The following is a 144179-nucleotide window of genomic DNA, read 5'->3' as shown; positions in this document are numbered from 1 at the left end:
TTTTTTCTGTTATTTAACCGGTCCTGTATCGAGGGATTACCGCGGGCACCGCTACAGCTTCAGCTGCATATCAAGGAGTGCTGCCTGACCTTTTTTATGGATATATATATATATATACAGGTCCTTCTCAAAAAATTAGCATATTGTGATAAAGTTCATTATTTTCTGTAATGTGCTGATAAACATTAGACTTTCAAATATTTTATATTCATTACACACAACTGAAGTAGTTCAAGCCTTTTATTGTTTTAATATTGATGATTTTGGCATACAGCTCATGAAAACCCAAATTTCCTATCTCAAAAAATTAGCATATTTCATCCGACCAATAAAAGAAAAGTGTTTTTAATACAAAAACAGTCAACCTTCAAATAATTATGTTCCGTTATGCACTCAATACTTGGTCGGGAATCCTTTTGCAGAAATGACTGCTTCAATGCGGCGTGGCATGGAGGCAATCAGCCTGTGGCACTGCTGAGGTGTTATGGAGGCCCAGGATGCTTCGATAGCGGCCTTAAGCTCATCCAGAGTGTTGGGTCTTGCGTCTCTCAACTTTCTCTTCCCAATATCCCACAGATTCTCTATGGGGTTCAGGTCAGGAGAGTTGGCAGGCCAATTGAGCACAGTAATACCATGGTCAGTAAACCATTTACCAGTGGTTTTGGCACTGTGAGCAGGTGCCAGGTCGTGCTGAAAAATGAAATCTTCATCTCCATAAAGCTTTTCAGCAGATGGAAGCATGAAGTGCTCCAAAATCTCCTGATAGCAGCTGCATTGACCCTGCCCTTGATAAAACACAGTGGACCAACACCAGCAGCTGACATGGCACCCCAGACCATCACTGACTGTGGGTACTTGACACTGGACTTCAGGCATTTTGGCATTTCCCTCTCCCCAGTCTTCCTCCAGACTCTGGCACCTTGATTTCCGAATGACATGCAACAGTCCAGTGCTGCTTCTCTGTAGTCCAGGTCAGGCGCTTCTGCCACTGTTTCTGGTTCAAACGTGGCTTGACCTGGGGAATGCGGCACCTGTAGCCCATTTCCTGCACACGCCTGTACACGGTGGCTCTGGATGTTTCTACTCCAGACTCAGTCCACTGCTTCCGCAGGTCCCCCAAGGTCTGGAATCGGTCCTTCTCCACAATCTTCCTCAGGGTCCGGTCACCTCTTCTCGTTGTGCAGCGTTTTCTGCCACACTTTTTCCTTCCCACAGACTTCCCACTGAGGTGCCTTGATACAGCACTCTGGGAACAGCCTATTCGTTCAGAAATTTCTTTCTGTGTCTTACCCTCTTGCTTGAGGGTGTCAATGATGGCCTTCTGGACAGCAGTCAGGTCGGCAGTCTTACCCATGATTGCGGTTTTGAGTAATGAACCAGGCTGGGAGTTTTTAAAAGCCTCAGGAATCTTTTGCAGGTGTTTAGAGTTAATTAGTTGATTCAGATGATTAGGTTAATAGCTCGTTTAGAGAACCTTTTCATGATATGCTAATTTTTTGAGAGAGGAATTTGGGGTTTTCATGAGCTGTATGCCAAAATCATCAATATTAAAACAATAAAAGGCTTGAACTACTTCAGTTGGTGTGTAATGAATCTAAAATATATGAAAGTCTAATGTTTATCAGTACATTACAGAAAATAATGAACTTTATCACAATATGCTAAATTTTTGAGAAGGACCTGTATATATATATATATATATATACACAGTACAGACCAAAAGTTTGAAACAACTGAACTATGAATTAACACATGTGGAATTATATACATAACAAAAAAGTGTGAAACAACTGAAAATATGTCATATTCTAGGTTCTTCAAAGTAGCCACCTTTTGCTTTGATTACTGCTTTGCACACTCTTGGCATTCTCTTGATGAGCTTCAAGAGGTAGTCACCTGAAATGGTTTTCACTTCACAGGTGTGCCCTGTCAGGTTTAATAAGTGGGATTTCTTGCCTTATAAATGGGGTTGGGACCATCAGTTGCGTTGTGGAGAAGTCAGGTGGATACACAGCTGATAGTCCTACTGAATAGACTGTTAGAATTTGTATTATGGCAAGAAAAAAGCAGCTAAGTAAAGAAAAACGAGTGGCCATCATTACTTTAAGAAATGAAGGTCAGTCAGTCCGAAAAATTGGGAAAACTTTGAAAGTGTCTCCAAGTGCAGTCACAAAAACCATCAAGCGCTACAAAGAAACTGGCTCACATGCGGACCGCCCCAGGAAAGGAAGACCAAGAGTCACCTCTGCTGCGGAGGATAAGTTCATCCGAGTCACCAGCCTCAGAAATCGCAGGTTAACAGCAGCTCAGATTAGAGACCAGGTCAATGCCACACAGAGTTCTAGCAGCAGACACATCTCTAGAACAACTGTTAAGAGGAGACTGTGTGAATCAGGCCTTCATGGTAGAATATCTGCTAGGAAACCACTGCTAAGGACAGGCAACAAGCAGAAGAGACTTGTTTGGGCTAAAGAACACAAGGAATGGACATTAGACCAGTGGAAATCTGTGCTTTGGTCTGATGAGTCCAAATTTGAGATCTTTGGTTCCAACCACCGTGTCTTTGTGCGACGCAGAAAAGGTGAACGGATGGACTCTACATGCCTGGTTCCCACCGTGAAGCATGGAGGAGGAGGTGTGATGGTGTGGGGGTGCTTTGCTGGTGACACTGTTGGGGATTTATTCAAAATTGAAGGCATACTGAACCAGCATGGCTACCACAGCATCTTGCAGCGGCATGCTATTCCATCCGGTTTGCGTTTAGTTGGACCATCATTTATTTTTCAACAGGACAATGACCCCAAACACACCTCCAGGCTGTGTAAGGGCTATTTGACCATGAAGGAGAGTGATGGGTGCTGCGCCAGATGACCTGGCCTCCACAGTCACCGGACCTGAACCCAATCGAGATGGTTTGGGGTGAGCTGGACCGCAGAGTGAAGGCAAAAGGGCCAACAAGTGCTAAGCATCTCTGGGAACTCCTTCAAGACTGTTGGAAGACCATTTCAGGTGACTACCTCTTGAAGCTCATCAAGAGAATGCCAAGAGTGTGCAAAGCAGTAATCAAAGCAAAAGGTGGCTACTTTGAAAAACCTAGAATATGACATATTTTCAGTTGTTTCACACTTTTTTGTTATGTATATAATTCCACATGTGTTAATTCATAGTTTTGATGCCTTCAGTGTGAATCTACAATAGTCATGAAAATAAAGAAAACTCTTTGAATGAGAAGGTGTGTCCAAAGTTTTGGTCTGTACTGTATATGTTTATGCACATTAAATAATTATTTTGTGCTGCCATCTAGTGTTGAAGAGAGTTTACTGCTATTTTTTGAAGTTGTGCATTTAAGTGTAGGTTGCCATGGGGATCCAATTAACCTCAGAACCAAATACTTTCTCTGCGGTTGAAAGCAGTTGACATCCTAGAATGAGAAGCTACTGATACAAACAAGAATGGGAGCAGATCTGCAGCCTGGTGCATGGCTTAAAAAATGAGCGTCTACGTGCAATGTGCGCGTGAATACATGAAGGCTGCAATGACTTACGGGGTAAGTGCAATAATACAGGATTTTCATACAATGGAAGAGCCAAAGAGGAAAGTGCTTTCAGTTGATCGGACGGAGCACACTTTATTTTTTAAGATTCATACTCCCTGTTCCAACATGTTTATTTGGAAGGGGTTCCCGATGGGGGCGCACTGGGGCTCAGCACAGGAACGTATTTTCTTTTCGCTCCCATTCCGGGTTTTTTGCGGACCGTATGCGGAACCATTCACTTCAATGGGGCTGTAGAAAATACAGAAGTTACTCCATGTGCATTCCGTTTGTCTGCATGGCCGTTCCGCAAAAAAGTAGTGCATGTCCTATTATTGTCCGCAAATCAAGTCAATGGGTCTGCAAAAAATGCGGAACGCACACGGAACACATCCGTATGTCATCCGTATTTTGCGGATCCATACTGTAGAGATGCTATGCCCAGCCCATATTGCTCATGTGTTTGGTGATTAATAAGTTACTGTTTCTGTATACGATCCGCAAAAAACGGAAACAACGCGGATATGTTTTGTGCAATAATGGATGCGGAATGCACGCGGAACGGTGCCCGTGTATTGCAGATCCACAAATGCGGTCCGCAATACGGCAAACGGACACCTACGGTCGTGTGCAGGAGGCCTAATGGAGGATTTCAGGTTTTTTTTTAACTCCCCCTTTTGACTATGCCCTGTAAACAAGAATGTTTCTATTCACTGTCAGCATGCAGAGATCAAATTGGTGAGGAATTATAACAAAACGTATGTTAGCAGGTTACAAAAGTTTTCATTATACAGTGATTAGAGGGGTATTCCAGAAGAAGGATAGGGGATATATATTAGATTAATGGGGGTCCGACCACTAGGGTCCCCACCAGTGATGGCCAGTTCGCCGTGTTCGCCCGCGAACACATGCGGGCTGCCATCTTAAATCACAAGTCCGGCGATGCACAGGTAAGCCCTTACCTGTGCCTCCGCCGCGAGCCGGTCTGAAACAAATGCGGTCACCGGGAGCAGGCAGTTCCGAGAACAGCCCGATGAAGGCCCCCCGGCAGCCTGCTCCCGGTGACTGCATTTGATTTCAGACCGGCTCCAGGCACAGGTAAGGGCTTACCTGTGCATCGCCGGACAGGTGAGTATACCTTACTAAAGATGGCAGCCCGCATGTGTTCACTGGCGAACACTGCAAACTGACCATCACTGGATGGAGTACCCCTTTAAGCTTTATTTTTAGGACTTAAATATTGATAGTCTAACCTTAGGACAGGCCATCCACATTAGGTCTGTAGGAGGTCCAACTCCCTCAACCTCCACCAATAGGCTGATTGTAGGGGACTTGGTTCACCGGCATGCCCTACATCGTTTCCTGGACACAGCGCCACACATTCTGAAGTGGCTGTACCTGATATCGCAGCCAGATCCCAAGTGAATGAGACTGAGCTGTAATACCGGACATGGCCACTGCAAAATTTATGGCGCTGTGCTTTGTTAACAATAAGGGCTGATGCACACGGCTGTAGTTTTGGTCCACACCCGATCAGCATTTTTTGCAGACCCGTTCATCTCCACATCTGTAAGTCCGTTCCGCGGCACGCAAGAAAAATAGAGCATGCCCTATTCTTGTCCGTTTTGCTGACAAGGATAAGACATTTCTGCAGGAGAGAAGAAAATGGTGGCAGGCTCTCAGCTGGTATCTGTGTTTTTGTTTGCGGATTGCAAAAACTGATACGGTCGTGTGCAGGAGGCCTAAAGGAAATGTGGCATTCACGGATACGCTGCAGCCCCTTAAAGCAGCTGTTCGTGTGGCTGTCAGGAGTTGGACCCCCACCGACCCGATATTGATGGCCAGTCCTTATATAAAAGTCCCAGAAAACCCCCTTAACGCTTTTGTTCCTGTTCTGAGATCTTTCCGATTTGTTATATTGTGTCCTTTGCTGCCTGGTAAATGTTCCATTACCAAGAAGAGCTGTGAAAAACAAGAATTAACCACTTATCTCTTCCATTTGATAATGAAGAGCGCTCGTTACATTGTGTTCCCTCTGCCAATAATTAGAAGCATAGAGGCTGCGGCAATGGCAAGATCACAGGTCCTCATGTCCGCGCCTTCTCTCTCAGTATGGTCACTCGTTGCCGCCGTTTGGAATTTTTTATATGTTTTTTTTTCTAGGTTTCATTTTCGCAGCGTTCACATGGTGGGTGGCTGCACATGGTGCAGATTTGTGTGCAGAAAATACAAACATAAGGGGGCATTCACACGGCCGTATGTATTTTGCGGTCTGCGCACAAAATATGCATGACATCCATGTTGCTTTTTTAATTTTTTTTGCGGACTCATTGCAACAATGCTTATTCTTGTTAAAAAATGAACAGGACATGGTCTATCTTTTTTGCCGGACTATGGAAAGGACATACGGACGCGGACAGCACATGGAGTCTGCATTTTTTGCTACCCCATTGAAATGAATGGGTCTGCATCCGATCTGCAAAAAATGAACATCGGATGTGGGCCAAAAATACGGTTGTGTGAATGAAGCCTAAATCTGGACTATATATTATATTTTTGGTGCGTTTTTATGCTCTTTTTGGTGCAGATTTTATGCAGATCTCGCCCCTTTCAATAAAAAGGGTAAATCCACACCAAAAAAAACTCAACAACAATTGATATGCTGCAGATTTCAAAATCCACACAGCAGATCAATTTGTGTAGCTATAAGTGATGACCGAGCACCAAAGTGCTCGGGGGCTCTGGCCGAACACATCGGGATGCTCGGGTGCTCTACAATGGGAGAACCCGAGCATTAAACCAGGCACCCCCTGCTCTGAAGAGGGGAGGGTGTCTGGTCCATAGAAAAAGGTCAGAAATTGATGGAAACACCACCAAAATGGTTCGGGAACAGCATGGGGAGGATGTCTCGATGCATCTTGGACTCCCAGGTCGCTGCTGGGAACCATGTTGTCCGAGTAGTACGCCACTTTTACAGACTGACAATCATACCCCAAAAAACGAAAAAAAAAATCTATTTAAGGCTACTTTCACACTAGCGTTCGGGCGGATCCGTTCTGAACGGATCCGCCCATAATAATGCAGACGGAGGCTCCGTTCAGTACGGATCCGTCTGCATTATTTTTAGCATAGAACAGCTAAGTGTGAAAATAGCCTAGTACGGATCCGTCCAGACTTTCAATGTAAAGTCAATGGGGGACGGATCCGCTTGAAGATTGAGCCACATTGTGGCATCTTCAAACGGATCCGTCCCCATTGACTTACAGTGACAGTCTGGACGGATCCGCACGCCTCCGCGCGGCCAGGCGGACACCCGAACGCTGCAAGCAGCGTTCAGCTGTCCGCCTGTCCGTGCGGAGGCGAGCGGAGCGGAGGCTGAACGCCGCCAGACTGATGCAGTCTGAGCGGATCCGCCTCCATTCAGACTGCATCAGGGCTGGACGGCTGCGTTCGGGTCCGCTCGTGAGCTCCTTCAAACGGAGCTCACGAACGGAAACCCGAACGCTAGTGTGAAAGTAGCCTTAGAGGAAAAATTGTTAAAGGGAGTCTTTCACCTAAAATGACCATTATACACCACAAACATCATGATATCCATTACATTCCCCATATTATAATCTTACCTACCATATTGCTGTCCATCGCCTATTTTCTCTTAAAAACATTTTTATTCCATATGCTAATTAGCTTCTGAAGGTGCCCGGGGGCGGCATTTATGCGGCCGGTGCCCATGCCACACTGCGCTGTTCAAATCAAACCCCTTCCCTTTCACCCCTCTTGCCTGCCCTAGGTTCTTCAGATTCCATCCTCCCATCATTAACAAATCCGACGCCTGCGCCGGTCAACATAATCCTCGCCTCATTCACATTGTGGTACAATAGTCCAGGTAGTGGGACTCCTACACTCAAAGCCTATGCACTAAGTGAAAGGGCTGCCAAAAATTACAAGGAACCGGCACTCCAATACACCCTTTGTTACACATAAAGGAGGGCATCATACACACCCTTGAAAAATTATGATTGCTGGCCTGCTGGTGGCCTTCAAAAACATTTGGAGCAAGGGCCTGCTAATCTGACCATCTAAAACCTTAGGGGCGGGGACCTGCTGCCGCATCGGTGACTCTAGATAACCTTTCGGATATCTGGCCTATCAACTTTCGATGTTCTTTTCTGCGCCTACCATTGTGATCACGGGAAACGGTCAATCAGGGTTCGTGCCGGAGAGGGAGCCTGAGAAAAGTCTACCACATCCAAGGGCGGTCAATGGCTGAAATCTGATTGGCTGTTGTTGCCTTGCCCCCTTTTTTTTTTTTTCCTAATTGTGAACCACCCAGAGAGGGTGGGTCAAGTTATTAAAGCACAAGATTCCAAGAAAGGCAGCAAGTGCGCGGCAATTTCCCACTCCCGACTCGGGGAGGTAGTGACGATAAATAACAATACAGCACTCCTAAGCGGCCCTGTTATTGGAATGCGTACACTTTCTGTTAACGAGGATCTATTGGAGGGCAAGTCTGGTGCCAGCAGCCAACTTACTCCAGGCCTCCACAACGTTCACCCAGTGTGCCATCATGGTGAGGATTGTGTTGACCAGACTCTTGGCTACTGAGACTGGACTTGTAGGTAAGGGCCTGCTGCTGCTTTGTTGACTCTAGATAACTTCTAGGCGATCACATGTCCCTGTGACGGCGACGATCCATTTGGATGTCTTCCCTATCAACTTTGGAGCAATTTTTCAACAAGGACCTTCTGGTATAGCAACGTTTTGCTTGTCCTCTCCACCAGAGGAATAAAAGATGAGAAGTTCTCCTTGTAGCAGGGGTTGAGAAGAGTGAATAACCAGTAATCCGTGTTGTCTAAAATGTGCATAACGCGCGGGTCTTGGGAAAGGCAGCTTAACATGAAGTCAGCCATGTGTGCCAGAGTACCAACAGGCAAGACTTCGCTGTCGTCATCAGAAGGTGAGCTGACCCTGTAAAAGATTGTAGGTGAGGGCCTACAGGTGAGCTGACCCTGTAAAACATTATATGCGAGGGCCTGCAGTTGAGCTGACCCTGTAAAATATTTTAGGTGAGGGCCTGCAGGTGATCTGACCCTTTTAAAACATTATATGCGAGGGCCTGCAGGTGAGCTGACCCTGTAAAACATTATATGCGAGGGCCTGCAGTTGAGCTGACCCTGTAAAACATTATATGTGAGGGCCTGCAGTTGAGCTGACCCTGTAAAACATTATGCGAGGGCCTGCAGTTGAGCTGACCCTGTAAAACATTATATGTGAGGGCCTGCAGTTGAGCTGACCCTGTAAAACATTATATGCGAGGGCCTGCAGTTGAGCTGACCCTGTAAAAGATTTTAGGTGAGGGCCTGCAGGTGATCTGACCCTTTAAAACATTATATGCGAGGGCCTGCAGGTGAGCTGACCCTGTAAAACATTATATGCAAGGGCCTGCAGTTGAGCTGACCCTGTAAAACATATGCGAGGGCCTGCAGTTGAGCTGACCCTGTAAAACATTATATGCGAGGGCCTGCAGTTGAGCTGACCCTGTAAAACATTATATGCGAGGGCCTGCAGTTGAGCTGACCCTGTAAAACATTATATGTGAGGGCCTGCAGTTGAGCTGACCCTGTAAAACATTATATGCGAGGGCCTGCAGTTGAGCTGACCCTGTAAAAGATTTTAGGTGAGGGCCTGCAGGTGACCTGACCCTGTAAAACATTATATGCGAGGGCCTGCAGTTGAGCTGACCCTGTAAAACATCATATGCGAGGGCCTGCAGTTGAGCTGACCCTGTAAAACACTATATGCGAGGGCCTGCAGTTGAGCTGACCCTGTAAAACATTATATGCGAGGGCCTGCAGTTGAGCTGACCCTGTAAAACATTATTATCATTATTATTTAACCATATACCCTTTTTTGTGGTGGAAGGGGTGCATGGGAATACAGTGTATTCAGTACATTAAACGACACATTTAAACTGCCTTTGTTCATCCTCTTTTCTCTGGTGAAGTCGAGAAGCCTGAGGCAATCCGCGCCTTGTTCATTTAGAGTCAACCTGTCAGCATTTTCAGTTGTAATGCCACTAGCAGCACTAAATACCCGCTCAGACAAAACGTAGGCGGCAGGGCAGGCCAGCACCTCCAAGGCGTAGAGCACCAGTTCGTGCCACGTGTCCAGCTTGGACACCCAGTAGTTCTAAAGCACTGAGGGATCATTGAGGACGCTGACACGGTCTGCTACATACTCCTTCACCATCTTCCCAAACCTTTCCCTCCTTGTGACACTAGGCCGTGCATCAGGGTGAGGGTGCTGGCGGGGGTCAAGAAACTGTCCCAGGCCTTGGAGAGTGTTGCCCTGCCTCTATTGGAACTGCTGTGTGTTCCCCTTGTCTTCCCTCCTCGGTTGGCCAAGGAAGTATTGACTCTGCCGCCAGCGTTGTCAGATGGAAATATTTGGAGCAATTTTTCAACAAGGACCTTCTGGTATTGCACCTTTTGCTCGTCCTCTCCACCTGAGGAATGAGAGATGAGAAGTTCTCTTTGTAGCAGGGGTCGAGAAGGGTGAACACCCAGTAATCCGTGTTGTCTAAAATGCGTATAACGCGCGGATCATGGGAAAGGCAGCCTACCATGAAGTCAGCTATGTATGTCAGAGTACCAACAGGCAAGACTTCGCTGTCGTCATCAGGAGGATCACTCTCAATCTCCTCATCCTCTTCCTCCTCTTTTGCCCACCCACGCTTAACAGATGGAATTAAACTTCCATGGGTACTACCCTCTGTAGCGGAGGCAACCGTCTCCTGCTACTCCGCCTGCTCTTCATTGTCCAATTCGCGCTGAGAAGACGGCTAGAGGGTGGTCTGGCTATCACCCTGTGTAATGTCTTCCCCCATTTCCACCTCTTCCACATGCAAAGCGTCCACCTTTAATTGTGAGCAGCGAGCGTTTGAGTAGACACAGAAGCGGGATGGTGACGCTGATAGCGTTATCGCCGCTCACCATCTGTATTGATTCCTCAAAGTTTCTTAAAACCTCACAGAGGTCAGACATCAATGCCCACTCCTCGTTTCTGATTAGCGGAAGCTGACTGGAAAGGCGACAACCATTTTGCAGCTGGTATTCCACTACTGCCCTCTGCTGCTCACAAAGCCTGGCTAACATGTGGAATGTGGAGTTCCAGCGTGTGCTCACGTCACACAACAGCCGGTTAGCTGGCAATTTCAAGCGCTGAAGCTGTCGATGACTTGCGGAAATGGGCACATACGCAGCGCACCTTCACCAGTAGCTCAAGCAAATTGGGGTAGGTTTTGAGAAACTGCTGAACCACTAAGTTTAAGACGTGTGCTAGGCATGGGATGTGTATGAGCTTGCCGAGCTCCAAAGCCGCCATCAAGTTACGGCCATTATCAGACACAACCATGCCTGGTTCTAGGTTGAGTGGCGAGAGCCACAGCTCAGTCTGGTCTCTCATCCCCTGCCACAGCTCTGCGGCGGTGTGCTGTTTGTCCCCTAAGCATATCAGCTTCAGCACGGCCTGTTGCCGCTTCCCAACTGCAGTGCTACACTGCTTCCAGCTACCGTCTGATGGCCGACTGGTGCTGCACGCGGATAATTCGGAGGTGGAAGTGGAGGAGGAGAAGTGGGGGTTGGAGCCACTAACGTAGGTACTGGCGGAAACCCTGATGGAATTAGGGCCCGCAATCCTCGGCGTCGGTAGCACCTGTGCCATCCCAGGGTACGACTCGCTCCCGGCCTCCGCAATGTTCACCCAGTGTGCAGTCAGGGAAATGTAGTGTCCCTGGCCAAATGCACTTGTCCATGTGTCCGTGGTTAAGTGGACCTTCCCAGTAACTGCGTTGGTCAGGGCACGTGTGACGTTTCGGGACACATGTTGGTGTAAGGCGGGCACGGCACACCTCGTAAAATAGTGCCGGCTGGGGACAGAGTACCGCGGGACGGCCGCTGACATCAGGCTGCAGAAGGCCTCAGTGTCCATAAGCCTAAATGGCAACATTTCCAGGGCCAGTAATTTTGAAAGGTGTGCATTTAGTGCTATGGCCTGTGGGTGGGTGGCTGGAATTTGCATTTGCGTTCAAATGCCTGGGGTAATGACATTTGGACGCTGGGACAGGTAAGTGGATGTTTTTGCTGATGGTGCTTGCGAAGGTCCAGGGCGGGAGGCATCCTCGCCTGCGCCTTCGACAGGCGATTGGCCAACACATACCATAGGGGAAGAGGAGGCAGTGGTGTGACTCGCAGACACAGATTGTGGACCCAGGCGTTCGTACCACTTATTACAGTGCTTGGATGCCATGTGGCGGATCATGCTGGTGGTGGCCCCGGCTCCTTTTGGTGTGGCACAGGTTGCAAACTACTATTCTTTTGTTGTCTGCACTTTCCTAAAAAAAAGCGCCATACTGCGGAACACCTACCCCTTGGCAAGGGAAATTTACACAAGGGGGTGCTCCGTGGAACAGTTGTGGGCCTATTTGGTGTGGCTCGCCTTCTCCCTTTTGCCACCCCACTGCCTCTTCCAGCCTGTTGTTGTGCTGCAGATCCTTCCCACTCTGTGCTGCTGTCCTCGCTCGGCTTTCCACCTTCCCAGGTTGGATCAATGACCTCATTGTCCACCACCTCCTCTTCCACTTCCTCACTCTGATCATCCTCTTGATTTTTTTTACCTAACCACAACCTCAGTGATTGACAAATTTGTCTCATCCTCTTCATCAACCTCTTGAGACAGTAATTGCGGTTGACTCATTGGCAACTGTGACTCATCATCATCATCTACCTCATTAAACACTAATTGCCGTTCCCCACCGTCATGTTCTTGTGACTGTGGATGCTCAAGAGGTCGGAAGTCAGGGCACAAGATCTCATGTCCCTTTTCAAGCGTGCTTAGCGAGAGGGCCAAATCAAGTAATGGCAATGAAAAGAGCTTCTCGGAATTTCCAAGTGTGGGATCACTTGTTTGGTCAGATTCTCCATGGTGGGAGGAAGGAGGATCAGGGAGAGGATTCTGTTGACCAGACTATTGGCAACTGAGACTGGACCTGGTGGAAGACAGGGTGCTGCTTAACCGACTAGAAGCATTATCTGGTCGCACTGGTCTGACTTCAAGAGTTTTGTCATGCAACGCCCTACAAACTGGGACATGAAGCTAGGTATCGTGGATGGTTGTTTTTTCTTGTGCTCTGGCAGCAGAAACGGTTTGAACGCGCCCAGGGCCACGACCTCTGCGTGCACCATCAGCATCACTGCTACTTCCCCGTCCCTTACTGCTCGCTTTGCGCATATAAATGTTATATGCATGCTTGACACACAAGATGTGGCACGGATGTCATAGTTCACAGCAAGCACAGTATATGGAAAAAGTATATAAAAGTATGGAAAAAGGAAAATAGATTTCAGTTATATTTCTCCAATCTCTGGCCCTGACACACAGAAGGTATTGGACAGATGTCACTAGTCACTGCAGACACCCTCTATATGAAAATTATTTAAAATGATGCAAAAAATATAGTATTTTTCAGTTATATTTCTCCAATCTCTGGCCCTGACACACAGAAGGTATTGGACAGATGTCACTAGTCACTGCAGACACCCTCTATATGAAAATTACAAAAAATTATGGGAAAAAAAATATTAATTTTAACTTATATTTCTCCAATCTCTGGCCCTGACACACAGAAGGTATTGGACAGATGTCACTAGTCACTGCAGACACCCTCTATATAAAAAGTATTGAAAATGCTGGAAAAAAAAAATTTGTACTGTAGCTATAAAATACTGCCAGCCTGCCACCACACACAATAGTCCTTAAAAGGACGTTTGGGTCTTTAAAACATTTTTGTACTAAATAGATTGCGATTACTCTCCCTACACTCTCTGTCCCTTCCGTAGCGCAGCTCTCCCTGACTACTAATGAGCCGAACATGCGTCATATAGCACCCGATGACGTGTTCCGGCCAGCCAATCACTGTAATGCCAGTAACCAACATGGCTACTGGCATTACAGTGAGGGCAGTACTTACCTGCACGTTTATTGGCTGCATAGCAGCCGCGAAACGTGCGGGGAGGAGACTCGAGCATGGCGCTCGAGCACATGTGGTACTCGGCCGAGTACCGCCATGTGCCGAGCATAGCGATGCTCGAGCCGAACAGCAGTTCGGCCGAGCATGCTCGCTCAACACTAGTAGCTATGAAAAAAAGCAAAAAGTATGTGAGATTTGTCTAATATACACTTTGCTGGTAGTGTATTAGGGCTTGTTCACACGACCGTGTGAAGCCCGTGCCCGTGCTGTGGACTTCAAATTGGGGTCCGCAATGCACGGGCACCGTCCGTGGGGCAGCCGCATGGAGATCGCAGACCCATTCACTTGAATGTGTCCACGTTCCGTCCGTTCCGCAAAAAGATAGAGCACGTTCTCTCTTTCTGCGGTGCAGAGGCATGGAATGGAACCCCAGAAAGCACTCCGTAGTGTTCCGTTCCGCACCGTTCCCCATCTCCGGATTTGCGGACCCATTGAAGTGAATGGGTCCGCATTCATGATGCGGAATGCACGCGGAACGGTGCCCGTATATGGCGGATCCGCAATACAGCAACGGGCAGCACACGTTCGTGTGAATGAGCCCTTACTCTGCGTTTTTTCTGCACAAAATCCACCTGGAAAACCTGCTCATAATCCACACCATGTGCAGGTAGCCTTTTAGTTTAGGTCATTATGGATGTGTAGGTTTTTATTGTTTTCTATTTCTTTTCTTTTCTTTTTTTTAGTCCCTCTAGGGTACTTGGCCGCTGATATAATACATTGCAGTACAGTATATTACAGTCATATTAGCATGATGTTGGCAGGCATCCTAATTTGTACAACAGATCTACTGGGTGTGAGTATACTTGAAGACTTGACAAAAAAAAAAATCAGATGATGCAGTTTTACAGGAGTTTTTACAAGGTCGTTTGCAGCTTTCTTTCCTGTAGGGAAACATTGAAATCACCTTCTCGTGCTATGTTTTTGCCATAGAATTGAAGCCTATGGGGGAAAAGTATCATGGGAGGAATTTTAAAAGTCAGTTGATCTTAAAGGGGTTCTCTAGGATTTGGTATTCAACTGATGACTTTAAAATCTCGGAAAAAAAACCTTTAAGCCTGTGTTGTCGTAATTTGCACCAAATGTATCAAGCGTTGCGCGTTGATTGATAAATTTGGTGCAACTTTAAAAGTATTGTTCACTCCCGAAAGCCTTTCAGGCAGACCCACCAGCGTGGCCGGACCGGTGTAGGGAATCATACTTACCTAATCATCCCCACCACTGGGTTCCGTAGCAAGTAACCATGGGGCCCCATTCCACCACGATGTTCAGAAACACTTATGATTGGTCTCCCAAATGCACAGAGCTAAAGTACATGGTGATGTCACAGCACAGAAATAATGCACACAGTGAGTAAAGGGATAGTGCACACACTAGTCTCACAATATTGGCATAATACACACAGTGATGTCACAGTACAGAGATAATAAACACAGTGATGTCACAATATTGCCATAATACACACAGTGATGTCACAGTACAGAGATAATAAATAGTGATGTCACAGTACCGGGATAATAAACACAGTGATGTCACAGTACAGGATAATAAACCCAGTGATGTCACAGTACAGGGATAATAAACACAGTGATGTCACAGTGCAGGGATAATAAACACAGTGATGTCACAGTACAGAGATAATACACACAGTGATGTCACAGTACAGAGATAATACACACAGTGATGTCACAGTACAGGGATAATAAATACAGTGATGTCACAGTACAGAGATAATACACACAGTGATGTCACAGTACAGAGATAATACACACAGTGATGTCACAGTACAGGGATAATAAACCCAGTGATGTCACAGTACAGGATAATAAACCCAGTGATGTCACAGTACAGGATAATAAACCCAGTGATGTCACAGTACAGGATAATACACACAGTGATGTCACAGTACAGGATAATACACAGTGATGTCACAGTACAGGATAATAAACACAGTGATGTCACAGTACAGAGATAATAAACACAGTGATGTCACAGTACAGGGATAATAAACACAGTGCAGGGATAATAAACAGTGATGTCACAGTATAGGATAATAAACACAGTGATGTCACAGTACAGAGATAATAAACACAGTGCAGGGATAATAAACACAGTGATGTCACAGTACAGGATAATAAACACAGTGATGTCACAGTACAGAGATAATAAACACAGTGATGTCACAGTACAGAGATAATAAACACAGTGATGTCACAGTACAGAGATAATAAACAGTGATGTCACAGTACAGAGATAATAAACAGTGATGTCACAGTACAGGATAATAAACACAGTGATGTCACAGTACAGGATAATAAACACAGTGATGTCACAGTACAGAGATAATAAACACAGTGATGTCACAGTACAGGGATAATAAACAGTGATGTCACAGTATAGGATAATAAACACAGTGATGTCACAGTACAAGAAAAATTATGCAGCATAGAAGGGGAATCCTGACCCATTCATTTCTATGGGGCTGTTCACATCAGCGGTGATTTTCATGCATCACATGCGTTGCGTGAAAATCGCAGCAAGCTCTATATTGTGCGTTTATTACGCAACACAGGCCCCATAGAAGTGAATGGGACTGCGTGAAAATCGCAAGCAAGTGCGGATGCGGTGCGATTTTCACACACGGTTGCTAGGAGACGATTGGAATGGAGACCCGATCATTATTATTTTCCCTTATAACATGGTTATAAGGGAAAATAATAGCATTCTTAATACAGAATGCATAGTACAATAGCGCTGGAGGGGTTAAAAAAAATAAAAAAAATTTAACTCACCTTAATCCACTTGATCGCGCTGCCCGGCTTCTCTTCTGTCTTCTTTTTTGCTGTGTGCAGGAAAAGGACCTGTGGTGACGTCACTCCGGTCATCACATGATTCATCACATGATCTTTTACCATGGTGATTGATCATGTAATGGATCATGTGATGACCGGAGTGACGTCACCACAGGTCCTTTTCCTGCACACAGCAAAAAAGAAGACAGAAGAGAAGCCGGCTGCGCGAACAAGTGGATTAAGGTGAGTTAAATTATTCTTTTTTTTTTTAACCCCTCCAGCGCTATTGTACTATGCATTCTGTATTAAGAATGCTATTATTTTCCCTTATAACAATGTTATAAGGGAAAATAATACAATCTACAGAACACCGATCCCAAGCCCGAAATTCTGTGAAGAAGTTCGGGTTTTGGTACCAAACATGGCGATTTTTCTCACGCGTGTGCAAAACGCATTACAATGTTTTGCACTCGCGTGAAAAAATCGCGCATTTTCCCGCAACGCACCCGCCTCTTATCCGGGCAAAAAACATGACGCCCGTGTGAAAGAGGCCTTAGACTTAGGGATGCACTGATACTTGTTAAGTTGTGACTCCTCAAAAACGAAATAAAAATAAATAAATCACTCATGAAAAATCTCTCCCGCTATGTTTTCTTGATGTATACCCCTGACAGTAGGGGCGTACCTACCATAGTGGCATTCCATGTGACTGCTATGGGGCCCAGGGCAAGAGCGGGCCCAGTTAGGATCATCTCCTCTTCTACTTGGTCAGGACTCTACCCTTTAAAGCAGGGATGCCCAACCTGCGGCCCTCCAGCTGTTGCCAAACTACAAACCGGATTCCAAAAACGTTGGGACACTAAACAAATTGTGAATAAAAACTGGATGCAATGATGTGGAGATGGCAAATGTCAATATTTTATTTGTAATAGAACGTAGATGACGGATCAAACATTTAATCAGAGTAAATGTATCATTTTAAAGGAAAAATACGTTGATTCAAATTTTCACGGTGTCAACAAATCCCCAAAAAGTTGGGACAAGTAGCAATAAGAGGCTGGAAAAAGTAAATTTGAGCATAACGAAGAGCTGGAAGACCAATTAACACTAATTAGGTCAATTGGCATCATGATTGGGTATAAAAAGAGCTTCTCAGAGCGGCCGTGTCTCTCAGAAGCCAAGATGGGGAGAGGATCACCAATTCCCACAATGTTGCGCAGAAAGATAGTGGAGCAATATCAGAAAGGTGTTACCCAGCGAAAAATTGCAAAGACTTTGCATCTATCATCATCAACTGTGCATAACATCATCCGAAGATTCAGAGAATCTGGAACAATCTCTGTGCGTAAGGGTCAAGGCCGTAAAACCATACTGGATGCCCGTGATCTCCAGGCCCTTAAACGACACTGCACCACAAACAGGAATGCTACTGTAAAGGAAATCACAGAATGGGCTCAGGAATACTTCCAGAAACCATTGTCAGTGACCACAATCCACCGTGCCATCCGCCGTTGCCAGCTGAAACTCTACAGTGCAAAGAAGAAGCCATTTCTAAGCAAGATCCACAAGCTCAGTCGTTTTCACTGGGCCAGGGATCATTTAAAATGGAGTGTGGCAAAATGGAAGACTGTTCTGTGGTCAGACGAGTCACGATTCGAAGTTCTTTTTGGAAATCTGGGACGCCATGTCATCCGGACCAAAGAGGACAAGGACAACCCAAGTTGTTGTCAACGCTCAGTTCAGAAGCCTGCATCTCTGATGGTATGGGGTTGCATGAGTGCGTGTGGCATGGGCAGCTTGCATGTCTGGAAAGGCACCATCAATGCAGAAAAATATATTCAGGTTCTAGAACAACATCTGCTCCCATCCAGACGTCATCTCTTTCAGGGAAGACCCTGCATTTTTCAACAAGATAATGCCAGACCACATTCTGCATCAATCACAACATCATGGCTGCGTAGGAGAAGGATCCGGGTACTGAAATGGCCAGTCTGCAGTCCAGATCTTTCACCTATCGAGAACATTTGGCGCATCATAAAGAGGAAGGTGCAACAAAGAAGGCCCAAGACGATTGAACAGTTAGAGGCCTGTATTAGACAAGAATGGGAGAGCATTCCTATTTCTAAACTGGAGAAACTGGTTTCCTCGGTCCCCAGACGTCTGTTGAGTGTTGTAAGAAGAAGGGGAGATGCCACACAGTGGTGAAAATGGCCTTGTCCCAACTTTTTGGGGATTTGTTGACACCATGAAATTCTGATTCAACATATTTTTCCCTTAAAATGGTACATTTTCTCATAAATATTTATAATAATTTCTACTTTTGGCGTTTTGAGCTCCATTTTCTTCTTTAGTCTGATTTGTGCTCGGGAGCTTTAGCCGAGTTATTTCTTCAGGGGTGTCATTCCTGGGTATATTTGGGGGAGCACCGGCCCCCCTAGACTTTTCTGTCCCCACTTTTGACGCCCCCAGGGTCACCCCCTTCCTTTCTGTTACATTTTCTCAGTTTAAGGGTCCATTCACACGTCCTGTTTTTTTTCATCCTGAAAAACGGTCCGTTTTTTTTGCGGATCCGTTGTTCCTGAAAATGTTTCCGTATGTCATCCGTTTTTTGCGGATCCGCAAAAAACGGAAACATGTATACATTTCAATAATCAAATAAAGTTGTTTGGATTTCTTTGGAAAAAAAAAAAAAAAAAAAAAAAATTTGTTATGTGTTTCCAGGAACGGAATCCGCAAAAAACGGATGACATACGGAATGACATCCGAATGTCATCCGTTTTTTGCGGATCCATTGACTTTGTATTGTACCAGGATCCGATTTTTCAGGACAAGAATAGGACATGTTTTATATTTAAACGGACATGCGGAACGGAACAACGGAAACGGACAGCACACATTGTGCTGTCCGATTTTTTCCAGGACCCATTGAAAATGAATGGGTCCAGATCTGGTCCTGATCTGTTCCTGAAAAAACGGAACAGATCAGGAAAGAAAAAACGGACGTGTGAATGGACCCTTAACTTTGTTCCGTGATTTATGTTCTATTCTGAATAAAATATTAGAAGTTGGCACCTCCACATCATTGCATTCAGTTTTTATTCACGATTTGTATAGTGTCCCAACTTTTTTGGAATCCGGTTTGTATAATTCCCAGCATGACTGGACAGCCTACAGCTATTAGGGCATGCTGGGAGTTGTAGTTTTGCAACAGCTGGAGGGCCGCAGGTTGAGCATCCCTGCTCTAAAGGAACAACTTTTAGCAAATGAAGCAGTGGAAAAAATGGCCCAAGGATCATTGAAAGGGGTCTAGGCGGAAACCCTTCTGTCCTGTGTGTGTGTGGGGGGGGGGGCTGGTTTGATCCTTGCTATGGGGTCCTTACTTCTCTATGTAACCCTTCCGACATGCCTCTGTATAGCCATACCCTGACCTACCTACATAGCTTGTAGAAGTGGGTATTATACACTCACCTAAAGAATTATTAGGAACACCATACTAATACGGTGTTGGACCCCCTTTTGCCTTCAGAACTGCCTTAATGCTACGTGGCATTGATTCCACAAGGTGCTGATAGCATTCTTTAGAAATGTTGGCCCATATTGATAGGATAGCATCTTGCGGTTGATGGAGATTTGAGGGATGCACATCCAGGGCACGAAGCTCCCGTTCCACCACATCCCAAAGATGCTCTATTGGGCTGAGATCTGGTGACTGTGAGGCCATTTTAGTCCAGTGAACTCATTGTCATGTTCAAGAAACCAATTTGAAATGATTTGAGCTTTGTGACATGGTGCATTATCCTGCTGGAAGTAGCCATCAGAGGATGGGTACATGGTGGTCATGAAGGGATGGACATGGTCAGAAACAATGCTCAGGTAGCCCGTGGCATTTAAACGATGGCAAATTGGCACTAAGGGGCCTAACGTGTGCCCAGAAAACATCCCCCACACCATTACACCACCACCAGCAGCCTGCACAGTGGTAACAAGGCATGATGGATACATGTTCTCATTCTGTTTACGCCAAATTCGGACTCTACCATTTGAATGTCTCAAGAGAAATCGAGACTCATCAGACCAGGCAACATTTTTCCAGTCTTTAACAGTCCAATTTTGGTGAGCTCGTGCAAATTGTAGCCTCTTTTTCCTATTTGTAGTGGAGATGAGTGGTACCCGGTGGGGTCTTCTGCTGTCGTAGCCCACCTTTCTTTCCCATTCTGACATTCAGTTTGGAGTTCAGGAGATTGTCTTGACCAGGACCACAACCCTACATGCATTGAAGCAACTGCCATGTGATTGGTTGACTAGATAATCGCATTAATGAGAAATGGAACAGGTGTTCCTAATAATTCTTTAGGTGAGTGTAGATATATACTAATGCATTATTTATGTGCTATTTATGTGCTTTTTTACTCTATTCATATATATATACCGAGCTAACCACTGAACCACTACATCTCTTACATAATTGTCAGTTATTGCTCTTATGAGAGAAGTGTCGCAGCTGGTTTTACCCCATTATATGTGATCCCATACTTGGATGGTTTATTATATTTTGTACCAGATATCTGTGGCTGACCATTTTTAAATGACTTTGTATCACTAGGAGTAGAACCTACAGAGAGAAAATGTAATGGATCTGTGCCTATCCTCTGTTGCTGAACCCCCCCCCCCCCCCCTGATTTTGGCTTACAAAGGCTACATGCACACGACCGTATGTGTTTTGCGGTCCCGCAAAAAAGACGGATGTCATCCTTTTTATTTATTTTTTTGCGGATCCATTGTAACAATGCCTAAAACGAACAAGAATAGGACATGTTCTATTTTTTTTTTTTTTTGCGGGGCTACGGAACGGACATACTGATGCAGACAGCACACGGTGTGCTGTCCGAATTTTTTGCGGACCCTTTGAAATGAATGGGTCCGCATCCTATCTGCAAAAAATGCAGACATGTGAATGGAGCCTTAGGCCTCATGCACACAGCCGTAGACTGTCAAGGCGCCGTCCGTGTGACCACATTTCGAACCGCAAAAAAATAGGACATGCACTATTTTTTTTTTTTTAAGTGCGGCGGCACAGACAGAAAGCCAACAGAAGTGCTCCGTAGTGCTTCCATGGGCTTCCATTCCATGTCTCCACTCCACACCACAATGTATCTGGTGGATTGCGGACCCATCCGTAATACGGAGTGCACGCAGCCGGCAGCCCCTATTGCGGACCGCCCAAGGTCATGTGCATGAGGCCTTAGGCTGAGCTCCTCCACTTCTGCATATATTATACTGATATACCCACACTTTGAGTTAGGCCTCATGCATACGACCGTTGTTTCATTCCGTGTCCGTTGTTCCGTTTTTCGTGATTTTCTGCGGACCCATTGACTTTCAATGGGTCCGTTGAAAACTCAGCTAATGCACCGTTTTGCGGAATGGAACACAACAACGGTCGTGTGCATGAGGCCTATCACTGCTGTTAATTCTTTGTCTTCTTCTCAGTTATATCGTATATCTTTCGTGTTTTATGACCAGCCAGACTAGGCTATTCTATCGCTGCATGAAGCAAAAAAATGGAAATATTGGCGCAGAAGTGAGCCCAGCCTAATACTGCTACAGAATGTGTCACTTCTGCCAACACTCCCACCGGCCCATACCTCCCTGCCTGGAGCGAAGCCTTGAGGCGATGTGCTGCAAATATCCAATGATGTAACCGAGCGGTCCTCCAGACAGGTCAGGAGAGGGGACGGCTCCCTCTTAAATTCAGTGACTCATAGGCACAATGCAGAGTTGTAAGAGAAGATGCTCCAGAATTGGTATTTCACAAGTATTTATTATAATGCACGCCTGAAGAGGATGACAGGGCCCCCTGCTGTCCCCTCTCCTGACATGTCTGTTTCAGTAACTACTTGCATTTGCCATGAAATTCTGCAGTATCTCATAATATAATTCCATGCCGTGCCTTCCCTCTATTATTCCTACCAGAACTTTATGAATGAATTGACAAAAGTCTTCAGTAAAGATGTAACTATTTGTTACCAGTTGGGGATGTGTCCTTGCACACTGGCAGCACTAATTAGGTTAGTGTCAGACCCTGCAGGGACACGCTCCCAACTGGTAACATCCACATGGACCTTCATTGCATACTGCTGACCATTCATAAACGTCTTGCAGGAATAATATAGGAATGGCACACCATAGAATCATAGGAAATGATGATCCAGTATTTTTACTGTAACGCATCTCTGGAGAGGTGGCAGGACATCCTTAAAGGGGTTGTCTCATCTGTGATATTGGTGGTATATTGCTAGGATATGTGGGTGCGGGTCCCAGAGGTGGGACCCGCACCTATCTCCAGAACAGGACCCCTGAAGTGAGCGGAGAGCAGCTGCGCATGCGCTTTGTTCTCTCCATTCATTTCTAAGGGACTTCCAAAAATAGCCGGGTGAGCTTGCTCGGCTTTTTCCGGCGCCTCCACTTCCGAGTTCAATGGTGTCATCAGCGCATGCACATTATAGATCTGCGCTGTTCAGCAAGCAGTGGCCGATCTATATTGCAGATGCAGAAGACAGGGCAAGATGTCATTCCCTGTCAATCAACTGTCAGAGGGGGGTGTTCCCTCGGTGCTTCAAATGCTAATTTGCATACAGATAAAAGTCCACTTATCTCACCAACTCTAAGGCCTCTTTCACACGTGCGTCGCGTGTGAGGGCCAGATAGGATGCGGGTAATGCCTGATTTTTCCGCGCGAGTGCAAAGCGTTTTAATGCGTTTTGCACGCGGGTGAGAAAAATCTGCATGTTTGGTACCCAGACCCGAACCCCTTCACAGAAGTTCGGGTTTGGGTTAGGTGTTGTGTAGATTTTATTATTTTGCCTTATAACATGGTTACAAGGGAAAATAATTGCATTCTTAATACAGAATGCTAAGTAAAATAGAGATGGAGGGGTTAATTTTTTTTAAATTAAACTCCCCTTATCCACTTGTTCGCGCTGCCCGGCTCGTCTTCTTTCTTCTTCTTCTTTCTTCTTCTTTGAGGACCTGGGAGGAAAAGGACCTTTGGTGACATCACTGCGCTCATCACATGGTGCATCCACCAAAGGTCCTTTTCCTCCAGGTCATCAAAGAAGAAGAAAGAAGAAGAAAGAAGACGAGCCGGGCAGCGCGAACAAGTGGATAAGGGGAGTTTAATTTAAATTATTTTAACCCCTCCATCTCTAATTTACTAAGCATTCTGTATTAAGAATGCTATTATTTTCCCTTATAACCATGTTATAAGGGAAAATAATAAAGATCGGGTCCCCATCCTGATCGTCACCTAGAAACCATGCGTGAAAATCGCACCGCATCCGCACTTGCTTGTGATTTTCACGCAGTCCCATTCACTTCTATGGGGCCTGCGTTGCGTGAAAAACACGCAATATAGAGCATGCTGCGATTTTCACGCAACGCACAAGTGATGCGTGAAAATCACTGCTCATATGCACAGCCCCATTGGAGTGAATGGGTCCGGATTCAGTGCGGGTGCAATGCGTTCACCTCACGCATTGCACCCGCGCGGCCAGCCTTATTTGTGAGGTATGAACACTTTTGCAATCAAGATCCAATGGGGGTCATTTACAAAGACCAACTATTTACGATCTTTGTTTCTCCTCTGCGCTGCCAGAAAATATGCCTAATTTATGAGGAGGAGTGCACCTCGTCATAAATTAGGCGCACCTCTGACAGTGCGTGCTCCTGGCGTAAAAACGACTCCAGCTCCTGACTGGAATAGTTCTCACTCCTCTTTTACGCCTATTTTCAGGGCTGAAAGAGCCATCAGAATTCATGAGGTCATTTTTATTCACTTTTAGCATTTTTGAAGAGCATCTGTCAGCAGTTCTGTACCTATGACTGGTGTTGAACGAAGCGAGCTTCTGATGCTTTATCCAAAGTCGCTTCGTTCAAACCTTCGGAATAATACTGTATGGAGATCCGTCTCCGTACAGTATTAGGCCTCTTTCACACGACCGTTTACTTTTTTCGTTTACGGGCCCTTTTTTTGCGTTCCGTATACGGAACCATTCATATCAATCTGCAAAAAAACGGAATGTACTCCGTATGCATTCCGTTTCCGCATTTCCGTTTTTGCGCTCCGTTGAAAGATAGAACATGTCCTATTATTGCCCGCAAATCACGTTCCGTGGCTCCATTCAAGTCAATGGGTCCGCAAAAAAAAAACGGAACACATACGGAAATGCATCCGTATGTCTTCCGTATCCGTTCCATTTTTGCGGAACCATCTATTGAAAATGTTATGCCCAGCCCAATTTTTTCTGTGTAATCACTGTATACTGTATGTGCCATACGGAAAAACGGAACAGAAATGGAAACACAACGGAAACAAAAAAACGGAAAAACGGAACCGTGAAAAACGGACTGTCAAAACACTGAAAAAGCCATACAGTTGTGTGAAAGAGGCCTTAGTATGTATGGGCTCCGATGAGCCGAAGTAAGTTATTTGTGAAGTCGCGCGTGACTTTGTTGAATAACTTCGGTAGTTCATTTTTAAAGTGGAAACCGAACTCGGCTTTAGGTCCCGAGGTACCAGTCAGAACCGAAGCAGAGTTCTGTAACGTTGCTGTTACACCTAGAGGCTCTGCTCTCTCTGCACTTTGATTGACAGGACCAGGCAGTGTAAACATGATCACACTTGGTCCTGTCCATCAAAGTGCAGCAAGATCTGAGCCTCTAGGTGTAATGGTAACGCCCCCGTTGCTCCTAGAGACTCATTTGCATATAACAAAACATCATTTTTCTCAGCAGTGCGGGCACATAGGAACATGGGACTGACACAGATGCCTTCAGCTGCCAAGTGCACATGTAACAGGTCAGCCGGTGTCATAGGGACAAAACTGCTGACAGATGCCCTTTAATCGAATCGTTCCTCCTGTTGCATTTTATGACTGCTGAATCATGAATTGCAAATCAAGAAGAAAAAAAATGCGCACGCCCTATTTATGCAAATGGAGGGTTGTTTTAATACTAGCATTTCAATTATTTGATCCGACCTAGGGATTTTATTTTTTTTATTGTTAATCTGATTGGCGAAAAGCTACCCAGCCTTCCCCTCTGCCGGATACCATCCTATACATTGTATATAATGCCACATTGTAGTAACGCTACATCGTTACATTTAAATTAAATTTCTGCCTTTTTTTTTTTCTGTCGTCCATAGACTGCTGTGCAAAACTGCCCTGCCTGATCTTTTTTTTTTTTTTTCCCTTCCTGGGCTCAACCATTACCATTTGCAAAGGGGGTGAGCTCTGCCTATACTCTCCTTTTCATTCTTTCAGGCAATCCATTAAACAAGCAATACCCCTGTGCACTGGTGGCACCCAGCCGGAGTACAGCAGCCTATGGGCGCTATGCTGTCTGCTATAGAATCTGCAGCTGCAGCATCTGTTCCTCCCCTGACCCCTCACCACTGCAATGGCCTCATTCCTACCAGCAGCCTGCAGATAACATGCTACCAGCTCCTGTGCCACTAGTATCTGCCAGATGCCCGCTTAGCCCGTGCCTACCTGGTCATGTACCTGCATCCCATCACATCTGTTGCTTGGCTTGCAATTCACTTTTTCATTGGCATTAATTTATTTTAATTTTATTATTTTCATTTTACAATGGAATCTAGCGACCTGGGGCTAAGCGCCAGCACTGAATTCAATAAAGTGAGGAAAAGGTAAGTGAGCGAACTGCTTATTCATAGTGATGAGTGACCTTAGTGCTCTGGGTAAGGTTCTGGGGGAGATGGAGGAGGAGCACTTGAGGAAAATGAACTGCCTTGTATGTTTTTTCACATGCCTCCTTGAGTACGGCTGCACAAAATGCACTCATTCCCTTCCCCGGTGCCCATGTTGGCACAGGGTACGCAGAGATGGGGAGTGCTGCAAAGGAGGTGACACTCTGTGCCAGCTTTGGGGCAGGTGAAATAGGGATTTCTTGCCTCCGTCTGCTTGTGAGAGAATATTGAAAATAACATATCATCAAGCCATGCATAAAAATAGATAGATCATTAAATCTGTGCCCACCACCCGCCAGCAGCCCACCTGGCTAATGATACCGCAGTGTTATAGCTGGGAAAAGATCATGGTGATCTGCACTAAATGGAGGGAAACGGATGGGGGATGGAAGTGTGTGAATATAGGCTTAGTCAGTATGATGACTGCATGACCAAATAACTACATGACTGAGCATTTCAGGGATATCCGTCAGGTATGTGCCACGCAGGGGGGGTAACAATCATGGCACAAATATTCATGACTCTTATTCTGAAATGGCATGTTAGTAACGCTCCACCGTCCGGGTGCTGTGTCATCCAAGAAAATTAAAATTGGTGGATGGGGAGGGGGGGGGGGGGGGTTGTAATATATTATCTTTGGAATGCATCGACTATTAATACCGGAAGAAATTCAGTAGTTGGGCAATGGCCGGTAGTTATTATAACTCCCTTCTCTTAAAAAAATACAGTGCAAAATAGGGGGGGGGGGGGGGCAATAAGACCCAAAAGTCAGTGTATAACCTTTATTTAAATTTTTTTAAATTATTTTTAGATCATCATTTATTTGACTTTTATTTATTGTTATTTTATTTTATTTTTTTCTTATTTTTTTTTATTATGCTCACGGTTTATGGATGACTGATTGGATTCATCGTATACAGGCTGGATTGTTAAAATGATGTCCTGTGATGCCCTTCTCTTACTCTGTATAGAAAATGGCTCATTGATGATGATGATGATGATGAGATAGGAATTTGTTCTTAATTTCTCCTAACAAAATATGGATGTGGTGCTCAGGGTAATGAGACGGGTCTCGTCGGTCCTGGTGCTGCATGATATTAATGTGTGAGTATATGAAGTAATGAGACGGCTGTAGAATGTAATTGGGTGTGCAGTAATGCTGCTGGAAGCTAGAGGTCTCTGCTTTATTGGAAGAGGAACATCCTGTACTCCTGCGCTGGACTGTGAAATAAAGGATTCGCATCATTTATATAGCAGCAAAGTATTCTGCAGCGCGCTGTCCAGCTGCCGATCAAGTCTCCAGCATAGGACTCGCTACCTCGGACATAGGGACAATACCACTTTGGGATATGGGAGGATACAGGGGTAGAGCCACATGAACATACGGAGAACATAAAACTCCATACAGCCCAAACCTACACCGCTGGTTCTGAGAGGTGGATGGATTCTGCCGTGGTGGGGTTTCATGCGCTAGGTTTAAATCCACGGAATGGAGCTAAACTGCGTCCAAGCTCCTGCTGCGGCTTTGCGAGGAGTCCGCAAAGTAACTGCGCCAAAAATGGACCTGTACATTTATTCATTATACTCACTTATATAGCGCTACTATATTCCGCAGAGCTGAACAGACATTAGCATCCAGCTGTCCCCAATGGGGCTCACAGTCTAAGGCCTAGTTCACACGAACGTATGGCTTTTATAGTTTTTTGCGGTCCGTTTTTCACGGATCAGTCGTTACGTTTTTGAGTTCCATTGTGTTTCGGTTTCATTTCCGTTTTTCCATATGCCATGTACAGTATACAGTAATTACATAGAAAAAATTGGGCTGGGCATAACATTTTCAATAGATGGTTCAGAAAAAACGGATACGGAAGACATACAGATGCATTTCCGTATGTGTTCCGTTTTTTTTGGCGGACCCATTGACTTGAATGGAGCCACGGAACGTGATTTGCGGCCAAATATAGGACATGTTCTAGCTTTCAACGGAAACGGAATGCATATGGAGTACATTCCTTTTTTTTGCGGAACCATTGAAATGAATGGTTTCGTATATGGACCGTATGCGGAATACAAAAAAACGGACCATACACTGGCAAAAAAAAGCATTCGTGTGAACTAGGCCTAAGGTCCCTATCCGTATGTCTTTGGAGTGTGGGAGGAAACCCACACAAACTCCATGCAGATGTTGTTCTTGGTCGGATTCAGACCCAGGACCCCAGCGCTGCAAGGCACCAGCGCCAACCACTGAGCCACCGTACTGCCCATTCTTGGTGCGGTCTTGAAAACCACCCAGCACAAATCCTCAGCCGCATGAGCAGAAAACAATAGGAGGTGGATTCAGCGCAGATTCAGCCTGGTTTTCAGCACCGAATCCGCTCTGAAACCCGCACCCGAAATACTCCATCTGAATATACCCGAAGGCAACAGTGCTATTCCCTCGGCCACTTTAGGGAGGGGGGTATTGGTTTCCATAAATCAGAAGTATGTGTGAATACATAAAACGTTTTAATATATCTTTTTCGGGGTCACTGGCATCTTCTTCGACCTCTAGCAGCTTGTAGTTCTGCATTCTCTGTAAATGTTCGGAAACCTCCTCGATTCCACCATAGAGTAACACAGTCAATACTAGATAGAAAGGAGGATGCTTTGTTTCTGTGAATGCTGTGAGAGGGGAGAGGGGGGTGACGTCTGAGCATTCACCCTGTTCCACGGTGATGTAAAGGAGTGTTTCCATCTCAGACATTAAAAGACCTATCACTAGTGTTTTAACGTGAATTAACGATTTAAGAATAAATAGGCTTAAGCAGGCTAAGTGATAAAAATATTTACTAAGTGTGACTAAATATAAGGTAAAATAGACAAACCACATACAGTATCAATCACCTGGCCTACACAATATTGGGGGGGGGGGGAGCTCTTGTCGCCATATGATAGCACATGGCCAATACAAGAGAGAGATAGTGACCTAGAACATCCTACCTGGATGATGTTCCCTTATTTGCCTTTGTGCACAAAAAGTTTATACCTTCCGGACCTTCCTTCTGAGGATGTCCTGCAGTACGCATGTCTCTGAGATAATCACTGAGGAATGGGGGGTTTGTATATGTTATCTAACTATCCCTAACTCACTACATTACAAGGAGTATAGAAGGTAATCTTAAATAATTAAAGGGGGCAGAACCAATCAGTACTTAATTATGTAAAATAACCTTACAACGCAACTAGAAAATGCCATCAATAGGTGCGAGTCCCACCACTGGGACTTTCTGCTATCTCCAGAAAAGTCCCAGCACATGAGCAGCTATGCATGCACGGTCACTCTTCATTCACCGCTATGGGAGTTCCAAAAATGGCGCTTTTTGGAACTTCCATAGCAGTGAATGGAGAGCACGCTGTACATGTGCTATGTCCTCTCTTTCACTGGAGATAGGAGTGGATCCCAGAGGTCAGATTCGCACCTATCTGACATTGATGGCAAATCCTAGCGAATAGCCCTTTAAATTGACAAAGCCTTGCACTGTAGGCATTACTTGTACCGTTGTATGTCAGCTCTATATGGCACTGTATTATGGAAATATTCCGGCCTAGAAGCAATGCTGTCATGAGGCGATATGCCGCTGTATGGAACTTTAAAGGATAATGGGGCTCCATAGACTTATTACAGCTGTGAACAACTTGGGACGTGTACTGAGCTGTAATACGGCCATGTGCATGATTCATAATGCATGGCATACAGCATGGAGGATGCGCGCAGTGCCACCTGGTGGACGAGTCCTCTACCTGACTATAAGCTCTATCAAAGCGGATCCTCGTTGTCTGCTATTTAGAAAGCACTGGCATTTTCACAGCCCTGTAATGAGTGCATCAGTTTTCATTGATCTCTGTACCGATAAAGCTTACAATGTATTTTCAGTGCAATTCAAACACAATAGACTGAATTAAATTACAAGATTTGTTAAAGGATGTAAGATCGATGTTAAAGAAGCACGGTGGCTCAGTGGTTAGCACTGGTGCCTTGCAGCGCTGGGGTCCTCGGTTTGAATCCGACCAAGGACAACATCTGCATGGAGTTTGCGTGGGTTTCCTCCGGGCACTCCGGTTTCCTCCCACACTCCAAAGACCTTAGATTGTGAGCCCCACTGGTGACAGTTGGATTCCAATGTCTGTAAAGTGCTGCGGAATATAGTAGTGCTATATAAGTGCATAAAATAAATAAAGAAGCACAATTTTTTGGGGGGATATACAAGTGCATGTTCACATCTGAGGCTCCATTGCAGATTCTATTACACATACCAGAAAAAAATGCACTACTTTGGTCAGACATGAGTTGTAAACTACCGGGTTACGTCAGCAGCTATCGAATCACTCCTGGCCGCCTTTAGGCACTCCCGTTACCACCCAGCCCTATCCTCCTTATCTAGGGGACCAGGAGTGAAGTTATGTAATAGGTTAGCCCCTACAGCAGGGATGTCAAACTCGTGGCCCTCCAGCTGTTGCAAAACTACAACTCCCATCATGCCTGGGCATACTGCAGCTATCAGGGAATGCTGGGAGTTGTAGTTTTGCAACATCTGGAGGGCCATGAGTTTGACATCCATGCCCTACAGTGATTAGCTGCCGAGTTATAAAACTCCCCTGACTCACATTAATTGCCTATGTTAGGCTACTTTCACATTAGCATTCTGGCTTTCTGTTTAAGAGATCCGTTCAGGACTCTCACAAGCGGTCCAAAACAGATCAGTTTTGCCCTAATGCATTCTGAATGGAAAAGGATCCGCTCAGAATGCATCAGTTTGCCTCCGTTCAGTCTCCATTCCGCTCTGGAGGCCGCCTGCAGCGTTTGGTTGTCCGCCTGACGAAGCGGAGCCAAACGGATCCGTCCTGGCACACAATGTAAGTCAATGGGGACGGATCCGTTTTCTCTGACACAATTTGGCACAATAGAAAACGGATCCGTCCCCCATTGACTTTCAATGGTGTTCAAGACGGATCTGTCATGGCTATAGAAGACATAATACAACTGGATCTATTCATGACGGATGCATGCGGTTGTATTATTGTAACGGAGGCATTTTTGAAGATCCTTAATGGATCCACAAAAAATGCTAGTGTAAAAGTAGCCTTATCTGTATGTCGTGAGTGCAGAACTCCCGGTGTATCCTACGTAATGCTGCTTTACATTGTTGCTCTCCCCTGACTCACACTGCCTGGCAATACTGTCTGTGTGTGCTTTGTACAGACTGTCCAGTGTATTCTTATGAGATGCTGCAACACACACAGCCTTCCTCTGACTCCTAATATGTGTGTGTGTGCTTTGTACAGAATGTCCAGTGTATTTCTATGAGATTCTACTGCACACTGCCCTCCTCTCATCCTATCTGTGTCTGCTTTGTACAGAAGGTCCAGTGTATTCCTATGAGATGCTGCTGCACACTGCCCTCTCATCCTATCTGTGTTTGCTTTGTACAGAATGTCCAGTGTATTCCTATGAGATGCTGCTGCACACTGCCCTCCTCTCATCCTATCTATGTCTGCTTTATACAGACTGTCCAGTGTATTCCTATGAGATGCGGCTGCACACTGCCCTCCTCTCATCCTATCTGTGTTTGCTTTGTACAGAATGTCCAGTGTATTCCTATGAGTTGCTGCTGCACGCTGCACACTGCCCTCCTCTCATCCTATCTGTATCTGCTTTGTACAGAATGTCCAGTGTATTCCTACGAGATGCTGCTACACACTGCCCTCCTCTCATCCTATCTGTTTTGTACAGAATGTCCAGTGTATTCCTATGAGATGCTGCTACACACCGCTCTCCTCTAAGTCAGTGTTCCCCAACTCCAGTCCTCAGGGCTTTAGAATTTCCTTAGTATTCAGTAGGTGATATAATTAATGGCAATGCATCAGGGCTTACCTCAGGTAATGATTCTGTGGTATGTTCTCAAATCATGACTGATAGATGGGCCCTGAGGACTGGAGTTAGTGAACACTGCTCTAAGTCATGCTCTGTGTGTGTGCTTTGTACAGAACATACAGTGTATTCCTATGAGATGCTGCTACACACCACTCTCTTCTAACTCATACTGTGTCTGCTTTGTACAGAATGTCCAGCATATTCCTATGAGATGCTGCTACACATCGCCCTCCTCTAAGTCATACTATGTGCGTGTGCTTTGTACAGAACATCCAGTGTATTCCTATGAGATGCTGCTTTAGAGTGTGAAAACTATCACAAGCAGGAAGCAGGGGAGACAGGCTGAAGCTGCATCACATAGGATGCACTGACACTGCAGTGTGAGCTAGGGGACAGCAGTTCTGTACCACTAATCTATCACTTGGTATCTTTGGATCTTTAGACAGGACTCAGAACAGAGCAACTGCTGTGGGATGAGACTAAGCCCCCTCTGTATCTAAGAAGCCAGAGGCATGCTGGGAAGTATAGGCTATACTAGTGGCCCATATCAAGGTGGTGGAGTCACTAAAGCGAGTATACACAAGGCAGGAGCCATGTTACAATGTATCAATCAAGACAATCATATGTAAGATAAAAATAACAGTTGCACACATTTCTCTCCTGTCCTAGACTCCAGGTAGACTGCACCTGAAGCATGAGGTCAGGGTAGGTTTTCAGCCTCTGGAGAAACAGTGCAGACATACACAGCTGAGGGTTGTATCCAGTCTTCGTAAGCCCTTAACTCCAGATCAATACATTTAAGGGTCCATTCACACGTCCGTTTTTTCTTTCCTGATCTGTTCCGTTTTTTCAGGAACAGATCAGGACCAGATCTGGACCCATTCATTTTCAATGGGTCCTGGAAAAAATCGGACAGCACAATGTGTGCTGTCCGTTTCCGTTGTTCCGTTCCGCATGTCCGTTTAAATATAAAACATGTCCTATTCTTGTCCTGAAAAATCGGATCCTGGTACAATACAAAGTCAATGGATCCGCAAAAAACGGATGACATTCGGATGTCATTCCGTATGTCATCCGTTTTTTGCGGATTCCGTTCCTGGAAACACATAACAAATTATTATTTTATTTTTTTTTTCAATTTTTTTTCAAAGAAATCCAAACAACTTTATTTGATTATTGAAATGTATACATGTTTCCGTTTTTTGCGGATCCGCAAAAAACGGATGACATACGGAAACATTTTCAGGAACAACGGATCCGCAAAAAACGGACCGTTTTTCAGGATGAAAAAAAACAGGACATGTGAATGGACCCTTAAGGCGTATTGCAGGTTCCTGATATTGATGAACTATTCTCAGCCCCATTGATTAGCTGTTCCCTGCAGCCTCCGACACTGGAACTAGCTCTTGAATGGAGCAGATAGAACAGCTCCGGTAAAAGTGTAGTGGCCGTGCTGGGTTACTGCAGCTTAGCCACCATTTAAGTCAGGCACCTTCAAACTGCGGCTCTCCAGCTGTTGTAAAACTACAACTCCCACAATGCCCTGCTGTAGGCTGATACCTGTAGGCTGTTCGGGCATGTTGGGAGTTGTAGTTTTGCAACAGCTGGAGCGCCGCAGTTTGAGGATGCCTGATTTAAGTTAATGAGAGCTGCAGTAACCCTGCACGGCCACTACACTTTGACCGGAGCTGTTCTAAATTGCTCCATTCAGGGAACAGCTGATGGGTGGGGGTGCGGGGTGTCAGACCCTCATTGCTTGGATATTAATGACCTAACCTGAGAAAAGGGTCATCAATATCAGGAGCCCAAAAAACCCTCTTTAAAACTGTGCCCACACTATTATGGTTTATGTTTATAATGGAAACCACAATGCACTGACCGATCAGTGGCAGATTCCACTCCCTATAGACCCCATTGACCTACAATGGGTTTAATAAGGTTTTGTCCCGGTTTCTGTTGTCAGATCTTCTGGGGCTGCTGATAGAGCCACCAAACGAAGCCACTGAAGGCAGTGTGAACGCCGCCTTATCTGCACTGATACAGTGTTGCAAACTTGTAGGACAGGAGACTGATGTATTTAGCTACCAGATGATTGTCTAAACTGGATACAATTGTAGCAAACTTTCAATTGTGAGAAATGTTAGGCTGCATTCACATCTGCATCACAAAATAAAGCAGCATGCAGCACAATTTGGCAAAGTGATGACAGACTCCATTATCATCAATGGGGTCCATCGGGCATCGCTGTCGTCTATCATGTGACTGATCCAGCACTTCTGACCCATGTGACGGAGCAGAAAAACAGAAATGAACATGACAGATGTGAACGGGGTCTTAGATAATGAAAGGTTTTCATCTTTAATCCGTGCTGAAGAGGTTTCTCTACTTACAGCAAGCAGAGATCTTGTAAATAGTTAGGAACTAAAACAATTATAACAATTATATTGCAGAACTTTTCATTTTACAAATTTAAGGGTTTTTCCAGGCTCCTGATATTAATATCAGATCAGTGGGGGCCTGAAGCTCTGCACATTCTTTATCAGCTGTTCCCTGCAGATTCCAGCACTGGAAGTAACCCTTTGAATGGAACAGGAAGCACAGCTCTATTCAAAGTGAAGTGGCCGTGCTGGGATGCTGCAAGTCAGCTCCCATCATATTATAAAGCTGTCTTCCTGCAGCTACCACTAGGGGGAGCTCAGTGCATAGTAGTTTATACAGTTACCATTGTCTGCAATGGAAGCTGTTATCATCATTTTGCACTGAGCTCCCCCAAGTGGTGGCTGCATGAAAATGCACTGTTTTGACATCGGAAACAAAAGAAGTTCAGCGTCGGGTCCCATAGCAGTCGCGTTCTCTGCCTCCATTGAAGGTATGCCACTGGTCATGCCCGACAGGGGCATTTGTGACTTGTTGGCTTATGAGTTTGACTTAAAAGGGTTTTCTGACATTTTACTACTGATGACCTAGTCTCAGGATAGATCATCAGTATCTGATTGGTGGGGGTCAGACACACGGGATCCATGCCAGTCAGCTGTTTGAGAAGGCACCAACCATCCTGTGAGTGCCGCGGCCTTCTCTGTGCTCACCAAGCACAGCGCCGTTCATTGTATAGTGGCTGTGCTTGGTATTGCAGCTTCATTCACTTCTACAGGGCTGAGCCGCACCTAGGCCACATGACTGATAAACATGTTTAAAAGCAGAGAGGAGGCCATGGTGCTCACAGGAGAGCCACTGCCTTCTCAAACAGCTGATCGGCGGGTGTCCGGGGTGTCGGACCCCCACCGATCAGCTACAGAGGATAGGTCATCAGTAGTAAAATGTCGGAAAACCCCTTTAAAGGTCTTTTTTACATTTTTATGTAAATAAAGTGTAATCATTTAGTTAAGAAAAGTTCTGCAACTTTCAACTATATTATGTGATTACGATTTTCAAGATCTGTGCTTACTACCAGTGAATAGAAATATTCTTGTCCAGCCCCAGAGGCCGAAAACCTATAGTAGAGGGTTTGTCACAGTTGTATCCAGTCCCCATCTGTAACAGTCGTTCTGGTCCATTAAGGGGTCTGATCCCTGGACGTGGGGGGAGGCTGAGGACACTACAGAAAAATTATTACAGGCCCCAGCCATCGGCATTGATGTAGAAATACTGTCCTCAACAAAGTCCTAGTCATTACGTTCAGGACCGTGATGACTCAGATCTTCAGTGTCCGCGGTGGGATGTGACGACCACTGGGTCCAGTGCTTGCAGCGTAGCTGTTCCTACTCCTTGAAGTGTTCTTGAGAGATAGGCAGAACCAATCCGGGGTCTTGTAATAAGGGTTTAGGGGCCCTTTAAAGCCGTAGCCCTTATTGTAGGTAACCTTAGTACACATGAAGGAAACAAGTCTGTGCAGTGACCTTCGTACTGACAACAACCGAGACCTAAAAGAACCTTCCCTATATAATGTCGGGGATTTTCCTGCTTATAGTTCCCTATAAATTGTTGCCTTGGCTTCATAAGACCTGTATGCTCTTATAACGGGGTCTATAAGGAAGAAAATGTCTATTTTCGGAGCCCATTAAAGCAGTGTCTCTCCAGCAGTTGCAAAACTACAACTCTCAACATGCCCATAGGCTGTCATGGCATGCTGGGAGTCATAATTTTGCAACCGCTGGAGTGTCACTGGTTTCAGACTACGGTCTTAAAGGATACGTCCATGTTTTTTGTTTTTTTTTTACTGATTTCTTTTTACTTTTATCTCTTGGAGCAAGAGGAGAGGGGGAGGGAGAGTTGAAGGACTAAAAACTAAAAGCAGTGGCCCCGAAAGTGAAGGAGAGCACACTGTGCATGCGCGGTGTGCTCTCCATTAATTTCTATGGGAGTTCCGAAAATAGATGCGAGAACACACTTGGCTATTTTCGGTACGCCAATAGAAATGTATTGCGAGAGCACCGCGTAGGCGCGGCCACCATTCTATTCAGCTATTTTCGGCAGCTCATATAAAAAAGAATGGAGGCCAGCTGCACGTATCTTTGAAAGTCCCATAGAAAGGAACGGAGAGTGCACTGCGCATGCGAGGCCGCCTCTCCATTCACTTCTCTGGGACTGCCAAAGATAAACGAGCGAGTGCTTGGCTATTTTCGGCAGCCCCATAGAAAAGAGTGAAGAGCAGCTGTGCATGTGCGACTGCTCTTCCCTCACTTTGGGGGTCCCATTCTGGGACCCTCACCTATCTGATATTTGTGGCATATCTTATCGATATGCTATCAATGTCTAAAGCCCCTTTAACCTGACTTCTTTACCTGTTGCTTGCCTGCACTCACTACTAGGGGAGCTCCTGTTTAGTACAATACTGCCTGTATAAATCCATACGCAGTGAGCTCCCCCTAGTGGTGACTGCAGGCATACAGAATGTTATCATCTAACCCAGGCATGCTCCAGCTGTTGCAAAACTACAACTCCCAGCATGCCTGAACAGCCTACAGCTATCAGCCTACAGCAGGGCATTGTGGGAGTTGTAGTTTTACAACGGCTGGAGGGCTGCAGGTTAAGCATGACTGATTTAACCCTATAACTATGGTTACTTATACTCCAGTTACTTCAAAAGCTGCATTCAGATTTCTGCTGTTTTTGCTCAGTTTTTTTTGTTTTTGTTTTAATACAGGGATTCCCAACCTGTGGCCTTTCAGCTATTGCACAACTACAACTCCCAACATGCCCTGATAGATGTAGGCTGTCCAGGCAAGCTGGGAGTTGTAGTTTTGCAATAGCTGGAGGTCCGCAGGTTGGGCATCCCTGTTTTAATACATGGCAGAATCTCCCACCTCAATCCTTGCTGGTTCAGTGTCTGTACAGAGTGCATCTCTGCTGCTTGGGATTCGGGGAGATGATGGCGTTGCACATTAGATGTGAGTTTACCATACCGCTGCATTACAGGGGGCTTGGCTAGAGGTGTGTCTGTCAGCTCCGCGCTGACGGATCCCGAGCCGTAAACTGCAGAATCAGGAGCTGAGCTTTGTGACTACAATATGGCTGTATGATCCAGATACAGGGGTGTAGCTATAGGGGTGCAGAGGCTGCGATCGCAATCCGGGCCTTGGTGCCTGAACGTGTTAGAGTCTCCTCTGCCACCAGTATAATAAATGGTACATAGGTCAGGAGCTCCAATGAAGGCTTCTGCTGCCCCCTACAGTAAATTATACTCATAACTAGGAGTCTTGTGACCACATAAAGAGGTGGCAAAACTTTTAAGTAACTTCTCATATTATAATTTATACTACGGAATACAATATTCTTCATAATACAGGACAATATAGGACATTTTGTGTCACATGAAGATTTATATAAAAGATTAACCAGTGATATACCTACTATAGCTACCTACACCACTGCTAAAGGACTGACCATCATAGAGTAAAATAATAGCATTCTATCTACCTGGAGCTGCCAGTAGGGGGAGCTCACTGCATGCAGATTTATACAGAGTTCAGGAGGAGTTGTCCGAATCCATATGCTGTGAGCTCCCCCTAGTGGTGGCTGCAGGCAGACAGTATTCTATTATTTTTTATTTTTTTACATCTCTCTGTGTCAGAATAAAAGGAGCTGCAAATAGTAAAATAAAGGTTTGTACCCACAGCCGGCCCGATCTATTGTCTCTGTCTCATAGCAGAATAGTAAGTGCCCCCACATTTGAAATGTGTTATTCTCTTGTTCCTAATAGTAACAATGTCTAATACATATTTTGCCTTCTTGCTCCCCAATCCCGGATCGGCTTCTCCAGCAATGACTCTTCTGTGTCTTTTTAGACTCCCCGCCTTAAAATACATGCATGGGGCTTTCCTGAAACCTCTGCATCTGGTTTTAGAAAGATTCCTTCAGGTTTTTTTTGGGCTCCAATAAAGCGGCTCACTTAAAAGGTCACTCAGCTCAACATCATCTGACTTCAGATGACCCAACTCTAATTTTATTTTTCCTTTTTTGTGACTGATGAAAGAGGACAGATTTTTTTTCTGCTACCATTTAATATAGCCTGGCTCCTGAGGAGGATTATTGGACATATCGGGGTATAGGTGGCGGCCCGCCATGACCACAGTCTCTGCACTTTTCTTATTGTTGCTTTTTATTTATTTATTTTACCCATTTACTTTTTGGAACTGCAGCACAGAGTATTTCAGAAGATGACAGTGCATTTCTAAATTTACATTGATGGCCCATTGTTAGGTTAGTGTAACGGGGCGCACTCTGTCTCCCATCAGCCGCAGACCTGCTGCTTAGCTTCGGGAGCGAGGATCTGTGTTCGGCCTCGTTCCCAGGGCGGCTTTGCTAGCTGGGAGGCTCCCTGCTCCTAGGTCTGCCTTGAGAGCCGAGCTGATCACTCGGTGCTCGACTTGTCTGTCTGTCGGTCATGTGACGCTGGCCACGTCACATGACCCTCACTCCCCACTATAAATACAGGCGGCCTCCTGGCTACAGGTTGCCTGTGATTTTCGTCTCTAGGGCTGTGTGTACTCTTATTGCTTCCTACTTGCCCTCTGGTATTGACCTTGTTTGTTTCCTGACCTCGCTTTGCCCGCTCCCTTGGTACCTACGCTTTCTCTCGGATTTGACCTCGGCTCGTTCTCGGATTTCGTCTCCTGCCTCATCCCTTGTATTGACGTGACCTCCCGGACCGACCTCGGCTAGTTGACCCGCCATTGCCTTTCCCATCACTGGGTACTGTTGTCTTTTCTACCCCCTGTCTATCCGTTTGCCTTAGTCTTGTGTACCGCCTTCTGCCTTGGCTGTATGTTCCTCTCTTTCTCTGTTCGCTCTGCTCTACACTTACGTAGGGCAGGGACCGTCGCCCAGTTGCGCCCCGTCACCTAGGGCGGGTGGTGCAAGCAGGCAGGGACAGGGTTGAGGGTGGCAGTTTAGGGGGTGCACTTCCTCTCTACCTTCCTTACCCGTGACAGTTAGGCTATAAAGGGTGTAATGCATGGGTTCCTGTGAATGGGGCTGAATATGGGATGAGGATGCAGGACCAGATGCAGCCACCTATACAGAGAGGCCTCCATGAAAGGGCTGCAGTGCCCGAGCCCCCTCCAGTGATGCCTTAATGACCTATCCTAAGAAAAGGCAATGTAATTTCCTACATAAAGCAGCATGTGATAGTGGCAGTGCCATGAAGTAAGGTCGGGATGGGGTTGTTGGAAATCAGACGGTAGGGTAGCTTTTCATAGTGAAAATTACCATGGCCCCAGCAGCACAGAGTATTACAGGAATCAGGAGAATGATGTGCTGATCTTCTGGCAGATCACAGACTGAAAGGTACAAAGCTGAAGAAGCAGAGGAGTACTCCAGCAGCACAGAGTTTTTCAGCAAAGAGCTGTGCTGACCTTGTGGGATGTAGGGACCATAGTATTTCAGGAGAATAATGTCATCTCCACCTTTTTTTTTTTTTCTTTAGAGACACAATTTTGTGCTGATTATTTTCCTAATACATCCTCATAGCAGTCAGTGCTTTTTTTTTATTATTATGCAAAGCCCCAAATCCTCCAACACGTGTCACACTGACTGCCTGACGAGCAGTATGCGGTGAGCTCCCTCTAGTGGTAGATATTCACTTTAACATGTCAGTGTAGATCTACACTATTCCAGAAGTGCGGGACACAGACGATGTCTGGAAGTCTGAACAAGTCCAATCTGTTCACCAGTGACTGGTCCCAAGCAATTACATCTTCCCGAATCTTCTTTCTCTTATATGTATGCACATTGTGGGAATTCGCTCTGGTAGGCAGGGTAAGCGGACGCAGTACAGAGGCAAATTACCAGTTCTTTAATCAAACTTCAGTGTTTATTCACACATGGGACAAGTTCACAAAACAAAACGTCACTTTGCAGTCTTGGAGTTAATTCACACACAATGGCGAGTTCATACAGCCTGTTTCCCCGACACGTGGGACTCAGCCCTCCAGCCCCAAACAAGCCTCAGATCCCAGCACAGAGATTGCTGCTTAGCCCAGCTCTCTTTTAAGGACAGCCAGGTGCTGCCAAAACCTGGACAGACACTTAAAGTCCGGTCCGGTATTTGACCTCACCTGACTGCAAATCAGCCCAGCAGCAAACGCTGGGAGGAAAATACCTGTTTTCCCAGACCATACCCTTCCCTGTGTAACAATATATTCTGTATATTATGTACACTGACTACGGTATGAATATACCTTTGAGTTCCACTTTAAGAGATGATGACGTTGATGGTTGTTAATTACCTGGGTTATCCCCTATGTTAATTACATGGTTGTGCAAATGTTCCGTTTAGACGCGTCCGATCACACAAGAGACGGCAACACTGAGGACGATCGCAGTCCTTACAAGATCCAGGAGCGAGGCTGGGGGTCCCCCATACCTGTGAGTGGTTACTTGCGTTTACTGAACTAACTCTGCTATACTGAGCAACTCGGGCACTTTGTGTATATTTTATAGAGAAGGCTCATACATTATAAACTGGATCTACCTTGTTGTCTTTAAAGGCTTTAGAGATCAGGAAATGTTTTTTTACAGTAGAAATCAATTTATGAAGTTATTACGCAAAGTCTCGCGAGACTTCGCAAAAGTAATAACTTCGGCTCATGGGAGCCAATACATTCTAAGGCTACATTCACACGACCGTATGTAATCCGTTCCGTTTTGCGGATCCGCAAATAACGGATCCGCATGTCCGCAAAAAAACGGAAGAGTGGCTTCCGTATGTCATCCACAAAAAACGGTCCGCAAAAAACGGATGAGTATAAAAAAAAAACCCTGAGGGCAGAGCCTTCATTAAAATATTTAAATAAAAAAACGGAAACGGATCCACAAAAATCGGATGACATACGGAAACCATTCCGTATGTCATCCGATATTTGCGGATCCATTAACTTCTATGGGGGAGCGGACCGATTTCTATGGACAATAATAGGGCATGCTTCATATTTTTGCGGTGGATAAAATCGGAAACACGGTGGCGGACAACATACTGAATGTTGTCCGCTAATTTAATTCACCCATAGGAATGAATGGGGCCGATTTTATTCCGCAAAATACGGAACGGATGCGGATCGGACACGGAAGTGCAACTAACTTGCAGTTCAAGCAGTATAGGTCAGCCTGGACACAATTGTAACAAAGCCTCTGCTGTGAGAAGAATTATGCCTATGCAGGGGTGCACCTTCCATGAGGCCAGGTGAGGCGACTGCCTCAGGCGGTGAAACCTGGAGACAAGTGGCGGCGGTGGCAGGGCCATGGAAAATGAGCGCTTCCATTGTAGAAGTGCTCATCTCTCTATAGTCAATTGTATCACAGTATGCCTTTAACAGTAGGGCTGGAGGGGGGCGCCGTTTCAATTTTCGCCTCAGGCAGCAGAAAGGCTAGGTGCACCCCTGTGCCTATGAGATGTGGCGGCCATGTGGTTGGGGTAAAATAGCGGGATTACAGCCTGACAGAGTTACTATAATTCATGCCAGGTGCTGGTGCAGAGCTGACATAGATTTGATTTTGTGGCACACGGACTGCTGGAAGATGCGCCAAATTCGTAGCCTTTCACTTCAACAGACTTTAGACTAAGACGGGCGTCGAAGAATGTTTTTTTTTGTTTTGTTTTTTTTAACTAGTTTTCATTTAGTTGCCAGCACAACCACTTAAAATTCCAGCGCAACTGCAAGGGGAACTCCAGAGATTCTGTGAAAGAAAAGATCACAGCACATTCCTTGGTGCCTCTTATACCGAAAATTATGTTTACTGTTTTTAAGAGACGTTACTCGCCGCAGACTTCACCCCACCGGTTTACTTACATGTGACTTAAGTGTTTGTGAGGGAATAAAATGGTAATTAATGTTATTCCCCTAACAGGGGACAATAATTTAGGATTTTCAGCCAATAAAAAGCAGTAAAATGTGTGCAGAATGGAACGGGTATGAGTTAAAGGGGTTCTCCGGGAATAAAGAAAATGAATATACCTATATATTACTTTATGATAAATATATTCCCAAATACCTTTCATTAGTTATAATGGCTCATTATGTCTAGGGTGCAATCATTAGGAGAAATAAAATGGCTGCTGTCCTATACATACTCACAAAACCTGTCCTAATCACACAGGACAAGTTACTTCAGAGCTAAAGAGCCGCCTCATCCTCCTCTCTGTTCTACTTGTCAGGGATTATCATAATGAACACAGTTTAATATGATCCATGTCTGATGAATGTCTGTAGGAACGGAGTTCATGAGGAGACATGAAGTACAGAGAGGACAGACTGTGGTAATGGAGACTGTATACAAGTGCTGCCCATTATCCACAACCCCACCTCCTCTCTGTACTTTTATGTCTTCTCATAAACTTCATTCCTACAGAGATTCAGCTGAAAATCCTTGACAAGCAGAGCAGAGAGGAGGATGAGGCAGCTCTTTGCCTCAGTGTTCTGAAGTAACTTGTGCTGCTGTGCGATTAGGACAGGCGTTGTGTGCAGTAATAGGACAGCGGCTATTTTATTTTTCCTAATGATTGCTCAAGAGACTAAACGAGCCATAATAACTAGTGAAAGGTATTTGTGAATATATTTATAATAAAGTAATATATAGGTATTTTCATTTTCTTAATTCCTGGAGAACCCCTTTAATGAACTACAGTAAGAATTGTAGGAAATTCTGGATTATGAAAAGGGCATCTCCTGCCTTCCCCACACTTCATGATGTCTACATAGCCCTGAAGTCAATATTGTACTACTATCTACACTATGTCTAATTCCTAATAAATACCTCTGGACCATGTACAGGAATATACTATTATACTGCCCCTATGTACAAGAATATAACTACTATAATACTGCTCCTATGTACAAGAATATAACTACTATAATACTGCTTCTATGTACAAGAATATAACTACTATAATACTGCCTCCTATGTACAAGAATATTACTACTATAATACTGCTCCTATGTACAAGAATATAACTACTATAATACTGCTCCTATGTATAAGAATATACCTCCTATAATACTGCCTCCTATGTACAAGAATATAACTACTATAATACTGCTCCTATGTACAAGAATATAACTACTATAATACTGCTCCTATGTACAAGAATATAACTACTATAATACTGCCTCCTATGTACAAGAATATAACTACTATAATACTGCCTCCTATGTACAAGAATATAACTACTATAATACTGCTCCTATGTACAAGAATATAACTACTATAATACTGCTCCTATGTACAAGAATATAACTACTATAATACTGCTCCTATGTACAAGAATATAACTACTATAATACTGCCTCCTATATACAAGAATATAACTACTATAATATTGCTCCTATGTACAAGAATATAACTACTATAATACTGCTCCTATGTACAAGAATATAACTACTATAATACTGCCTCCTATGTACAAGAATATAACTACTATAATACTGCCTCCTATGTACAAGAATATAACTACTATAATACTGCCCCTATGTACAAGAATATAACTACTATAATACTGCCCCTATGTACAAGAATATAACTACTATAATACTGCCCCTATGTACAAGAATATAACTACTATAATACTGCTCCTATGTACAAGAATATAACTACTATAATACTGCCTCCTATGTACAAGAATATAACTACTATAATACTGCCTCCTATGTACAAGAATATAACTACTATAATACTGCCTCCTATGTACAAGAATATAACTACTATAATACTGTCTCCTATGTACAAGAATATAACTACTATAATACTGCCTCCTATGTACAAGAATATAACTACTATAATACTGCCTCCTATGTACAAGAATATAACTACTATAATACTGCCTCCTATGTACAAGGATATAACTACTATAATACTGCTCCCTATGTACAAGAATATAACTACTATAATACTGCTCCCATGTACAAGAATATAACTACTATAATACTGCTCCTATGTACAAGAATATAACTACTATAATACTGCCTCCTATGTAAAAGAATATAACTACTATAATACTGCTCCTATGTACAGGAATATAACTACTATAATACTGTTCTTATGTACAGAAATATAACTACTATAATACTGCCTCCTATGTACAGGAATATAGCTACTATAATACTGCTCCTATGTACAAGAATATAACTACTATAATACTGCTCCTATGTACAAGAATATAACTACTATAATACTGCCTCCTATGTACAAGAATATAACTACTATAATACTGCCTCCTATGTACAAGGATATAACTACTATAATACTGCTCCCTATGTACAAGAATATAACTACTATAATACTGCTCCCATGTACAAGAATATAACTACTATAATACTGCTCCTATGTACAAGAATATAACTACTATAATACTGCCTCCTATGTACAAGAATATAACTACTATAATACTGCTCCTATGTACAGGAATATAACTACTATAATACTGTTCTTATGTACAGAAATATAACTACTATAATACTGCCTCCTATGTACAGGAATATAGCTACTATAATACTGCTCCTATGTACAAGAATATAACTACTATAATACTGCTCCTATGTACAAGAATATAACTACTATAATACTGCCTCCTATGTACAAGAATATAACTACTATAATACTGCCTCCTATGTACAAGAATATAACTACTATAATACTGCCTCCTATGTACAAGGATATAACTACTATAATACTGCTCCCTATGTACAAGAATATAACTACTATAATACTGCTCCCATGTACAAGAATATAACTACTATAATACTGCTCCTATGTACAAGAATATAACTACTATAATACTGCCTCCTATGTACAAGAATATAACTACTATAATACTGCTCCTATGTACAGGAATATAACTACTATAATACTGTTCTTATGTACAGAAATATAACTACTATAACACTGCTCCTATGTACAGGAATATAGCTACTATAATACTGCTCCTATGTACAAGAATATAACTACTATAATACTGCTCCTATGTACAAGAATATAAATACTATAATACTGCCTCCTATGTACAAGAATATAACTACTATATTACTGCCTCCTATGTACAAGAATATAACTACTATAACACTGCTCCTATGAATAAGAATATAACTACTATAACACTGCTCCTATGTACAATAATATAACTACTATAATACTGCTCCTATGTACAAGAATATAACTACTATAATACTGCTCCTATGTACAAGGATATAACTACTATAATACTGCTCCCTATGTACAAGAATATAACTACTATAATACTGCTCCCATGTACAAGAATATAACTACTATAATACTGCTCCTATGTACAAGAATATAACTACTATAATACTGCCTCCTATGTACAAGAATATAACTACTATAATACTGCTCCTATGTACAGGAATATAACTACTATAATACTGTTCTTATGTACAGAAATATAACTACTATAACACTGCTCCTATGTACAGGAATATAGCTACTATAATACTGCTCCTATGTACAAGAATATAACTACTATAATACTGCTCCTATGTACAAGAATATAACTACTATAATACTGCCTCCTATGTACAAGAATATAACTACTATATTACTGCCTCCTATGTACAAGAATATAACTACTATAATACTGCTCCTATGAACAAGAATATAACTACTATAATACTGCCTCCTATGTACAAGAATATAACTACTATAATACTGCCTCCTATGTACAAGAATATAACTACTATAATACTGCCTCCTATGTACAAGAATATAACTACTATATTACTGCCTCCTATGTACAAGAATATAACTACTATAACACTGCTCCTATGTACAATAATATAACTACTATAATACTGCTCCTATGTACAAGAATATAACTATTATAATCTATATATATATTTATATAGTATGTTTGTACATTGCGGTTATTTTTGCTCCCCTCCCCCGCAGACAGTTGTAATATACCAGAAATATATTTCTTTAAATAACGAGGAGTCAGTCCCATGGAGGCACAGATCCCTAATTACGACACTTAATCCTGCCCCAATTACTTATTTTAAATAAGTGCACTCATGAGAATAAAAGCGAGCCGACAAACCCAGAATTGGCGCCACCAGGTTAGGCCCCCACCTCCCCGAGCTATACAAGGATAGCGCCAGTCCTGGAAGGAGTCTTGGCTCTCACAGTGCCAGCTATCAGGTTCCCGGAGTCCTGTGTTTGCCAGCTTTTAGTCTCACCCGACCAGCTGTTTATTTTCAGATATGTTCTGCAGGTGACCTCTGTCAACCTCAGGAGTCACTCAGTCCTTACGAGTTCGACTACACGGCGACAGCAAGACGCAGAAAAGCCACGTGACACAAAAAGATGTGGGCCTTGTCTGCAAGGTGTGGATGCGCGACTCTTTTAGAACTGTGATGGGGTCTTATAAACATTGGGGGGAGGGGTTTGATTGGGGGTCTTATAATCAATGGGGGTCTTAACTGAGGTCCGATTGGGTATCTTCTAAACATTGGGGGGCCTGATCTGAATTTGATTAGGGGTCTTATAAACATTGGGGGTCTGATCTGAGGGTCTTATTAACCACTTCAGCCCCGCTAGGTGAAACCCCCTTCATGACCAGGCCACTTTTTACACTTCGGCACTACACTACTTTCACCGTTTATCGCTCGGTCATGCAACTTACCACCCAAATGAATTTTACCTCCTTTTCTTCTCACTAATGGAGCTTTCATTTGGTGGTATTTCATTGCTGCTGACATTTTTACTTTTTTTGTTATTAATCAAAATGTAACGATTTTTTTGCAAAAAAATGACATTTTTCACTTTCAGCTGTGAAATTTTGCAAAAAAAACGACATCCATATATAAATTTTTCGCTAAATTTATAGTTCTACATGTCTTTGATAAAAAAAAAATGTTTGGGCAAAAAAAAAATGGTTTGGGTAAAAGTTATAGCATTTACAAACTATGGTACAAAAATGTGAATTTCCGCTTTTTGAAACGGCTCTGATTTTCTGAGCACCTGTCATGTTTCCTGAGGTTCTACAATGCCCAAACAGTAGAAAAACCCCACAAATGACCCCATTTCGGAAAGTAGACACCCTAAGGTATTCGCTGATGGGCATAGTGAGTTCATAGAACTTTTTATTTTTTGTCACAAGTTAGCGGAAAATGATGATGATTTTTTTTTTTTTTTTTTTCTTACAAAGTCTCATATTCCACTAACTTGCGACAAAAAATAAAAAATTCTAGGAACTCACCATGCCCCTCACAGAATACCTTGGGGTGTCTTCTTTCCAAAATGGGGTCACTTGTGGGGTAGTTATACTGCCCTGGCAATTTAGGGGCCCAAATGTGTGAGAAGAACTTTGCAATCAAAATGTGTAAGAAATGACCGGTGAAATCCGAAAGGTGCACTTTGGAATATGCGCCCCTTTGCCCACCTTGGCAGCAAAAAAGTGTCACACATGTGGTATCGCCGTACTCAGGAGAAGTTGGGGAATGTGTTTTGGGGTGTCATTTTACATATACCCATGCTGGGTGAGAGAAATATCTTGGCAAAAGACAACTTTTCCCATTTTTTTATACAAAGTTGGCATTTGACCAAGATATTTTTCTCACCCAGCATGGGTATATGTAAAATGACACCCCAAAACACATTGCCCAACTTCTCCTGAGTACGGCGATACCAGATGTGTCACACTTTTTTGCTGCCAAGGTGGGCAAAGGGGCACATATTCCAAAGTGCACCTTTCGGATTTTGCAGGCCATTTTTTACACATTTTGATTGCAAGGTACTTCTCACACATTTGGGCCCCTAAATTGCCAGGGCAGTATAACTACGCCACAAGTGACCCCATTTTGGAAAGAAGACACCCTAAGGTATTCCGTGAGGGGCACTGCGAGTTCCTAGAATTTTTTATTTTTTGTCACAAGTTAGCGGAAAATGATGATTTTTTTTTTTTCTCTTTTTTCCTTACAAAGTCTCATATTCCACTAACTTGCGACAAAAAATAAAAAATTCTAGGAACTCGCCATGCCCCTCACGGAATACCATGGGGTGTCTTCTTTCCAAAATGGGGTCACTTGTGGCGTAGTTATACTGCCCTGGCAATTTAGGGGCCCAAATGTGTGAGAAGTACTTTGCAATCAAAATGTGTAAAAAATGACCGGTGAAATCCGAAAGGTGCACTTTGGAATATGTGCCCCTTTGCCCACCTTGGCATCAAAAAAGTGTCACACATCTGGTATCGCCGTACTCAGGAGAAGTTGGGGAATGTGTTTTGGGCTGTCATTTTACATATACCCATGCTGGGTGAGAGAAATATCTTGGCAAAAGACAACTTTTCCAATTTTTTTATACAAAGTTGGCATTTGACCAAGATATTTTTCTCACCCAGCATGGGTATATGTAAAATGACACCCCAAAACACATTGCCCAACTTCTCCTGAGTACGGCGATACCAGATGTGTCACACTTTTTTGCTGCCAAGGTGGGCAAAGGGGCACATATTCCAAAGTGCACCTTTCGGATTTTGCAGGGCATTTTTTACACATTTTGATTGCAAAGTTCTTCTCACACATTTGGGCCCCTAAATTGCCAGGGCAGTATAACTACGCCACAAGTGACCCCATTTTGGAAAGAAGACACCCCAAGGTATTCCGTGAGGGGCATGGCGAGTTCCTAGAATTTTTTATTTTTTGTCGCAAGTTAGTGGAATATGAGACTTTGTAAGGAAAAAAGAAAAAAAAAAGAAAAATCATCATTTTCCGCTAAATTGTGACAAAAAATAAAAAATTCTAGGAACTCGCCGTGCCCCCCACGGAATACCTTGGGGTGTCTTCTTTCCAAAATGGGGTCACTTGTGGCGTAGTTATACTGCCCTGGCAATTTAGGGGCCCAAATGTGTAAGAAGTACCTTGAAATCAAAATGTGTAAAAAATGGCCTGCGAAATCCGAAAGGTGCCCCTTTGCCCACCTTGGCTGCAAAAAAGTGTCACACATCTGGTATCGCCGTACTCAGGAGAAGTTGGGGAATGTGTTTTGGGGTGTCATTTTACATATACCCATGCTGGGTGAGAGAAATATCTTGGCAAAAGACAACTTTTCCCATTTTTTTTATACAAAGTTGGCATTTGACCAAGATATTTCTCTCACCCAGCATGGGTATATGTAAAATGACACCCCAAAACACATTGCCCAACTTCTCCTGAGTACGGCGATACCAGATGTGTGACACTTTTTTGCAGCCTAGATGCGCAAAGGGGCCCAAATTCCTTTTAGGAGGGCATTTTTAGACATTTGGATCCCAGACTTCTTCTCACACTTTCGGGCCCCTAAAAAGCCAGGGCAGTATAAATACCCCACATGTGACCCCACTTTGGAAAGAAGACACCCCAAGGTATTCAATGAGGGGCATGGCGAGTTCCTAGAATTTTTTTTTTTTTGCATAAGTTAGCGGATATTGATTTTTTTTGTTTTTTTTCTCACAAAGTCTCACTTTCCGCTAACTTAGGACAAAAATTTCAATCTTTCATGGACTCAATATGCCCCTCACGGAATACCTTGGGGTGTCTTCTTTCCGAAATGGGGTCACATGTGGGGTATTTATACTGCCCTGGCTTTTTAGGGGCCCGAAAGTGTGAGAAGAAGTCTGGGATCCAAATGTCTAAAAATGCCCTCCTAAAAGGAATTTGGGCCCCTTTGCGCATCTAGGCTGCAAAAAAGTGTCACACATCTGGTATCGCCGTACTCAGGAGAAGTTGGGCAATGTGTTTTGGGGTGTCATTTTACATATACCCATGCTGGGTGAGAGAAATATCTTGGCAAAAGACAACTTTTCCCATTTTTTTTATACAAAGTTGGCATTTGACCAAGATATTTCTCTCACCCAGCATGGGTATATGTAAAATGACACCCCAAAACACATTGCCCAACTTCTCCTGAGTACGGCGATACCAGATGTGTGACACTTTTTTGCAGCCTAGATGCGCAAAGGGGCCCAAATTCCTTTTAGGAGGGCATTTTTAGACATTTGGATCCCAGACTTCTTCTCACACTTTCGGGCCCCTAAAAAGCCAGGGCAGTATAAATACCCCACATGTGACCCCATTTCGGAAAGAAGACACCCCAAGGTATTCCGTGAGGGGCATATTGAGTCCATGAAAGATTGAAATTTTTGTCCTAAGTTAGCGGAAAGTGAGACTTTGTGAGAAAAAAAACAAAAAAAATCAATATCCGCTAACTTATGCAAAAAAAAAAAAATTCTAGGAACTCGCCATGCCCCTCATTGAATACCTTGGGGTGTCTTCTTTCCAAAGTGGGGTCACATGTGGGGTATTTATACTGCCCTGGCTTTTTAGGGGCCCTAAAGCGTGAGAAGAAGTCTGGAATATAAATGTCTAAAAATGTTTACGCATTTGGATTCCGTGAGGGGTATGGTGCGTCCATGTGAGATTTTATTTTTTGACACAAGTTAGTGGAATATGAGACTTTGTAAGAAAAAACAAAAACAAAAACAAACAAAAAATTTCCGCTAACTTGTGCCAAAAAAAATGGCTGAATGGAGCCTTACCAGGGGGGGGGGGGGGATCAATGACAGGGGGGTGATCACCCATATAGACTCCCTGATCACCCCCCTGTCATTGATCACCCCCCCTGTAAGGCTCCATTCAGACATCCGCATGATTTTTTACGGATCCATGGATACATGGATCGGATCCACAGAACGCATGCGGACGTCTGAATGGAGCCTTACAGGGGGGTTATCAATGACAGGGGGTGATCAGGGTAATCACCCCCCTGTCACTGATCACCCCCCCTGTAAGGCTCCATTCAGACGTCCGCATGATTTTTACGGATCCATGGATACATGGATCGGATCCACAGAACGCATGCGGACGTCTGAATGGAGCCTTACAGGGGGGTTATCAATGACAGGGGGTGATCAGGGTAATCAGGGTGATCACCCCCCTGTCACTGATCACCCCCCCTGTAAGGCTCCATTCAGACATCCGCATGATTTTTTACGGATCCATGGATACATGGATCGGATCCACAAAACGCATGCGGACGTCTGAATGGAGCCTTACAGGGGGGTTATCAATGACAGGGGGTGATCAGGGTAATCACCCCCCTGTCACTGATCACCCCCCCTGTAAGGCTCCATTCAGACGTCCGCATGATTTTTACGGATCCATGGATACATGGATCGGATCCACAGAACGCATGCGGACGTCTGAATGGAGCCTTACAGGGGGGTTATCAATGACAGGGGGTGATCAGGGTAATCAGGGTGATCACCCCCCTGTCACTGATCACCCCCCCTGTAAGGCTCCATTCAGACGTCCGCATGATTTTTACGGATCCATGGATACATGGATCGGATCCACAGAACGCATGCGGACGTCTGAATGGAGCCTTACAGGGGGGTTATCAATGACAGGGGGTGATCAGGGTAATCAGGGTGATCACCCCCCTGTCACTGATCACCCCCCCTGTAAGGCTCCATTCAGACATCCGCATGATTTTTTACGGATCCATGGATACATGGATCGGATCCACAAAACGCATGCGGACGTCTGAATGGAGCCTTACAGGGGGGTTATCAATGACAGGGGGTGATCAGGGTAATCACCCCCCTGTCACTGATCACCCCCCCTGTAAGGCTCCATTCAGACGTCCGCATGATTTTTACGGATACATGGATACATGGATCGGATCCACAGAACGCATGCAGACGTCTGAATGGAGCCTTACAGGGGGGTTATCAATGACAGGGGGTGATCAGGGTAATCAGGGTGATCACCCCCCTGTCACTGATCACCCCCCCTGTAAGGCTCCATTCAGACATCCGCATGATTTTTTACGGATCCATGGATACATGGATCGGATCCACAAAACGCATGCGGACGTCTGAATGGAGCCTTACAGGGGGGTTATCAATGACAGGGGGTGATCAGGGTAATCAGGGTGATCACCCCCCTGTCACTGATCACCCCCCTGTAAGGCTCCATTCAGACATCCGCATGATTTTTTACGGATACATGGATCGGATCCACAGAACGCATGCGGACGTCTGAATGGAGCCTTACAGGGGGGTTATCAATGACAGGGGGTGATCAGGGTAATCACCCCCCCTGTAAGGCTCCATTCAGACGTCCGCATGATTTTTACGGATCCATGGATACATGGATCGGATCCACAGAACGCATGCGGACGTCTGAATGGAGCCTTACAGGGGGGTTATCAATGACAGGGGGTGATCAGGAGTGTAATCAGGGTGATCACCCCCCTGTCACTGATCACCCCCCTGTAAGGCTCCATTCAGACGTCCGCATGATTTTTACGGATCCATGGATACATGGATCGGATCCGTAAAAATCATGCGGACGTCTGAACGGAGCCTGACAGGGGGGTGATCAATGACAGGGCGGTGATCAATGACAGGGGGGTGATCAGGGAGTTTATATGGGGTGATCAGGGGTTTATAAGGGGTTAATAAGTGACCGGGGGGGGGGGGTGTAGTGTAGTGTGGTGTGGTGTTTGGTGGGACTGTACTGACCTACCTGAGTCCTCTGGTGGTCGATCCTAACAAAAGGGACCACCAGAGGACCAGGTAGGAGGTATATTAGACGCTGTTATGAAAACAGCGTCTAATATACCTGTTAGGGGTTAAAAAATTCGGATCTCCAGCCTGCCAGCGAGCGATCGCCGCTGGCAGGCTGGAGATCCACTCGCTTACCTTCCGTTCCTGTGAGCGCGCGCGCCTGTGTGCGCGCGGTCACAGGAAATCTCGCGTCTCGCGAGATGACGCGCCGATGCGTCCAGGAGGAGAAAAGCAACCACCTTCCGGACGCATCGGCGCGTTAGGCGGTCCGGAGGTGGTTAACACTGGTGGTCTGTTCTGAGGTCTGATTAACATTGGGAGTCTGATTGGGGCTCTGAGCTGAAGTCTGGTTAACATTGGGGGTATTATAAACATGGGGGTCTGATCTGAGGTCTAATTGAGGGTCTTCTATACATTGGAGGGCCTTATCTGAAGTTTGATTTGGGTTCTTATAAACATAGGGGGTCTGATGTGAGGTCTGTTTCGGGGTCCTTTAAACATTGGAGGCTCTGATCTGAGGTTTTATTAGGGGTCTTATAAACATTGGGGGTCTGATCTGAGGGTCTTATTAACACTGGTGGTCTGTTCTGAGGTCTGATTAACATTGGGGGTCTGATGAAAAATATTTATTTTCTTATTTCTCTCCTGTAAAACCTAGGTGCGTCTTATGAGCAGGTGCGTCTTGTAGGGCGAAAAAGGTGATGTCTCACTTCAGCTAATGGCATTTATCTTGTAGAACTTAATACAAGACACTTACTAATGTATTGTGATTGTCCATATTGCCTCCTTTGCTGGCTGGATTCATTTTCCCATCACATTATACACTGCTCGTTTCTATGGTTACGACCACCCTGCAATCTAGCAGCGGTGGTCACGCTTGCACACTATAGAAAAAAGTGCTGGACTATGTGCGCTCCCGCAGTCCTAGCCATCAGAGAAGCCGGCACTTTTTCCTATATTGTGCAAGCACGGCCACCGCTGCTGGATTACAGGGTGGTCATAACCCCTGGGAAGGAGCCGTGTACAATGTAATGGAAAAATGAATCCAGCCAGCAAAGAAAGCATGATAAATGCCATTTGCTGAAGTGAGAGGACCCCTTTAACTCTATATTTATGCAGGGGTTTAGCGCCCTATATGAGAAAAACAGGGCACTGACCCCTCAGGTAGCAAAATGCAATATGAGCGTTGAACAGTGGACATTCACTTTAAAGGGTTATTCCCATGTCAGCCCTTCACGGCTCTGATCGGAAATTAACAATGCTCCGCCTCTTATGACATCACACATGACCCTTGGCATTAGGCCACGGTCTGACTTATTGTAATATTAAAGGATCATTGCACTCGCCTTCTGGAAGAAAATGTACGGTGACTCAAATGTCGAGTTCCCAGACAAAGACGATAAATGATTCGCTATTGGATTATCTCCACCGAAACAAATCAGTAATTACAACTTCGTTTTTTTGCGCTGAAAACCCCCGTCCGGCACGTTCAATGACAGTAAACGATCGCTGTGATTCACCCGATGGCGAAATACGTCAGGCCAGGTTTCCAAAACCATAAAAAATTATTTCATCTGGAGTTTTCGGACACGAACCCTAAGCCTAAATTGCTTTTATTAAATGCTAAAAGGAATCTGAAAACGCGCCGTGCGCTTTGTGCAGTTTTTTCCGACTTCTAGGTTTCAAAAACGCTGCACTTTTTGTTGCTTTTCTTTGGAGCAAAAAATGCTACACCCAGATGTTACATGATGGCCAATAGAAAATTATTTAAAAAAATGTCCTACAAACCTGGCAAAAAGTATGACAATTCTTCTGGCTGTCATTGGAAACAGTCAGCAAGTTTGTTGAAAAACCAACCCCTAACAGCTTGGTCACTGAATACAGGCACGTTGGGCCATGCGTCACACACAGATCACAAACATAGGGTGACTATAACATCAGCTGAGCGCCTATAACGCAGGAAGGAAGTTTGTTTTTCTATATATACAGTAATTGTGCAGTGCTAGAAAGAGGACATTCCCTTGAATGCAAATCCTTATAATGACCTTTGTGCAGACAGTGGACGAGCAGGCCTGCACCTAGCCTTCCTGCTGCCCGAGGCTAAAACTGAAACGGCGCTGTAAAAGACATACTTGGAAAACACTACATACAGCGCTACAAAACGTACAGAAGAATACAGCGCCACATAGTTCTTACATCCAGTGATGTCTCCACTGATGTAGACATTCTCTTTCCTCATCTTCTCCATCCAGACCAGACCGCCATGATGGCTTCTTTCAGCCATCTATTGTCTCTGCAGAGTTTGCCAAACAGACATCTTTGTTTCCTACTTTTCCTTCCACCTTCTGAACACCCCATCCTGCCACCGCTGTGCTCTCCAATACTATACTGCAGAAACAATCCCCCTGAAAATACTATTACCACACAGATAGTTCCCCTTGAATAATTATTGCCCTAAAAAGTAACTGTGCCCAGCAAATAGTGTCTCTGAAACCTATAGTGCCGTAAACATAATTGTCCTCCAAAAATAATTGTGCTAAGCTGATACTGTGCCAGGGTGCCTCCCAATGTGACAGTCCTCCCAAAAGTCCTACCAATAGTAATAATTCTCTGCCAGAGTGCACTGTGAGATAATAGTGCACCCAATAATAATAATAATGTCCCGCATTTTGCCCCCAGAAGTAATTATTCCCCCTATAATATGTGCCAATACAAAAAAATTACTCCTTATAATGTGTGCCAGTAAAATAATTCCCCTTGCAATGTGTGTCAGTACCAAAATACCCCCTTATGTGTGCCAATAGAAAAATGCGCCCTTATAGTGTGTGCCAGTACAAAAAACACTTTTAGTGCCCCCTGTAGAACAAATGTCCCCATATTGGCCACCTTAGAATGTGTGCCAGTAATAAAATGCTGCCTTATAATGTGCGCCAAGTACAAAAAATGCCCCTTTATTTGCCAGTACAAAAAATGCTCCATTATAACGTGTGTCAGTACAAAAAAGAACCCCCTTTAGTGGCCCCTGTAGAACGGACGTCCCCATAGTGGGCCCCTTATAATGTGTGCCAGTACAAAAATACCCCCTAATGTGCCAGTACAAAAAATGCTCTCTTATAATGTGTGTCAGTGCAAAAACACTACCCCCTTTTATTGCCCCCAGTAGAACAGATGTCCCCATAGTGGCCCCCTCATAATGTGTGTCAGTACAAAAATGCTTTTTTACATCCGTTTTACAGCTGCAATGTCCCCATAGTGCTTTCTCCAGTTACAAAATTATGACCTCCCCCCCCCCATTGTGGCCCAACAGCATGCCGCCAAATAAAAAAAATTAACTCAAATACTTTCCTCTATTCTGCTGTCAGCGATGTGGTGCAAGACACGGACCTCTTCTAGTCTGTGCCATGAGCTCTATACAGCCCGGCTCAGGTGTCATGGTCTTACCTTCTTGCTGTTCTCCTTCGTTTGACATGTGCTGGCGGCCATCTTGGTTTCTGGGTTTCTTGTAGCCTCCCACCCTGCGGCTTCTCCTTCCCACTGGGAGGAGCTGGATGCCTAGCTCATATATATAGGAGGTCTGTGGCTTCAGTTCCTTGCTTGGTCCTCCTGTGTTCACATGCTTCTAAGACTGCTGCTGCTTCTGGTTCCTGATCCTGGCCTCGTCTGACTACCCCGCTGGTTCCTGATCCTGGCTTCGTCTGACTACCCTGCTGGTTCCTGATCCAGGCTTCGTCTGACTACCCTTCTGGTTCCTGACCTCTGGCTACGCAAGACCCTGCTTCGGTTTAGCCATCCGTTTGGACTTTTGCTTACAGCTTGATTTTCAATAAAGCCTTCTTATTTCCACTTATCTCTTGTTGTACGTCTGGTTCATGGTTCCATGACATTAGGACCAAGCCATGAATTCTGACGGTACAGGGCCATCCTCGCTACCTACGCTGATTGCCAGACTTGATCAGCAGGATCACCTGTTGGGTCGGTTCGCTGTGGCGTTGCAAACCCTGCTTGAACGCACGGCTCATTTCGCTTCCGTTGCCGATGGGTCGGTTGTCGCTCCTGGGCCCGCTCCTACTGCCGCTCCGGTTGTTGCGCCAGAGTCTACCCCGACACCTGTTGCTGCGCCTGCGGTGTCTCGGGGTATGACCGGTTCTGCCCCCCTTCCACAGCGCTTTGGGGGAGAGCCAACTCAGTGCCGAGGTTTCCTTAACCAGGTGGGCATTTATTTCGAGTTGCTGCCACATGCCTTTCCTACTGAGAGATCAAAGGTGGGCTTCTTGATCTCGCTGCTCTCGGACAAGGCCTTGGCCTGGGCCAGCCCTTTATGGGAGAACAACAATCCGGTGGTTGCCGAGTTTTCCGGTTTTGTTGCTTCTCTTCGGAAGGTATTCGATGTGCCGGCTCGTGCTGCCTCTGCTGCGAAGCTCCTTATGTCCATCAGACAGGGTTCACGATCCGTAGCTGAATACGCCATTGAGTTTCGTACCCTGGCAGCAGAGGTGGGCTGGAATAATGAGGCTCTGGTCGCTGCTTTCTCTCATGGTCTCTCGGATGCCTTGAAGGATGAGGTTGCAGCTAAGGACCTACCAGTGGAGCTCGAGTCTCTTATTTCTTTCCTGATTTTGATTGACACCAGACTCAGGGAGAGACCTTCCTTTAAGGAGAGCCTGCGGAGGCCTTCTAACAGATTGGCGCCTACGTTTGCTGTCCCACCCGTGCCTCCCTCTCCTCCCACGCCTCCTGGGGATGACTTGTCTGGGGGTGAACCCATGCAGCTGGGGTTTGCTCGCCTGTCCGAGGGGGAAAGGGTACTCCGGAGACGCGAGGGCCGATGCATGTACTGTGGTCTCGGTGGGCATTTTCGGTTGGCATGTCCGAACCGTCCGGGAAACGCTTGCACCTGAGATCCTGTCGGGGGCAGATCTTGGGTGGAGTCTCCTCGTCCCCAGTTTCCCGTGTTGACAAACCACTGATCACTGTTGTCCTCTCCTGGGTCGGGGGCTCGGTGACGACCCAGGCGTTGGTGGACTCTGGTGCTGGTGGTTTGTTCATTGATAGTGTGTTCGCTGCCGCCAATTCCATTCCTCTGCAGCCTCGAGGTTCCCCACTGGCTCTTGAGGCGATAGACGGCAGACCCCTTCTGCCGCCACACGTGACTCATGAGACCCTTCCAGTGGGGATAGCCATTGGTGCCGTTCACAGAGAGTCGGTCTGTCTCCAGGTGATTTCGTCTCCACACTACTCGGTGGTCTTGGGGTACCCCTGGCTCCAGAAGCATAATCCGACTTTCGATTGGAGATCGGCCGAGATCCTCTCGTGGTCACCGCAGTGTGGGGCTAGTTGCATCCATGGGCCTGTCAAGTTGCTGTGTACTTCCTCGGACTCTCTGTTGCCTCCTGAATACGAAGAGTACCGGGATGTATTCGATAAGGTGCGCGCGGTTGCCCTACCTCCGCACCGCCCATACGATTGTGCCATAGAGTTACAATCTGGTGCCGTTCCTCCTCGTGGCAAAGTCTATCCACTGTCGGTAGCGGAGAATGAGGCCATGGAGGAGTACGTGAGGGAGGCGCTTTCACGCGGACACATTCGCAAATCCTCGTCCCCGGCAGGGGCTGGATTTTTCTTTGTGAAAAAGAAGGGCGGTGAGTTGAGGCCTTGCATCGATTACAGGGGTCTCAATCGCATCACGATCAAGAACGCTTACCCGATACCCTTGATTTCCGAGCTGTTCGATCGCCTCAAAGGGGCCACGGTCTTTACCAAACTCGACCTGAGGGCGGCATATAACCTGGTAAGGATCAAGGCGGGCGATGAGTGGAAGACCGCGTTTAACACCAGGACCGGTCATTATGAATCCTTGGTTATGCCCTTTGGGTTGTGCAATGCGCCCGCAGTCTTCCAGGAATTCATCAACAATGTTTTCCGTGACCTGTTGCAGCAGTGTGTGGTGGTCTATTTGGATGACATCTTGGTATATTCTGAATCCATTGAGGCCCACATTATGGATGTCAGACGAGTGTTGCAACGGTTACGAGAGAACAGGCTGTTCGGTAAGCTTGAGAAATGCGAATTTCACCGATCCCAGGTAACCTTCTTAGGTTACATCATTTCCGCTGAGGGGTTCTCCATGGATCCTGAGAAGGTTTCGGCTGTCTTACAGTGGCCCCAGCCCAGTGGTCTCCGTGCCCTGCAGCGCTTTTTGGGCTTCGCCAATTATTATCGGAAGTTCATCAGGGACTTTTCTATGCTAGCCAAGCCTCTCACGGATCTGACCAGGAAGGGCAGTAATTTCCAGGTCTGGCCGCTCGAGGCCATCCGAGCTTTTGAGGCTCTAAAGTCCGCCTTTGTGTCGGCTCCGATTCTGTCGCATTCCAACCCTGGGTTGCCCTTTGTCCTCGAGGTGGACGCGTCTGAGACGGGAGTAGGCGCCCTTCTGTCTCAGCGTAGAACACCAGAGGGTCCTCTGCTTCCTTGTGGGTTTTACTCCCGGAAACTGTCTTCCGCGGAGTGCAACTATCAGATTGGTGACAGGGAGTTATTGGCCATCGTGCAGGCCCTTAAAGAATGGAGGCACTTGCTCGAGGGTTCGGTGGTTCCGGTTCTCATCCTGACGGACCACAAGAATCTGACCTACCTTTCTGAGGCCAAGAGATTGACACCACGTCAGGCCAGATGGGCTCTGTTCTTGTCACGTTTTAATTACGTGGTCTCCTACCTACCCGGTTCCAAGAACATCAGAGCGGATGCCTTATCACGGCAGTACTCCGAGCCTTCCACGCACGCTTCCCTCAGAAACCGTTCCTTACTCCGCGGAGGAGGGGCCCTTGAGGGGGAGGTACTGTCATGGTCTTACCTTCTTGCTGTTCTCCTTCGTTTGACATGTGCTGGCGGCCATCTTGGTTTCTGGGTTTCTTGTAGCCTCCCACCCTGCGGCTTCTCCTTCCCACTGGGAGGAGCTGGATGCCTAGCTCATATATATAGGAGGTCTGTGGCTTCAGTTCCTTGCTTGGTCCTCCTGTGTTCACATGCTTCTAAGACTGCTGCTGCTTCTGGTTCCTGATCCTGGCCTCGTCTGACTACCCCGCTGGTTCCTGATCCTGGCTTCGTCTGACTACCCTGCTGGTTCCTGATCCAGGCTTCGTCTGACTACCCTTCTGGTTCCTGACCTCTGGCTACGCAAGACCCTGCTTCGGTTTAGCCATCCGTTTGGACTTTTGCTTACAGCTTGATTTTCAATAAAGCCTTCTTATTTCCACTTATCTCTTGTTGTACGTCTGGTTCATGGTTCCATGACATCAGGCAGCACGATAATGATGACACCGACCTCTGATAGGCTACAGGAACTAGGACTAAAGTCTATAAGGCTACTTTCACACTCGCGTTTTGTGCGGATCTGTCATGGACGGATCCGTTCAGATAATACAACCGTCTGCATCCGTTCAGAACGGATCGGTTTTGTCGGGGATATAAAGCAAAAGGCTTTGTATAAAAGAAATGATCAAGGAAAAAATTTCAAATGATTATAGATCTTCGAGGTGGACATATATAACACCTCAAAAAGAGTTTGATCGGTTATTTAATTATATTGTGCAATTAGTAAAACAAGGTACAAGCATCTATGCAAAATATTAATTATTTATTATACAATAATTTAAAATACCAAAGATTAATCAATGTGAAACTCAATAATCTGCAATGATACACAGTGATATGCAGTACCCAAAATTCGCCACCAGATGGCACCAACACAAATACCAGCGTATGCACAGTACCTCTCAGACATAAGATGAAATATAACGTCCTGATCACACTTTTATTGAGATATAAAAACTCAATAACGTTAATAAAAGATATGAATCCTTGCTCTGCACAAACTATGACAAATCTTGGATAATGAGGTAGCAATATAAATATATCACGCCTGGTATTGACTATGGAATGAAATTATTCCAATCAGAGATTTACCTTTTAACAAATATACTTCTGATTAATTTATATCAATACTACACAAAATAAAGTTATACATTACCGAGAATGCAGATGAGTAAGGGAAGTCAGCTCTAAGGTACGACCTGGTCTTTAGGATCTTTCTCCTGGGTTTTCTTTGTTTCTCAGCGTTTTCTCTTTTTTCTTGTTCTTTTCCACATGTGTGTATGGTTTATGATCACAAACTTATCAGTTAGACACACCTTCCTAGCTTGGAGTTTTCCAATCATTGTCGGCTAGGTGTGTACATATGATAAGTACTGTGATGTCATTGTATTACCAAAAATACACTTCTGCTGTTGGTGTAATGTTACTCATTTACCCCTAGGTGATACTATTACCTAAGCTATTAGTATCATTCAATTAAGGGTTAAATATCCAAGTATGACTTTATCTCGCATTCTATATATATGACCTCTGGAACCTATATCAAAGCTAGAGGGATTCATTCTGACACTTCTATCAATTAAGCACAGACTTTTAGGCACCATTTAAATGTTTCCCACATTGTTAATTTATGGGACCAATAACAATATGATGAGCCTTGTTTTCTCATATCTGTGCCTCCTCTGCTACACCAACAGGTGATTGATGGTTAGTTAAAATATCACATCTTTACAGATACTCATTAACAAAGTCCATACTTAAACTGTTCTCATATAATAGGAATTTATGTGTTCCTATTGAGAAATATATATGACGACAAATACATAAAAGTCCTTAATATGTAACAATATAAAACGATACATATGTCTTATTGATTTTCTTGTACAAAACTATATAGATATCACAGATTTTCTGCTTTGTTAATAAATACCAAACTGTAGAGGTAATTAGCACCAGTTGCTTCTAGAGAACATCCTAATCTCCTGTCATAAATCCATAAGGAGACAAGAAGGCCTCTTTTCAGACTGGTACATCCATGAGAAGAAATCTTATTTCTAATCAAATCCACTATAATTATGATATTTAGATAAATGTTTTATACACTTATGAAAAAGCACAACAGTATGTATTATCTTTAACATAGCCAAGACGGATCTGTCTTGAACACCATTGAAAGTCAAGGGAGGACGGATCCGTTTTATATTGTGCCAGATTGTGTCAGTGAAAATGGATCCGTGCCCATTGACTTACATTGTGTCTAAGGACGGATCAGTTTGGCTCAGTTTCATTAGAGGGACACTGCAGGCAGCGTTTTGGTGTCCGTGTCCAAAGCGGAATGGAGACTGAACAGAGCCAAACTGATGCATTCTGAGCGGATCCTTATCCATTCAGAATGCATTAGAATGCAAACTGATCCGTTTTGGACCATTTGTGAGAGCCCTGAAAGTAGACTTAGAGGAAACGGTGGTCCACGAAGATATCGCTCCCGTGCCCGGTCGCGGCATTCAACTGCACTGCTGTCCTAAGTACAGCAATTCAGTTGAATATGTAGAGATGAGCGTTTCCACAATGGAAGTGCTCATTGCTGATGGCCCTTCCGCGGCCCCCCTACCTGGTGCTGCCTGAGGCCATCGCCTCATCTTGCCTCATTGGCGGTGCACCCCTGTGAACAAGCAGGAAATGCTGGGAGATTTCGTCTCTGACACTGCAGATTTGTGAATTAATCTCTGGAGTATACAAGCTGTAAGTTAGAACCAAATATATAATGTGTGTATACAGTGACTCCACCAGCAGAATAGTGAGTGCTGCTCTGAAACATAATACAGGATGTAACTCAGGATTGGTGCAGAATAAGTAATGTATGTACACAGTGACTCCATCAGCAGAACAGTGAGTGCAGCTCTGGGGTATAAAACTCTGGATCAGTACAGGATAAGTAATGTAATGTTTTTACACAGTGACTTCACCAGCAGAATAGTGAGTGCAGCTCTGGAGTATAATACGACAGGATGTAACTCAAGATCAGTCCAGGATAAGTAATGTAATGTATGTACACAGTGACTGCACCAGCAGAATAGTGACTGCAGCTCTGGAGTATAATACAGGATGTAACTCAGGATCAGTACAGGATGAGTAATGTATGTACACAGTGACTGCACCAGCAGAATAGTGAGTGCAGCTCTGGAGTATATTACAGGATGTAACTCAGGATCAGTACAGGATAAGTAATGTATGTACACAGTGACTGCACCAGCAGAATAGTGAGTGCAGCTCTGGAGTATAATACAGGATGTAACTCAGGTTCAGTACAGGATAAGTAATGTAATGCATGTACACAGTGACTGCACCAACAGAATAGTGAGTGCAGCTCTGGAGTATAATACAGGATGTAACTCAGGATCAGTACAGGATAAGTAATGTAATGTATGTACACAGTGACTGCACCAACAGAATAGTGAGTGCAGCTCTGGAGTATTATACAGGATGTAACTCAGGATCAGTACAGGATAAGTAATGTATGTACACAGTGACTGCACCAGCAGAATAGTGAGTGCAGATCTGGAGTATAATACAGGATGTAACTTAGGATCAGTACAGGATAAGTAATGTATGAACACAGTGACTGCACCAACAGAATAGTGAGTGCAGCTCTGGAGTATAATACAGGATGTAACTCAGGATCAGTATAAGACCCCATTCACACAGCGTCTTTTGATGTAGGAATTTTGCTGAGGATTCTGTGCCAAACAGCCTGCGGCATCTGCATGGAATCTGCCTCTTATTGTTTTCTGTGGGAGGTCAAGCTGTGCCAAGAAAGGACATATCCTCTTATCCTTTCTCAGCTTGGTCTCCAGACAGACCCCGCCGGAAGCCGCCTGGAGCCTCACAGTTTGGGCCCATTCACTGGGGCTAAACTATGAGCTGGTCTGCAGCATCAATATTGAAAACCTGCGTCGGTTTCGGCCACGGAATAAGCAGTGGATTTTGTCTTTGGTGAAATCCACAGTGTGAACATAGCCTTAGATCAGGAGGGGCATGAATTTACAAATATCAGGTTATTTATTTTGTGTCAGTGATATACAGTGATCCCTCAGGATACAATATTTTCAACATACAATGTTTTTTTCTGACCCATCGTAAGTTGAAACTAGACTCAACATACAATGTCTCAGAGTCAGCCCCAACCAATCAAGGTCACTTCTCTGGTAAAATAGCTGTATTAGGCCTCTTTCACACTTGGGTTGTCCGGATCCGGCGTGTACTCCACTTGCCGGAATTACACGCCGGATCCGGAAAAACGCAAGTGTACTGAAAGCATTTGAAGACGGATCCGTCTTCAAAATGCTTTCAGTGTTACTATGGCAGCCAGGACGCTATTAAGGTCCTGGTTGCCATAGTAGTAGTGGGGAGCGGGGGAGCAGTATACTTACCGTCCGTGCGGCTCCCGGGGCGCTCCAGAATGACGTCAGAGCGCCCCATGCGCATGGATCATGTGATCCATGCGATCACGTCATCCATGCGCCTGGGGCGCCCTGACGTCACTCTGGAGCGCCCCGGGAGCCGCACGGACGGTAAGTATGCTGCTCCCCACTACACTTTACCATGGCTGCCAGGACTTTAGCGTCCCGGCAGCCATGGTAACCATTGAGAAAAAGCTAAACGTCGGATCCGGCAATGCGCCGAAACGACGTTTAGCTTAAGGCCGGGTCCGGATCAATGCCTTTCAATGGGCATTCATTCCGGATCCGGCCTTGCGGCAAGTGTTCCGGATTTTTGGGCGGAGCAAAAAGCGCAGCATGCTGCGCTATTTGCTGCGGCCAAAAAACGTTCCGTTCCGGAACTGAAGACATCCTGATGCATCCTGAAGGACGGACTGTCCATTCAGAATGCATTAGGATAATCCTGATCAGTATTCTTCCGGCATAGAGCCCCGACGACGGAACTCTATGCCGGAAGACAATAACGCAAGTGTGAAAGAGCCCTAAGTTACTAGTGAGCAGCTATTCCTGACTGTTATATGTAAGGACTTGTCTTATCTGTCTTAGTTATCTGCTTATTTTTCTTAAATCTTCATTTTCTCTTATCTTGGATGACATTTTGGGGCTTTGGAACCAATTACTCAACATACAATGGTCGTTCTGGAACCAATTAATATTGTAACTTGAGGAACCGCTGTACTGAGAATAGTCGATATTTAACTTTGGAACAACAAGAATAAGGAGACATTGGTTGAATTAGACTTGCCCAGTATGTTTTACCCTATGCATTAGGGCTCATGCACACAACTGTATGTATTTTATGGTTTGCAAAAACGGATCTGCAAAAAATCCGTATGACATCCGTGTGCATTCCGTATTTTGCGGAACGGAACAGCCGGCCCCTAATAGAACAGTCCAATCCTTAATAGGACATGTTCTATTTTTTTTGCGGAATGGTCATACGGAAACGGAATGCACACGGAGTAACTTCTGGGTTTTTTTTTGTGCACGCACTGAAATGAATAGTTTCCGAATATGTTCCACAAAAAAAAACTGAACAGAAACGGAAAAAAAATACGTTCCTGTGCACGAGCCCTTACTGAAACACATTAAGGGGGCATTTATCAAATCAGATTTCTCAGTTTTGCGGCTTTAAAGAGTCAACTGTGCTGTTTACACAGCTCTTGCACACTCACAGGTTGCACTGCAGCCGCTATACACAGGGATCTGCAGCAGCCTTTGGTTTACACAGCTCTTGCACACTCACAGGTTGCACTGCAGCCGCTATACACAGGGATCTGCAGCAGCCTTTAGTGTACATTGCTCTTGCACACTCACAGGTTGCACTGCAGCCGCTATACACAGGGATCTGCAGCAGCCTTTAGTGTACATTGCTCTTGCACACTCACAGATTGCACTGTATACATTAGTATAAGTGCACATACCTTACAGGACAGCCCCCATACACAGGGATCTGCAGCAGCCTTTAGTGTACATTGCTCTTGCACACTCACAGATTGCACTGTATGTATAAGTGCACATACCTTACAGGACAGCCGCTATACACAGGGATCTGCAGCAGCCTTTAGTGTACATTGCTCTTGCACACTCACAGGTTGCACTGCAGCCGCTATACACAGGGATCTGCAGCAGCCTTTAGTGTACATTGCTCTTGCACACTCACAGATTGCACTGTATACATTAGTATAAGTGCACATACCTTACAGGACAGCCCCCATACACAGGGATCTGCAGCAGCCTTTAGTGTACATTGTTCTTGCACACTCACAGATTGCACTGTATGTATAAGTGCACATACCTTACAGGACAGCCCCCATACACAGGGATATGCAGCAGCCTTTAGTGTACATTGCTCTTGCACACTCACAGATTGCACTGTATGTATAAGTGCACATACCTTACAGGACAGCCGCTATACACAGGGATCTGCAGCAGCCTTTAGTGTACATTGCTCTTGCACACTCACAGATTGCACTGTATGTATAAGTGCACATACCTTACAGGACAGCCCCCATACACAGGGATCTGCAGCAGCCTTTAGTGTACATTGCTCTTGCACACTCACAGATTGCACTGTATGTATAAGTGCACATACCTTACAGGACAGCCGCTATACACAGGGATCTGCAGCAGCCTTTAGTGTACATTGCTCTTGCACACTCACAGATTGCACTGTATACATTAGTATAAGTGCACATACCTTACAGGACAGCCCCCATACACAGGGATCTGCAGCTGCCTTTTGCTTGCACTGCTCTTGCACACTCACAGGTTGCACGGTAAAATTAGTGTAAGTGCACATGCAGTGTCCCACTCCGTGTTGGAAGTGGGTCCCTTAAATCTCATGTATGTCATTTTATGCCATTGTATTTTCTATGTATTATGGCTCATGCAAACAAACATATTTTCTTTCCGCTTCCGTTCCTTTTTTTGCCGACCGTATGCGGTACCATTCACTTCAATGGGTCCGCAAAAACAACGGAAAGTACTCCGTGTGCATTCCGTTTCCGGATTTCCGTTCTGAAAAAAAGTACTGCATGTCCTATTATTGTCCGCAAATCCTGGTCCGAGGCCCCATTCAAGTCAATGGGTCCGCAAAAATACGGAACGTACACGGGACACATCCGTATGTCATCCATATTTTGCGGATCCATACTGTAGAAATGCTATGCTCAGCCCATATTGCTCATGTATTTGGTGATTAATAAGTTACTGTTTTCGTTTCCGATCCGCAAAAAACGGATCGCATACGGAAACCATACGGATATGTTTTCTAGAATAACGGAACGGAAGAGGACTTAAATCAGAGGGGAAAAAAAACTCAGATACGGAACAACAGATCCGTGAAAAACGGACCGCAAAACAATGGTTGTGTGCATGAGCCCTTAAGCTGCAAATTCCCTACAACAGGCTGGTAGTTGCATTACATCCATTCACCCCTAGGTGGTGCTGGCACCACATATATATATATATACCTTAGGGTGTGTCAGTTCTGTGTAGAAGGAAGGAAGTTAGCTGAGGAGTAAGGAGAGAGGTAGTGATGTGTGAGGAGCAGGAGAAGCAAAGTCCAATATGTAGCTGCTATCTTAGCCCTGGCCAAGCTGAGGGCGTGTGGAGAACATCCTTACAGCTGCCAGACCAGAGTAAACTGTGGATATAGAGAAAGTCTAGTGGAGATGGAAGCAGCATTAGCTTATGGACTCCACTGCATCAGTGACCGGGAGAAGCCTAAGAGCACCTGGACACAGCCGGACGACTAGGCGCAAGGTTGTCCATTACCACATGCCTCTATGGACATTGTGGACCAGTGTTTCTGAAAGCAACCAGTGCCAACAATGGAGCAGAGGATTCGTGCCTGCCATTAGGGAGACCGCCCTGTGGGTCATTATTATATTCAGTATCTAGAGTGTGGACATAGTGAGGACAGTTAGAAAGGAACCCTCTCATACCAGCCAAAGGAAAATCTCAATGCACCTATTGTCCAGCCTGTTACTAGGATTGCAGCGAAGCCAATCGTGTCTGCATCATTTGGGTTGTCACCCTCGCCATGTAAATGTACGGCACTGACTACCTCAAGGCAACTGATTAAGTAAAAGGTTCCGTTGTTTACAACCATTGACTCCTCATCCTTTCTACCACCTTCCTTTGCACCTAACGGTGCTGGCGTCACGAACACCAGGGACTTATATCAACCATTCCACCAAGGGCACCCCAACCACCATCTGGCGGGAGTCCCTGGACAACAGAGTGTGCCCCGAAGGAACTGGTGCTGTCCTTCCATTCACTGCACACCGGCCCAGAGAGCTCTACAGAACAGTGAGTAAACAACTACTACCCCCATCGGCCCACCAACATTCACATATTGCCCCTGCGGCCTGGTCGCTGCACACATACATTACAGGACAGCCCCCATACACAGGGATCTGCTGCAGCCTTTGGCTTGCATTGCTCTTGCACACTCACAGATTGCTTGTACACATTAATATAAGTGCATACACATTAAAGGGCAGCCCCTATATATACGACTTTCCAGTAGTCTTCTAGGACACTGCTTACATTGCTCTTGCACACTTACAGGTTGCACTGTATACACTGGTATAAGTGCACATACATACAGGACAGCCCCTATAAACAGGGGTCTGCAGCAGCCTATGGCTTGCACTGCTCTTGCACACTCACAGGTTGCACTGTATACACTCGTATAAGTGCACATACAGTGCCTTGCAAAAGTATTCACCCCCTTGACTTTTTTTGTGTTTTGTTACATTACAGCCTTAAGTTCAATGTTTTGCTAATCTGAATTGTATGTGATGGATCAGAACACAATAGTCTAAGTCGGTGAAGTGAAATGAGAAAAATATATAAATAAAACGATTGTTTAGAAATAGAAAACAGAAAATTGCCACGTGCGTATGTATTCACCCCCTTTGTTAGGAAGCCCATAAAAAGCTCTGGTGCAACCAACCTACCTTCAGAAGTCACATAATTAGTGACATGATGTCACCTGTGTGCAATCTAAGTGTCACGTGATCTGTCATTACATATACACACCAGAGGCTGCAACACCTAAGCAAGAGGCATCACTAACCAAACACTGCCATGAAGACCAAGGAGCTCTCCAAACAAGTAAAGGACAATGTTGTTGAGAAGTCAGGGTTAGGTTATAAAAAAATATCCAAATCTTTGATGATCCCCAGGAGCCCCATCAAATCTATCATAACCAGATGGAAAGAACATGGCACAACAGCAAACCTGCCAAGAGACGGCCGCCCACCAAAACTGACGGACCGGGCAAGGAGGGCATTAATCAGAGAGGCAGCACAGAGACCTAAGGTAACCCTGGAGGAGCTGCAGAGTTCCACAGCAGAGACTGGAGTATCTGTACTTAGGACGACAATAAGCCGTACGCTCCATAGAGTTGGCCTTTATGGCAGAGCGGCAGAAGAAAGCCATTACTTTCAGCTAAAAACAAAAAGGCGCGTTGTGAGTTTGTGAAAAGGCACGTGGGAGACTCCCAAATGTATGGAGGAAGGTGCTCTGGTCTGATGAGATGAAAATTGAACTTTTCGGACATCAAAGAAAACGCTATGTCTGGCGCAAACCCATCACATTACCCAAAGAACACCATCCCCACAGTGAGACGTGGTGGTGGCGGCATCATGCTGGGGGGATGGGACTGGGAAACTGGTCAGAGTGGAGGGAAAGATGGATGGTGCTAAATACAGGGATATTCTTCAGCAGAACCTGCACCACTCTGTGCGTGATCTGAGGCTCGGACGGAGGTTCACCTTCCAGGAGGACAATGACCCCAAACACACGGCTACAGCAACACTGAGAGGTTTAAGGGGAAACATGTAAATGTGTTGGAATGGCCGAGTCACAGCCCGGATCTCAATCCAATAGAAGATCTGTGGTCAGACTTAGAGGACCTTTCATCAGTTTTGACATAGGCTAATTATGGTATTACCTTGTAGGGTGGCCCTCACTGATGCCATGGGTGTTTTTTTTTTGTTTTTTTAAAAACGCAACTCACAAGCGGAGCCCCGAACACTAGTGTGAAAGTAGCCTAAGCCTGCTCTCCCTGCACTCACTGGAAGCCATTTGACACCAGGAGTGGTGTGGAGTGGCCCCGGCATGCATGTTGATACCTGCATTCCCTGGATTTAATGGAGGCCATTTTGGCACCAAAGATGACAAAAATTAAAGTGGGCCCAGCATGCACGTGGAACCTACAATCCCTGAATTGTATGGTAGCCGTCACGGCACATAACAGGTAGAATTCCCGTCTTACAGAGATCGCCTTGACGTGCGGCAGACGGGCATAAATAATTTTGTACAAAATGTATTTGCCAAGCATCTCTAATTTATATAATAAGCGTAGCGTTAGAATAGTTTTTTGTACTTTATTTGGTTTGCAGAGATCTGTTGCATTGCATTTTTTACTTTGTGAATAGTTACGCACACTGACTTTTTCTGTTATTTTGTCCTATTTGTTGTTTGCTTCACAATAAATAAATACAAATCTTCAAAGTTGTGGCATGTATGATCCAAATCCTCAAACAATCCATGTTATTCCAGGTTGTGAGGCACCAAAAACACAAAAAAGTCAAGGGGTGTGTGTGAATGCTGTATATTACAGGGAAGCCCCTATACACAGGGATCTGCAGCAGGCTTGCACTGCTCTTGCACACTCACAGATTGCACTGTATATACACTGCTATAGTGCACATATATTACAGGACAGTTCCCATACACAGGGATCTGCTGCAGCCTTTGGCTTGCATTGCTCTTGCACACTCACAGATTGCTTGTATACATTATTATAAGTGCATACACATTAATGGGGAGCCCCTATATACACGACTTTCCAGTAGTCTTCTAGGACATTGCTTGTATTGCTCTTGCACACTCACAGGTTGCACTGTATACATCAGTGTAAGTGCACGTACATTACAGGGCAGCCCCTATACACAGGGCTCTGCAGCAGCCTCTGGCTTGCACTGCTCTTGCACACTCACAGGTTGCACTGTATACACTGCTATAAGTGCACATACATTACAGGACAGCCCCCGTACACAGGGCTCTGCAGCAGCCTCTGGCTTGCACTGCTCTTGCACACTCACAGATTGCACTGTATACACTGGTATAAGTGCACATACATTACAGGACAGCCCCCATACACAGGACTCTGCAGCAGCCTCTGGCTTGCACACTCACAGGTTGCACTGTATACACTGCTATAAGTGCACGTACATTACAGGACAGCCCCCGTACACAGGGCTCTGCAGCAGCCTCTGGCTTGCACTGCTCTTGCACACTCACAGGTTGCACTGTATACACTGGTATAAGTGCACATACATTACAGGACAGCCCCCATACACAGGGCTCTGCAGCAGCCTCTGGCTTGCACTGCTCTTGCACACTCACAGGTTGCACTGTATACACTGGTATAAGTGCACGTACATTACAGGACAGTCCCGATACACAAGGATCTGCAGCAGCCTCTGGCTTGCACTGCTCTTGCACACTCACAGGTTGCACTGTATACACTGGTATAAGTGCACGTACATTACAGGACAGCCCCCATACACAGGGATCTGCAGCAGCCTCTGGCTTGCACTGCTCTTGCACACTCACAGGTTGCACTGTATACACTGGTATAAGTGCACATACATTACAGGACAGCCCCCATACACAGGGCTCTGCAGCAGCCTCTGGCTTGCACTGCTCTTGCACACTCACAGGTTGCACTGTATACACTGGTATAAGTGCACGTACATTACAGGACAGCCCCCATACACAGGGCTCTGCAGCAGCCTCTGGCTTGCACTGCTCTTGCACACTCACAGGTTGCACTGTATACACTGGTATAAGTGCACGTACATTACAGGACAGCCCCCATACACAGGGATCTGCAGCAGCCTCTGGCTTGCACTGCTCTTGCACACTCACAGGTTGCACTGTATACACTGGTATAAGTGCACGTACATTACAGGACAGCCCCCATACACAGGGCTCTGCAGCAGCCTCTGGCTTGCACTGCTCTTGCACACTCACAGGTTGCACTGTATACACTGGTATAAGTGCACGTACATTACAGGACAGCCCCCATACACAGGGCTCTGCAGCAGCCTCTGGCTTGCACTGCTCTTGCACACTCACAGGTTGCACTGTATACACTGGTATAAGTGCACGTACATTACAGGACAGTCCCGATACACATGGATCTGCAGCAGCCTCTGGCTTGCACTGCTCTTGCACACTCACAGGTTGCACTGTATACACTGGTATAAGTGCACGTACATTACAGGACAGCCCCCATACACAGGGATCTGCAGCAGCCTCTGGCTTGCACTGCTCTTGCACACTCACAGGTTGCACTGTATACACTGGTATAAGTGCACGTACATTACAGGACAGCCCCCATACACAGGGATCTGCAGCAGCCTCTGGCTTGCACTGCTCTTGCACACTCACAGGTTGCACTGTATACACTGGTATAAGTGCATGTACATTACAGGACAGCCCCCATACACAGGGATCTGCAGCAGCCTCTGGCTTGCACTGCTCTTGCACACTCACAGGTTGCACTGTATACACTGCTATAAGTGCACGTACATTACAGGACAGCCCCCATACACAGGGCTCTGCAGCAGCCTCTGGCTTGCACTGCTCTTGCACACTCACAGGTTGCACTGTATACACTGGTATAAGTGCACGTACATTACAGGACAGCCCCGATACACAAGGATCTGCAGCAGCCTCTGGCTTGCACTGCTCTTGCACACTCACAGGTTGCACTGTATACACTGGTATAAGTGCACGTACATTACAGGACAGTCCCGATACACAAGGATCTGCAGCAGCCTCTGGCTTGCACTGCTCTTGCACACTCACAGGTTGCACTGTATACACTGGTATAAGTGCACGTACATTACAGGACAGCCCCCATACACAGGGATCTGCAGCAGCCTCTGGCTTGCACTGCTCTTGCACACTCACAGGTTGCACTGTATACACTGCTATAAGTGCACGTACATTACAGGACAGTCCCCGTACACAGGGCTCTGCAGCAGCCTCTGGCTTGCACTGCTCTTGCACACTCACAGGTTGCACTGTATACACTGGTATAAGTGCACATACATTACAGGACAGCCCCCATACACAGGGCTCTGCAGCAGCCTCTGGCTTGCACTGCTCTTGCACACTCACAGGTTGCACTGTATACACTGCTATAAGTGCACGTACATTACAGGACAGCCCCCGTACACAAGGCTCTGCAGCAGCCTCTGGCTCGCACTGCTCTTGCACACTCACAGGTTGCACTGTATACACTTGTATAAGTGCACGTACATTACAGGACAGTCCCGATACACAAGGATCTGCAGCAGCCTCTGGCTTGCACTGCTCTTGCACACTCACAGGTTGCACTGTATACACTGCTATAAGTGCACGTACATTACAGGACAGCCCCCGTACACAGGGCTCTGCAGCAGCCTCTGGCTTGCACGCGCACAGCAGCAGGCCAGGCCAGGGGATTTCCATGCATGCCGAGCAGAGGAAGTAGCTAAAGGGACTTTCCAGCTTGAAGCGCGTAGAGAGAAAAAGAAAAAAAAAAAGTGGGCGGCGCAGCAGAGGGCAGCAGAGGGCGCTGGGTAAGGGGCTTTTTCTGTACCTCATGCGCCCATCTGATTCACCCTTCAATGTCCGGCTTTTTAGATTTGCTTTGAGCAGAGACAGAGGCGGCTGTGAGTGCCGGGCGTGCACCTCCACACTGCAGGAACCACAGTAAGTAGCCTCTGCCCCTCCACCCCCCGGGGGGCACCCCTTGTTATCCCCCTTGTATCCTGAGGATCCCCGATCGGATACAATGTAGCACCGTGCGCTCCTGTGGGAGGACCATGGCCTTAAAGGGACAGCGCTCCTAAGCTCCAGTCTCCGGGCAGGGGATGGGGTTTGGGTATTTTGAGGGGCCTGGGAAACTAGTTGAGTGCCTGACCTCTGGTGGGTTCAGTGTGGGGGGGCGTTTACATTGTCCTGTGCCATGCTCTGCAGTTGTGGTGGGCAAGGGGTTAAAAGGTCCTGCATGGTTGATGCTGCACTGACAGGCTATAGGTATGAGCAGTGCGATGGCTGCTGCCTTACCATGTGTATAGATATACCTGCTTACTACACACATTACAGATCTATCTATAATTATATATACACACACACACTAATGCATAGCTAAATATACTTTTTTATATATATATATATATATATATATATATATATATATTTGTGTAGCTAAATATATTTTCATATACACACCCACCTAAATGCACATTGTCCTGGTATATATACATTCCAACACTGGCAAACATAAATGCACACGTGTGTCCGATTTTTACATATACACCTAAATCCATTCATCCTCATCCTCATCCTCCCATGACCATCCACATATATAAATAGAGAGGTTGTGTAACAGATCATTGCTGTTTTGTGCTTGATGATGGCCTCCTTCCTGACTCATGCTGGATGGACTGGTTTTCTTGAAGTTCCATAAAATTCTCCTTTGTATGAAAAACTTCTATTTAAAAAAAAAAATATGTATAATTGTCTATTCATTGCATATAACCTCCGGGGGCGGTGGGTGGGCTGTGGATACATACAGATCTCAGTGTACTATTACTATTCTATGCATGTGATTTATTTTGTTGCGAGGGCTTGTTTTGTAAATATTGTTGTATTGTTATACATTGTTGCAGTCTCTGAGCGGGCACAGTGCTGCAGACTGCTGCCGTTCTCACATGGCCTCATGAGTTTCTGAGGTCATTTGGTATGGGATGGAAGCGTGTCAGCTGTGCGGTGTCACTGCCCGGCCCCCCATGACTTCGCTCCAGACGTCATGTTCCGACCATGTGAGGTAACTCTGTGAGCACACGTTACTACTGCTCTTGTGCAATTCTTACTGCCTGCCCTGTGTCAGTTTTTAGTAATCTCCTCCGTCAGAGCAGCAGAACGTTTCCTTGTCCTGAGTCATTGAGAAACCTTTTATCCGGATGTTCCTTTTTTGATCTTTGGGAATTTTTGCCTGGTACTATAAAATCTATGTTTCGGGGTGAGCAGTGCGCCGTAAGCTCCTATCACATGACTTCTGTATGGGAAGTTGTTTGGGTCACTATTGGGGAAATATTTTGGAACTGCCTTTTAAGCAATTCCCTACCTGTCACAGGACGATCTAGATTAGCCTGTCAACAGATTATATTGTGCCTTACGAGTATCTATGAGAGCGATGGCCCGTCAGATGTTATGGGGGTCTCTGACATGGCCCTTGGCACGGGCGGACTGGGAACTTAAAGTGGCCCTGGAAATAATACTAAAAGCGGCCCCATTTTGTAGTTGGGTCCAAATTGATGGAAGGCAGGGCCAGCAGTACCATATTGTGGCACATTATACCTCCCCAACAGAGCAAAATACAACCAGCAGCACATCCCCCTAAAGCTTCCACTGACCGGCCATGAGGAGGACCTAGGTGGCCCCCTGGGCATCAGCCCACCGGCAAAAAATCCTTTAAGGTCTATGGCCAATCCGCCCCTGGTCCTTGGCTATATAAAAGGGCCACACATCACATTGAGCCAGGGCTGGGACCTTGACTCTCCTATTGGTGGTCAGTCAATAGAGACGTCTACGCGTTGCCTTCCTCTTAGGCCCTGGCACAGGTTTGGCATCCCTGGTCTCTTATGTCTGGGCTCATGCACATAGCCCTATACAGATCCCATACTGCACCTCTGTGGGCCTCTAATTTTTGCATACCATATTTTGGAGGTTTTCTCTCCTAGAAGAATCACTTCTATTGGAAGATGTGGTATCTTGCACCTTCTTAATATCCAACTGCAGGAACTCAGCATGCCGCCATACAGTGCAATGCACGCAGCTTTCCTTGCGCATGAGCTGGCCGTACAAATGAGAACTGCTGGCCTAATGCTCATCCTGACCCTGCATACACACGCATTAATGCAGCTTAAAATTAGAATATTGTGAAAAGGTTCAATATTCTAGGCTCGAAGTGTCAGCTAATTAATCCATACCCCCTGAGCAAAGGGGACCTTAAAATTTAGACTTTGCGGTTTTCATAAGCTGTAAGCCATAATCATCCAAATTATAACAAATAAAGGCTTGAAATATCTCGCTCTGCCTGTAATGAGTCTCTTATATGTTAGTTTCACCTTTTTAAGTTGCATTACTGAAATAAATGAACTTTGCACAAAATTCTAATTTTTCGAGTTTCCTCTGTATGTAGATAGTTATGTCTCAGGGTGACTTCCTTTTGTAATATCCTGAAGAAATGATCAGATGAGGTAGGAATGGGTTAATGGTAAATGTGTACAATTTCTGCTTCTGGATCCTGGATTTCCAGGAAGCCATCCTGTTTTACAGTCGTTGTTTATTTAAAGGGGAACTCCACCTCTCCTCATCTTCTGAGGTGTTATAGAAACATCGATAGGGTCAAGGAGGCTCGACTCCTCCTGACCAGTTTGATCAGTGAAGGTGGTTGTACAGGATTGAAAAACATTGCCGATTTCTTACAAATAACAGCGCCGCACCTTCTTGTAGGTTTGGGGCGATGTTGAATTGAGGAGAATGGAGCGCTGCATTCTCTCCAAACAGCTGATCGATGCGGGTGCACCATCCATCTGATATTCATGACTAGTGATTAGTGTTGAGCGAACTTGTGTTTTAAGTTCGGCGTCTAAAGTTCGGGTTATCAAAAGTATCCCGTTATGGATTCTAAATTCCGTTATGGTCCGTGGTAGCGGAATCCATAACGGGATACTTTTGATAACTTGAACCCGAACTTTAGACGCCGAACTTAAAACACAAGTTCGCTCAACACTAATCACTAGTCATGAATATCAGATGGATGGTGCACCCGCATCGATCAGCTGTTTGGAGAGAATGCAGCGCTCCATTCTCCTCAATTCAACATCGCCCCAAACCTACAAGAAGGTGCGGCGCTGTTATTTGTAAGAAATCGGCAATGTTTTTCAATCCGGGATACTTTTTGATAACTTTAGACGCTGAACTTAAAACACAAGTTCGTTCAACACTACTAGTGATGAGTGAACTTGTGTTTTCAAGTTTGGCGTACGAGTCAAAGAATCCCGTTATGGATTCGGCTACCACGGACTTCTATGGCGGCATGCACCCTACGGAAGCCTAGAAGAGGCATTTCATATTGCATTGTGTCATAATAGAAGTCTATGCTGACCATGGCCGTGGTGCATGCCGTCATAGAATTCAGTCACAGTCCGTGGTAGCGGGATTCTTTGATAACCCAAACGCCGGACTTGAAAACACAAGTTCGCTCATCACTATTGATGACCCATCCTGAGGATAGGCCTTCAGTATAGGAAACCAGACAACCCCTTTAAAGTGACACATATTTTAGGGCTGACCATGTATTATTTTAATTTTTTTCTGTAATTGGTACCGGGCACTGCTGCTGATGTTCTCTGACATGTTAGATGAAATTTAAAGGTGCAGTTTCCGCTGTGGCAACCCAGGATCGCAGAGTAGTGGTGACCCCATAGAAATTAAAGACATCGCTGCGCCAGTCGCAAGAAATCCAGAAGTGTTGGACCAGTGTCTCCTTGTAGCCGTAACCCTTAATGCATTATAGAATACATTGTAGCAGATAGGTGCAAGGGGGCAGCTTTGGATTACACTGCCGGAGGATGAAAAAAAGAACGCCTGGAAAATGTATCGCCATTGAGCTGAGAACTCCTGTAGCGATCATTAGTACCAAGGCAGAACCTCCTTTCATCACTGAACACAATCAGAATTTGCTGGAACGCCTACTTCTTTCCTGCATGGAGCAGACGCACAGGAATGGGGCTCCATTAGTCCCCGTGGCCGTTCCCATCTGGTATTCATGGAGAGAACATTGACCAGTTTTCGGTATTTCCAGTCCTATTGCCTTTTTTGACTCGGGAGACGTGGTGTTCCAACAAGAGAACGCCGCCACACACTGCCCGGACCACACAACCTGCTCTTCAGGGTCTCGGCAGCTCCCCTGGACCGCTCGATCACCAGATCTCTCCCCCGTGGATAATATCTGGGACTGGATGGGGCGAGGGATCTCCGACAACCACCTTGTCTGAACTACAACTCCAAGGTGTAAGAGCTTGTAATGACCACAGGAGGATCTCCAGCGTCTGTACGACCGCTAACTAGTATTAATGTGACCTCAACGTATGCCCTGCCTATAACCCAAAATATAGGGGCACCACCTTGGTTGTGTGATCATTGATCCAGCACCTCTAGCCGCTTATACTTCGCCAGTCTTCGCTCAATCGCATTACGTTTTCCGGGTCTTCTTCCACTGGTGTATTTACTACCATAAAAGCTAGACTTGGGGCATCTAAATTTGAGGCTTTGGGTCTGGAGTGAGCCCTTATTTTCTACTTGGGGAAGGGCATTTGCATTTCATTTACTGGAAACCTCATTGCTGAAAAGCTTGTCTTTTGTCAGATATTTGGGAGCTGCCCGTGATGCCTCCTGTGATTTCTCCTGGGTTGGGGCTTGGGTGGCACAGGGTGGTTTATGGCACTCGCTGCTGATACTGACCAAGCTGCTGACAGTAAAGTTTTACTTACTTTTTATTGTATGCTCTAGGGCTGGGATCACTGTGTTGCAATGGACATGTGCCTTGGAGAAATATTCGGGGATTTTCATTAAAGGGCCGGTAGCTCTTAAACAGGAAGCGTACTGTTAACAGTAAGCGGGGTGTAGATTTCGGTGGAAAATGTAGAAATCGCCTTCTTTGGTAAGCAGACGTGACCCGGGTGCTGGGGGTCCAAAAAGCTAATTATTGTATCTGTATGGATTTAAGATCATTGTCAGTGCTTATTAACCCTAAGGCCCCTTTCACACGGGCGAGTTTTCCCGCACGGGCACAATGCGGGAGGTGAACGCATTGCACCCGCACTGAATCCGGACCCATTCATTTCTATGGGGCTGTGCACATGAGCGGTGATTTTCACGCATCACTTGTGCGTTGCGTGAAAATCACAGCATGCTCTATATTGTGCGTTTTTCACGCAACGCAGGCCCCGTAGAAGTGAATGGGGCTGCGTGAAAATCACAAGCATCCAGAAGCAAGTGCGGATGCGGTGCGATTTTTCACGCATGGTCGCTAGGATGAAAGTTTATTCACTGTATTATTAAAATAATAGCATTCTTTAATACAGAATGCTTAGTAGAAGGTCAATTGAGGGTTAAAAAAAAATTAAAAATTTACTCACCTCCTCCAATTGATCGCGTAGCTGCCGGTCTCCTGTTCTTTCTTCAGGACCTGTCAAAGGACCTGTGGTGATGTCACTGAGCTCATCACATGATACATCACCATGGTGATGGACCATGTGATGAGCTCAGTGACGTCACCACAGGTCCTTTGACAGGTCCGCGATCAATTGGAGGAGGTGAGATTTTTATTTTATTTTTTTAACCCTCAATTGACCACCTACTAAGCATTCTGTATTAAAGAATGCTATTATTTTCCCTTATAACCATGTTATAAGGGAAAATAATAAAATTTACAGAATACTGGACCCAAACCCGAACTTCTGTGAAGAAGTCCAGGTTCGGGTCTGGGTACCAAACATGCCGATTTTTCTCACGCGCATGCAAAACGCATTAAAACGCTTTGCACTTGCGGGAAAAAAATCACGCATTTTCCCGCAACGGCCACGCATCGCCCGTGTGAAACCAACCTAAGGGTACATTTACACGACCGTATTATTTTTTCCGCATCCAATCCGCATTTTGCGGAATAGAAGCGGACCCATTCATTCCTATGGGTGAATAAAATGTGCGGACAACATTCAGTATGTTGTCCGCATTTCTATTCCGCAAAAATATGAAGCATGTCCTACTATTGTCCGTACAGATCGGTCCGCAGCACCATTCAAGTCAATGGATCCGCAAATTGCGGATGACATACGGAATGGTTTCCATATATCATCCGTTTTTTGCGGATCCGTTTCCGTATTTTTGAAAGCCTTAAAAAAATTCCTTCCATTTTTTGCGGATCGTAAAAAATTGAAGACATACGGAAGTCATTTGTCCGCAAAATCGGAAAGGATTACGCACGGTCGTGTAAATGTACCCTATAGGAGAATACTTCTGTAATGGGGTGTCCATGTAACATACTGCGTCCTTGTAAATATAGATGCAAGAGGTACCCATAGATTTCTGGGGGTCATACATGTGGCCTGTATGGAAGCACACGGGGTCCCTAGCAGTATAGAGCCATAGGCACTCTATGTGCTGCCATATGGCGATACCATACAATAATGTACTTCTATTATTAGATTTTTCTTTTTACGAGCAGGGGTAATCCATTAATGGTGCAGGAAAGTCAAATTCCCCCTGTCCTCCCTGCAGTCTCTCAGCAGACATTGGCTGCTGTACGACATCTTGTGCCTATAGGCAGTGTACAGGCTCCTCTATTGGTCCCCGCAACGCCGCGGCTGCTTCTCCCCTTGCGCAGATGAAAACACCCGGTGTCTGGCGGGAGCAGCCAATGGCAGACGGGGACGAGCCTTCCTAGCGTCACCCCGCGATACTAGGGATGCTCGTCCCCGTGCCTGCCTGCCATTGGCTGCTTCCCCCCAACACCGGATGTTTTGATCCGCGTAAGCGAAGAAGCTGCAGGACCAGGAGCGGCGCAGGAAGCCAGGTAAGTATATTCATTGTGAGGGCCCGGCATATGGGGGGCATTTAATAGTCTTGATAACCCCTTTAAGGGAAGTCAGCGCTTGCACAGAAAAACAGCTGAACGGCGGGGGTGCCTGGTGTCAGAGCCCCGCCAATCTCATATTGATGACCTAGCCTGAGGAGAGGTCATCAATAAAAAATCCCGGAAAACCCATTTAATGTCTCTATGTCCTTATAGAATTTAACTAAGTGAACAATTCCTTTAAGGCTTCCAACTCGTATTAATCTGTATTTCCTGTAATTTTATTTCGGATCTGCTCTGCCACTGGTGCCAATGATCCAGTCCAGGGAATGCAAACTAAAGCATGGATCCCATGATGTTTCCATGGAAAATAGAGGCACATTTTTTTTCTGCCACGACCACCACTTCGAATTTTGGGAGTTTCTTCTTCCCATTTCCTATGTTGCCCGATCCTTGATCTGACCGACCTTCGTGGACCAAGTCCCATTTTCTTCTCCTCTGAGGGCAGCTGTACCGTCAACACGTGCCCAAGTAGTTTCAGACTTGATCTTGTCACTTGGTGACATCTTATAGACTCGGGGCTTGGATCGTATGAGTCAGTGCGATTCCACTGGAGTGGGCAGTGTTTGACTACTTACTCAGAGTATTTTCGCTTGTGAGTAGAGCAGGCCTGGATCTATGTGAAGAAAGTGGGCTGCAGCCAAATTTCTGAGCTCAGAAAGACGTAGGTGGCGGCTGAATAGTCTCTACACACGTGTCGTGAATTTTTGGGAAAAAACCTTCTAAGAGAAAGCTTGGAGTCCTGATAACTCTTCTGTTTGGTAGTAAACTGTTGTATTTTTTCATTTTTTTTTTATGTAGGAGAATTGTTATTTTCCTTGCTTTTTTATATATTTTTTTTTTTCTCTCAAAATTTGCTGAATTTCAAGGTGGATTATAATCTTATAATCTGCTCATATTTCTTGGTTCTTTTTGCTGGGGATTTCCCTTCTCGGAAAACTATGTGCGCATATTTTTTTATATTTTTTTTTTTTAAGGTCACACGGAAAAGCCTCTTCCCTAACCTTTTTACTTATATAATCCTTGTCCTACAAAAAAAACAGTACCCCTTCCTGTTTCACATTCTTAGGCTGCATTCACACGTCCGTGGTGTGTTGCGGACCCGCAATTTGCGGGTCCGCAACACACCAGCCCGTCACCCCCATAGAAATGCCTATTCTTGTCCGCAAGCTGCGGACAAGAATAGGACATGCTCTATCTTTTTGCGGAGTTGCGGACCTAAAGATCGGGGCCGCGCACCGCAAATGCGGATGCGGACAGCACACCGTGTGCTGTCCGCATTCATTCCGTCCCCAAAGAGAATGAATGGGTCCTCACCCGTTCCGCAAAATTGCGGAACGGATGCGGACACATTCTGCGGACGTGTGAATGGAGCCTTAAGAGTTCAGTAAACTTTAGTAAAGACTGACACCCAAATAGATCAATAGGTAAATGGGAATGACTGGGGATGTACAGGGACGAGCACTTTTAACTAAGGATGAGCGAACTTCTGTTTTCAAGTTCGGCGTACAAGGTTCGGGTTATCTAAGAATTCCGTTACCACGGACCATAACTTATATGATGGAGACCTTTGGAGGATTGAAATCAATATCTACGTCAATACTTACACCCTAATCGGTCTAAATAGTGGGAGACATACAGTGGGTATAAAAAGTCTACACACCCCTGTTAAATGAGACAAAGATAAATTATTTCAGAACTTTTTCCACCTTTAATGTGACCTATAAACTGCACAACTCAATTGAAAAACAAACTGAAATATTTTAGGTGGAGGGAAGAAAACTAAAAAAACTAAAATAATGTGGTTGCATAAGTCTGAACACCCTCTTATAACTGGGGATGTAGCTGTGTTCAGAATTAAGCAATCACATTCAGAATCCTGTTAGATAGGAGTCAGCAAACACCGGCCGTCATGTAAAGTGCCTCTGATTAACCCCAGATAAAGCTCAGCTGCTCTAGTTGGTCTTTCCTGAAATTTTCTTAGTCGCATCTCACAGCAGAAGTCATGGTCCACAGAGAGCTTCCAGAGCATCAGAGTGATCTCATTGTTAGAAGGTATCAGTCTGGAGAAGGGGACAAAAGAATGTCCAAGGCATTAGATCTACCATGGAACACAGTGGAGACCGTCATCATCAAGTGGAGAAAATATGGCACAACAGTGACATTACCAAGAACTGGACGTCCCTCCAAAATTGATGAAAAGACGAGAAGAAAACTGGTCTGGGAGGCGACCAAGAGGCCGACAGCAACATTAAAGGAGCTGCAGGAATATCTGGCAAGTACTGGCTGTGTGGTCCATGTGACAACAATCTCCTATATTCTTCATATGTCTGGGCTATGAAAGCCTTTTCTTACCAAGAAAAACATCCAAGCCAGGCTACATTTTGCAAAAACACATCTGAAGTCTCCCAAAAGCATGTGGGAAAAGGTGTTATGGTCTGATGAAACCAAGGTGGAACTTTTTGGCCATAATTCCAAAAGATATGGTTGGCCCAAAAACAACACTGCACATCACCAGAAGAACCGCATCCCCACAGTGAAGCATGGCGGTGGCAGCATCATGCCAAGGGGCTGGTCTTCTTCAGCTGGAACTGGGGCCTTAGTTAAGCTAGAGGGAATTATGAACAGTTCCAAATACCAGTCAATATTGGCAGAAAACCTTCAGGCTTCTGCTAGAAAGCTGAACATGAAGAGGAACTTCATCTTTCAGCATGACAACGACCCAAAGCATTCATCCAAATCAACAAAATAATGGCTTTACCAGAAGAAGAGTAAAGTTTTGGAATGGCCCAGCCAGAGCCCAGACCTGAATCCGATTGAAAATCTGTGGGGTGATCTGAAGAGGGCTGTGCCCAGGAGATGCCCCGCAATCTGACAGATTTGGAGGGTTTTTGAAGAGTGGGCAAATCTTGCCAAGTCAAAATGTGCCATGCTGATAGACTCCTACCCAAAGAGACTGAGTGCTGGAAGAAAATCAAAAGGTGCTTCAACAAAGTATTAGTTTAAGGGTGTGTACACTTATGCAACCAGTTTGTTTTTCAAATGAGTTGTGCAGTTTATAGGTCAGATTGAAGGTGGAAAAAGTTCTGAAATGATTTATCTTTGTCTCATTTTTTGACATCACAGAAACCTGACATTTTAACAGGGGTGTGTAGACTTTTTATATCCACTGTAAGGCCTGTGACAACAATGCACGGCCCCCTCCGAGCTGGAGGGGACATGTAGTCATTGGGTTCATTCGGTAGTGCAGCCTCAGGCTTTGGACCTTTAACTTCCGCTGATCACAGAAGTCCGATATCTACAAACCGTTCTCACATTTGTAACGGATGCTGAAGGGTCCCTTTTTATGTGTGTATTCAGATGGGGATTCTCTGAGAGTTGTCGCCCCAGTCCAGCAGTCTGTGGAAAAGCTGGGTGACAACAGTGTGACACCAGAGAGCTCCCGGGAGCTCCTTAGCTTTCGCAGAGCCCTGAATGATAAATCTGGCGACACATCCTTCGTCTTATTACTACTGAGCTAGGTAGATCAGGACATAGAAAAGCTGGGTGACAGCCCTAGTAGTAGTCTCCTTAAAGGGGTTCACTGGGAATTAAGAAAATAAATTACTTAAATATTACTTTAGTATCAATATATTCCCAAATACCTTTTATTAGCTATAATGGTTCATTTTGTCGAGAGAGCAATCATTAGGAGAAATAAAATGGCCGCCATCCAATAGTACACACAACGCCTGTCCTAAGCACACAGGAGGACAAGTTACTTCAGAACACTGAGATAAAGAGCTGCCTCATCCTCCTCTCTGCTCTGCTTGTCAAGGATTATGATCCTGAATACAGCTGATAAGATCTTCAGCTGAATCTCTGTAGGAATGGAGTGCATGAGGAGACATAAAGTACAGACTGTGGTTAATCCTACTAGTACACACAAAACCTGTCCTATTTACACAAGAGGACAGGTTAAAGAGCTGCGCCATCTTCCTCTCGTACTTGTCAGGGATTAAGTCATTCCGTTATGCATTCCCTCATAGAACTGTGTTATAGTCCGTGGTAATGGAATCCATAATGCAGTTCACCTTTTACCAGTAAACGAAGCGTGAACGAACTTCTAAATATGAAATTCGCTCACACCTCAGCTGCTGCAGAACCTCGTAATACACACCTCAGCTGCTGCAGAACCTCATAATGCACACCTCAGCTGCTGCAGCACCTCATAATGCACACCTCAGCTGCTGCAGCACCTCATAATGCACACCTCAGCTGCTGCAGCACCTCATAATGCACACCTCAGCTGCTGCAGCACCTCAGCTGCTGCAGCACCTCATAATGCACACCTCAGCTGCTGCAGCACCTCATAATGCACACCTCAGCTGCTGCAGCACCTCATAATGCACACCTCAGCTGCTGCAGAACCTCATAATGCACACCTCATCTGTCGCGGAACATCACAATATATGCCTCAGGTGCAAGTTGCTACAAAGAGCGCCATATACAGTATTTAAAAAAAATACAAATAAATGTCAGCGCATATATCAGTACGCAGTGTATTCGGCGCTGTCTTCATTGCTCGGGGTTGGGTAACTCCAGGTTCCTGGTCTCCTCTGCCTAATGATGTAGTACTGATGGTTATCATCACTTTTTTACAAGAAGCACAAATTATCTGTGAAAAGTCCGGCCATCGATAACCGTAAACGAGATATGACAGGAATGCTGCTATTCCGAGAAGCAGACAATGCGCCGCCCTCTCCTGCTTGCTGACTGTCTCCAGTGACCATGCAATGCGCCGCCCTCTCCTGCTTGCTGACTGTCGCCAGTGACCGTGCAATGCGCCGCCCTCTCCTGCTTGCTGACTGTCGCCAGTGACCGTGCAATGCGCCGCCCTCTCCTGCTTGCTGACTGTCGCCAGTGACCGTGCAATGCGCCGCCCTCTCCTGCTTGCTGACTGTCGCCAGTGACCGTGCAATGCGCCGCCTCTCCTGCTTGCTGACTGTCGCCAGTGACCGTGCAATGCGCCGCCCTCTCCTGCTTGCTGACTGTCGCCAGTGACCGTGCACTCTGGTTTTAAGTGTTTTTGGTGACCCTCAAATCCTTTTACACTAAAGCTTTGTGAACGGTGCTGCTCCGACTTCCAGGACCCTCACCGATTCCAAAATCGGAGACCATGAGCTCCACATTGGGCAATTCCGCCCAGCGGCGCCCGAGTCTACCAGCAGGAATAGGTCTCGTGCGCGGCTGCTTCCTGGTTCGGTATAGAAAGGGTTTTTCCATTTTCATGTAAATGAAGCGTAATTGTTGTAAAAAGAAAAGTTCTGCAACTTTCTAATCTACGTTGTGTTTCGATTCCTCACTTGTCTCCAGATCGGGGTCGGCTTTCGTTGAACGGGAACATTTGTGTTTGCATCCTGAAGCTTAAAGGGGGGTTTCCGGGACATAAATGTTGATGACCTATCATTAGGATAGATCATCAATAGATCCATGTGTGTGTGTGGGGGGGGGGGGGTGTCTTACTCCCTGCACCCCGCCGGTCATCTGCTTGGATGGACTGCAGCACCGCTGGGCCATTTCATAGTATACTGGGCAGTGCGCCATTCATTGCTGCAGCTCAGTCCATTCGCTTGAAGGTCATGTGACTGATGGAGGGGTCGATGAAGAAGCCGCAGAGCTCCTCCGAGCACCATAGCTGGTCGGCGAGAGTGCCAGGAGACAGACCCCCACGATTAGGAAATTGATACCTGGAGGATTGAGGATCATTTCTGATATCTAACTATCCCGAGACCCCTTTAAGGCTGGGTTCTGATCCATCTGAAGAACAGTCAGGAAAACGGATCCTGTACAAAAAAAATGACCCTGAGCATCCATTATGCACATTTTGCATCTGTTTTAGCCATTTCCACCTGTTTGTTTTTTTTTAGACGGAGAAAAAAGTCCTGCGTGCCAAAAAAAACTGATCTCAGGCGGAAATGACTAAAATGGATGCAAAATGTGCATAACAGATGCCTAAAATATAGGATCCGTTTTTTTTGTTTTTTTTCTGTTCTTCTGACGGATCAGAAGAATGGAAACTGAAACGGTGATGGGAACTCTAAAAGGCTACTTTCACACTGGCGTTTCCGTCATGGATCTGCACAGACGGATCCGTTCAGATAATACAACCGCATGCATCTGTTCAGAACGGATCCCTTTGTATTATCTTTAACTTAGCCGAGACGGATCCGTCTTGAACACCGTTGAAAGTCAATGGAGGACGGATCCGTTTTCTATTGTGTCAGTGAAAACGGATCCGTCCCCATTGACTTACATTGTGTGCCAGGACGGATCCGTTTGACTCAGTTTCATCAAGCGGACAGCAAAACGCTGCAAGCAGCCTCCAGAGCGGAATGGAGACGGATCGGAGGCAAACTGATGCATTCTGAGCGGATCCTTTTCCATTCAGAATGCATTAGGGCAAAACGGATCTGTTTTGGACCGCTGAGCCCTGAACGGATCTCACAAACGGAAAGCCAAAACGCCAGTGTGACAGTAGCCTTAAATCTGCACAGACCTAATGCATCTCAGAGCTGAGGAGTTGTTGCAACAATCGTCCGTGGGCTCTGGGGGCTGATACATGTTATCTGCAGTGATACATTGTAACAAACGATCAGCACTGGAGAGACCTTTTCTGCAGATGTTCACATCTCCAGTGATTTAATTTTGTTAGTCTGTTCCGTCAGAGGAACAGACTAGCGGAGTTACCATATCCGGCATGGCAGTATGCCACCGCTGGATCCCCATTGATTATAATTGGATCTGAGGAGGATCCGGACGTTTTCCGGAATAAATGCTGGCTTTTGGACGAACAACATGTAGCTGTATTTGTCCAGCCAAAAACCAGCATTTATGCCAGAAAGCGGCTGGGGGGGTGGGGGGAATCTGTATCCAGTAGACAAATTGTCGGAGATGTGAACCTTCTCATAGTGGCTATAATTATGTTCCCAATAATGTCCCCCACCCCCATGCCAAGAAAAAAAAAAAAAAAAAACCTCCTCATCCACATGCATGTGGACACCTGCTCCTTACTAGAGCCAGCAGGACCTGACTCTCCCAGCGTGGTGACATCACGTCAGGTCCTGCTGCCTCCAATGAAGAGAAAGTGTCCCCATGCATGTGGATGAGTGTTCATTTTTTATTTTTTTTATTTATTTATTTTGTATTTCATTTGTTGGCATGAGTGTGGGGGACATTAGCGAGGAGGATGAATATGGCCACTATGAGAAGATGATGTATTATTTGAGTTTTTTTTTTTTTTTTCCAATAGCATACATTTTTTTATAAATGTCTGTTAGACAGGTTCACTTGATTTCAATGGAGTCCAGCCATGTGAATAGCCCCATAGACTTTAATTGGCTCTGAAAACGGCCACGTGACGGCCCTTAAAAAAAGCGGATGTTGCGCTGCCTATTTTTCACTTGTCCTGTGAATGTAGCCTATGTATGTATGCTGCTCTCCACTGACAGCAAGCAGAGAGTTTGACAACGGTGACATAGTCGAACGCACTGTCATAAAAAGACCCCCCTCAAATCTCATTTTGGTCGCTTGTATTTTTTTCACATCGACCTTGCAGAAAGGGAAAGTGACGTAATGTCCTGGCCGATAGTCGGGCCCCTGCAGATTATTCTTCATAATAGCCAAGAAAAAAAGACACAAAGGCGGCAGAGCGCCCGCGCTATTCTAGTATTCACAGTGGGCGTGCAAACTGCTGCAGTGTTTGGATTTTGGGGGCGAGAGGGCGGCTCTTCCAGGACTGGATGATTTCGGGGTTGTCAGGGTGATGTTCTAAAGGTATAATTGATTATAATTAACGCAAGTCAAAGCCGAGGACGTGTCCTGGGGATTTCTTTCCTATAAATCTCCTTTTACTTAGAAAGACTTGGCTATTATGGTATGAAGGAGCAAGAAGTGAAATCTAGGGAGTTGTCTTATGAGCGACTGCACAGATCCTCGTATTGTGCAAGTGTCCTGCTGACTGGTTCAGCAGCCGTGTGGACGCTGAGTTGCAGATGGCTCCTGCTTTTAGGGCTTGTGTAGACGGCAGAGGTGGCGGCGTGCACAGTGCCTGCGCTTCCGTACTACGGTTCTGTCGGCACTCGCGGGGCTGCGGTATGGTGCCCCGGAGATATTCTACCGTGGAGCCCCAGCCTAAGGCGCAATGAGAACAGCTCTATATTGAGGCATCTTCCAAGGGTCAACCTTGGACTCGTGGCACAGATTGCTCTGCAAATCGTATATTTTTCGACACGTATTTTGCCGTATGCCCGTAGGTGCGGTATTGTGACCCTTGTGCAACCCGAGGCTTGTAGGGGAGCCGTAATACATCTATATTCATGAGGCTTCCAAGTGGGAATGCAAAGGATGTCATAAATGTGTGTAAGATGAGATTGCCCCTCTTGAAAACTGCATTGACTCGTAATAGACTTACTGTAGGGAATTGCTAATAATGCAATTCCCTAATGTGCAGCGGCGATCAGACAATGATTATGTACGAAGGAATCTGCATTAAAACATATGTTTTAAAAATCCTTTGCTTGACAGTTGCCACCGGCCAGCTTTGCAGCTCCTTTTGGCCACTAGGGGAGCTGTTCTATTGGCTGCAATTTCAGGAAATTTCAGCCAAACGACAGATTTGTTGGATTTGATGAACTGCTGTAGATACAAATAAGAGTTGTCATGTAGGAGGAAGAAGCGCCCAGAGCGAGTGCAATTCTGCCTTTTAGCCAAAAACTGCTATTTGCATCTCCAGGCTTTTGCTGGTCACACTGCGCAAATCATCCTGGTCGGCCTCCAGCTGGGCAGTGGGCCAATCCCTGACTGTAAATACCTTATTATTGTGCAAGTTTGAAAAGAAAAAAGGATTTTACTTTCAGTTTAATACAGAAAAAAACAAAAAACGTCTTTAAGTCATTGAACATTACACAGAAAAGTGTTTGAAACTTTCCGCAGGGGAAGTGCTATTTACACGGACTCGAGGATGTCTCTGCAGTCTCTGGTGCAGGTAATCCCCTCGGCATCACATATACTACAGCAGCCGCAGGAGGAAGAGGACGTCAGTTGTGCACGCTGCAGGGGACTTGGAGGTTGTATAGGATTTCAGATGCTTGCACTTGTGGAATAACAGAAATTTGGAAAGTGGTGACTTACCCCCTGGGTGTAGGTGAAGGTTTTCTGGGATCTGAGTGAACGGATGTTCGCAGCAAATCCAAAAATGGCTGTTATATTCTGTGTCTGGTGAGTAGGATTGCATGGTATATCTACAGTATATCAGCAGAATAGTGAGTGCAGCTCTGGAGTATAATACAGGATGTAACTCAGGATCAGTACAGGATAAGTAATGTATATACACAGTGACTGCACCAGCAGAATAGTGAGTGCTGCTCTGGAGTATAATACAGGATGTAAGTCAGGATCAGTACAGGATAAGTAATGTATGTACACAGTGACTGCACCAGCAGAATAGTCAGTGCTGCTCTGGAGTATAATACAGGATGTAACTCAGGATCAGTACAGGATAAGTAATGTAATGTATGTACACAGTGACTCCACCAGCAGAATAGTGAGTGCAGCTCTGGAGTACAATACAGGAGGTAACTCAGGATCAGTACAGGATAAGTAATGTAATGTATATACACAGTGACTGCACCAGCAGAATAGTGAGTGCAGCTCTGGAGTATAATACAGGATGTAACTCAGGATCAGTACAGGATAAGTAATGTATGTACACAGTGACTGCACCAGCAGAATAGTGAGTGCAGCTCTGGAGTATTATACAGGATGTAACTCAGGATCAGTACAGGATAAGTAATGTATGTACACAGTGACTGCACCAGCAGAATAGTGAGTGCAGCTCTGGAGTATAATACAGGATGTAACTCAGGATCAGTACAGGATAAGTAATGTATGTACACAGTGACTTCACCAGCAGAATAGTGAGTGCAGCTCTGGAGTATAATACAGGATGTAACTCCGGATCAGTACAGGATAAGTAATGTAATGTATGTACACAGTGACTTCACCAGCAGAATAGTGAGTGCAGCTCTGGGGTATAATACAGTATGTAACTCAGGTTCAGTACAGGATAAGTAATGTATATACACAGTGACTGCACCAGCAGAATAGTGAGTGCTGCTCTGGAGTATAATACAGGATGTAACTCAGGATCAGTACAGGATAAGTAATGTATGTACACAGTGACTGCACCAGCAGAATAGTGAGTGCAGCTCTGGAGTATAATACAGGATATAACTCAGGATCAGTACAGGATAAGTAATGTATGTACACAGTGACTCCACCAGCAGAATAGTGAGTGCAGCTTTGAAGTATGATACAAGATATAACACAACACTTCTGGGACTTGTGGTTCTAGGGTGGCTTCATCCAGCCTCCATTTCTCTGCTCTTTTACCTTGCGTTGCACTTTCATAGAATTGGCTAAAGGTACATTTTTTTAGCTGACAGTGATTTTTCTCGCTCGTACGGAGCCGCACAGCACATTGAGGTTTCTATTAATATATTGTAGAAGAAAAAGCCCCTTTCAGATGATGGAAAATATTTTATCATGGCTGCCTCCATGTGTAGCCGGAACCTGGTCTTGCATTGTCTTCGCAGTTTATTTTCCAGTTTGACTTTTAATGCTCCAGACAATAGTTTTAGGAGGGGAATTCAGATAAAATGTGACCTTACAAGCCAGGGCAGTACCATAGAGGCAACCATTGGGGCCGCCATGGGGCCCCTGGACTGAAGCTGGCTCATCCCGATGGCAAAGAGACCTCCCCCTCCTCTCCAGGGGGCGCTAGCGAGAAGACACGCGTGGCGGCACATCTGGGTTAGGTCTCGTTCACACAAACGTGTGATGCCCGTTGCCGTATTGCGGACCGCATTTGCGGATCCGCAATACATGGGCACCGTTCCGTTGCCATTCTGCATCACGGATGCAGACCCATTCATTTTAATGGGTCCGCAAATCCGGAATTGCGGAACGGAACACTACAGAAGCACTACGGAGTGCTTTTTGGGGTTCCATTCCGTTCTTCTGCGCCACAAAAAGATAGAACTTGCTCTAGCTTTTTGTAGAACGAAAGGATCGCGGACCCATTCAAGTGAATAGGTCTGCCATCCCCATGCGCCTGCCCCACGGACGGTGCCCGTGCATTGTGGAACACAATTTGCGGTCCACAGCACCGTTGTGCATTGTGCGGCGACAGATAGGAGATCCGACAACAGACGCCGCTGATGTCGGATCTTTCCCCTGCACAGCTGGAGGCGCGGGCCTCGTCATAGATTTGGAATATCCTCTAGCAGGCCGTCTGCCATGCCGAAATCTAGTGCAGCCTCCTAGCTGGCATGAATGAAGATAAGTATGCCCTGCCCCCTGGCCCCGCTCCCTCCCTGCCCTCACAACGTACCCTTTTCGGAAAGTGGCATGAGCAGTGTGGAAACGGCAACAAAATTTTGTCGTAGTGGCGGTTTTATACCATGGGGTAATAATAAATAATCCTCTACATTTTTATGTAGATTTCAACTTTTTGGAGTAAACCTGAAACACTTTCAGGGCAGGATTGGATGTGTCTGTGTGATCTCACTGCAGACAGTTAGGCCTCTTGCACACCGTGGGGCAGCCGCAGCAGATCGCGGAGCCATTCACTATAATGGGTCCACGATCCGGCCGTTCCGCAAAAAGATAGGACATGTTCTATCTGTTTGCGGAAAGGAAGTACGGGACGAAACCCCACGGAAGCACTCTGTAATGCTTCTGTAGGGTTCCGTTCCGTGCTTCCATTCCGAACCATTCGACATCTCTGGATTTGCGGACCCATTGAAGTGAATGGGTCCACACTTGGAATGGTGCCCGTGTATTGCAGATCCCCAAATGCGGTCAGCAATACGGCCACGGAGCGCACAAGTCCGTGTGCAATATGACTTAACCTCCAAAGACTTGTCTTTTTTCTATAGATATATAATTTTTCTTTGTTGTTGTTTTTTTGCTTTTTATATTTTCTGTTTGTTCTTTGCTTTTTGTTATATTTCAGTTTTTTTTATGTTCTTTCTTTGTATTACCGGTAGCTTTTTTTGTTGTTTTTGTTGCCTTTTGTTATATTCTTGTTTTATAGTCTATTTTTATTATTGTTTTTTTCTGTTTTTGTTATAGTATTTCTTTGTTATTCTTAGTTTTCTTTTTTCTTTTTTTGTTCTTTTTTTTTTTTGCTCTTTTTTGCTTTTGTGCAGATTAATTATAGTCTTTATACTAACAAGAATTTGGAAGACGTTTCTCATAATAAATACAGAACATGGGCTCTCCCTCAAGAAACATGAGAATAAATTGTCTTGTAACTTTGCATATAGCCCTTTGCCCTGCTGGTTTTGTGCATGATAAAACTAGTTTATACTCCCTGACAACAACAAAAAATGCAACCAGATTGAAATTTTGGATTGCTGCAAAACTCGTCATGTATTTATGTCTGAGGCAGATATGTAAATGATTACATTACTTATCCTGTACTGATCCTGAGTTACATCCTGTATTATACCCCAGAGCTGCACTCACTATTCTGCTGGTGCAGTCACTGTGTACATACATTACTTATCCTGTACTGATCCTGAGTTACATCCTGTATTATACTCCAGAGCTGCACTCACTGTTCTGCTGGTGCAGTCACTGTGTACATACATTACTGATCCTGTACTGATCCTGAGTTACATCCTGTATTATACTCCAGAGCTGCACTCACTGTTCTGCTGGTGCAGTCACTGTGTACATACATTACTTATCCTGTACTGATCCTGAGTTACATCCTGTATTATACTCCAGAGCTGCACTCACTATTCTGCTGGTGCAGTCACTGTGTACATACATTACTGATCCTGTACTGATCCTGAGTTACATCCTGTATTATACTCCAGAGCTGCACTCACTATTCTGCTGGTGGAGTCACTGCGTACATACATTACTTATCCTGTACTGATCCTGAGTTACATCCTGTATTATTCTCCAGAGCTGCACTCACTATTCTGCTGGTGCAGTCACTGTGTACATACATTACTTATCCTGTACTGATCCTGAGTTACATCCTGTATTATACTCCAGAGCTGCACTCACTATTCTGCTGGTGGAGTCACTGTGTACATACATTACTTATCCTGTACTGATCCTGAGTTACATCCTGTATTATACTCCAGAGCTGCACTCACTATTCTGCTGGTGGAGTCACTGTGTACATACATTACTTATCCTGTACTGATCCTGAGTTACATCCTGTATTATACTCCAGAGCTGCACTCACTGTTCTGCTGGTGCAGTCACTGTGTACATACATTACTGATCCTGTACTGATCCTGAGTTACATCCTGTATTATACTCCAGAGCTGCACTCACTGTTCTGCTGGTGCAGTCACTGTGTACATACATTACTTATCCTGTACTGATCCTGAGTTACATCCTGTATTATACTCCAGAGCTGCACTCACTATTCTGCTGGTGCAGTCACTGTGTACATACATTACTGATCCTGTACTGATCCTGAGTTACATCCTGTATTATACTCCAGAGCTGCACTCACTATTCTGCTGGTGGAGTCACTGTGTACATACATTACTTATCCTGTACTGATCCTGAGTTACATCCTGTATTATTCTCCAGAGCTGCACTCACTATTCTGCTGGTGCAGTCACTGTGTACATACATTACATTACTGATCCTAAGTCACATCCTGTATTATACCCCAGAGCTGCACTCACTATTCTGCTGGTGGAGTCACTGTGTACATCATTGCTTATATTGTGCCACAAAAATTCATATCATCCTCAAATTCAGATCTCTGTAAATTTGGGGCTTCCCATGTTCGGTCACAGAATTCCAGTGAAAGTCATTCATGGGAAGCCCCGTACAATCATGTTCTGGTAAATGACTGGATTTGTTCTTTCATTGTTTTCAAAGGAAGTTTAGAATCAGAATTGCAGCCGGAATGTTGGTGTCAGGAGCGCACAGCCCTGGACGGAGGAGAGGATGATGATGAATGGATTGTTGTGTTAGCGCTAGGACGCCACCTACTGTATAGTTAAGAGGGTTTTCTAAGATTTTATAACTGATGACCTATCCTCTGGATTATAAAGTCTAGGCAAACCCCTTTAAATATAAAGCTGTGCATATGGAAGTATTATGTGACATATTCTGATAACCGCTATTTTTGCAATTTGCAGTTTTTTTGGGGGCTATACTAGTGCTGTGCTCCAGGAGAAGACTGGAAACTTAGGCACCTGGTCTGGGATTAGTAGAGTTAATTTTCCCTTGGAATGCAGCAATATAATGTATGTACACAGTGACTCCACCAGCAGAATAGTGAGTGCAGCTCTGGAGTATAATACAGGATGTAACTCAGGATCAGTACAGGATAAGTAATGTATGTACACAGTGACTGCACCAGCAGAATAGTGAGTGCAGCTCTGGAGTATAATACAGGATGTAACTCAGGATCAGTACAGGATAAGTAATGTATGTATACAGTGACTGCACCAGCAGAACAGTGAGTGCTGCTCTGGAGTATAATACAGGATGTAACTCAGGATCAGTACAGGATAAGTAATGTAATGTATGTACACAGTGACTGCACCAGCAGAATAGTGAGCGCAGCTCTGCAGGATAGGACAGGATGTAAGTCTATAATATAATGCCCATACTGAAATCTGTAAACTTGTGAGATTCTGTGTGAGTTAGTTTTTTTTCTATTCCCTTAGGCTACTTTCACACTCGCGTTTGGTGCAGATCCGTTCATAACGTGTCTTGAACACCATTGAAAGTCAGTGGGGGATGGGTCCGTTTTCTATTGTGTCAGTGTAAACGGATCCGTTTGGCTCTGTTTCGTCAGACGGACACCAATACGCTGCAAGCAGCCTACAAAGCGGAACGGAAGCAAACTGATGCATTCTGAGCGGATCCTTATCCATTCAGAATGCATTATGGCAAAACCTGATCCGTTTTGGACGCTTGTGAGATCCCTGAACGGATCTCAAACGAAACCAAAACGCCAGTGTGAAAGTAGCCTTAGCTGTAAGATCCTTGGGGACTTCCCAACTAACTTTGTGACTACTGAGGAAAAAACCAAATATACGATGTCTAAGATGACTTTGGAATGAGAAGGGCTTATATCGCCGAGGTGTCGGTGCTTATTTCTGGGTGTTGCACCAAGCAGAAACTTATTACTGATGACTGAGAGGATGCGAGTGTGCGTGCGAGTGTGTGTGCGTGCGAGTGTGTGTGCGTGCACGCCCTGCAAGCCTGAGAGAGGGTCGGCATTAGTGAACGTAACACACACAAAAAATTATCATTATTGGCATTCTATAATGATTAGGCTCCATTTACACGTCCGCAACATGTTTTGTGGATCCACAGAGCCGCAAAACACGGAAAGCCGCAATGTGCGTTCCGCATTTTGCAGACCGCACATTTCCCTAATAGAATATGCCTGTTCTATTTTTTAGTGGACCCGGAAGTGCGGATCCGCAATTCCGTGTCCATGCAGCACATCGTGCTGCCCCATAGGAATGAATTAGTGCGCAATTCCATTCCGTAAAATGCGGAACGAAATTGCGGACCTGTGAATAGAGCCTTATACTGGTGATTCTGTGTGTATTATTAGGCTTCCAGTTCCCAGTACTCGGGAAACACTTCCTAAGGGCTTGTTCACACAAACGTATGGGTTCCGTTCCATGCATTGCGGCCGAACGTTCGTGAGTCCTCCGGGACTGATCCAGATCCATTCAACTTGAATGGGTCTGCATCCCTCCGTTCCGCAAAAAGATAGGATATGTCCTATCTTTGTACGGAATCCCGCAGAAGCACTCCGTGGTGCTCCCATGGGTTTCTGTTCCGTGCTTCCAATCCGCATCTCCGGATTTGTGGACTCATTCAAGCGAATGGGTCCGCATCCATGATGCGGCATGCACACGGTACGGTGTCCGTTTATTGCTGATCCGCAATACGGCAACGGAACCCATATGTTTGTGTGAAATTTGAGCGTCATCTGCATTTTCAATCATTTTCGTTATGTTTGACGCCAAACGGTCGTAAGGCAGCAGCTGTCTGCAGCAGGAGCCTCTGTCTTCTGCCGTGTCTGAAAGAAGGTATAAGAAGGGACTGGCGCCCATTGGGGTGTATCAAGATGTCTTCGTCACCTGCAGATTTGGAGTTGTCACCCATGAATAATATATTGCATCGTTACCGTCCCGTGGTCTCTCCCATCAGTATGTGGTGCCGCTCACACCCAAAAATGCCTCTCTTTAGACTGGGGGTGCGCTCACGCATGTTTGTTATTTATTTATTTTCCCTCCAGGAATTGCTTGGTGTTTTTGCTCAGTTCCTTCCTGGAATGAACCCTTTGTGGAGTTTACCTCGTAAATGTTATACTTTGTATTTCCCCCTTTCAACATAACGTCTGCCTGTTTTGCATTGATGAGCATCCCGCCCTCCCGTTAGTACACGTAGGCTTTTAAGTTTTCCGTTTTTTCATCATCACTCAGCTTTCCCAGGCTTCCGAGCAGCAGACTGCAGCATTTCACCCGCTTAATGACCGCAGACTTTTGTATGAAGAAAACCAGACATAGCGGTGTGATACATTGATACATTCCTCCCGCAGCGAATCCGTTTCTGTCAGTGTTTGAGGAGATTCTTGTTTTCTCGCTGCTTTAGTCCTGCTCACAACTGTAGGTTTGTTCCAACGTATCAGTGTAGATTATTGCTATCATTCTTAGGTCTTGAAGGAAAGAGATTTGTGCTGCTGGAGAGGACTTTGCCCAGCTCTATATCACTGGCAGAATGCAGAGTCCGTATTGATAAGTGTCAGCCCCCAATGCAACGAGCATTTCTTAGTGTCATTTCAGAACTATCTATATACACTGCCCGTCCCCAAAAAAAGTTACGACTCCCGACCAAAAATATTTCGTTGGACCGCCTCTAGCTTTGATTGCGGCACGCATTCGCTGTGGCATTGTTTCGATAAGCTTCTGCAATGTCACAAGATTTATTTCCATCCAGCGTTGCATTAATTTTCCCCCAAGATCTTGCACTGATGATGGTAGAGTCTGACCGCTGCGCAAAGCCTTCTCCAGCACATCCTAAAGATTCTCAATGGGGCTCAGGTCTGGACTCTGGTGGCCAATCCATGTGTGACAATGATGTCTCCTGCTCCCTGAACCACTCTTTCACAATTTGAGCCAAACGTTTAAGAGATCGCCGATCACCATCATTCAGGATTTTTTCCCGCCACATTTCTTCCTCGAATACGATGGGTCCCCACTATTCTTCCGGTTTGTAATAATGCTTTGGACAGTTCTTAACCCAATTTTAGTAGTTTCCGCAATCTCCTTGGATGTTTTCTCTGCTTGATGCATGCCAATGATTCGACCCTTCTCAAACAGACTAACATCTTTTCCACGACCACGAGATGTGTCTTTCGACATGGTTGTTTAAGAAATGAGAAGCAACTCATTGCACCAGTCGGGGTTAAATAACTTATTGCCTGATGAAAGATAATCTCCCAGCAGTAATTATCCAATAGGAGGCTCAGAACTATTTGCTTAGTTAAATCAGGTGGCGACTTTTTTTTTTGGACAGGCAGTGTAACTATCTATATCATGCAAAGATGGAGCATTTCTAAACTTGAGTGTACTGTCATGTGACAAAAGCAATTGAAAAAGTTAATCAAAAGTTACTTGCCCTTGTTTACTTATTGGGCATCTGTCAGCAGTTTTGTACCTATGACACTGGATGACCTGTTACATGTGCACTTGGCAGCTGAAGGAGTCTGTGTTGGTCCCGTGTTCATATGTGTCCGCATTGCTGAGAAAAATTATGTTTTAATATATGCAAATGCTTTCTACAGAAATGTTTTATTTTGTGCCATTCGTATTTTTACGGTATTTCAATGACATTCTCTATTCAGAAATATTACAAAATTATGTAAAATAATCTGATGATATAGACATAATATAGTCGTAATAAAAGTGTGTGTTTTCATTCACTTCACCTGCTTAGTGTACATACAATTGTGTCAGTTTTGGTCTTTAAATGTGATTTATATATATATTTATTTTTAACTTTTTTGCATTAGCAATCTTTTCCCTATTGCCCACATTCATCTCCTGTGGAATCTATTTTTACTGCGTTCACACTGTATTTCTGAGTCAGACTGTACAGAAATATGCTGCCTCAGTTGTAAAAATGTCAAAAGGGGAAAAATAATGAAAATGGCGAGGCGTGGTTACAGCGGCGAGGCGTGATCACAGCGGCGATATGACTCCTCACGGCCGGACTGGTGGCTGTCACTATACGGGGCCCGTACGAGGAGGCGGCCTGCGGGGTGATCGCACTACGGTGACATTTTCACAGCGTTGACAAAACTTGTGCACACGGAAAGATGAGTAGGTTTAAGCTTTACAGTCTTACACAGAAGCTGGTAGCGTCACGCTGGCTCATTCAATTCAAGACTTACCTCATTCTGACCGTGACGAAAGACTAGACGGCACACGGCCAAATTCCTCGGGAGGCGACATGAAAGGGGGGATAGTGCAGCTGAAATCGCGTATCCTATGAGGCTTGGGTGGTGCCTAGGATACGTTATCTATACCTGCAGTATCTCTACGGTTTTATTATATGACCAGAGGAAGCAACCTACCTGGTGTATGTTCTGTACGAGGGCATCCTCACTCCTGTACGGTGCATGGTGCTTTAATTCCTTTTGACAACTGCATCCCGATGACCAGATAGTTTAAACTTTGCATGGTTCCTACCCCTTTTAAATCCTTCAATTTTACGGGCAAAATTCGTCATTTATCTCTTCTGTACGTTAAAGTGGTTGTGCCAAGTTATCCTTTATGTACAGGAATAGGGGATAGCCATCATTGGTGGGGGGTCTCATTGCCGGGACACCCACCGAACCGGTCAACGGTCCAATTTCCCGATGTGAATGGAGTGTCAGGTTGAGCATGTACATTCACTTTCTATAGAACTGCTGGAGAGTGACGTGCCCTCTACTCTGGCAGTCCTATAGAGCAGTGTTTCCCAACCAGCGTGCCTCCAGCTGTTGCAAAACTACAACTCCCAGCATGTCCGGGCAGCCTTTGGTTGTGCGGGCATGCTGGGAGTTGTAGTTTTGCAACAGCTGGAGGCACACTGGTTGGGAAACACTGCTATAGAGAATGGAAGGGTGCATGCCTGGCCTGCTACTCCACCAGGACGGGGACATGGGACTCCCATTCTTGAGATCGTGGGGGGGTCCCATCGGTTGGAAGTCTGCTCGGGATGTCCATGCGTTAATGCCTCTTTTCTCTTCCCTCTTCCAGAATTTAGCTGTCATATCATGGATGCCAGCAAAAAGATAGACTTACAAACACTACAGCAGAGAAGCAACCCCGACCGCAGCCTCGCCACCACCATCTACGTACCGGAGCAAGGAGGATACAAGGAAAAGTTTCTGAAGCAGGTGGAAGAGAAGTACAAGTGTGAGAAGTGCAGGCTCGTCTTGTGTAACCCCCGGCAGACAGAATGTGGTCACCGATACTGTGAGACCTGCATGAACTCATTACTAAGGTGAGCGACCACCGCCGACTGAGCGCTGGGGCGTAGCTATAGGGGGTGCAGAGGTAGCAGTCGCTACCGGGCCCAGGAGCCTGAGGGGCCCAGAGACCCTTGTGCTATATAAGACGACACTGGTATTATAGAAAGTACATGCTGGTCAAGTTACACCTCTGGCTGAAGGGAAGGGGTTAGGTCAAGAATTTGGATTGAGGGGGATGCTGTTTCAATTTTTGCCTCAGGTGGCACGAAGGCTATGTGCTTCCCTGTCCCTTGCCACAAAGTAGGGGCCCAAGCTGAACTATTGCACCAGAGCCCATGAGCCTTTAGCTACACACCTGCTCACAGCAGTTGTCAGTCTTCCCCACACAATATCATCGAGGTATGGCTTGCTGTAAAGCATCATGGTCTATGATATTGTTATGGGGGTCAAAGAAAATTGACTGTATATGACCGGTCTGTTACCTTGTTTAAGTCCCTCAATGCCTAAGGGCATTGATATTTAAGTCTCTGAAACCCCTTTGAATTATAACATGGCATAAACTAGGTGCATGGACATCATGTACTTGTATGCCCCGGTTTTGGAGCAGGTTTTTCATACAGGTTTTTCAGGTCTGTATCCCTTAAGGTCTCTCTTGGAAAGTAAGAAGCCCGATCACATTAATCTCCTTCGTTGTTCTGCCTTTTTTAATTTATATTTTTTTATTAATTTGATCTTTTTGATGTTTTTGGCCCCCAGCTCCTCCAATCCACAATGTATGGCTTGTGAAGAAATTATTATTAAAGATAAGGTAAGAACTTTTATTCTCTTTTTTATTTTTTTCAAATTTTCTTTTGAAATCCATGAAACGATGATGTCCAGACAAAGCCAGAACAAAGCAGGGGGTGGGAGGATGGGTGGGAGAGAGTCTCGCTGTAAGTTAGGAAATCGGTATGAGCTATGTCTTAGACTAGGTCCACACATGCAGTAAAGAGATCAGCAGGGGAAAAGCTGGCCGGGGTTCCTCGTATCTGGCTTAGCCGTATAGGGCCGTGTATCGCTGGAGCCCATTGTCTATAATGGGTTCTGGTAGGGATTCGTCTGGTTTTCATCATGAGCGCTGGGTTTCAGCCAGATCAAAACCCGGCGCTCATGCCGAAACCGGACAGATGTCATTACAGTCAATGGGTCTGGTTGTGAACAGCAGTATCCGGCTATGCCAAATACGTTGAACCCTTGACAGTCTGTTCCTGGGTTGGATAGCTTCACCCTATCTATGGAACTAGCTTCCAACTGGTGGTCGTGGTCGAACTTGGTTCCACTAGATATGTCTTTGGACCCTCCAAAGTCTGTGAATGAGATCATGTACAATATCTTTGCCCAACAGTTAGCCATAGGCTTTACAGTTGGTGTTGAGCAAACTTGTGTTTTAAGTTCGGCGTCGGGTTTTGGAAGAATTCCATTATGGATTCTAAATTCTGTTATGGTCTGTGGTAGCGGAATCCATAACAGGATTCTTCGATAACCTGAACTTTAGATGCCAAACCTAAAACACAAGTTCGCTCAACACTACTTACAGTCTCATATAAGCATGTTTATAAAACTTGTCTATCCATGTGATGATCTTGGGCCAGCTTCACTTACTACAATCGTTTTATAGAGCTCCTCTGTCCAACCGGCGGAGATGGACAATCTTGACTCTACTAGATATTTCTATAGATCTGCTCTGTCCATTTGGTGACCATAGGCCCTCTTAACTCCTTTAGAATAGGTTATAGAGCTCTTCTGGCCAACTGTTAGACATGGGTCCTCTTGGGTCTGCTAGTCATGACTTGTAGAACTGTCCCAAATTCCCCCCCCGCAAAAAGTCCATGGGCCATCTTCAATGTTCTGTGATAGTAGCATTTTCCAGCCTGTACCCATGGAAGCTTTTGGCTCTGCTAGACACGTTTATACATCTGCTTTGTTCTTGTGGTGGCACAGGCCATCTTTGTTCTATTAGACCTTTTTTATGAGATTGTCCTGTCCAACCAGAGGTGTTGAACGGTCTTCGTTCTACTAGAAAAGTTAACAGAGCAGCATTTTCCCCAGCATTTGATCGTGGACAATTCTGACTCTAGTGGAGTTTTTATAATCCTTGTGGAATTATAGGAGATTTCCCAAAAAGACTAATTAAATTCACATCCAGCAAAGCAAGTTGATGTGGTTATCTTGAACAAGCTGATTCTCTCACTTATGGTCATGGACAGTTGACCACATTCCTCCAACACCGAAAGTTCTGAAGGCCCATGAGTCTTCTTGCTAAATGGCTAGATAGAAGGAGAGGAAGGGATATGATAATTATTGCTTCATTACGTGAATTCCTTCATGCAGTTATCATTGTTACAATGCTGGTTAATGAGGTTGCATGGCTTCCGATATAATGTGGGAAAGTTTTCTTGTGCAACATGATCACTATTTACACGACTGAAGGATTGCATCAATGTCCTCTTTGTCAGTGACACATTTGTTCCACCTGGTTTCTTGCTGCTGATGCTAATCTCTTTAAAGCAGCAGTCTACCTACCATAGGGGCCTATGACATTGGCATTGTGTGCACATGGGTACTAGTGACCAACCGCGCCTCAAAAGTGCAGATTATAATTTCCTTCTGTTGGGAATAGGACGTTTAGATGGTGTCCTCTCTCCTCACCCTTTCTTGATTTCAGACCCATCCCACCATGGGACACCTTTAAAACCTCTCCAAAACACAACATCTTTCAGAAGGCCATCCCAGGTCTAGACAAGATCTGCCATTACTTTATATCTTGTGTGTACATTAACACGCTTCTTTAAGATCCTCAGCTAGAGGCCCAGTTTGACTACAGTTTTGGGTTGTGATTTCAGAGAATTCAGCAAATTTAAAGGGAATCTGTCAGCTCCAAAACTAGGCAGTGATGCAGAGTGAGAAAATATAATTTTTATCTTCATACTCGCTTGCGTTCCGACGCTGTGCTCCCACAAACCAACAGTAAAATGCATTGAGAAGACAGTGGACTCCCATGCTCAGGCACATAATGGAGAGGACTCTCAAAGAGGAGTCCTCTCAATGCATTTTACTGTTGGTTTGTCATAGCGCAGGATCAGATTGGAAGCGAGTATCAAGATAAATACTACATAGCCGGACTTGGCATCACTTAGGGGCCATTTTGTAAATGCAGCAGTCCCCTCCACCAGCGAGCAGGTGATTATCGGGAGGGAACCCTTCCTTCCTTACAGTCTTTTGCTGTACCGTCCCATGTAAAGGATCCTTTACACTATACACCGCTTACTCTAGTTTGGAGGGTGTTTTGAAGCTGACAGATTTGCCTCATTACCTTAGTGGCCACGGTAGAGGACAAGCCTGATCGGGTCGCTGTGGATGAGCTCTCGGTGTGTTGGTGATAGAAGAAAATTGTGGAGTCCTAAATTCCACCCCATTTGCCTATATTATCATGAGGGGAATATTTGAAGTCCGTTTTGCTTGAGTCTGCGTTGACTTACTTTATGCCACATTTATCAAATGTCACAGGTTGTTCTATAAATGTGTCTCATCCTTAAACCTTAAGACTGTTGTCTAGAAAAGCTACCCCAGTTTTCCTACCCCACCCTTCTACTGGAGGGAGATTGCAAAAAACATTATTATTTTTTTTGCTGCTTTTTAGAAAAGCCTCATTGATAAATCTGGAGTAAAACTCATTAACATGGCTAACCATGCTCACTTCCAAACCCATATTTCAAAAACTGGAGAGAGTGGTGTAAAAATAGAAAAAGGTGCAAAATGTTTGCACAAGTGAGGCCCAAAAACATGCAAAAAGCCCCATTTTGCAATTTTTTGAAGCCAGAATTCCGGAGTGAAGTATGATAAATCGGGGCCATAGTTGCTTGTTAAGATGGTGCCAAATCAATCAAGACTTCTTTTTCTCAGGGTATTTGTAGGAAGTGCCGGATCCAGGTTCTGGAGCGCGCCTCGGATCTTGTTGGTACTGTTTAGAAACAGCTCAAATCATTTGTTCCCTTTTTCTGTAGTAGAAGTTTCTAAGCGTCTGGCGCCAATGTGGGAGGGCTTGAATGGAAAATGCGGCTCATTTAGCCTCTGAGCAGAAGAGAGAACTGTAATTACTCAGGAACTGTTAACTCTTTGATCACGGCATTCTCATGCTATGATGGAGAAGAATCCAAGGAGATGAGAAGGCGTGAGAAAACTGATAGGCAAGAAACAGAAAGCTGATGAGAGTTACAGAGATTGCCAAGAAAATCTGAACTCCAGCACTGGAATCGGCACTCCTTGCGTAAACAGGAATATAAATTCTGGGAGGTCTCAAAATGTCTCACACGTTTCAAGTCTTAGGCTGTGACTAAGAATAGCTAAGAAACTATGATTACAGCATGAGACGTACTCAAACATTAACCACGACTCCCCATTGAGGGAAAACTATGTTGCAGGTGATCAGGGCAGTTTTATTTTACCTCTTGCATCATCTTTTCAAAGCCGATGCTACTTGGGTGGTGCTATTTCGGTTTCCTTATCCCCTGTATGGGCATAGCAATGGATAAAGGATAAAATTAGGGTGCCTCTCAGCCGCCACTAGGGGGAGCTTTGCATCATGATCATACATTGAACGCCATAATAACACAATATACAGTAAGCTTCCCTTAGTGGTGACGGCACACAGGCAGAATTTATTTTTTAACTTTGACTATCAAGGGAGTTTGGAGCTTTGTATCAGAATCTTGGACCTAAAAAATGACCAGGTTTTTCAGAAGATGAGTTCTTTATATGCTGCAGACCATCAGTGGTGGGTTTCAAGATCATATTTGTCATGTTGCACTCACGTAGAAGATAATTTAAGGTAGGGAAGGAAGAAGACAGAGCAGAGATGCTGGTAAAGACGTAGAACAGAAAAAGAGGAAGACCTTCTAGTAAATGATGGTAGGGGAGTAGCCAGGGAGTCTAAGAGGGCTTGAGAAGTATAGGAGGACTTGGACATGTCTAATGACCTGTCAACTATGTAGGTCTTAATCTTTCAAGGAGTATGTGTTACCTTCTAAGCATTGAATGCTGGATTAAAGAGCGAATATGGTGACGTCCACTTGCCTCGAGGGTGGACACATGACAGAGAACTGAGAATAGAAGAATCGTCCTTCGTCTGATCCATCATTTCAAGTAACTACTCAGCTTCAGTATGTGGATGATTGAGAAAACACGTAGATGTAGCATTGGGGAGTGCCAGCATTATCAAGACGCTGCTCACATCTTCAGCATTGTTTGTGTGAATAAGCTTGAGTTGAGAAGGTTTGGAAAGTCCCAAGCAAGAAACAGGATGCATGTCTCTACAGGATATTTTTGTCGAAATCTGATCTTAACCGCTTGGACTATGGCACTGTAGAAGTATCTATAGGTCCTCTGAACAAAGGGAAGCCTTGAGCCAGGGGGATTTCAAAGACGGTGACTGGTATATATGACTAGCTTTAAACCGGACTTCACATAATGATACTCGGCCTTAAATTATGACCTGTCCCTAGAAAAGAGACCTTTCAGTCCATGTGGCTACAGAGCACATGTCATGTTTCCTGTGGATAGATGCCTGATTGTCTTTTAAACCAAGGGCTGATGCGTCAAAATTTCAGACACTTAAGATTTTAAAAGAATGCTAAACACAAAAATGTAAAAAAAAAAAAAAAAAAATTCCCAGCAGTTCCTCCATTAATCTCTTCCTGCCCTCTGAACTTGTTTTGTCTCACAGTACATTTAAAACCGCAGTGTATATAGAGATCTCAGGAGCTCAACCGTGTCCTCCTCCTCCTCACAATGCTATGACTGGCTGTAAGACAACTGGCCGTAGCAGGAGCCTCCTCCCTCAGCAGTAGGCCAACATGGTTGTTAAAGGCTTTGGACACCTTGGGGGCAATGTTTTATTATTGCATTTTACTGATTTGGGGCTAAAAATCAATTGGTCGTTATAAAAAATTGCTAGCTGTTTTTGTGATACATTCGGTTAAAATCAGTCTATTTGCCGGCTGTCCCTCCATGTAAAGCCTCATCTCTGATCTCATAAACACCCATTTAAGGGTACTTTCACACTTGCGTTGTTTGATTCCGGCAGGCAGTTCTGTTGCCTGAACTGATCAGTCAGAAAAATGCATTGCAATACCGGATCCGTTTTTCCGGTCATCAGGCAAAACGGATCAGGTATTTATTTATTTTTCTCATTTTTAAAGGTCTGCGCATGCGCAGAACAGAAGGACGGATCCGGCATTCCGGTATTTTGAATGCCGGATCCGGCACTAATACATTCCTATGGAAAAAAATGATCCGGCATTCAGGCATGTCTTCAGTTTTTTTCGCCGGAGGTAAAACCGTAGCATGCTGCGGTTTTCTCTTTTGCCTGATCAGTCAAAATGACTGAACTGAAGACATTCTGATGCATCCTGAACGGATCGCTCTCCATTCAGAATGCATGGGGATATGCCTGATTAGTTATTTTCCGGTATAGAGCCCCTAGGACGGAACTCTATGCCGGAAAAGAAAAACGCTAATGTGAAAGTAGCCTAAGCCATGTTCTTAGCCGTTTGATAAGAGATAAGCTATAATAGGTGTTTATGAGGTCAGGAGATCAGAGATAAGGCTTCACCTGAGCCATCAGCTGACAGAACTCAAGAACAAGTCTGCAGAAAGACTGATTTTTAACTGCATGTATCACCAAAGCTGCTACATTTTATTTAATTTTTTTTAAATAAAGACTGACTGAAAAAATTATTCTAAGCCCAAAATTGCCCTGAGGGTGTCCCTAGCCTTTAAGCCCTGTCCCTTGAAGTACCCCAACCCACATGGCAGAATATGGAGCAGATCAGCAAGACTTTGTGCTCTCTGCAGAATTTCTTCAAGACTGTTTTAGGATCCTGCAGAATCACAAACAGTGGGGCCTAAAGTATCCCCGTTTCTTTCACCGGTCATTTCTAGATTTAGTGTTCCTTTAAGGAAAAAAATACAAATTATATCAGAAATGGGTATGAACGCAAGAGTTGCTGGTGGAGCCAACACATAGTCTTTGTAGCATAGTTGCTGCAGTTTTTGGTGAAAACCTTCTGCAAATGGGTTGTGGCTCCAGAAAAAAAAAGTTTTTTTCATACGAGGATAAGCTTGAAAAAGTTACACCAAGACTAAATCCTGCTATTGTATCGGTCTCGTAGTCATACTGCTAATTACAGTTTAATGGTTCCTGACTGATATGGTGTTGGCTATAATTGGTCAAAGCCATTAGCGGAGGAAGTTCATCGCAGGTTGGTCAGGACCACACATATACGGGTGACTGGATTTGGGGACAAGTGCGATAAATATAGGTTGTAAGTTGGTCTTGACACATAAATTATTCTGTAGTACAGAAAATAAAGTAGAATTTTCATCTCTGCTGCTCAGTACCCCGTCTGTGGTTAAAATGTAATATTCATTTATTTTTAATGTGGATAATTTCTAGGTGGGCTGAGAGAAAAGCTCAAGTAGGCATTCCACGGTGATAAGCATATTAGTGCCGGTGGGATAAGCATGGCTGTTCGGATTATACAAAGCGTCCGAAAGAAAATGAATTCTACGCGTAATAAAATAATCTCTTGATTTTCAGGTGTTTAAGGATAACTGTTGTCGGAGAGAGGTGCTTGCACTTCAGATGTACTGCAGGAATGAGAGCAGAGGCTGCAAGGAGCAAATAACACTAGGCACTTTATTGGTAAGCTGTAAATCAAAGCCTTGGGGTAAATATCGCTGCCATGTAATTACCGGTGGCTTCAGTACAAAGTGCACCGAATTCCATTTTTGTAACTGCAAACACAACCTTCCGTTAACCTCGCCTGCCCCATAAATAGCGGGACCCAATCAAGGTCTTGTTCTTTGCAGAGACGTTGGTTTCCTTGTCTTCCTCTTTTACTCCCTGATTTTCTTACTTTCTTTCTTCTTTATTTCCTTTCCTTCTTTCCTTACTTTTTCACTTCCTCCTTTTTTCTGCGTTTCTTCTATATCTATTGTCATCCTTCCCTTCTTTATTTTCCTTCCCTTTCTTACTTTTTTACCTTGTTTCCTTATCTACCTTCCTTCCACCTCCCTCCTTCTCCCATTACCCCGTGATTTCCTTTTTTTCCTTTCTTTTCTTCTTGCTTTCCTTTCTTTTCTTTCTCTTTCTTTTCTTTCCCACTTTACTTTCTTTTCTTTTTGCTTTCCTCTTGTTTTCTTGCTTCCCTCACCTTGATTCCTTCTTTCCTTCCTCCCATTCACTACTTCCCTCTTTCCTTTCCCACTCTCCTTTCTTTCTTTTTTGCTTCCTTTTCTTTCCTTCCTTTCCTTCCTGCTTGCCTCTCTGTGATTCCTTCTTTACTTCCTCCCATTCCCTTCTTCCCTCTTTGCTTTCCCACTCTCCTCCCTTCCTTTCTTTTCCTTCTGTTCCTCTTCTTTCCTTCCTTTCCCTTTCTTCCTTTCCTTCCTGCTTGCCTCTCTGTGATTCCTTCTTTACTTCCTCCCATTCCCTTCTTCCCTCTTTCCTTTCCCACTCTCCTCCCTTCCTTTCTTTCCCTTCTGTTCCCCTTCTTTCCTTCCTTTCCTTCCTGCTTGCCTCTCTGTGATTCCTTCTTTACTTCATTCCATTCCCTTCTTCCCTCTTTGCTTTCCCACTCTCCTCCCTTCCTTTTCCTTCTGTTCCCCTTCTTTCCTTCCTTTCCCTTTCTTCCTTTCCTTCCTGCTTGCCTCTCTGTGATTCCTTCTTTACTTCCTCCCATTCCCTTCTTCCCTCTTTGCTTTCCCACTCTCCTCCCTTCCTTTCTTTTCCTTCTGTTCCTCTTCTTTCCTTCCTTTCCCTTTCTTCCTTTCCTTCCTGCTTGCCTCTCTGTGATTCCTTCTTTACTTCCTCCCATTCCCTTCTTCCCTCTTTCCTTTCCCACTCTCCTCCCTTCCTTTCTTTCCCTTCTGTTCCCCTTCTTTCCTTCCTTTCCTTCCTGCTTGCCTCTCTGTGATTCCTTCTTTACTTCATTCCATTCCCTTCTTCCCTCTTTCCTTTCCCACTCTCCTTCCTTTCTTTTCCTTCTGTTCCCCTTCTTTTCTTCCTTTCCTTCCTGCTTGCCTCTTTGTGATTCCTTCTTTACTTCCTCCCATTCCCTTCTTTCCTCTTTCCTTTCCCACTCTCCTTCCTTTCTTTTCCTTCTGTTCCCCTTCTTTTCTTCCTTTCCTTCCTGCTTGCCTCTTTGTGATTCCTTCTTTACTTCCTCCCATTCCCTTCTTTCCTCTTTTCTTTCCCACTCTCCTTCCTTTCTTTTCCTTCTGTTCCCCTTCTTTCCTTCCTTTCCTTCCTGCTTGCCTCTCTGTGATTCCTTCTTTACTTCCTCCCATTCCCTTCCACCCTTATTTTCCCTGTCCTTTCTTTCTTTTGTCCCTTCCTTCCCTTCTTCTCTTCCTACCTCTCACATTGTCATATGAGGTCAGAAATTCCTCCTCCCAACAGCGCAGTCGTTTCATTCAACCCTGTAAACTGCAGCCCTATATCCATTTGAAAATGAGGGAAGAAAGGAACTAGTACATCAATGAAACACTAAGCGACACCCTAAACCTTTGGGAAATGTTATCGGTCTATCCCCAGAATCGGATCGGTTACATTACCAAGAACTGTGGCCTCTACATTTACAGAATGGACAATGAGCCAGTCCCATATAGATGGGATTACCAAGGAATTATTAATGGAAGTAATGAGGAGCCGCTCCACCTGCGCCCGATGCTGATTAGACGCAGCTCTGGCGATTACCATTACGTCACAGAACCCTATGCCACGTTAAAGCCAGATGACTGCAGACCCCATAGCAGTCCTTTACGTGACCCTCTTCCAACCTCCGTATACATTGGGGGGATATTAGTGCAACTCTGCTTTTCCTTTGCACTGGTTCTGATAAATCTCCCCCATTGTGATAGAAAAAAAACCACCCTGACATAGAGATCACATTTCTTTGGAGAGATACAATGTTTCTCACATATTTAACATAAATATTAAGCTATTTTGAGCACCTAATGCCAAGTAGCTGCTGCCAAGGCATGTAGGAATTTATAGTTCCACATAAGCTTGTGAGTCACTCGTTCGCCTTTCTGGAGTCAATGGAGGGGCGGCTTTAAGGAACCAGCTGCCATTTAGAAAGCTTTCTGACATCAGTCCTGTAAAGGGACTCGCCCTCCGACCTGCTGACACATGGTACATGTCTTTATCCTCAAGAGTTGGCGCGGCGGTATCCTTTTCACGGTGAGAAAATTAATGACGTCATGCAGTTTATGGAAATCCAGTAAAAAGAGATTAGACAGGTGGCAAACTGTGTGACTGGTTTATAATGTTATTTCTGCCTCTTTTATCTTAGATACACTTAAAAAGTGATTGTCAGTTTGAAGAACTTTCCTGTCCTCGGGCCGACTGCAAAGAGAAAGTCATTCGTAAGGATCTCAGCGACCACATAGAGAAGACATGCAAATACAGAGAAACGCCCTGTCAGTACTGCAAGAACCAAGTGCCGCTGGTCGAAATGCAGGTAAAGTCGTAAGACGACGCAAACGGCCTCCTGCAACTTTGTTTGTGAAGATTCAATTTGTATCTTCGTCTCCATCTGGTGCAATGTGTCATCCCTCTCGCCAAAGTAAAGTCTTTCTTGTTCCGTCACATTGTCTTTTATACGTTTTTCCTTTAGTTTTCTTGAAGTTGCGTGCATTCTTGTGCATCCCGCTAGCTCAGTGAGAGGGACCTAAACAAGTCTGTGCACCGCAGAGCCGCTATGTATTAATATCGCTGATAGAACTTCATGCGAATACTTTTCTGCCTATAGATACATGTAAGGCTACTTTCACACCAGCGGTTTTGCTGGATCCGTCATGGATCAGAGAAAAATCGCTCACGTCACGATAATACAACCGTCTGCATCCGTTATGAAAGGATCCGGTTGTATTATCTTTAAAATAGCCATGACATAATCCGTCATGAACACCATTGAAAGTCAATGGCGGACGGATCCGTTTTCTATTGTGTCCGAGAAAACAGATCCGTCTCCATTGACTTACATTGTGAGTCTTGCTCCGTACCACATCGCGGACAGAATGGGGACGCAACCAAACGGAACGTAATGCATTCTGGCGCATTCCGTTTAGTTCATTTCAGTTTTGTCCCCATTGACAATGAATGGAGATAATACGGACGCGTTTGAGATCCGTCATAGGAGAAAGGGAAAACGCTAATGTGAAAGTAGCCTAAGGAGGTGGTCGACCAAACAGGAAATACAGCGATTGCTATGCAGGGGCCGACTGGGACTAAAAATCAGCTCTGGAAGTATCACCCCCTTGCTCCTAGTACTAAACTGAAAATGGCGACGAACAGTATGCAAAGTTTAGCTTTAGGCTGATTTCACATCACTGTTTCATTTTCCGTTCTTATGATCCGTCAGAAGAACCGGAAAAAAAAAAAAACTGATCCTGTTGCATCCGTTATGCACAATCTTGCATCTGTTTTAGGGTCCATTCACACATCCACGGATCTGCAAAACACAGACAGCGGCAAGGTGAGTTCCGCATTTTGCGGACCGCACATTGCCGGCACTAAGAGAATATGCCTATTCTTGTCCGCTATTGCGGACAAGAATAGGACATGTTCTATTTTTTTTCAGGATTGGAATTGCAGACCCGGAAGTGCGGGTCCGCAATTCCGATCGCGGCCACACGTCGTGCGGCCCCATAGAAATGTATGGGTCTGCAATTCCGTTCCGCAAAATGGGGAATGGAATTGCGGACGGGTGAATGGACCCTTAGCCTGAGATCCGTTTTTTTTAAGATGGGGGGGGGGGGGGGGGGGGAGGTACTGCATGCAGGACTTTTATTTTTTATTTATTTTTTTGGCTAAAACGGATACAAAATGTGCATAATAGATGCAACATGTTTATTTTTATTTTTTTTGTTCTTCTGATGGATCAGAAGCACGGAAAATGAAGCGATGATGTGAAACCAGCCTTACTTGGTCACTACTCGGACCTTAAAGGGGTCGGCCCATCCCTACAGGAGTTATGGAAGCAGTGTGGCTTATTTTGCTGTGCTGTTTGCATAGCTCCCATTCACTAGCCAGCCCACTCGAATGTTTCCCTAAGCCCGGCCACCTAGGGTTGGCAACCCCTAAAAAACGCATTCAGGCCCCAGATCAGACTACTCAATTTACCACACAGACACTACAAAAAGTAGATACAATACACTCACACACTGCTTAAAGGCTATGTACACCTTTGGGGCAATTGTTATGATTGCATTGTACTTTATTATTTATTAAAAATGTTTTAGTTGAGTTGTTTTTGAGCTACAAGGATTAAAAATCAGTCTGTTTGCAGAGTATCACTGTTCAGTCCCATCAGCTGTCAGCTCATGTGAAGCCTAATCTCTGATCTCCTGACCTCACCAACACTCATTTAAGCTATATTTCTATCCGTTTCATAAGAGTTTAGCTATAATGAGTGTTGGTGAGGTCAGGAGACCAGAGATGAGGCTTCACATGAGCTGACAGCTGATGGGACTGGAAAGTCATACTCTGCAAACAGACTGATTTTTAATCCTTGTATCTCAAAAACAACTTAACATTTTTAATAAAGACCAACTAAAAAAAATCATTTAAGTGCAATCGTGAAAAGAATTGCCCAGAAGGTGTCCATAGCCTTTAAAGCACACCACTAGCAAGCATCCCACAGCTCTCCAGTGCCCCCCCCCCCCCACACATTACTTACAATAATGACTGCCCCTATGCCCCTTATAACTATGATGTTGCAAAAGGTCCTGCACCCTGTTACATAGTTAATACGGTTAAAAAAAGACAAACGTCCATGAAGTTCAACCAAGGGATCGGTGGGGATGCGAATCCCAGAAGGAAGTGAGACTCAGATTTCTACACGTTCAATAGCATTAATGTTTTTTACTTTTAAGAATTCGTCTAAACTAGGGGTGCACCGAAATGAAAATTCTGGTCCGAAACCGAAAATTCAGGATACCCCTTGACCAAAACCGAAACCGAAACTGCCTTTTTGCCCAAATACTTTTAAAAGACCCCCCACCCCATAACAGTGCCATCCACAGACCCCCCCACCTCATAACAGTGCCATCCACAGACCCCCACCCACCCCATAACAGTGCCATCCACAGACCCCCACCCACCCCATAACAGTGCCATCCACAGACCCCCCACCCACCCCATAACAGTGCCATCCACAGACCCCCACCCACCCCATAACAGTGCCATCCACAGACCACCACCCACCCCATAACAGTGCCATCCACAGACCCCCCCACCTCATAACAGTGCCATCCACAGACCCCCACCCACCTCATAACAGTGCCATCCACAGACCCCCACCCACCCCACAACAGTGCCATCCACAGACCCCCACCCACCCCACAACAGTGCCATCCACAGACCCCCACCCACCCCATAACAGTGCCATCCACAGACCCCCACCCACCCCATAACAGTGCCATCCACAGACCCCCCCCCCCCCCCCATTGTACAATTAATAGAAAATAGCGGGGAGGGACTGGGAGGAGGAGCTGGGGGCCGGTGCGTTCACTGTGCTCCGGCCCCCAGCTCCAGTAGTTATAAAAAGTGTGCAATTAATACGGATTCTATTCATGAGGCCCCCTCTACGCACATCCTACTCACAGGGCTGTTATCTTAATGCTGGCCGAAAATGCACCTAATCCATTTCGGCCGATATTTGTACATATCGGCAGAAAATAGCGGGGAGGGACTGGGAGGAGGAGCTGGGGGCCGGTGCGTTCACTATGCTCCGGCCCCCAGCTCCAGTAGTTATAAAAAGTGTGCAATTAATACGGATTCTATTCATGAGGCCCCCTCTGCAGTAGAACATTCAATATAGCCACATCCTACTCACAGGGCTGTTATCTTAATGCTGGCCGGCCGGGCAGACGAGCGGCAGCGTCACGACTGACGTCACATGCCTGCGCCGCCTCCTTCATTCAGAAAGTAGGCCGGGCACATGACGTCAGTCGTGACGCTGCCGCTCGTCTGCCCGGCCGGCCAGCATTAAGATAACAGCCCTGTGAGTAGGATGTGGCTATATTGAATGTTCTACTGCAGAGGGGGCCTCATGAATAGAATCCGTATTAATTGCACACTTTTTATAACTACTGGAGCTGGGGGCCGGAGCATAGTGAACGCACCGGCCCCCAGCTCCTCCTCCCAGTCCCTCCCCGCTATTTTCTGCCGATATGTACAAATATCGGCCGAAATGGATTAGGTGCATTTTCGGCCGATATTTTCGGCTGCCGGAATTTCGGTGCACCCCTAGTCTAAACCCTTTTTGAAACTGTCCACTGTTCCTGCTGTGACCACGTCCTGAGGAAGTCTGTTCCTATTTATCACAGTTCTTACAGTAAAGAGGCTTTGACGCTTCCGGAGACTGAACTTTTTCCTCTCCAATCGGAGGCAGCGCTCCCTTGTCTATTGAGCACATTTTACATGGAACAGTTTTTCACCGTATTTTTTGTATGGCCCATTTATATACTTGTACAGGTTAATCATGTCCCCCCTTAGACGTCTCTTCTCAAGACTAAATAAATTCAATTCTTTTAATCTTTCTTTATAACTAAGACCCTCCAGCCCCTTATCAGTTTAGTCGCTCTCCTCTGTAGTTTTTCCAGCTGCAGAGCGTCCTTTCTATGGACTGGTGCCCAGAACTGAACTGCATTCCAGATGAGGCCGCACCAACGCTTTGTAAAGTGGTAATATTACATCCCTGCCCCGCGAGTCCATGCCTCTTTTAATGCATGAAAATATCCTGGTGGCCTCAGAAGCAGCTGATTGACATTGTGCTGTAATTTAATCTACCATCTACAAGGACAACCAAATCCTTCCCTATACATGACTCTCCCAGTGTTACATCCCCCTAGGACATATGAAGCACAGAGATTATTACTAACAAGATGCAGAACTTTACATTTGTCCACATTGAACCTCATTTGCCAAGTTGATGCCCAATCACTCAGATTGTCCCAGTCCGCTTGTAGTTTGTAGTTTCTCTTGGACCATATCTACAGTTAGCTAATTGAGTATATTACTGGATGTACCAACAGACCAGACGCCACAGATATCAGCTCCTTTCTCTTCTTTTGTATATACAGAGCTAAAAAAAACATTTAGTAACTCTGCCTTTTCCTTATCTTCAGTGACTACCCCCCCCCCCCCTTTACCATTATTTAGGGGACCTACCTGCTCTAGGTTTTTTAGCATTTACAGACGTGGACAAAATTGTTGGTACCCTTTGGTCAATGAAAGAAAAAGTCACAATGGTCACAGAAATAACTTTAATCTGACAAAAGTAATAATAAATTAAAATTCTATAAATGTTAACCAATGAAAGTCAGACATTGTTTTTCAACCATGCTTCAACAGAATTATGTAAAAAAATAAACTCATGAAACAGGCATGGACAAAAATGATGGTACCCCTAGAAAACACAGAACATAATGTGACCAAAGGGACATGTTAATTCAAGGTGTGTCCACTAATTAGCATCACAGGTGTCTACAACCTTGTAATCAGCCATTGGGCCTATATATATGGCTCCAGGTAATCACTGTGTTGTTTGGTGATATGGTGTGTACCACACTCGACATGGACCAGAGGAAGCAAAGGAAAGAGCTGTCTCAAGAGATCAGAAAGAAAATTATAGACAAGCATGTTAAAGGTAAAGGCTATAAGACCATCTCCAAGCAACTAGATGTTCCTGTGAGTACAGTTGCACATATTATTCATAAGTTTAAGATCCATGGGACTGTAGCCAACCTCCCTGGACGTGGCCGCAGGAGGAAAATTGATGACAAATCTAAGAGACGGATAATCCGAATGGTAACAAAAGAGCCTAGAAAGACTTCTAAAGAGATTCAAGGTGAACTTCATGCTCAAGGAACATCAGTGTCAGATCGCACCATCCGTCGTTGTTTGAGCCAAAGTGGACTACATGGGAGACGACCAAGGAGGACACCATTGTTGAAAACGAATCATAAAAAAGCAAGACTGGAATATGCCAAACTACATGTTGACAAGCCACAAAGCTTCTGGGAGAATGTCCTGTGGACAGATGAGACAAAAATCGAAGTTTTTGCCAAGGCACATCAGCTGTATGTTCACAGACGAAAAAATGAAGCATATCAAGAAAAGAACACTGTCCCTACTGTGAAACATGGAGGAGGCTCTGTTATGTTCTGGGGCTGCTTTGCTGCGTCTGGCACAGGGTGTCTTGAATCTGTGCAGGGTACAATGAAATCTCAAGACTATCAAGGAATTCTAGAGAGAAATGTACTAGCCAGTGTCAGAAAGCTTGGTCTCAGTCGCAGGTCATGGGTCTTGCAACAGGACAATGACCCAAAACACACCGCTAAAAACACCCAAGAATGGCTAAGAGGAAAAAATTGGACTATTCTAAAGTGGCCTTCTATGAGCCCTGACCTCAATCCTATTGAGCATCTTTGGAAGGAGCTGAAACATGCAGTCTGGAAAAGGCACCCTTCAAACCGGACACAACTGGAGCAGTTTGCTCATGAGGAGTGGGCCAAAATACCTGCTGAGAGGTGCAGATGTCTCATTGACAGTTACAGGAAGCGTTTGATTGCAGTGATTGCCTCAAAAGGTTGCGCAACAAAATATTAAGTTAGGGGTACCATCATTTTTGTCCATGCCTGTTTCATGAGTTTATTTTTTTACATAATTCTGTTGAAGCATGGTTGAAAAACAATGTCTGACTTTCATTGGTTAACATTTATAGAATTTTAATTTATTATTACTTTTGTCAGATTAAAGTTATTTCTGTGACCATTGTGACTTTTTCTTTCATTGACCAAAGGGTACCAACAATTTTGTCCACGTCTGTATATATTGAAAGAATTTTTGGGGATTTTTTGTGCTCTCTTTTGCTACCTGCTGTTTGTTTTGTATTTTTGCTAATTTTATCTCCTTTTTACAGATTTTATTAAGCCCTTTGTAATCTTCAAACGCTACAGCTGACCCCTCAGATTTGTATTTTTTTAAATGCTCTCTTTTTGTCTTTGCCATTTTTGCAGTAGCTGTAAGCCATGGGGGGTTTAATTTTAGCCGTTTATACTTGTTACCTAAAGGAATACATTTTTTAGTGCAATTACTCAATGTGGATTTGAAGCTCTCCCATTTATCCTCAGTATTATTATGTGACAGTAGCTGCCCCCAGTCTATGCCCTGAAATGCTGCCCTCAACCCGGGGAAATTAGCCTTTTTGAAATTCAGTGTCTTTGCTTTGCCCGACAGAGTTTGCTTCTTATGGTTTAGGGGGAATATAATTATCTTGTGGTCACAATTACCTAGTGTTTCTCGAACAGTAACATTACCAACAAGCTCTGCATCATTAGAGATTACCAGATCCAACAGAGCATCGCGCCCAGTGGGAGCTTCTACAGACTGGCCCATAAAGTGGTCCTGCAGCAAGTTGAGGAATTTTACCCCCTTTGAGGCAGAACAATGACCCCAGTCAATGTCTGGGAAGTTAAAATCTTTCATTATGACCACTGTACCAGCCTGTGCAGCCCGCTCTATTTGGTTATACAGTTGCCTTTCTATCTCTTCTGTGATGTTAGGGGGTCTATAGATTACACCAAGTATTATTTTTTCAGTGTTTGTATCCCTTTGAACTACCACCCATAAGGTTTCCACATCCTCACCCACAATCGCCTCTTTCCCACTTGTCTTCAGATCACTCCTCACATACAGGCTCACGCCACCACCTTTTCTATTGACCCGGTCTTTCCTAAATAGTGTAAAACCCTCAATATTAACAGCCCAGTCATGTGAAGAGTCCAGTCATGTCTCAGCCCTTCCAACTGTGCAAAATTAAGTAAACACCACTGCACCATGATTTGCATAGAACTGCATTAATTCTAGAGCCGTTCTGTGCAAATTTTTGTAAAATAGCAGCAGTTTTGCCCTGATTTTGCACAAACGACTGCATTTTAACAATGGCGGGACACTTGTATTGGGGATCTGTCTAGTAGGGCACATTGCAATTCTCGTCAAGTTGCTAGGCAGTGTGATATACCACAGCCTGCAAAATACCCTGAGACCAGTCAGTGATTCGTAACAGTTGCTATAGGGGGGGGGGGGGTGTAATAATTTATCAAGGAATGGCATCAGAGGTATGCGTGAAAAATGCAGATTTAAAGGGGAAGTGCACAGGCTTTAGATACATGTTTGTTGCATGCATTCACTTCCATCCGACTTTATTCTTTGAATGGAGTGATTTGCAGTCTGAAGGATGCTGTGGCTAGTAGCCATTTTTGAGAGATTTTATTATTATTTTGGTGACCCGATAGCATTATTTTTTTTATTTTTTTTTAGTGACTGTTTTATGCAGTCTTATAACTGTGTGTTACTTTTTGCCTTTTGCAGGAACATGAAGATATAGATTGCCCGTCAGTCGTGGTGTCCTGTCCGCATAAATGCAGTGTAAAAAGTTTATTGAGAAGTGAGGTAGGTGCATTGCTGTGGATATGGAGGCCATGTCTTCTGTAGTTTTTGTGTCAGGCACCTGTATACGCACTTGAGGGATGTAAATCTCTTAAGGCAATCACTTTCTGTAGCGGAGGCTGGTGGCTTCTTATGCTCCCCTTCCCCCTGAGCGTATGAAGCGACAGCTGGTGGTAGGGGTCCAGGAGATAAAGGGGGTCACGTTCTGACTGTTCGGAGATTTGACATTTCTGAATTTGAGTTTTTCCATGCTCGGCATGCTGTTCACTTGAATCGAGCAGTGTCGCCATAACCGAGACAAGCAGGGCTAAATCAGCAGTGCAACCGCTTATTATCAGACTTGTCGGGTCCTTCACATTGGTTCAACAAATGTAAGATTCTCTGTACAATGTATTGTTAACACCAAAGAGAATAACTATTGCTGGCCATTACTAGACTGTACAGGAGATCTGACCACAGTGACGCCCCTTCTCTGACATCACTTCCTGCTCTGCAGCTATTGGCTGAAGCTGCACCTTACAGACTTCCTGTTCTGCCCGCCCACTACAGGCACTCCTTCTATACTTTGTGACGCTGTGTTTGCATTGTTGTCTTACAAACCTTTTTGGGGAATTTTTCACAAATATAAAATTTTCATTTCCTCCCTCTCCAGCTGAATTCTCATTTATTAGAATGTGTGAACGCCCCCAGCACCTGCAGTTTTAAACGCTATGGCTGCAGTTTTAAGGTCAGTATTCCTGTATTTCTTTTTGGGTTACATCCTCAGTTTCTCATTAATGAAATGCCCCCAAAGTTAATTGGCTTGTCCAGCTGTATTACATTTATTTTTTGTATTTTTTTTTTTTTAAGATTTGATTCACATTGGGTTAAAAATAATTAAAAAAAAACACAGTATTCCGTCTCGCTGTTTACCTGCTGCTGCTGTTTTGATGCATACCAGTTCCTGCAGCTCTCCACTTCCTGGTCCTGGAAGTGCATGGCGATTCCTGCTCAGCCAATCACTGGCCATAGTGGTGACCCGCCTCAGTCTGTGATTGGCTGAGCTGGTCTTGCTGGAACTGGAGAGCAGCGGGAAATGGTGGAACAGCAAGAGGGGATTGGTGTGGGGGAGCAATATATATATATACTGCTAAAATGAGTTTTGTGGTGTGTTGGAAATATAGGAGATATCAGCAGTAAGGCCTCATTCACACGTCAGTGTTTTGTCAGTGATTTCCATCAGTGATTTTGAGCCAAAACCAGGATTGGAGCCTTCACAGACATAAGGTATGAGGGAAAGATCTGCACCTGTTCTGTGTTTAGAGCTGCACCTGGTTTTGACTCAAAATCACTGATGGAAATCACTGACCAAACACTGACGTGTGAATGAGGCATAAGAGCTTGTTCACATCAGCATTGAGACAGCTTGCCTGTTATCCCATAATATAGTGCAGGTTATTGTAGTGATTGGAGATGTCTTTCTTGGGGTTGGAGTCACTGATGTCATAGAGATTATTTGATCAGGTGAGCAGTAATGAGTGGCTTTTTTTTTTTTTTTTAGCAGACCTCCAGCTGATCACAAACTGAATATAGTTTTTAATGGCAATTGTGGTTTACCCTATTTTTTTTTATAAATAACTCTTAAATGTCCTCATGTAAGCAAAACACATGCTAAATGTTATAATACAGCTGAATATAACTACTATAATACTGCCTCCTATGTACAAGAATATAACTACTATAATACTGGTCCTATGTACAAGAATATAACTACTATAATACTGCCTCCTATGTACAAGGATATAACTACTATAATACTGCTCCTATGTACAAGAATATAACTACTATAATACTGCCTCCTATGTACAAGAATATAACTACTATAATACTGCCTCCTATGTACAAGAATATAACTACTATAATACTGCCTCCTATGTACAAGAATATAACTACTAGAATACTGCCTCCTATGTACAAGAATATAACTACTAGAATACTGCCTCCTATGTACAAGAATATAACTACAATAATACTGCCTCCTATGTACTAGAATATAACTACTATAATACTGCCTCCTATGTACAAGAATATAACTACTATAATACTGCCTCCTATGTACAAGGATATAACTACTATAATACTGCTCCTATGTACAAGAATATAACTACTATAATACTGCTCCTATGTACAAGAATATAACTACTATAATACTGCTCCTATGTGCAAGAATATAACTACTATAATACTGCCTCCTATGTACTAGAATATAACTACTATAATACTGCCTCCTATGTACTAGAATATAACTACTATAATACTGCCTCCTATGTACAAGAATATAACTACTATAATACTGCTCCTATGTACAAGAATATAACTACTATAATACTGCCTCCTATGTACAAGAATATAGCTACTATAATACTGCTCCTATGTACAAGAATATAAGCTACTATAATACTGCTCTCCTATGTACAAGAATATAACTACTATAATACTGCCTCCTATGTACAAGAATATAACTACTATAATATGCCTCCTATGTACATGAATATAACTACTATAATACTGCCTCCTATGTACATGAATATAACTACTATAATACTGCCTCCTATGTACAAGAATATAACTACTATAATACTGCTCCTATGTACAAGAATATAACTACTCTAATACTGCTCCTCTTGTACCAAGAATATCAACGCTCATAATACTGCTTTACTCTGTACAAGAATATAACTTGCTATAATACTGCTCCTATGTACAAGATCTAACTGCATTAATACTGGCCTCCTAGTACAAGAATATAACTTCCTATAATACTGCCTCCTATGTACAAGAGTATAACTCCTATAATACTGCCTCCTATGTACAAGATATAACTACTATAATACTGCTCTATGTCAAGAATATAACTGCTATAATACTGCCTCTATGTACAAGAATATAACTACTATATACTGCCTCCTATGTACAAGAATATAACTACTATTAACCTGCTCCTATATACAAGAATATAACTCCTATAATACTGCTCCTATGTACAGAATATAACTACTATAATACTGCCCTATTGTACAAGAATATAACTACTATAATACTGCCTCCTATGTACAAGATATAAACTACTATAATCTAGCTCCTATGTACAAGAATATACTCCTATAATACTGCTCCTATGTACAGGAATATAATGCTATAATACTGCCTCCTAGGTACAAGAATATAACTACTATAATACTGCCTCCTATGTGACAAGAGTATAACTACTATAATACTGCTCCTATGTACAAGAATAAACTACTATAATACTGCTCCTATGTACAAGAATATAACTGCTATAATACTGCTCCTATGTACAAGAATATAACTACTATAATACTGCCTCCTATGTACACGAGTATAACTACTATAATACTGCTCCTATGTACAAGAACTATAACTACTATAATACTGCTCCTATGTACAAGAATATAATGCTATAATACTGCCTCCTATGTACAAGAATATAACTACTATAATACTGCCTCCTATGTACAAGAATATAACTACTATAATACTGCTCCTATATACAAGATATAACTACATAATACTGCTCCTATGACAAGAATATAACTACTATAATACTGCTCCTATGTACAAGAATATACTACTATAATACTGCCTCCTATGTACAAGAATATAACTACTATAATACTGCCTCCTATGTACAAGAATATAACTACTATAATACTGCTCCTATGTACAAGAATATAACTACTATAATACTGCTCCTATGTACAAGAATATAACTACTATAATACTGCTCCTATGTACAAGAATATAACTACTATAATACTGCTCCTATGTACAAGAATATAACTACTATAATACTGCTCCTGTGTACAAGAATATAACTACTATAATGCTGCCTTCTATGTACAAGAATATAACTACTATAATACTGCCTTCTATGTACAAGAATATAACTACTATAATACTGCTCCTATGTACAAGAATATAACTACTATAATACTGCTCCTATGTACAGGAATATAACTACTATAATACTGCTCCTATATACAAGAATATAACTACTATAATACTGCTCCTGTGTACAAGAATATAACTACTATAATGCTGCCTTCTATGTACAAGAATATAACTACTATAATACTGCCTTCTATGTACAAGAATATAACTACTATAATACTGCTCCTATGTACAAGAATATAACTACTATAATACTGCTCCTATGTACAGGATTATAACTACTATAATACTGCCTCCTATATACAAGAATATAACTACTATAATACTGGCCATATGTACAAGAATACACCAGGCGGTATATTTTAGGCTGAGTTTTTTTATTTTTTTATTTCCGTGAAAACTCTGCTTTTAGTCTGTAATTTTTACTTCTTTTCTGCTTTCAGGGAACAAACCAACAAATTAAAGCACATGAAGCCAGCTCTGCTGTTCAGCATGTAAATTTAATGAAAGAATGGAGCAGTTTTTTGGAAACCAAGGTTAGTTTTTCAAGTTTTTTTTGGCTCTCCGTTAAAGAGGAATGTAAAAAATGTATCCAGAAATGAAGAGAAGAGGCGCTTGAATAAACACTGCCTACGTTTTCTTCCCCTCACAGGTTAAATGAATAGAAAAGTAACTGTAGCGCTGAAGGTTATTTCTGTTGTTATGGGGTTTGCTTCCTTTTACTTGACAGTTGTGAATCACTGGAAATCCCAGGATTTGCCCGTCTGACCACAGCCCTCTTCTTTGTAGAAGGCAACAATCTATAAGGAACCGGGCCTTTCTTTCTTTCTCACAGATATTTTAGCTTTTTCGCTTTTATATTGTTTCATGTTTCACAAGGCAAAATTCAAGTAGTTTTTTTTTTTTATATATTGCAAAATTCCTTCCTTTTTCTTTCCTGACTTAATAAAGATGTTTAGAACCCCTTTAAGTAGTCACTTTAAGGGTATGTTCACATGTCAAGATTACATAGCGTGTATTTTATAGTAGGGTCCATGACAGCAATCTGAGGCTGACAACTCCATTCTCCTAGCAAGAATTAACCCTGTTGTCATTCAGTGGGACTAATCTACGACTAATTCTCCATCTTCAGTGTAGTTTTCTTTTTCAGTATGATGTAGACAAAAATCTGAAATGTTTTTTTTCTGAATAGGGTACACCCTGAGGAATTGTTCTTTTAACCCCTTCCCGACATGTGACGTACTATTACGTCATGGAAGTCAGTGACTTCCCGCATTTTGACGTAATAGTACGTTGTCGTGATCACTGCAGGGGTCTGGCAGTCCCTGGTAGCCGGGCCCCTGCTGTATCCGCCGGCGGATTAACCCCTTCTTTGCCGCGGTCAGCGCTGACCGCGACATAGTAGTGGTTTGCTACGGGTGAAGGAGCGCATCGAGTCCCCGCGCTGCTTTGGCAGGGACCGGATGCGTGACAAGGCAGCCTGATGCTGTGCAGAGACTGCCCAATGCCTTGCACGGCACTGCCTTCTACGGGTGCCCAGGAGATCCAGCCTCAGGCCCAGGCAACCTGATAGCACTAACAGGCAATACATTACAATACAGATGTATTGTAAAGCATTGCAGAGGGGATCAGACCCCCAAAAGTTAAAGTCCCATAGTGGGACAGAAATAAAGTGTAAAAAAAATAAACAAAGTGTTTTTAATTAAAAAAACAAGTTTCAAGTAAAAAAAAAAGAGCCCCTTTCCCCAGATTTCATAATAAAAAAAGGAAAAACACACATATTAGGTATCGCCGCATCCGTAACGACTGGCTCTATAAATATATCACATGATCCACCCCGTCTGATAAAGATTATAATTTTTTTTTTAAAAAGCCGTTTTTCTCACCTTGCATCACAAAAAATACAACACCAAGCGATCAAAAAGGAATATGTTGAACAAAATGGTACCAATAAAACCGTCACCTCATACCGCAAAAAATAAGACCCTACCTGAGACAATTGGTAAAAAAAAATATGACTCAGACAATAGACACAAATTTTTTATTTTTTTTTGGGGTTGTGATTTTAGGCCCCATGCACACAACCGTGTTTTTATTTTTTCCCCCCGCACTTTTTGGGGACCCATTCATTTCAGTGGAGCTGCAAAAAATTTGGACATCACACCGTGTGCTGTCCGCATGCCCATCCCGTAGACTGGAATGGGCATTTTGGGAATGGGATCCTCGGAAATTGCGAGATGCACAGGCATGGTACAGAATGCATATAGACATGTGTATGAGGGCTTAGTGGTTTGGGTTTAAAAAAAATAAATAAAAAATTTAATCTTGAGAAAAGGTAGAGAAAATTATATCATCTTTAACCCTTTCACGATCTATGTTAAGGATGATGATTAAAAAAAAATTCCCACCGGTCAGAAATCCGTGTAAGATGTGGAGGAGATTCCATATCTGCTCTACTGCAGCCATTGTTTCCTTCCTGCACCCGGTAGCTTCGCACGGAATCCGCCTGTTGTAACTTGTCAATGAGGTTTAGGAATTTTCTCTATAAACCGACAATTTTTTGAGAAAAATCCCATTGAGAGGATTGAAACGTCGCATGTTTGGTGATTAAAATTTCCTTTACTTCTTCACGATTTGGATGTGCCGCGGAGTTCATTTTTTATATATATATATAATATATATATTTTTTTTTTTTTTTTTTTATTCCAGGTGTCGAAACTACAAAACGAAAGCTCTGAAAAAAACAAAAGTATCCAGCTATTGCATAACCAGATGTGTAACTTCGAAGTGGAGATCGAAAGACATAAAGAGCTGTTAAGAAACAATGAGGCGAAAATTCACCAGTTACAGGTAGAAACAAAATTATACATATAAACGCAGAATATTTGTCAATATTGTATTTTTTTTTTCTAATATTCTAACTTTTTTAATTAATTTTTTTAATGCTACATTGCATTTTCAGCCTGGGATATTCACTTTTTTTTTTTTTGTAAAAAAAATTGCCGAACTGTTTTTGTGTCATAGAATCCAAATGGAAACATTGATGTCTCCTATTATCCGAAGAGTTTTTGGTCTTTGGATGCGATACCCGTCCTGCACCCTCTGTAATAAGAATAAGACAAAAAAAACGAAAAAGATAAATGTTTTAGTGATTTTTTTTTTTTTCCCAAGTCGGTCGTCAACTTTTTTATTATTCCTGCTAGAAGTTTATGAATAAAGGTACAACTGAGTGTTACCAGTTAGGGGTGTTCCTCTGCACATTCTGACTCTGTCCAATCAGTGATGCCCGTGCCAGACTGTGCAGGGACACGCCCTCAACTGGTAACACCCAGTTGTACCTTTTCTTGCATGGATACCGGAGGAACGGTACAATATACAGTTAAAAGAATAGAGGCTCCAGAAATGTTATTGCAAGGAGTATGCAAGTGGTTACTAAAGCAGACATGTCGTGAGAGGGGACAGGTCCTCTCTAAACTTGGCCACGTGAATACTTATTCCTCTAGGAATCTGTTAACCTCCGGGGCGTTCTGTCTGGGCCAGAATCTCGTGTGATCGGGACGATGAAGTAGAGGTCAGTAAGCAGCTTAAAAATATAACAAAAAATATAATAGTAGCGGTGAAACCCTTCCCGCACCAGTCACTTCTTGTAAATGACAGAACTGAAACAAAAAGTTAGAAGTCCTCGCTGCCTCATTTTAACACTGGTCCATTCATCGCACGAGACGAGAATCTTAGGCTAAACATAAAGGGGTTGTCCTGACCCTTGATTTTTTATTTTATTTTTACCAAAAGCACAGAAATAACAAATTGAGTGATACTTTACCGACCTCCCTTGCAGCCACTTTCGGGGTCCCCCACCTTTCTCTGTATTCTGCCCTCTAGCGATGACTTTTTGACATTTGACCGCAGTCTGTTACTCTTCTGTGTTGAGACGTCATCACTGTAGACAGGAATCCTAGAGCAGCGGAGGACTCCAGAAGAGCCTGCAGGGAAGTGGTTAGGGGAGTATTACTAGTTTTTATTATTTTTAGCATTTTACACTTTTGGTAAAAATTTCAACTAACTGGACAACCGCTCTGTCGCTGTTCAGAGAAATGGTTTTGGCTGAATTCCCATCTGATGTAAAATAACAAAATATTACTGACCGTTAACATCATTTTGGAGACCTCAGCAGTTTTGTGTGAATTTTGCCTTTCAATGGAATCTGTCAGCAGTTTTGACCATGCTAAACTGGTGACAGCGCTAGGTAGAGGCTGGGGAAAGCAGGACGAGCACACCATTTGTGGTGAAGAGAAGAGAATCCAGCACTTTAAAATCTTCAATGCGCTTTATTTGATATTGTAGCAAAATGACTCAGAGACAGAACCTCCACCCCGGCAACACGTTTCAAACACAGGGGTGTTCTTAGTTGTAACTGAATGTGACCACACTGATAAACCTTATTTTACTAGGGTAAACTCCACCCTCTGGTAGGGAGAGGGGGAGAAATTACCCAGGCTTTAATTCATTTATATAAAATACAGGTGCGTGGTCACATAAACTTATCACACATAACATACATATAAAAATACATAATAAATAACCAAGCGCATTCTCTCAATATTTGTATCTATTTCCAAACAAACAGTAAAACAATGGACATGTTTATAATAACTTGTTATCAAAATCATCAGTAGTGAGAATATGAACTTTTATTCAGCCATATTCTGCACCTGGAAGCCCACAGGAGGCGGAGCTTCACTGTGAATCATCTTCTGATTGGATGCTACAGCTGTCACTCGGAGTGAAGGAGAGGGCTGTGAATCTGCTTTCTGCAGAGAGCACTGTCTAGTGAAGGAGCAGAACCTGGCAGGATAAAACTTCATATTCACACTATTCCTGTGTTTTGTCCTGCTCCTTCCCCAGACCCTACCTAGTCAGCAGTTTAACATGGTCAAAACCACGGGATCACTGGAGCCCCCAGCAATCATACATTTACCGCCTATCCTGCAGGTAGCAAATAAATGTCATTGGTGGGCAAGCCAGGGGAGGACCGCTGTAAAGGGACAGGGCAGGACCTTTAAATCCAACCTGCCCTGAGAGCAGGACGTCCTAGATGGAGAGAAGCTGAGCTACGTGATGTATAGGTTTATATGATTAGGACCAGGAATTTTGAGTAAAAAGCACAGTAAATTCCAACAGGACTCCTAGGAGTGACCGTAAGAGTCCTGATGACCCTACCCACAAAATAGACCGTAAGAGTCCTGATGACCCTGCCCACAAAATAGACCGTAAGAGTCCTGATGACCCTGCCCACAAAATAGACCGTAAGAGTCCTGATGACCCTGCCCACAAAATAGACTGTAAGAGTCCTGATGACCCTGCCCACACACAGTCACCTGCCACACAAATCTTCCCCTCTCAGAGACAATCGAGTCAGGGGATATAGTAGAATCCCTATAATCCGGTATCCAGTCATCAGGAACCTCCGCTAATCTGGTAAAAATACTGGAAAGTACCTGCTAGTCTGGCACTGCTGACATGTAAGCATCAGCAAGTCAACTGGCCATTGGTAAGTACCCTCCAATAGCCTGACAATTCTGATATGGCCTCATGCGCACGACTGTGTGTGTTCTGCGGTCCGCAAATCATGGATCTCGGCTGTGTGCAAGCCGCCATTTTTTTATTTTTTTATTTAACTACTGTGCAAACCGGACCAGAATAGGACATGTTCTGTGTTTTTTTGGCGGACAAACACAGCTGTCTGCATCTTTTGCGGCCCCATTGAAATGAACGATGTGTCGAATGCGAATCGGAAGCGGACCGTGAATACGGTTGCGTGCATGGAGCCTAATCCAGAACCTCAAGGGCCCCGTTTCATGCTGGATTCATGGATTTATTTTTCTCTGGTATCAAATGAAAAGCGAGTTCTTTACACTTGAGTGGAGACGGCTTCCTTCACTGGATCCCCTCGCGCCGCACTAATCGCCATCGTGTTCTCAGGCTGATGAGATATTAGAGAGAAGGAACTGACGACGCGGCTCAGACCTTTCTCGTTCTGACACATCAGTTTCACAATTGTCTCAAATGGGCAATTTCTTTGAAAAGATTTGCATTTCTTCGTGTAGAATCCCAGAGTCTGCCAGTGGCTTATGTAAGAGTATGGAGGTTGGGGTGATAGGTCCACGGGGCCCCCATGTCACTCCCCAGACTAGAGAGAGGCTGGACGTAATGGTTTTTAATGGGATGAGTGACGGGTAGTACACAAAGCTCCCTGCACCCCCCCATGATGGTGCCAGGATAACGATGAGATTGCAGGCACTTGGCATCAGGGGTATTCCCACCATAAGCGTATTGATTAGCTCTACCAGACATGTGTGATTGGTAAGGACTGAATCATTGGCACGCCCCCTAAAGCCTCAAATAAAATTGGCATGGTGCTGGGTAAAGTGCAGCGCCCAACTTCGACTTTGTCGGAAAACGGCCCCACGCCTGACCTGGCACTTTGCTGGGGTTGTAATACGGCCCCATTGACTCTTCCTAGGTATTAGGCGGACACTCGACAAACGGACATTGCTACCCTATTATATTGATGTACCGTCAGTGTTTCCATATTACCGGAAGGCTCCATGTTGTGTTAGGGAATTGTTATTTATGCAGGTTTTGCACATTTTGGCGTAGGTCCACCGCAGATCTCATGAATAAGTGTTGTACAGCTCCGTGTCGTCGCTGGCACAACTCAGCTGCGGTTTACTTGTGGCTGCAAGACTTGCAGGAAATACCCAATGTGGTTTGGTCGCGAGCGCCTGTCGTGTACTAAGGTTAGAAATGTTAATGTTGAAACAAAGAGCTCGTTCACACAAACGTTTGAAGCCCCTGCTGTGGACCGCAAATTGCCGTCCGCAATGCACAGGCACCAACCATGGGGATCGTGGACCCATTCACTTGAATGGGTCCGCGATCCCTCCGTTCCGCAAAAAGATAGAGCATGCCCTATCTTTTTGTGGTGCGGAGGCACGGAACGGAACCCCAGGAAGCACTCCATAGTGTTCCGTTACCCATCTGCGGATTTACGGACCCAATAGAGTGAATGGGTCCGCATCTGTGATGAAAAATGCACACAAAACGGTGCCCGTGTATTGCGGATCCGCAAATGCGGTCCGCAATACGGCAACAGGCAGCATGAGCCCAAAGACTGCGGACAGATCAGCAGAACCACTGATCCTTAACCTTAATAATCTGAGTCTGGATTCTCAAGTCTGTCAGTCCAGTATAATAATATATCCTTAATCTATATATAAAAGCTGAGTCACACTGCAAATATATGACGTTATCCTGTACATCCTGTATTATACTCCAGAGCTGCACTCACTATTCTGCTGGTGCAGTCACTGTGTACATACATTACTTATCCTGTACTGATCCTGAGTTATATCCTGTATTATACTCCAGAGCTGCACTCGCTATTCTGCTGGTGGAGTCACTGTTTACATACATTACTTATCCTGTACTGATCCTGAGTTACATCCTGTATTATACTCCAGAGCTGCACTCACTATTCTGCTGGTGCAGTCACTGTGTACATACATTACTGATCCTCAGTTACATCCTGTATTATACTCCAGAGCTGCACTCACTATTCTGCTGGTGCTGTCACTGTGTACATACATTACTTATCCTGTATTGATCCTGAGTTACGTCCTGTATTATACTCCAGAGCTGCACTCACTATTCTGCTGGTGGAGTCACTGTATACATACATTACTTATCCTGTACTGATCCTGAGTTACGTCCTGTATTATACTCCAGAGCAGCACTCACTATTCTGCTGGTGGAGTCACTGTATACATACATTACTTATCCTGTACTGATCCTGAGTTACGTCCTGTATTATACTCCAGAGCAGCACTCACTATTCTGCTGGTGCAGTCACTGTGTACATACATTACTGATCCTCAGTTACATCCTGTATTATACTCCAGAGCTGCACTCACTATTCTGCTGGTGCTGTCACTGTGTACATACATTACTTATCCTGTATTGATCCTGAGTTACGTCCTGTATTATACTCCAGAGCTGCACTCACTATTCTGCTGGTGGAGTCACTGTATACATACATTACTTATCCTGTACTGATCCTGAGTTACGTCCTGTATTATACTCCAGAGCAGCACTCACTATTCTGCTGGTGGAGTCACTGTGTACATACATTACATTACTTATCCTGTACTGATCCTGAGTTACGTCCTGTATTATACTCCAGAGCTGCACTCACTATTCTGCTGGTGGAGTCACTGTATACATACATTACTTATCCTGTACTGATCCTGAGTTACGTCCTGTATTATACTCCAGAGCTGCACTCACTATTCTGCTGGTGGAGTCACTGTATACATACATTACTTATCCTGTACTGATCCTGAGTTACGTCCTGAATTATACTCCAGAGCAGCACTCACTATTCTGCTGGTGGAGTCACTGTATACATACATTACTTATCCTGTACTGATCCTGAGTTACATCCTGTATTATACTCCAGAGCTGCACTCACTATTCTGCTGGTGCTGTCACTGTGTTCTACATTACTGATCCTCAGTTACATCCTGTATTATACTCCAGAGCTGCACTCACTATTCTGCTGGTGCTGTCACTGTGTACATACATTACTTATCCTGTACTGATCCTGAGTTACGTCCTGTATTATACTCCAGAGCTGCACTCACTATTCTGCTGGTGGAGTCACTGTATACATACATTACTTATCCTGTACTGATCCTGAGTTACGTCCTGTATTATACTCCAGAGCAGCACTCACTATTCTGCTGGTGGAGTCACTGTATACATACATTACTTATCCTGTACTGATCCTGACTGCACCAACTATTCTGCAGCTTCACAGCTGAAATCTCCCAGTGTTCCCTGGTTGTAGATTGCCGTGGTGATTGGTATTGTGGGAAGTGTTGACTTTACACCAGGTTCTGCAGTCATCTGATCCGGTAAATCCACTGTCCCCTCACATTAGTGAGCACAATGCTGCTATTGACGAGCTTGCTGACTGTTTCCAATAACAGCCAGTGAGGATTATTTCATTTCATTTTCAGTGTATTCTCTATTTATTTATTTTTATTACAACTTTTATTTTTTATATATATATATCTGTTCACAGAGGGTGATTGAAGGCCAAGCAGACAAACTGAAGGACTTGGACAAGGAGATCCGAAGCATGCGGCAGACGGGAGACGACGACGATAGTGTGAAAAACAGCGTTGAGTCATTAAAAACTCGTTTGTCCCAATTAGAAACCATGAGTAAAACCGCAGTTGCTTGGAACCCTGGTGAGAGCCGTATCCATCTCTACATGACTAAGAAAGTGACAGAAAGCCATTCCTTAAAGGGGATGTCTCCCCTGCGACATTGGTGGCACATCGCTAGGATGTCCGATAGGTGCCGGTCCCAGAACGTGACGCCCAAAGTTAGGGAGAAGCGCATTGCACATAAGCGGCCGCCCCCATTCATTTCTATGAGAGTCCTCTAGAAATGAATGGAGAATGCACTGTGCATGTGCGGCCATCGCTCCATGCACTCCCATAGAAATTGTGGGTGGCCGCACATGTGCGGTGCACTCTCCATTCATTTTTAGGCCACTTCCGAAAATATCCAAGCCCCCGCAGAAATGAATGGAGGGCAGCCGCACATGCGCTGTACTCTCTTGTTCCCTTTGGAAGCTTCGTTCTAGAGATAAGTGCGGGTCCCACCCGTCTGACATTGGTGGCCTATCCTAGCGATTAACCCCTTTAATCTAATCTTAACCCCCAGCTCCATGGCTAGCTGTACATGGCCTAGTTTCTTCCCTTGATGACAAGGAAAGAATTGGAGCAGCCTTCTGAATGATAGGGATCTGTTCCATTATTCATCCTAGTCCATGAATATAATACCCCAACTGCAGTGAACACTGACACATAGACTGCGCAGTAGGACAGGGATGACAGGGGATGTAAATATGACTGGTATTGCGCTATATATGCTATTCCTGAGTAACAAGTGTTTTTCCCCCCTCTTTAAGGTGTCTTGGAGACTCAGATCAATAGACACGATCAGATGCTGAGCGTTCACGACATCCGCCTGGCCGATATGGACCTCCGGTTCCAAGTGCTGGAGACGGCGAGTTACAACGGGATCCTGATCTGGAAGATCCGGGATTACAAGAGGCGGAAGCAGGAGGCGGTCATGGGGAAGACGCTATCTTTGTACAGCCAGCCCTTTTACACTGGATACTTTGGGTACAAGATGTGCGCAAGGGTCTATCTGAACGGGGACGGCATGGGCAAGAACACGCACCTTTCGCTGTTCTTCGTGATCATGAGAGGAGAGTACGACGCGCTGCTGACTTGGCCCTTCAAACAAAAAGTCAGCCTCATGCTCATGGACCAGGGGCCGTCAAGACGGCATTTAGGGGACGCCTTTAAGCCAGACCCAAACAGCAGCAGCTTCAAGAAACCCACCGGGGAAATGAACATCGCCTCCGGTTGCCCCGTATTTGTCGCCCAAAGCGTCTTGGAGAACGGGACGTACATTAAAGATGATACTATTTTTATTAAAGTCATAGTGGATACCTCGGACCTGCCAGACCCTTGAGAACAGGCGGCAAGGTGTTGTCAGGTAGAAGACAGAACAGCTTCGGGGTGTTTTGTATGTCGGTCATGAAGGAGGGAGGTCCGAAGGTTTTAAAGGAGGAGCGGTCGGCGCTCGAGCAGGAGGCTCTGAAGGAACAAGGACGGCGGAGTGTGACGTGCGGCCCCACAACTTACCTCGCCAAGGATCGAAATCTATATGTTGTGCTGATGAGAATGTTGGATATATTACAAACTTTAGGAGTAGTGTGACCATTGTGAAAGTTGCAGTTGTAATTTTTTATTTTTTTTGGCCGGGGGGGGTTGATCGGGGATGTAGGGATTAGGGTGGTAATAACGGAGGGATTTCCTTGGGGGGGGAGGGAATTGGCAATTTTTAATAAAATAAAAAAAATTGCCTACTTGTTTATATTATCCCCAAAGATTTTTATTTATTTTTTTCAAAAAGTTTCGAAGATTTTTATTTTTTAAGATCCCAAGTTCTTCCTATTAACCCATTGGGTGCTAGACTTGGCCGCCGTCAGCAATGTTGATACCGGCTTCAAATGGGTTAATGTAGGGGGGGGGGGGTTGTGGGGAGTCCTGGAGGAAAAACTGTCCTTTCAAGGACAGTCGCCTTATCATTAATATTATCATTTTTAATTTCTCATATCTTGTGGTCACCGGCGTTGAATTCAGCATCTCTCTCCTAATGCCATTGACTTTCATATCTACCGAAGTTACTGTTGTGGGTGGTCCCCACAAGACATGACATTTTTTATTTTTTTTTACATTTTTTTTATTTTTTTTTGTTTTGTTTTTGCTCGTGAATACGCTTAAAGTTCCTAACAGAAATGGTTTTTGTTAGCACTTCTAAGCTGTTCAGTGTTGTATTATTTCACTTTTGAAATGTAAAACCAACTACATGTCGTAGGTTATGACAAAAATACCAATTATTATTATTATTATTATTACATACCTGGACGCTTCTTCGATGCTGTGCATCAGAAAACAGGCTTCGGGCTTTCACCCTAAACTAGGGGTTTGTTGAACTTTGGAGTTCTCAATAAATTTACTTTTATGGTTTCTCTGCATTGAAATAATTGAACAAAAAATTTCAAATTATTATTTTTTTTTAGCTTTTTCAGGGTTAGAGTAGAATTCTGCCTTTTTCTGCTGTGTGACCTTCTGCAGCTTTGCGCTGTGTGGCCTCCTGCAGCTTTGCGCTGTGTGGCTTCCTGCAGCTTTGCGCTGTGTGGCCTCCTGCAGCTTTGCTCAGTGTGGCCTCCTGCAGCTTTGCTCAGTGTGGCCTCCTGCAGCTTTGCTCAGTGTGGCCTCCTGCAGCTTTGCGCTGTGTGGCCTCCTGCAGCTTTGCTCAGTGTGGCCTCCTGCAGCTTTGCTCAGTGTGGCCTCCTGCAGCTTTGCTCAGTGTGGCCTCCTGCAGCTTTGCGCTGTGGCCTCCTGCAGCTTTGCTCAGTGTGGCCTCCTGCAGCTTTGCTCAGTGTGGCCTCCTGCAGCTTTGCTCTGTGTGGCCTCCTGCAGCTTTGCTCTGTGTGGCCTCCTGCAGCTTTGCTCTGTGTGGCCTCCTGCAGCTTTGCTCTGTGTGGCCTCCTGCAGCTTTGCTCAGTGTGGCCTCCTGCAGCTTTGCTCAGTGTGGCCTCCTGCAGCTTTGCTTAGTGTGGCCTCCTGCAGCTTTGCTCATTGTGGCCTCCTGCAGCTTTGCTCAGTGTGGCCTCCTGCAGCTTTGCTCAGTGTGGCCTCCTGCAGCTTTGCGCTGTGGCCTCCTGCAGCTTTGCTCAGTGTGGCCTCCTGCAGCTTTGCTCAGTGTGGCCTCCTGCAGCTTTGCGCTGTGTGGCCTCCTGCAGCTTTGCGCTGTGTGGCCTCCTGCAGCTTTGCTCTGTGTGGCCTCCTGCAGCTTTGCTCTGTGTGGCCTCCTGCAGCTTTGCTCTGTGTGGCCTCCTGCAGCTTTGCTCTGTGTGGCCTCCTGCAGCTTTGCTCTGTGTGGCCTCCTGCAGCTTTGCTCTGTGTGGCCTCCTGCAGCTTTGCTCTGTGTGGCCTCCTGCAGCTTTGCTCTGTGTGGCCTCCTGCAGCTTTGCTCAGTGTGGCCTCCTGCAGCTTTGCTCAGTGTGGCCTCCTGCAGCTTTGCGCTGTGTGGCCTCCTGCAGCTTTGCGCTGTGTGGCCTCCTGCAGCTTTGCTCTGTGTGGCCTCCTGCAGCTTTGCTCTGTGTGGCCTCCTGCAGCTTTGCTCTGTGTGGCCTCCTGCAGCTTTGCTCTGTGTGGCCTCCTGCAGCTTTGCTCTGTGTGGCCTCCTGCAGCTTTGCTCTGTGTGGCCTCCTGCAGCTTTGCTCAGTGTGGCCTCCTGCAGCTTTGCTCAGTGTGGCCTCCTGCAGCTTTGCTCAGTGTGGCCTCCTGCAGCTTTGCTCAGTGTGGCCTCCTGCAGCTTTGCTCTGTGTGGCCTCCTGCAGCTTTGCTCAGTGTGGCCTCCTGCAGCTTTGCTCAGTGTGGCCTCCTGCAGCTTTGCTCAGTGTGGCCTCCTGCAGCTTTGCTCTGTGTGGCCTCCTGCAGCTTTGCTCAGTGTGGCCTCCTGCAGCTTTGCTCAGTGTGGCCTCCTGCAGCTTTGCTCAGTGTGGCCTCCTGCAGCTTTGCTCTGTGTGGCCTCCTGCAGCTTTGCTCTGTGTGGCCTCCTGCAGCTTTGCTCAGTGTGGCCTCCTGCAGCTTTGCTCAGTGTGGCCTCCTGCAGCTTTGCTCAGTGTGGCCTCCTGCAGCTTTGCTCAGTGTGGCCTCCTGCAGCTTTGCTCAGTGTGGCCTCCTGCAGCTTTGCTCAGTGTGGCCTCCTGCAGCTTTGCTCAGTGTGGCCTCCTGCAGCTTTGCTCAGTGTGGCCTCCTGCAGCTTTGCTCTGAACACCAGGTACCAGAATTAGCAGAAATGCTGAAACTTGTGATGTCTGGCAGCCCTCAGCTTCCCTGCTGCAGATTTTAGGCCTCATGCACTTGATCGTATTTTCGGTTTGAATCCGATTCACAATTTTTCCGGATTTAATGCGGGCCCATTCGTTTCTGTGGGCCTATTCTTTTTCGTTTTGCGGACAAGAATATGCATTTCTACAATGGGGCCTGCAAAAAGTGCGGGATGCATGCGGACCACATCACGACCACATCCGCCTGGACTGCAAAACCGGTACGCTCATGTGCATGAGGCCTTAAAGGGATCAAGCAAAACTGCAGCCCACAAAGGAAGTGTTTTAGCTGTTTGCAACCTTTCACAGTTAAAATTTTTCTAAGTTGTTGAGCAGCTTACTATATACCTTGCTTTGACTAATTTGGACTTTTCTTCTCCATTCCAAGCCCTCTTGCACACGAACGTTGCGGCGGGTCCGCAATACACGGGCACAGGCCCGTGTGCACTCATCATCACAGATGCGGACCCATTCACTTGAATCACTACAGAGTGCTTCCGTGATGTTTCTGTCTGTGCCTCTGCACCGCACAAAAATAGGAGATGAATGAGCCTCGATCCGTCCCGGCCGCCGCATATTGCGGTCCCCAGTGCACAGAACGGATGCACAATGTTTGCGTGCAAGAGGCCCAAACCAAAGTTAAATCCAAAAGTCTGCTGTGGTTTCCTGTTACGAAAGAGCAGAGAAGATCACTTGACTGACGACGAGGCGGACATAAACCGTTGTCTGTTTCCAAGGGCAACCAGCAGAACTTTTGAATGCAGCTTTGGACCTGAATGGAGAAAAGACTACAAAACCGGTGTAGGAAATATTTTTGTAAAGTTATTCAACATTTTATATTTATATTTCAGCTGTAAAATGTTAAAAGTGATGACAGTATGAAAGCCTCCTGCTCATGTAAAAAAAAAAAAAAAAAAAATAATAATCTGTAATGGGCGGTTTATGAAAACCACTAAGTGTGAGAGGTGCTCATAACGACCAATCGGGGCGGCGCCTTCTAGGCTGAGCTCTGTAGTTACAGGCCCGAAGCTTGAGGCTGCACTACTGAAAGATTCCAAGGAGTACAGGTTCCCCCTTGTGAAGTGACGGAGACCTTGGTCGCTATGGGCTAGCCGCTACACAACTCTTTGTTTTTGTAAATCTGCCCTAATTTATGATAATGTGGCAGCGAAAGGGGTAAGATGGAGAGGGGCCATGTGGCAAGCTAAAATGGCAGCCTGCCTGTCATGGCTCCCTACCTCTTATCCTCATTGGATGGCCCAGCGCTGCACTCATTATTACCCTTTTCGTATCCAAAGTGGCCCTTGAACCGCTTCCCCTTTTTGCTGTGGCCCCTCCTCAGAGGATCTCATCGGTGTAGGTTTACCTGACTAGCAGCCTGGGCTTCTCTTTACAACGCCTTCTTTTTATCAAGTAGCGCTGCAAAAATGCCCGTAAAAGCAACATTGGGCGGAGTCACCGTTTCAATGGAGGGATGGCTTATTAAAAGATGTGGATATGATGTGCGTAGACCTGGTATCACCGGGGGATGCACGGATGAGAAACTCTGCAATTCAGCAAACGCAATACCAAGCTTTACGGATAGCAGCCAGTATGGGAGACATTACCCCCAGCAACCAATCAGAGTGGAGCTTTTATTATTTTAGAAGGCGGTGATACGATCAGTTGCTGTTAACCATGGCGATTATTCGTGAGGTTCAATATTACACTATAAGGCTTATTGCACACTAACGTGTGCGCTCCGTGGCCGTATTGTGGACCGCATTTGCGGATCCGCAATACATGGGCACCTTTCTGTGTGCATTCCGCATCACCGATGCGGACCCTTTCACTTCAATGGGTCCGCAAATCCGGAGATGCGGCACGGAACCCTACGGAAGGACTACGGAGTGCTTCCGTGGGGTTTCGTCCCATACTTCCGTTCCGCAAAAAGATAGAGCATGCCTAATCTTTTTGCGGAACGGCCGGATCGCAGACCCATTAAAGTGAATGGGTCCGCGATCCGCTGCGGCTGTCCCACGGTGGGTGTTCATGCATTGCAGGCCGCAGCATGGCCAATGGGCGCACACGTTCGAATGTAAGAGGCCTAAGACTGGCCTGTAATAGTGTTAGGCCCCCTTCACACGGGCGAGTTTTCCCGCACGGGTGCAATGCGTGAGGTGAACGCATTGCACCCGCACTGAATCCGGACCCATTCACTTCAATGGGGCTGTGCAGAGGAGCGGTCATTTTCACGCATCACGTGTGCGTTGCGTGAAAATCGCAGCATGTTCTATATTCAGCGTTTTTCACGCAACGCAAGCCCCATAGAAATGAATGGGTCTGCGTAAAAATCACAAGCATCCACAAGCAAGTGCGGATGCGGTGAGATTTTCACGAATGGTTGCTAGGAGACGATAGGGAAGAGCAACCCCGGACCCCATTAAAGTAAATTCACTGTATTATTTTCCCTTCTAACATGGTTATAACGGAAAATAATAGCCTTAGCCTACAGAATGCTTAGTAAAATGTAGATTGAGGGGTTAAAAAATAACAAAAATTAACTCGCCTCATCCTCTTGTTCGCGCAGCCGGCATCGTCTTCTTTCTTCTTCTTTCAGGACCTGCAAAAGGACCTTTTGATGATGTAATCGCGCTCACCACGTGGTGACGTCTGTTCAGGTCCTGCTGAATGAAGATAGAAGGATCTTCTATCTTGATTCAGCAGGACCTGCGCTGATGTCCCCGCGCGATTACATCATCAAAGGTCCTTTTGCAGGTCCTGAGAGAAGAAGAAAGAAGACTATGCCGACTGCGCGAACAAGAGGATGAGGCGAGTTAATTTTTTTTATTTTTTAACCCCTCAATCCACATTTTAGTAAGCCTTCTGTATTAGGAATGCTATTATTTTCCATGTTATCAAAATGGTGTACAGTAGAACTGGCTTAGTTGCCCATAGCAACCAATCAGATTCCACCTTTCATTTTTCACAGCTCCTTTGGGAAATAAAAAGTGGAATCTGATTGGTTGCTATGGGCAACTAAGCCAGGTCGACTTTACACCAGTTTGATAAATCTCCCCCTTAGTGTTTAGATTCCACACCCCATCCCTGCAAACAAAATGTCCGGTCACAATAGAGGCTGCCATTTTGGGGGCTTCACTTAATGTTCCTATCACTGCTTCTAGAAACCACTATATGAAAAATTGTGAGCTATCATGGGCCGATGGGCAGTGTAGAGTATGAGCCCCATCAGACGTTAGCATTTACAGCTGGATCAGTGTCTATGGGCCGGTGTTTATTAGTGGGGCCCATGAATTGGCTGTCTGTAGTATCGAGGGCATAGTTGCCAAATTTGCAGGGACTCTCCCTAATTTTCACAGACAGCCCTTGCAAAATCGGGCTGTTCCCAGCTGGAAATGGGCATGGCTTATGTAAGCTCCGCCCAAGGGTGGAGTCTTTTTGTCCCTAATTTACCAACTGCGGTATTGGTGAATATGAGAGGGGCCCATAGCCGCTTAGCCATATAAATCACATGGCAGGTCGATGGTTGTGATGAGGCGCCTCCATCTTGCGGCCCTGGCGCTTGAACGCATAGAACCCTATAGTCATATTGTCCGGTTCCTGAGAACCAGGGGGGGGAGGGTTGTGTTACAGCTGCTACATTACTGCCATAGCTACTTTCCACCTATATCTTCTCTATTGGGCCCACTCCTGGCCTCTTTATTTTATATACATCTCTTACATTTTTGGTTTTTGATTTTCTTCTTATTACGATATTTTCTTTTACCTCCCACAATCTCCAGCACTATAAAAACCAAACGATTGTAAGCTCTGTGGCCCAGAGCCTCCTCACTGTCTCCGGTACAGTGGGACTGTCAGTATTATCACAGAATGTAATATTTTTTGCATTATACGCCGCCGCCATTCGCTTTCCATCTTCGTGCGTTATAAGAATAATGTTTACAGTATTCCATTTTTCTGTCCTCGTCCAAACACTGGTGACGTCGGAGCGAACGTCACCCGAGGACGCCGTCAGGTTCTGTAGCATCTAGGCTATAGGAAAAAAATGTATTTTATTTTTTTACGGACCTTTACAGGCTACGTATAGAATATATATATTTACTATGCCATTCTCTGTTATTTTCTACCAGATTAGAGTCTAGAATGACAAGAATAGCAAAAAAAGAAAATCACGTATTTTATCACAGTATATATTTATAGCGATCTATATTTTCTATTTGTTATAGTATGGAGCGTGACAGCCGCACCAGTCAGGTGACTTCAGCTCATGGGTTGCTAGGGTCCTCCTCCCGGCAACCAATCAGAATTCAACTTTCATTTTCTCAACTGTGCTGGAAAAATGAAAGCTAGGATCTGATTGGTTGCTATAGGCAACAAGGCCTTCCGCTGAAGCATTTTGAGGCCCGGCCTACGTCAGTCACTGTATCTGACAAATTGGAGACAAGTCTGTTGTCTGTCTCCTCACTCCCCTTATTGGCCTCAGTTTCCAAACTTTCTCCGGCTGGAGTCCGCTCCCACAATTTTTGGGGTTAGTTTACGGCCATGTAAATCAGGGCAGATACTGAAGTCGGCCATTGAAACCATCCCTAACGATACTTCTGGTCGTGGTATAAAGCGATCGGTGCGGACAGATGGAATTTTTCCATTTTTGGCCATTTAAAAAAATAATAATATATATATAAAAAGTTATCAATGGGGACGCAATGCACATGGAAAATAACAAAGGGTTAATTTAATGGATTAAAGATATTGCGAAGAGTGCGCCCCATTAAGGCTAGGGAAGGACAAAAAGCTTACGACTACACTGTGTCGCGCAACGTTTCTTGTAATGATAGTCAATGGAGTCGCAGTGTGATGTGACAATTTCACAGCGCGACACCATTGACTATCATTACATGAAATATTGCGTAACATTTCTGCGTGTAGCCCTACAGTAGCTTAAGGCTCCCTGCGCGCACAAATTTTGCCTTTCTTTTTTTTTTTTTGTTCATGGCACCTGCATCATTTGCTGTTTTCTTCATGGCATTTTTCCGCTGTATATAAGTGTTGTGAAAACGCATGAAAAAAAAAAAAAAACGACATGAGCGCCGGCAAGACAAAAAACACCACCTAAGGCCTCATGCCCATGACCGTATGGCCCCTTTCACACGGGCGAGTTTTCCGCGCGAGTGCAATGCGTGAGGTGAACGCATTGCACCCGCACTGAATCCGGACCCATTAATTTCTATAGGGCTGTGCACATAAGCGCTGATTTTCACGCATCACTTGTGCGTTGCGTGAAAATCGCAGCACGTTCTATATTCTGCGTTTTTCACGCAACGCAGGCCCCATAGAAGTGAATGGGGCTGCGTGAAAATCTTAAGCAAGTGCAGATGCGGTGCGATTTTCACGCATGGTTGCTAGGTGACGATCGGGATGGGGACCCAATCTTTATTATTTTTCCTTATTACCATGTTATAAGGGAAAATAATAATATTTACACAACACCGATCCCAAACCCGAACGTCTGTGAAGAAGTCCGGGTTCGGCTCTGGGTACCAAACATGCCGATTTTTCTCATGCGCGTGTAAAACGCATTAAAATGCTTTGCACTCGCGCTGTAAAATCTTGCATTTTCCCGCAACGCACCCGCCTCCTATCTGGCCCTCACACGCGACGCCTGTGTGAAAGAGGCCTATCTGTTTTGTGTTCCGCAAATCGCAGATCTCCAAAATACGTATGCTGTCCGTGTTGCTTCTTCATTTTTTTGCAGACCCATTGGGGCACATTTACTAAGGGACTTGCGACTATTTTAGGCATTTTTAACCAGCCCTGTGACACGATTTAGTCTCCCAGCTGCTTTTAAGACGTGTCTGCCTGCTGGGCATGTCTGAGGCCTTGCCAGGACTCCAGCCCCGGCAAATTTACTAACCTTTTATGCATGGAAACAGGCGTAAATGTTAGCGATAAACTACGCAAGACACTGGCATGGTTTATATGCCCAGTGCAAGGACTGCCACAGATGTGCCTTATTTATGATGAATTAGACGAATCTTATGGCAGCGGTGGGGGTGGGGGTGGGGGGGACTAAGACTGGCGTAAAAAATCCGGTCTTAGTAAATGTGCCCCATTGACTTCAATAGGTCCATGGTCCAAATTTTGCGGACAACTATTATTACATATTCTATCTTTTTGTGGAACAGGCCTATGGATGACTGAAAGCACACGGATCAGCCATGGGCTATCCACATCCTCATGTCCGTTCCGCAAAAGATAGAACATGCCTTATTCTTGGCTGCAAAACGCAGTCCACGGACCCATAGAAGTCAATAGGTGGACAAAAAATACGGATGGAAGACGGAAGTAATCTGTATTTCGCTGATCCACATTTTGCAGACCACAAATTACATTTGATCGTGTACGTGAGGCCTAATGAACAAATGCCAGGAGCTTAATGATTAATGATTTCTAAGGCTTCATTCACACAACCGTTGTTTTGGTCCGCATCCAAGCCGCATTTTTTGCGTCTCTGATGTGGACCCATTCACTTCAATGGGGCCCCAAAGATGCGGACAGCACTCCGTGTGCCATACGCATCCGTTTCTCCTTTCCGTGGCCCTCAAAAAAAAAAATTATATATATATAACGTATCCTATTCATGTCCATTTTGCGGACAAGAATAGGCGTTTCTATAATGGGCGGCCTGTTCCACAAATTGCAGAACGGACACGGGCGGCATCCGTGTTTTGCGGATCCGCAAATTGTGGACCGCAAAACACAGTGCGGTCGTGTGCATGTAGCCTAATGCTGTATGTCTCTGCTCGACCGCAGCTGTGATGATTTGTGCTGACCGCATTATGTCCGTACAAATCATTACAGCTAAAAAAAACAACAATTAGAACAGGGGTCAGCGACCTATTTGTTAAACTACAACTCCCAGCATGCACACTTGATCATAGAAGACAATGGAGCATGCTGGGTATTGTAGTTTCACAACAGTTGGAGAGACCGAAGGTCCCCTGAGCTTAGGATAAGGGCTCGTTCACACGACCGTTGGTGTCCCGTGCTGTTAACCGCAAATTGCGGTCCGCAATGCACGGGCACCGATCGTGGCCCAGCCGCATGGGGATCGTGGACCCATTCACTTGAATGGGCCCGTGATCCCTCCGTTCCGCTAAAAAGATAACGCATCTTTTTGTGGTGCGGAAGCACAGAATGGAACCCCAGAAAGCACTCCGTAGTGTTCCGTTCCGTGCTTCCGTTCCGCATCTCCGGATTTGCGTACCCATTGAAATGAATGGGTCCGCATCCGTGATGCGGAATGACAACGGAACGGTGCCCGTGTATTGCGGATCCACAAATGCGGTCCGCAATACGGGAGCTAGACGCCAACGGTCGTGGGAACGAGCCCTAAAATGACAGAAACGCTGATCGGATCAGCGGCGAATTCACCTGTGTAGTACTTGAGTTTAACCCTTCACGTGCATTTTAAAGATTCCCGTATGTCATGTTTATATTCTCATGGACCGTATAGACCCAGGGTATGAGGACTCGAAGCTTCGTGATTTATTAGGGCATCTATCATTGGGGGGGTCACTATACATATCATGAAGAGACCAGTGGTGTAAATGACGTGATCGTTAATGGGGGGGGGGAGGGGTTCCTGCTACAGATTTGGGGTTATGTATCTGTCCATCATGCGAAGCTGCTAAAACTATTTTTATTATTATAATTCTATATTTTATTAGAGGCCTGTTGCCTATAAGTGAAAGCCGTTATTATA

At 44.8% G+C, this 144179-nt stretch overlaps 1 protein-coding gene across 7 annotated transcripts; it reads left to right on the top strand.

Moving 5' to 3' along the window:
• Positions 1–25983: 25983 nt before the first annotated feature.
• Positions 25984–133787, top strand: LOC122922119 (TNF receptor-associated factor 3-like). Of its 7 annotated transcripts, XM_044272601.1 has the most exons (12): positions 73612–73791; positions 74754–74911; positions 100147–100393; positions 101118–101169; positions 107998–108102; positions 110756–110923; positions 118843–118923; positions 119573–119647; positions 123315–123407; positions 125581–125721; positions 132017–132185; positions 132914–133787. In XM_044272601.1, exons 3-12 carry the CDS (start codon positions 100164–100166, stop codon positions 133483–133485), a joined length of 1686 nt encoding a protein of 561 aa, XP_044128536.1. In that variant the 5' UTR covers positions 73612–73791; positions 74754–74911; positions 100147–100163; the 3' UTR covers positions 133486–133787. The 7 variants fall into 7 exon arrangements, with proteins under 7 accessions (XP_044128537.1, XP_044128540.1, XP_044128536.1 ...); XM_044272602.1 differs by lacking the exons at positions 73612–73791; positions 74754–74911 and adding an exon at positions 25984–26114; XM_044272605.1 differs by lacking the exons at positions 73612–73791; positions 74754–74911 and adding an exon at positions 40934–40950.
• Positions 133788–144179: the final 10392 nt, after the last annotated feature.

Source organism: Bufo gargarizans, chromosome 11 (assembly GCF_014858855.1).
Source record: "Bufo gargarizans isolate SCDJY-AF-19 chromosome 11, ASM1485885v1, whole genome shotgun sequence".
In the NCBI taxonomy this organism is placed as follows: domain Eukaryota; kingdom Metazoa; phylum Chordata; class Amphibia; order Anura; family Bufonidae; genus Bufo; species Bufo gargarizans.
The sequence above is the reverse complement of the archived record's forward strand: the minus strand, read 5'-3'. Positions and strand labels throughout refer to the sequence as shown.

Bases quoted from the DNA above. Each gene is read 5' to 3' on its own strand.
- LOC122922119 (XM_044272598.1), top strand. The intron at 108,103-110,755 runs GTAAGCTGTAAA...CTTTTATCTTAG, and splicing joins TAACACTAGGCACTTTATTG to ATACACTTAAAAAGTGATTG. The intron at 118,924-119,572 runs GTAGGTGCATTG...CTCCCTCTCCAG, and splicing joins AAAGTTTATTGAGAAGTGAG to CTGAATTCTCATTTATTAGA.